At 34.2% G+C, this 144,179-nt stretch overlaps 1 pseudogene; it reads right to left on the bottom strand.

The window, feature by feature from the left end:
• Positions 1-29,337: 29,337 nt before the first annotated feature.
• On the bottom strand, positions 29,338-77,720 carry LOC149536353 (protein CTR9 homolog pseudogene; annotated as a pseudogene).
• Between the last annotated feature and the right edge of the window lie 66,459 nt (positions 77,721-144,179).

The following is a 144,179-nucleotide window of genomic DNA, read 5'->3' as shown; positions in this document are numbered from 1 at the left end:
AATTGAAATGGGTGCTCCAATATACCACTAGAACCAAAATGAGACAAATTTTCTATTTTTGAGATTAATTTTTGCACAAGTGATCATTGATTTGTGCTATAGGCCAATTTTTAAATTTTGGGGTGTTCTCAACAAAATGAGTGTTTTTCACCATTGATCATCAGAATTGGTTAAAAAACATATATAAAGGCTTGTAGAGGTGTGAATGTGAAGAAAACTAATTTTAAGAGGTTTTCTTTGTTTCTAAAGGTCTTATTCAACTAATTTTTCACTTTTACTTTGAGTTCACTTTGACATTAAAAATCAGTTGCTTTCATGATCAAATTTCTAAGATATTTGATGCACTTGAAAGCCAAAATCATGGGGATTTGATATGCAGTTGAAGAGAGAGGGTAGAAAGAGGTTTTTCCATCTTCTTGGGAAGGAATTCTAAGTGGACAGATGTTAGTTGTATAACAGATCTGAGAATTCACTTCTTGCTATATCATTCTTTCTTTCTTTCATGGTAAGGGTTGGAAATTTTGGAAAGTTTCTCTAGTATGAAGATAGTTAGTAGAACTGGCTCTAGAATGGATGAATTCTAAATGGAAGACCTACGATGTGCTAGTTCATGACCATGAAGATTTTTCTTTGGCTTTGATACCCCCTTCCCATCCCATCAGTTTCTCATTCCCGCAATTTTCTCTCTTGTATGACAGCATATGTTATTGTATAGTCTAGTTTATTAGGCTGTTTATGAGTCAATTTCATGAATTTTAATGTATTATTTCAAGGAAATCAATACAAGGAATAGAAAGTATTTAGTTTCAGTTTAAATCTTGTCTCCTTTCTCAATTGAGCTGTGATGTTTTATGGTCTTGGAACAAAGACCCTAGGTCATAGTTGCAATCCCTTAAGGTTGTATGTTGCTTCATTGTTGCTTGGAATTCAAGGAATTATGTAAATGCTTCAGAGATTCAATAGGATTGCAAGTTTTTTGAGGAGTATATTAGGTAAGAATGAGATTTAGATTGAACATTGATGTCTATTTACAAGGTGAATGGATAGATCATATATCTGAATATATGAATAAGTATCAGATATCCAAAATGCATGAGGGAGATTCATGAATTGCCAAATGGATTAGGCACTGATCAGCTATAGGATCATAGGTTTTTTGTCTATACTTGGTTTTCATCCATTGTCCCCACCCACATAAAATCAAATCAAAATTCAAATCATCTTTACATTTTATGTTGAAGAGCTATAATAGAATGCCCTCACTCAGCTTATGAATGTCATAGATTTGCATTTAGCTAATGTAGATCTATGTTATTACATGAGTTATTAGGAGATATAGGGGTTCTCATCTACTTTTTTTAGATTCAGGGATATGTTTTGCACTGGTACGATATCAATTGAATCTGAGGTCCACCCGCCTAGGTCTTACATAGCCTGAAGTAGAAGAAGGGTCAAGCCTTATAGTTGGCCCGGTGTCTAAAATGATGTGTTGAAAATGGGAGTTAGCTACCCCTAGATATGTCATCTTCTCATTGGGATAATTGAAAACCCCCCAACATATTCTACCGATCATTTGCCTTTTCTTCATCTGAATCTTAATTCTTTTCTACTATTTCTTGGAGGTAGAAGGAGAAGGTGGATCATCTTGCATAGGAGAAATGGAGACTTGTGGAATCTCACCATCTTCTAGTTGGTTAGACACAATGGGAGGCAATTTTTTTTCATCCTAGACTTGGGTAGCTCTAATATATTGGGACCCTTGTGGACTCTATTCCTGCTACTAGGGAGGCACCTATTTTATCTAAATCCTCTGAGGAGAGGTCCTCATTCTTTTGTTTTTTTTTGTTTCATTTCAAAAGGGTGATAATATCCAACCTAGAAATCAAGCCCCTACACTATTTTTGGCCTGATAGGAGATTGGGCCACAAAGGTAGGAATTGTGACTTTCTTTCCTCTACCTCTTTCTGGGTGAGCATGTGTGTGGCAGATCACTGTGTCAAGAATTGGATCAAGTGGAAAAGGTTTATTGATCCAATCCTTTGTCATTTTAATGACATGCTTCACTCGATGATTAATATCATTGACCTCCTCCCTTTCAACCTTAGCATTCATAATGGGTCTTTCACCAATTTTGTCTATGTTGAATAGGGGGTCCAATAACTCCTTCAAATCCCATTGCTTTATCTCCTTCGAGATGTTCAACTGGAGAGCCTTTTCTACTAGATATAAAGTCATCCTACAATAGTTCCTAATGCATACATCATAGTCATTTATGGCATTAATCTAGTGATCTTCAACAACATCCTCATGATGGAAGTCTCTTCCTACTAGACTCTCCACTTTCCCAACATTGTCAAAATATGGCCAAGAAGAGTTGTATTCTTCAAGAGAATAGTTCTCTCACTCCCACTCAAAGGATGGAATATCTTTCTTTTGCTTCACTTGATATAGTCCAATGACCAATGGCCATGCCCAGCAAGGTCTCTGTTGTCTCTTTATCTTCTAATAGGCCAACTCAATCTACCAAGAAATCTCCAATAGCACTAGTTTGTCACTTGGGTACCTCAGGAGCTTCTTAGGATTAATAGAGGTACTGGCTACCCACAGATATGTGAACATTTTGAACTGGATGAAGTAGGCTCCAAGAGCTATGATCTGTGCTTTGGCTTCATCGAATAACCTCTTCCCATAGTCCACCTCAATGAATTGAGTGATCACAAAAATAAATGCATCATTCATGATTCTATACTCTTTACTCTGCACTGAGAGTTTCTTCTTCACCAACTGAGAGTAGACTATGTATGGCCAGGCATTGGGATCTTGCATACTGCCTCTCCTATACAAATTGAGATAGTTTGTTGCCCTTTCTGCAAGTAGGTACACCATGTAAGAAGTCATGTAAAACTTGTTCTTGTCCTTCATCATCCTCAATTGCTCACATTAGTTCACACTTAGTATGGTGGCCTAGTCCAATGGTATCTTTGCCTGTCTAATGGTCTCAATAAAGTTGACCATAAAAGTTCTAAGGCGGCCCACTATAGGTAAGCCCATGGCTCTACTCAGGAGAATGATAGAGTACCCAATGTTTTCCTTCATGTATCACCGAGTCATATTGACTTTTCTTGTTATCCTTCCCCAAGGAGGCTTCTCAATAAGGTATGAAGACTATATTATGTCAATTGCCTCTTGTTAATGTTCCCTGTACCATCTCTTAGCTGCTTCATATTACAGTCTAATGAATTGGTCTACTCTAGGAAGATGAAAGATCTTCTCAATGTTGTTGAGTCACAGATCCAACACTTCTCTGGTGACACTTTTGACTACCCTTTCTTTAGGAACAAAGTGTTGTGATAGGGCCATGATAAGTTCTATTGATTGTACTAACATAGGATGTGACGCTACATTTACCAATCTGGAATGGATCAATGCAGACATTATGGCTAACCTCTATGTTCGCTTGTTGCAAATTCTCAAGAATTCTCCTAAGTTTGTGTGCCCCAAGTTGGTATTTCAAATTTCTATGTGGTCATCATGGAATCTCAACTTTGAAGGTACACCTTGGAACTTGAACACTACATGTTTGGGTGCCAACTTGAACACTTCAAATGTGGATGCCATTTGATTACCTACACATTGTGAGAAAAAAACGTTATTAGTCCAATGATAAAATGTAAAAACTATGAATTAAAATAAACATACAGGAAAAAAATGCCCCATTTGGGCATTTTATTTATTTTCATTTATTTTTTCATTTTATCTCTTTTTTATTTTATTTTTATTTTTTTATTTTTTTATTTTTTTATTATTATTTTTTTAATTTTAATTATTTTTTAAAAAATTATATATATTTTTATATTTTATATATTTTTTTAATTTTTAAAATTTTAATTCACCTAGGTCGCGCAGGCACAAGGGCACTGTAGAGGTGCATGGGTGGTTAGGGTTTTGGCATCATGCAGGCACACAAAGTGCCATGCATAGGCTTTGAATAGCATTGCGAGCACAACAACATTGCGAGCGTGGCGTACAAGCGGTGGCACAACATGGTTAAATAGCAACGTAGGTTGAACAAGCCCCGTAGGTTGGAGAAAGTGTAGCACGGATGGAACAAGCCCCATGAGTGCTGATGAGGATGGTGTCATGAGTGTAACAATGCTACGGGTGCGGCGGACAAGTGGCGGCATGGTGTTGCAAGTCGTGGTGGTGCCATCAACATGTGGCGGCACACATTGATGTCTTACTTCTTTCAACAACCCTTCAATTGCAAAATAAAAATATGAATGGATTGTGAAGCTTTTTGGGGGTTTTTATAACCACCCTGTGGTGAGTGAGGTGCATGGGGTGCCTCGATATGTACATCGATGTGTGATGCGCACTCCGCCCATGTGCATGCATGGGTGTGCGCATAAAATAATTTAAAACATATATATCTTTCTTTTCTTCTTCTTTTTGGATTTTTTTGTATTTTTCAAATTTTCTATTTTTTAGTGTTTTTTCAATATTTTCTAATAATTTTTTTTTTTGTGTTTTGTTTTTCAATTTTTGATGACTCTAATACTTTTAACTCTAACAATTTCTTTCAACTCTCAAACTATGAGTCTGAGAGTTAGAAAAAAAGTAGGGGGTCCCCATTCCAGTTGTGAACATGACAACAAATAGCCCTGAAAAAAGGAAGAAATGACCAAGGCATTTCTTCATCAACAAACATTCCTCCAATGTGTGTTAAACACCAACCAAACTTCAGGCACCTATATCATAAATATTTATAGTTTTATCAATACTATTTCTTTATGAATAGTATATGAATTATTATTATATGTTATTCCATAATTATAGGATTCTCTTTAGGAGGGTCATGACAAGTCTGCCCCTCTTGCTTGTCCTCGGGAAATAAACATTTTCATATTTGTTTCACCTTATATAATGAAATTGACTACTAGATCCTATTCAAATTTTTACTTGTAATATTACTTCATTTATTCTATAAAAGAGTCACATATGTAGTATGCATCTGAATGCAAAGTATACACATGAATGTATGAAGACACAAAGAAAAAATGAAGCATGCATGAAGTAGACACATGTAAACACAAAGCATACATGATGAAGATAGATGATGCATGAAGGCATGAAGTAGACACGATGTAAACAGATGAAGACACGGAGAAAACACGATGCAAACACATCTTGATTAGATCCTAAAATTAACAATGTGTAATGACTATACTTCTTCATTAGGCTTATGAACCCTGCAACCACAAAATAAGCATCAGTACATGCATATAAATATAAATAAATAAATATATATATATATATATATATATATATATATATATATATATATATATATATATATAAACTTCAAGAAATTTGAATAATAATAAGTTAATCCAAGCCAATTCCATACTAAGCCCAAGAGTAGACTTTGGCCCCTTGGCCCCGGTGGTAGGTGTTAGGCATCCACACAAGATGGTCTACTTAGTGGATTGCTTGTTTGGCTAGAAATGTCCTTGTAAAAAGGAGCCATTACTATCTTTCCCTTAACTAGCACTACAATAGGGTGTTTTCTCCTAATTGCAGACTCCATAGGAAAGTGGTAGGGTTCCCTTTTCTTATTTACATAATCCTTTGGAAGGAATCTTTCTCCCTTTCCTTATTATGATCATCATAAAATGGTAGATTTATGGTGTAGAGGGTGCATGAAACAAGCTCCAAGCGTATCCGACAAGTGCTCGAAATTACTCTGCCTCTTCCTCCACCAACTCCCTACCTTAGGATATCATAATGTGGATAAGAAGATGAGTATTAAAGTTAATTTACTTAGTTCATTTGAAAGATTTTTAATTATAGTACAAAACAACTTTCTCTCTCCTTGTTACAATCATCTTGATGGTAGAATGATGGTGCAGAGGGCGCATGAAACAAGCTCCAAGCGTATCTGACAAGTGCTCAAAATTACTCCACCTTTCCCTCCAGCAACTCTCTATCTAAGATTACGTAATTTGGACGAGAGATAGACTCTCTGTACTATAACTGAAATGTATTCTAATTACTATGTTTTCCTTAAATCAACACATTTATATTTCATTTTTTTTATTTTTCATATATATATTTTCAATTTTCATATATTCTAATTTCATTTCTTTGTAACTAGAATCATTGATTGATTATATTTAGGTCTCTTATTTACTTTGTCCTTTCTTATAGAAATGTATTTGTTTGATTTCATAGTAAAATGAGTGAAAATAATAAAAGATAATATACTTTCCTTCTAAAGCTTCAAGTATACGAAGTATCAACATCTTGTCTTCTCTATCTAAGGTTGTCTTTAATGGATTCTTAAACTTCCTCTGATTCTCAATCTCCCTCTTTTGCAATAAAATTCTCAGAGGAAAAGACTAAAGCACATATCTCATATAGAAATAACAATATTAACATTAATTAGAATGTTAGTAATTTAACGTATGCTTAATAGCATAAATGATAGTAACATAATTCTTTATCTTGTATTTTCAATAATTGAAATAAAATAACAAAATACTTAATTTGATACTTATAATAGTTCTCGCAACCATCAAATTATTCAATATCATTTATAATTCTATGTTACAATCTTTACATGGCCTTATAACCTTTATAATAACATCTCTTATAAATATAAAGTTATCAATAATATGAAAGAAAAATAACATAATAAAAAGTGAACTTTATTTAATAAAAGACATTAGCTTTAAAAATCACATACCTCACATCATGGGATCGCTATAATTTTGGGATTTAAAAGTTGGTCTTCATAATATATCCATATTTTTTTCTATTTGCCCTTTTTGATAACAATGTCATCTGCCATATAATTATATCTTTTCTTTCTATTTATTATTTGTTCTATTCATGATAGGGGTGGGTCCACCATTCAAACATATAGGTCTTTAAGTTTGATTTATTTGCTAACAATATATCCATTGTTAAATGCCCTCGATGGTTTCCCTTGCATAAGTCAACGGAGAGGAGTTTTCCATGTTGATGTCATACATATATTCTTCCTCTATGTTTGAAAGAAATCAACAATTGTATTTCTTCCTTTTCATCAAACACAAATGAATATTTTATTTGTCATTTAAATATTGCTATCTTTCTTCTCTTAAAATATTAGATGTTGGCTGTCATCAACTTCCTTGAAGTCTTCAATATTAATGATTCAACTCAACAATTTATAAAAATTACTATCGATATCTGATTGCAGATTAGATAGTGAATTAAGATTTTATATGGCCAAATGCTTATAAGCCACTAACAAGGGTATAGTTTAATGATTAATCTTTGTGCATACATAGACCGTGGGTTTGTCTTCTTGATGATATTATAAGCCTTGCAAATTTGCTAATTTTTGGGAAAATCTATTCAATATTTGGTATCTTCCCTCAATTCTAATTACAAGGTTTTACATAATGTTTGACCTGATATTTTATTACTAATAGTTTTTCATTTCTTTTCACAAGTCTCCTAATCGATGGTTTAGTTTATTTTTCTTATAAATATAATAATAGATGGGGCTTACTATCAACATGGTTTTAGCGAATTTGGTTTTTGTCAAAAGTAGTTGAGGAGATTTGGGTCTCCCAATTAGTTAGGTAAGCATTTTTTGTTTGCCTGGTAGGCACAGATGACAGTGTCAAACTTTTATCTTTTTTCATTGATTGCATATCATCTATGGTTTATTGTAATTATTCTTCAAAATTGTTGTATATCCTTTGCTTGAGAGCTTCTGATGGACCTGTCAAATTTTGCTATTCTAAATAAGCATATCTTTGAGACGTGCTACATCATCTCAAAATAAAAATTGTTCTCATTTTTCTGTACACCATGTACCATTGGTCTCTAATAGTACTTTGAAATAAATGTGTTTGTTTGGAGTATATCTCATTACAACGAGTGCATCTTGGAGATAGGCCTGTCCATCTTTGATTTGATGTATTTTTTGGCGAACAAAAAAAGGTGTTGGCATATTCTACTAATGACCATTGGTAAGGGAAATCAATAGAGAAGCTATTGTTTTACCTCTGCTATATCATTATGGCAACTTCATTAAAATGTCATTTCTCCACATCCAGAATGAATGTCATTTTGGGTATTAATATTATAATTTGATGTCACTCAAAATTTTTATTAATTAAATATGTCCTCTTCCTTCCATCCTCTCACTTGGAGATGAGGATAATTATTTGTATTTTGTTCCATATTCATAAGCGATGTAATTCCACTTTAATCTCATGCTTGTAATCAAATTGTTCTAGTTGTCTTGGTTGACTTACATGGACTTGTTCTTTATAGGAAGGTATGAACAGTCTGTCAATAGATGTTTTAATAGATAGGTGGGTTTGGTTCATACCAAGACCATGTGCCTTTATTTTCATGCAAATTGGATTTGGTAATATTGTTGACTGTAATGGGAAACTTATTTGATTAGTCTTCCTTGTTGATAAGATTCTAGAATGTGGCTTGATTCATCGATACTCAATTCCCATCAGTGATCTCCTTGGCTAATGGTAGTATTTAATGTCAATATTGTTTTAGAGATATGGCTTGAGGAATCCTCCTAGTTTGTAGTCATAGCATGTAGGATGGCAAGATCATTGCTCTGGTTGTTGCCTTAATCAACATTTCTATATGTTTGCTAGTAGCGCTTGATAAACAACTTTTTAACTCCTTGTAATCATTGATTCTCAAGCACCATAGTTTGCAACCATCTCCATGCTTGTATCATATTATGGAGATACTTATATTAGCCAAAAATTTGCCTTTTGTCAATCTTCTCACTTAATATGCTAAATCAAACTTCAATATGGATATAGCTATGAATCATAGCATAAGAGCTTTGCACTAGTAGTCTCAGTGTGCATCACATTTCTTGTTTTGGCCTTATCAGTGGGTCTACTGTGTCTTCAATATTTTTGCCTTTAGGGGTTGAGGTAATTGATTTCTTTCTCATCCATCTTCATTCATGTTATACCTAATATATCCATACATTTGTGTATACTGATCATTTCACCCATATATATTACTTATACTTCCATATATCTTGGTGTTCTTTTCATAAATGAGATGAATCACCATTTGTGTTCGCATCCTTGCACGATGATTTTGATGAGTATTGTTGGTAGAGTTATGATTTGCAGCTTATGACACAAGACAATTTTAATCCTCTCAAAGTGGTTGGCTTCAGTAAGGCTTGGTATCTCCTCAAGTTCTGGACACTCAATAATGTATAGCTCTGTAAGCTCTGTAAGATTTTTCAATTCTATAATACATTGTAATTTTTTGCACCTCTGCACTTTGAGATCTCTAAGTGCTACTAGCAGTGTCATTGTCTGCATATTGCAATATTCAACTGAGATCCTATACATGGACTTCAATCCAGAAAGAAGCAAATCAAACTGAAGCTCAGGGAAATCTTTTATATTCAGCTCTCCAAGTTCTATAAGACCAGATAATCCTACTACCTTTTTCAATTCTCTTTTCCATATTTGCAATTGCTAATTTATCTAGCTTGCTAAGATGTGCAACATCCAACTCATAGAGCTTAGGGCATGCACAGATATTCAATTCTACCATTTCTGTAATAGCAAATATTCCTGACAGGCTTTCCAGTTCTCCACAAGCATTCAACTCGAGATGCTTTAGAGTCATTGGCAAAGTTATGTTTCGTAGGTTCCCTATAAGAAATCTCTATCAAAAATGCTAGAATCTTCCTTCTATTTTTTAATTTTGTATAAGATAAATTTACGAGATAGTAGGAAAACCTACTCTGATACCATTTGTAATGACCCTTTTTGGGACATTAGGGTTTCTTACTGCAAATATGTTTCCTCTCGGGTCCTTCCATTTGTAATGACTTTTTATGATTCATTCATTTGTGACTTTTCTTTAATTTGTATCCCCTTTTTCCATATCTTTTCTCTAATTAATTTTCCAATGCATTGATATATTATATATATGAATATATACATAGAGTCGTGTCCTTTCAAATTAATATTAATTATATTAATAAGGTATTTTATTATTTTATTAATTATATATTATTTTTAATGATTATAAACTATATTATTATATTAACTGTATTATAAAAATTATGTAAAGACTATTACAATATTATGTAATCTTAGATATTATGATAAATTATAACTATATCATTTTTAAACATACCCTAAGATCATTATATTAAATAATGATATATTATTATACGTATTTAGATATATTCTATATATATCACATATATTTAATATTATTTATCTTATTTATTATAATTTAAATGTGATAATAATTAGATATATTATTGTCTTATTGATTTACATTGTAATTATAACGTTTTATTCTTTATATATATATATATTGATATTATTATTATGAATAATAATTTCATTATATTCATATAAATAATATAAATAATTAAGTAAAATAGATCATAAATATTTATAGTTTTATCAATACTATTTCTTTAGGAATAGTATATGAATTATTATTATATGTTATTCCATAATTATAGGATTCTCTTTAGGAGGGTCATGACAAGCAATGAGGCCATGTTAGGTACCCATGTACAAATGCAAAAGATGCAACATCTAAAAATGAGGAAAGAGAGAAAACTACATGGGAAAAACCCTCTCCAAAAAGAGGTAAGAACCTAGTCAAGAACTGAAAAAGCCTCCAACTAGGGGAATGTCCCCTAAAATAGGAACAAGGAGTGATCATGAAGAGCATCACTGAAGCATGAAGAAGCCACAAAATCTACCATCAAAAAGAAAATTGTTGATCTGAAGAACCTCCATGGAAGAAGAAGGCACAAACCGAGCATGTCTATATGGTAAATGATCCATCTCACCGAAATGCATAGCTAGCCAGCCACTATAATTGCCTTGCATAGGATCAACCACTGAATACATAGCTCACACTATCGAACCATCAAACCATGAATGCATTAGAACAACAACATAACCCCCCCTTAATGCAGATGGGGTGAGATGACAGGCAAATAAGAAGGTGGGCCAAAAATCTCCTACAGACGAGCTAAGAACGATGAGAGAGGGAAAGAGGTACAAAATGTTGGGTGATGCAATGCCCTCCCCTGCCCACAGGTGGTTAATTATGTGGTGTTCCATGTTCACTAACAGTCATGGCTATTGGTGCAATGGAAAATGGGCCTTACAAGTGGTATCAGAGCTATGGTTTTATTATTGTAACCCTAGATTGAATCCATGGGAATGCATGAGAGGATAAAATAAAGGGCAAGATATATGAATGATTTATTGCAGATCTGAGGCTTTCGGGTTTGCTGTTATGATGGGATGTTAAAAATTTGGGCATGTGAAATTGTTGGAGAAAAGAATTTTTTCTGATGTTTCATTTAAAATGAGGGTTTTGGGGGGTAGCTTGCAGAAATGACCTCCTGGGTAAAAACAGACCTCACCATTGGATCCGGGTCGACATTTTCATAAATTTGATATATAATATACCCTAGTTTGGCCATGTTAAGAGGAAATGAAAGAGTTTTTTGGTTTCAACCTGTGATGGCCGTCAAATTTAATCCCGTCGGAATTTTCGTCACTGAAAAAAATAAAAAATAAAAAATCGTACTGAAAATGGTAAAAAAACTGTCTTAGTAAAACGGCCATAACTTTATCTCAGAATATCAGATTTCAGACTTCTTATAGGCGTTGGAAAGCTAATTCAGAGCACTAAAAGATAGTGTAGGTTTGGTTCTATGATTTTGAAATTTTGTTAGGTTTTAAGAGCCCTAAAGTTAGATGTTATTTATTTTGAGCACGGATTAGGGCATAACTTGGGCATATGGAGTCGGATTTTGGACTTCAAGTAGTCAACAGAAAGCTCTTGGAGAGCTCTACACATTGGTTTAGATTTGGTGCAGGTTTGGCATGATTTATTTATTGATATATTGATCTAAATAGTTTATAGGTATATTTTGACTATGGTAACATTGTGAGTTTATGGCATTGGAGATTTAAGTTTTGATGTCATTGTATACTCAGTTCATATTTCTGATTGGTCTCATGATGATATGGTTATCAGTGTTTGGTTTGGATATGCATGATGACTTGTTGGATCTACAAGTTGTGTAGTGTTGTAAGCAGTCTATACTTACAGGTTGCATTTATAGCTTGGTTATGGGTTGTCTTTGCCCATTGATCTTTCATTATTGATGCATATTCAGATTGGTGGCTTGGATTTGGGTTGTCTATGCCCTAAGTCACATGATTTGCTAATTTTTATTTTTCATGTAGAAGGGATGAGATGTTGTTACCAGGTACAATCATGGTGGAGGATTGTGGTTGACTATGCTGGCAAGTTGGACATATTGAGAACCAGATGCTCAGTTCATGGATGTGATCATGGTGCCATGGATTTTGGCATGACATGATTGGATATACAAGTACATCCTTGATGTTCATTAGCTTGGATTTTCTGATTTAGTTATGGTGGTATATCTTCTTGGTTGAGGATCATGGTTATTTGGTTTTCTTTTGAGGAGCTCATGATGTGCACTTTGAGTTCTTTGATAGTTTGATGCCTTGGTTGATTCTCATGGTTAGAAGATGGTTTTTCATCATAATGTCATGGATAGCTTGGATACACGGTTTAGTGGGAGCTTGTGACAGTGATGGGGTGACAGTGCAGGATTAGTTCCTAGTTTGGTTTATATCTTCTTGGTTTGGAGAGGATGGATTTTATGATGCCATAGGTGACTTGGTACCACAGTTGAGTGGGAGTTGTTGGCATTGATATATTTATTGAGTGTTTGCAGATGTTGGAGGTTTGTCTTAGATCTTGTTGCTACAGAAGCATCTTTGACATTTGCATGGTGCACTTGTTATCTTCATGGTGTATGAAGATGGTTAGATCTTGAGGACTCATGGAGTTCTTGGTTATCTTCATAGTATGTGGAGATGGTTCTTCATGGTATGTGGAGATGGTTTTCTTCATGGTGTGTGGAGATGGTTGCATCTTGAGGACTCACAGGGTTCTTGGCAAAGGTGTGATTTATATTTTTATTTGGCATGTTATCCTTTGTATGAGGATGGTTTCATTATTATGTCATGGTATACTCTTGATTTGCATTTAGAGTTGTGATATGTTATGGTGTGTTCATGTGGAGCATGTTATCTCTTTAGTTGAGATGGTAAGATCATGTTGTCATGTTTATGTTCCTGAGGCCATGGTTGGAACTTTGACATTGATCTTGGTTTAGTTTCTTGGTATTGAGTACAGTGATCATAAGCTAGATACTTCATGATATTGCTATGTTGCATTTGGAGTTTGCATGGATTGATTGGTTACAGGTGCTCATGGATACTTAGAGACAGTGGTGGCGTTGATTTCTCTTGGATTAGAGAAGTATTTGTTGGGATGATTGATGGTTTCAGCAGGAAGTCCGAGGGGCAGTCACCTGATATGGACTTGAGAGGAGATTGTTCTTAGATGAGTCTTGGTTGGAGACTTGGGTATCTTGATGAGCATTCTCATTCCCCACTCTTGGTCTACTCGGCGGTTTGCTATTTGAGAGGTATAGCCCATTGTTTATCTCAGTTGTATTATATTTATGCTTGTCTTTCATGGATATGGATCTTGAGCTATGGTACATGAGTTAGTTCTGGAGGGTTCATTTGAGAGATGGTTAAGCATTGGTTATCTCCATGTGCATATGTTGTTATGCGGGTTGAGTTTGGGAGATGGTTTTATATTGGGCATATTCTTTGGTTTAGGAATGGGTTTATTGAGTTTGATCTTCTTGTGAGAGGCTTACATCCATAATTAGTTATATGGTATGGTTTGGGTGTTGTTGAGGCTTCTTGTTGGGGTTTTATGGAGGAGATCATACTTGCACAGTTTACATCTAGAGGTGTGTGTAGAAGGACATGATACAGGTTATGATTTGCATAGTTTCTCTGGCCTTGGTTATCTTCCTGGATGTTCAGTTTTACTTACATTAGATTTGATATTGGTTAGAGATTGTGATCACTGGTTTGTGCTCATGTATCTCATGTGAGAGATGACATGGTTATTCCTTTATCTCTTTCCTCTATTGGTTGTGGTGAACTTGGGAGAGCATTGGAGACTTGTTATGAGAGTTATTCTTGCAGGATATTGGATTATGTATTGTGGTTGTCCTTGATACTACATGGATTCACTTCTTTGAGATGTTATGAGTGGATTGGTTATAGATTTGACATTATCTTTTGTAGTGGGAGCTTCTTGGTATATATGTGGCAGGTATTGCTCTTGAGGCTTGTGATTGCAGGTTGCAAATTGGATATGTCGGTGATGAGATTCACTTGTTATACCTTTGAGGTATGGATAGTTGGATGGGTTTGGCACTTGCTGTGGGTGCTATTTCAGCTATGGATATTTTGACAACTACGGATACATATGATTACCTTTGGATCAGGTACCAGGATGGAGCACTTGGTGTATATTGATCCATGATGGTGGATGTGTTGGGAGGGATTGTTCCCTTGTTTATTTATGTGGCTACGGATTGACCCTATGCAATGTATACAACAAGTGGGAGATTGTTGAGATAATGGGTGTTGCACACATTGCATAATATTGTTATTTTATTATTTTTATTATGCAATGTTGTACCTAGATGTACATGCAACATGTAAAGATTCCCATGGAATATTCTTGATGAGTTGTATTGTAACATTGTGATAATATTTCCCTAGAGGTCATACCCCAGCTAAAACTGGCTCTGCTAAGGTGGAGGAGGAAATGGATACTGATGATTCTGACAAGGTTTCGAAGGAGGAGCTGGATGAGGAGAAACTAAGAAAAAGACGGAAGAGGGAGGGAGAGAGCATGGAGCGCTCCAGTAGTCAGGGAAAGGATTCTCTGCCCATTCCCCTCTCCCCTATACATCCTCAGCCTCCTTTGGAGGAAAATGACAACTCTGGACAGATTGAGGGGGAAGTGCAAGTTAATAACAGAAGGAAGGCTTGGAAGAACTTCAATGTGAGAACGGCCACTATGGGAATCTACAGAGAGGCGATGAACCCCCAAATCCTGGTGGACGACCTCGAGAAGCCTAGACTCAATGAGCTAATTGACCCGGCTATGGTGGCTATTTCTGATAATGCAAGAGAAACGGGCATGAATCTGTTGAAAAATGCCCGCAATAGCATGATCGACAACTTCAGATCAATTAAATGGCTTTTCCATGAGCTTGAGGATGTCAAAGATAGGGTTTCCCAAATGGAAAAAATCAAGAGCAAGACAGGTGCAGAAAGCCAAGCCGACTGGAACAGCTGGGAGACTCTGATGGAGAGGAGAGTAAAAAATATTGAGAACTACAATCACAACCTGGCAAGTCAAATGATCTCCCTCCTTGCTTCGATCAACGACAACATCCTCTCTCTCTTGGAAAATCTCAAAGACAGGAACCAGATGGAGGAAGATGATAAATAGAACAGAGACAAAGATAGGCTGGATGTGGATAAAGCCAAGGATAGCACTATGGAGCAGGATTTGACGAACGCCCAGGATCATAAGGCAGAAGAGCAACAAGAGTGCGCTGAAGCTGCCCAGACCATGCTCGAGATGGAGAAGTAGTCTGCTAGGTTGGGTCTCTGTCCTTTGGTTTTTGTTTCTCCTGGCTTTGGCTTTTTGTCTGGTCTCTATTTTTCTGGTTGGTTCTCTGGCCTTTTTAGTGGGCAGATGTTTCGGGCTGGGCCTTTGGGCTTATTTTCAGCCGTAAGGCTTATGTTTTGGCTGGGCATTTTTTCGCTTATTTTCAGCCTTTCTTGTTGTTAAACTTATGGGTTTCAGGACTCCTTAAAACCTGTTTACCTTATCAAAAACATTGTGATAATATTTCATGTAATTATTTAATATTGGGGAAAAGAATTAAATGCCCAATATTAAATGTGGGGTCAGTGGGTTAGGTAGCACATGGTTTTAGCACATGGTTTATGTAATACCACTTAGTGGTTTTGTGGGACTTGCTACTATATAAGCAGCCACAAGGGTAGTTGTTGGAGAGAGAGTGACAAGAAGAAGACAAAAGGCAAGAGTCGAGCGGGACAAGGCTTGACAGGTTAGCCAAGGGAGCATTTGTGAAGGTTGAAAGCATGGCATGGGATGTGTGGATTCATGCTTGTTCACATAGTTTTCTCAGTTGTGGCTATGGCCATGAAGGCTTCCATGGTTGTATGGCAATGGTATTTTTGGCTGAATAATACATGGTGATGGATGCTTTTGGAGGCTGGGTTTTTTCCCTCAATGAGGGTTTCCCAGGGTATATCTTGTGTCACAATTTTGTGGGTATGTTGTCTATTCTCTTGCATGTGGATTTTAATTTCGTGTTTATTTTAGATCTATTATGGGTTATGCTCATTTGCCGTTGCACCAATAGCCATGACTGTTAGTGAACATGGAACACCACATAATTAACCACCTGTGGGTAGGGGAGAGCGTTGCATCACCCAACAATCTCCCCCTCGACGCGCATACCAGGTGCTTATGCGGGTCGGGAAGGCACCGGAGAGATTTGAACCCATGATCAGGCCAAAACCAGGCTTTGATACCACTTGTAAGGAAACTTAGCAATAAAGAATATAACCATTTCCACATAACCCATAATAGATCTAAAATAAACACGGAATTAAAATCCACATGCAAGAGAATAGACAACATACCCACAAAATTGTGACACAAGATATACCCTGGGAAACCCTCATTGAGGGAAAAAACCCAGCCTCCAAAAGTATCCATCACCATGTATTATTCAGCAAAAAATACCATTGCCATACAACCATGGAAGCCTTCATGGCCATAGCCACAACTGAGAAAACTATGTGAACAAGCATGAATCCACACATCCCATGCCATGCTTTCAACCTTCACAAATGCTACCTTGGCTAACCTGTCAAGCCTTGTCCCGCTTGACTCTTGCCTTTTGTCTTCTTCTTGTCACTCTCTCTCCAACAACTACCCTTGTGGCTGCTTATATAGTAGCAAGTCCCACAAAACCACTAAGTGGTATTACATAAACCATGTGCTAAAACCATGTGCTACCTAACCCACTGACCCCACATTTAATATTGGGCATTTAATTCTTTTCCCCAATATTAAATAATTACATGAAATATTATCACAATGTTACAATACAACTCATCAAGAATATTCCATGGGAATCTTTACATGTTGTACGTACATCTAGGTACAATATTACATAATAAAAATACTAAAATAACAATATTATGCAATGTGTGCAACACCCATTATCTCAACACAAAACACCCATAAAGACATGATTAGACTGACTCTGCATGGGCTAATGTCATGGAAGGGACACTCACTTGACAAAGGAAAATGGAACAAACATGGAAACTACTATCCCCCATGGTGCTTTATGAAAATAGTGCAAGTACAACTATCTCAAAATAATGTTCATGACCCTCAGAATGCAAGAGTGGCACTTTATCTCAGTGCGATACATAAAAGTGCTTACAAATGATAGTTACAATGATCAAAAAAGGAAAAGAGCTGACACAAAAGATAGGATAGACTAAAACAAAATAAACCATGCCAGGAAAATGATCCTCAGGGCTAAAACACTCAAGATATCCACCATATAGAAAAAATGCAAAAAATATGATAGAAAGAGCATGGGCCAAAATCTAAGGAAAAAGACTACATTTCTGAAAAGGTGACAAAACCAGATTTCCAAAAATATAAAGTTTTCAAAATACTGACATGGGATACAAAATAAAAGCTTGCTAAAGTCAAAAATAGAACTTTAGAATTTGACTAAAAAATGAGTAATAAAAATGCATCAAAACTTAAAAATACCTACACCCATGTTTGTGTCTCGGAACTAGCTTTCTGGTGCTTCTTTTGAATTGGAAAAATACCTCTATATGCTCAAGTTATGGCCAAAAAATGAAGGTAGGTCAAAAAGGACCTTGGAGAGTGCAAGAGGAAGGTCTGATGATGTAGTACTGACATCATGCTAATGACAACATTTCACTATCCTAAATTTGACAACTAGTTAGTCATCGATGCATAAAAGAATACCATGTGGCAGCCACATGGCAGTGCCACATAGATGCCACGTGGCAGGTAGATGACATGGTAGGTGATGTGGCAGGGTCCACATGGCAAGGTGCCACATGGAACCCAGGCCACGTGTCACCCCCACAGCTAGTGCCTAGGCTGCAACATGTCAACTATACACATGGACGTGGTGGAGGAGCGGTGAGATCTGGCTGAGCAGAGCAGACAGACGACAAAGCTAGAGTAGTGAAGGTGGTGTCACTGCCTTTGAAGTTGATTACAAAGAGGGTGCTACCTACAAAGAGTAGAGGACGGGTAGTGGCTAGGCCATAGTGGCCCTAGGGTGGTGCTACAGGCTGCAACCACTATAGGCTATGCATAGGTGGCACGACGGTGGTCCTGTGGTGGTGCGCCCAAAAAGATTTTTTTAAAAAAAAATTTGCTCTGTTTGTCCATACAACTGCTTGTAGGGAGCCTTAAAAATTTTCTTGAATGCCCTGTAGCCAAAAAAGACAAATTTTATATGAATCCTAACTGAAAGGTGCTTTCTAGATATAATAGCAGTGTTTGTTTGGGCTAAAAGTGCTCTGAAAATTCACTGCTCTCCTGATTTGAAGAAAAAATGCACAAAAAATAGGGTTTATGACTTCAAATCACAGCTTCAAAAATTCTTCAACGAAGCAGTAGCAGGAAGGCTTTGATACCATGTTGGAGTTGATGAAATCCAACTCTAAAGATGCCCAAGATCACCTGCATGTGAAAACCTGTCAAAGAGAAGCCAAGGAGAGAAGGGTGTGGAGAAAAGGAAAAAACCTAAATAGAGATGAGAGAGAAGAAGATATTGCAACACAAGAAAATATGTATTTAGAATAGAATGTGATGTGAAAATACAAAGAGAGAGCCTGAATATAAAGAGCTTAAGGAATCTCCTAGAACAAGCTAGAAGATTCTAGGAGATAAGTGTGACAACTAAGCATACATCCACATGAGGTAGAAAGTCCTCGAACAAGGTGAGAGGATAAGTACGACTTAGGAGAGAACAAACTCCCGTATTGTCAACAACTTATAACAAACTCCTAGGCTACAACTAATAAATAAAATTCATTTACCTAAGTAAGCTTAAGTAAATAGAATAAATAATTAATTATTAATTATTTACTCTAACAACTACACTTAGACTCTATAGTTAGGACATCAGTGTCATTTCTTGGATTTGATCTCTTCTAAACACCCCTTGTGTTCCTCTTTTAAAACTTTTTGGAAACTCTCACACCAATCAATGATCTTAGCAACCCTTCGAGGAGACCCCTCTTGTTTGAACCAGTTGAAGTTTGAATCATCTCTTGTCATCTTTGACTTCAATTCAACACCTAAAACAATCAAATTTTTAAATTTGCAAAGTGTTGAGAAGTTGTCAGTCTAGTCTTCTAATTTCCAAACTAAAAAAACCCCTATTTCCACAAGGAATGTCGGTTGCTCGGTTGGTATAAGACACATAATCATCCAAATGTTTTGACAAAAAAATACCTCTTCCTAAAATTGGAACCAAAGAGTGGTTAGTAAAATCTTGAGAAAAAATCTCAAGTACACCTTACCCCCCAGGACTGACACAACTTTGAAAGGAAAACACACAACTAAAAGCAAACACACAACATGAAAGCAAACACACTTGCAAGCATGATAATCTAAGGTAAATGCATAAATAAAATCTAACTAATAATTTTTTGTTTTTTGTTTTTTGTCTTTTAGACTTCAAAATAATGCTTCAAAAACTACCCATTTACGGGCAAGAGAAGAAATTCCCCCTGTAAGGAACTGAGCCTAAAAGTGTTTTCTCTGAGAATTTTCATGATATGATAAGGGCCTATCCACAAGTGTTGAAACTTGGTATGGCTGCTTGGCTTTTCTTTTGCCTTGTCCTAGAGTAGAAAAAGGTCAGAATTCCTGAATGATTTGATTGTGGCTCTCTTGTCAAACCATCTTTTCACAATGGCCCGATGTTTAGCGATGTGCTTCATTGCAACTGTTCATTTTTCATTCATCTCTAAAAGATTCATCAATCTGATTTGTACTTTTTTAGCATCTTCAACATACCCACTCATGATCTTCAAAACCAAAATTCTGAGATTAAGTGGGAACACTAGCTCTTGTCCATAGAGAAGTAAATATGGAGAAGTCCCCAAAGCATTTTTTCCTCTCACTCGATCTATCCATAAAGCATATTTGAGCTATGTATGCCAATCCCTAGGGTTCTCCTTCAACAATCGCCTTATTACTATGATCAAGTTTTTGTTTGTAGATTTTGCTACCCTATTTCCTTGTGGGTAGTAATTTGAAGAGAACTTGATAATGAATTGATTTTCAAATGCACACTGGCTCAAAAATGTAGATGCAAAAGTAGACCTATTATCACACACTAGGGTGAATGGCATTTTGATTCTAGTAACAATGTTCTCATCCAAAAACTTTGTTACCATCTTAGTAGTGCAATTTTTGAATGTTTTTGCTTCTATCCATCATGTGCAATGATTCATAGCTATGATAATAAATGTATGTCAAGTTGATGATGGTGGGTTGACCAGACCAATGAAATGTAGCCCCCACTTTACGAAGGGGCATATCTCATACATAGGTTGTAAGGGCATTGTCGGATTCCTTTCTCTATTGGCACTAGTTTGACAGATATGGCAAGAGTGTACATGCTTGAAAGTATCTTTGAATATTGAGGGCCAAAAATAACCCAATATTAGAATCATGTGGGCCATTACTTCTGCCAAACCATGTCCTGTACCATACTTATCATGGAAGTGTTCCAAGACTTCCTTTTCTTCCTCACAACCTAAACACTTCAAATAAATCCCTTCATAGTTTTTCTTGTACAACTTTTTATCATGTAAAATGTTGGACTCACATTTCATTTTAAGTCTCCTATGTTGTGAACTATTCATCTACTTTGGGCATTTGTCTTTTAGGAGATAATAAAAAATGTCTTGATACCAAACATCTATTACCACTCCCTGATTAATGTCAACTTTCGATACCACCAACTTTTTCTGATCATCTTCATTTTTTTCATCATCAAAATCAAGTTCCTTTTTGTTTCCATCTTGGTTATTAGCTATCATCTTTGACAACCCTTGACCTCTGACTAATCTCATAGATTGAATTTCAAGATCAAATTCTTGAAGTATAGCCATCCACTTTTCTCTCTTTTCATCGAGTTCATTCTACATGAAGAATGTTTTTACTGTTGGATCAGGTACAATTGCATACACCTTACTTCTTATTATATAGTGACAAAACTTCTTTATTACCTTGATTAATGCAAAAGATTCTTTATCAAGGTTTGAGTAATTCAACTCTACATTTTTCAAAGGAAAATTCATTAAAATAATTGGTCTTTCATCTTCCTTTTCCCTTTTTTATGTCAGGATCCCTGCACATGTGTGTTCAAAAGCAAAGGAATAGATCTTAAAAGGTAACTCATAATTAGGACTCACTAGGACTAGGGCCGTATAAATGGCCACCTTGATATCTTCAAATGACTTCTTTATCTCTGGAACCCATTTCATCTTAGCCCCCTTTTTGAGTAAATCGTTAAGAGGATGAACTATCTCTACAAATCCACTTATGAATTTTTGCACAAAGTTTATCTTTTTGAAGAAAGACTTCAATTCCTTCTGATTGTGTGGAGGTGCTAATTTTAGAATAGATTCAACTCTATCTAGATCAATGGAGATTTTGGCTCTAGAAATAACATGACCCATGAGCTTCCCTTTAGTAATGCCAAATGAACATTTCTTGGGATTGAGAGATATGTTGTATTTATGACATCTATTGAATACCTGTCTCAGATCAACAATGTGGGTACTTTGATCTTTTGAAAAGATAGGCAAGTCATCCATGTAGATGACTATACATCTAATAATCAATCCTTTGATAGCTTCATCCATTTATTTTTGAAATGTAGCTCTCATGTTAATTAGTCCAAAAGACATTCTTCTATAGGCAAAAGTTCCCCACTTTGTTGTGAAAGCCATTTTTAATGTATCTTCTTCATCAACCATCACCTAATTATATGTAGAATATCCATCTAGGAAAGACACCATTTTTGAATTGTTTACAATTTTTAGAATCTCATCAAGTGAAGGTAGAGCATAATTGTCTTTTTTGGGATGCTAAATTCAAGTAAAGAAAGTCAACACAAAGACAAATCTCTCCAGTCCTCTTCTGCATAGGAACCAAATTTTCCACCCATGTGGAATGGCAAATAGGAAATATGATCTTAACATCTAGTAGCTTCTTTACTTCTTTCATGATCAGTGGTTCAATGATAGGATTTACCAGTCTTTGTCTTTGTCAGAATGGTTTGGCATCTAGTTTCAATGGGATGTCATGTGTGATAATCTTAGGATTGTAAGTCTTCAGTTCTTCATAGCTCCAAGAAATGACATCCTTATACTTGGTGAGTAATTTGAGGATGTCTTCCCTTTCTTGTGAGTTTCTCACGTTTCCTATCTATACCATTCTTGGTTCTTCATCAGTACCCAAATTGTATGAGTCACATTCTTCGATTCCCTTTTCTTGAGTTACCCTTCTATTGAGTGTTGATTCATCACGGTAAAAGATGTGTTCTAGTTCAACCATTCCTTTTAGAATAGTGTTGGTTTTTAAATTTATAATCCCATCCTCATCCTCAAGCTCATCATCTCTAGGTTTGTCATCTGGTGTATCATCAATTTCTTGTCCTTCAAAATGGTGAATGCACATGATAAAATCAAGTATATGTTGATGATCTTGAAAGACCTAAAAGTTTGTGATATTATCTAAAATGGATGGAACAACAACCAATTCTACTTAAAATATTTTTAGCTTGGTTCTTTCAACTGGATGTAAAGCACTTGCTGAAATGGTGAGAGCATCTACTACCATGTTCTTTCTTCTTGGAATGGGTTTGATGTTTAAAGCTTCAAAATCATCCAATATATCCCATACCCTTTTTCTGTAAGCCAGTAACCTTTTATCATTGCAAGATTATATGGATTTTATGTGTCATATAACCAATTGAGAATCCCCTTCAGTTATGAGAGTTGTGACTCATTTCTCCAGTGCAAAGAGAAGTCCTCAAATTAATGCCTTGTACTTTGCAACATTGTTAGTACATCTAAACTATAATCGATATGTGGCATAGAAAGACCTACCTTTTGGGTTGACTAATTTGATACCCACACTGGCTCCCATCTTGCACCTAGAACCATTGAAGAAAAGTGTCCAAATTGCATTTTCCTTGGGTTTTTTTAACTTTATGCTTATTTTTCCTTAACTTATCTTTCACTTGAGCATTGAATGACTATTTCTTAGGAACCTATTCTAACTTTCCTTGTGTAGGACTTGATGAGTCACCTTCATAATCTATAGATAAGTGTGTGTTTTTCTTGTTTTTCTTGAATTTCTCCTAACAATTCTTTGATTTCCTTAACTTTAGGTTCAAGATGAATGACTACTAATGTCCATCATTTACCTTTCACATATCATCTTCTCCTTTATACTTTAATCATCCCTAGAGGAGGAGAAGAAAAACCTTCCCCATATGATGAGGTATCGTTGTATGACACATTCAAATCTTCAATTTCTTCTTTGATCTTTTTAACAAGGTTGGATGAGTTCACTAAATTTTGGATTTCTATGAGTTCATCTATTGAGGTGTTTTTAGCCTTGCTTTCCATTATGTGTGTTAGTAACTTTTATACTACTTCTTGGCATAATGTACATTCAAATTCAAAGTGACTAACTTTGTGTAACTAACAAAATCTTGGAAGGAGGAGGATGATGGGATTAGCTCATCTCCTAAACATTGTGAATTAGTCACCATACTATCTATGAACTGTGTCACGATTTCACTTTTGGGTATTAGCACCTTAGGTTCTTCATTCTGATCTTGAGATGAATTGGTTGGAACCATATCCAATACCATCACTTTTTATGAACCCAAATCTAATTGTAAGAATGCTATCTCATTTAGAGCATTGTAATATGTAATCATCATTTTCAATTTGGGCTTAGCATCTATCATCCTTTGATTGTTCAATCCTTTCCATGGCAACCAAAATTGAGTGAAGTCTATAGAAAACCATCCTCTTAGACATTTCATCCATTCTCTACTCAAAAGTAACCCATATGTTTCTAGGATATCAACCACATGTATATCAATAACATCCTAAATCTGAGGGTCAACTATTAATTGTATCTGCACATCTTTCAACACACCGACGAATTTTACCTCTATTTTATCCAACTTAATCACAACTCGATTAGAGGGTTGAGGACTAAGTCCTAGCCTTTGAGCTATTGATAATGGCATTACATTACATGAAACTCCTAAATCAATGAGGGAATTGTGAAGATTCTTCCCATATATCCTAATGCTAAACAAAAATGGGGGTACCTCAACTTTGTCTTTAAACATAGTGGGCATCACTTTTGTAGCATTCACTTGTTGAGATACTGTCTTTTGAGGAACAATATTTGTATTGTGGGAAACCTTTGTATGATCCAATTTCTTCATAAGAGCTTCTTGTTGTTGTGGACAATACTGTAACATGTCAAACATAGACATATTGGCCTTAGTCCTTTTCAAATCCTCTATCGCATTGTAATTTTGAGTGGACCAAGTGGCATTCTTTAGTATTGTTGGTACATTCAATTGATTCTAATTCTATTGTCCTCCATACATTGGTCTTACTAGTGGCAAATTTTTACTTTCTCTTAAGATCAGGTGGAGTTGGTTGTAAAGCTGGAGGAATTCCATCTATTAAGGGATCCTTTCTATTTCTGAGATTGTATGTATTCTGATTATCATTACGAAAGGAAAACATCTCATCATGTTGAAGGTTTGGTTCTTGGCTAAATGGAAATGAGAATTCCTCACATGTTGGTTGTTCCACTTGTGTATTTTGTAAAGAATCATAGGATTCCAATAGCATAGTATTGAATTGTACAGGAGGAGGATTGTCATTTACCTATGAATTTTGATTCATCTCCAGATTGCCATTATAGTATGAACCATCATTGTTAAGCATATTTTGGCTATCATCATACTGATTGATATCAACATATTGAATGTTGTTGTTGTTGTTATCAGCAAGAATGGTTCCATTATTCGGACAAGTGTTTCACTATTGGTTTTTTCTCTGGAAGTCATTATTACAGTCAAAAGGATTCAAGTTGTTTCCTCTATTGTTGTTTCCTACATTGTTTTTGTTATTGTTTCCGTTGAAGTTCTTGTTGTAATTCTGACCAAAATTGTTGTTGTAGGGGCCAGTGTTGTTTCTTTGGAAGTTATTTTGTCCTTGTGACAATCTAAGACATATTAATTCATTGTTCATTTGTGGCATAGTCTTCTTCATTTGACCAACTTTTGAAATAAGGTTATTGTTTTTTTCCATGGGAACTATGGTCTTCTATTCAAAGAAAGATATTTTTGGATGCCCATACCTTGGATGTGTTATTGCTTTATTTTGTGGAGTGGGTACCTACTATAATGGAACTGGATTCATAGGTATGAACTGGCTAGGCATTATGGGTGCTCCCATGGGGTATGTTGGTATTGTAGTGACTGCTTGTGTTGAAAGCATCATTCCTCCTCCATAAGTATTGGCTTGCTTCATGAATGTGATCACTTCTATGTATACTTTATCCAATGTGTCGATATTTGCTCCAAGAAGTATTCTTAGAAAAATCACAGTAAGATGATCCATAACATTCAGATAAATCTGAATAGTGGCTTCAACCAGTATAGTGTATGGAATTTCCAACTAGCAGTAGGCCATATGAAAGTGATGCTTGAAATGTGAAACTGTCTCAGCTAGGTCCCTTTTGATTGATATGAATTGTTGATGTATCATAGTTGGGTTGATGAATGTTTTGAATTGTTCCAAGAACAATTTTTTGAATGTATCCTAATCTCCAATGCATCTAGGTGGTAAATTGACATACCAATTAAAGACAATTTCCCCCAAAGAGTAGGGGAATAAATAAAGAACCACATCCTAATTAGAAATTTACTTTTGATTGGAAATTTCCTTGAAAAATTTGACATGATCTTTGGCAGTTTGTGTTTCACCATAGATGAATTTGGGACAAAACTTCTTGGGATTCTTAGCGAGGTCATGGAGTGCACCCCTCAAGTTTATTGGTGAGTCTACAACATTTGCAAAAAACACCATTAGAGGTTTTGGAAGACCTAATGGTAGTTGTTGAGGAGTAGCTATTGGAATATGTAGTGGTCCACCAAGTGGTTGGAGTGGATGTGGAGTTGAAGAAGATTATGAAAGTTTGAATGGAAGTGGTTGAACTTAGGATGTTCCCTTGTCACTACGTGGTTTATGGAAGTGGGTAAGATCAAGAAACTTGTGTGCACTTGGCATAGATCTTAATGCTCACTAAAATGGGAATTTTGGATCAATATCCTCCATCTTGCATCAATTCCAGAAAAAGTGCACCTCTGTAGAAGTACACTTTCTCACCTCTCTAAATTTTGTGCACCACAGAGTTTTGCACATCTGTGAAGTTGCAAATCTATAGACCTACGTACCTAAAAATCTATGGACTTGTGTACCTATAGAGCTATGGACCTAAATTTATCAAAAAAATAGGAAATTTTGTAAACTTTTGTGAAGCGCAAATTATTGTAGAAGTGAAATTTTTTTGAAACTTTGACAAATTTTCTTCCTTTTTGAGAGTTTAAAGGGGGCCCTCCTTCTAGTGCCACTTCTATTGGGCGGTCATTATGCATGAGGTCAATAGTAGGAATCCATTGTGCAATTCCTCTCTTGAAAAGCTAATCTTTTTGGGATCAACTCCAAGGTTCAATATTTGTCTTGAGACATACCAAAATCAACTAAGTTGAAGATAAATGTGATTGTTCATGTGGAGGCCTTTGTTGGTTCTATTATGATCTCGAAATGAAGTAAATCTATTTGCTATCTCAAAATAATACACAAAAGAACAATACTTTTGGTTTTTTGGTTTTTCAATGAATGCAATTCTAATAGTGCAACTAAAATGAGTTCCTATTCTAACAAGAGGTTAGCAAATAAAATAACATGAAATTGAAATAACTTGAAATTGAAATCCTAAACATACATAAGCTACAAAAAATAGCACACTACGAGTTAAACTTTTTAAGAAATCTATAAGAAACCAATGAAAATAGGAGCAACACTTCCTAAAATCCACTGATGCAATCGTCAGTGAGAAACTTTTACAATCATATGATATTTCATTTTTCATCAAATCACAAGGCCACAAAAAGTGTGCTCATGTGAGAAAAAAAGCAATGCAGACACAATTCAGTGATCTCTTCTCAAGCTTGTTACATCAACAAAATTCAAAAAAAATTAGCAAACACTAGAACTAAAAGATCACACAACCAAAAAAAACACAATAAACCTTTGGCTCAATCACAATCTCATGAATAAAATTCACAAAACAATGACACATTTAAGAAAGAATCACTACACTCCAAATGCGAGTACCAAAAGAATAATTTTATTGCATAATAATGGTGGCCCCAATTACATATTACAATGGAGTATTTATAAGAAATCATCTCCTCAATTTGTGTTGAGAGTGAGAAATATCTTCATGCAATAAAATGTTTTTAATTTAATAAAACAAACTAATTACATACAAACTAACAATCTAACTAGAGCTAAGTAGGACTCCATCCATTTTACATTCATTAATTAGATGCATGAGACCTTTCACTAGTGCATTTCACCCTAAATCGTGACCAAAAATTGCGACCAAGTTTTTTAAATGGGTTGGTTGGTCGCGTTATAAAGCAAAATTTTGTTTTTTTTAATAACATGCCCGTGTTGGTCGCAATTGCAACAAATTAATTCTGTCAAAATTGCAACACACACGAAAGCATAAAACAAAAAAAAAGGGCAAAAATGTAATTCACATTTCATTTGGCGAAGCTGCGAGTCCGATCTCCATCAACATTAGCGCAAGGGAAGCTGTGAGTCCAATCTCCATCAACATTGGCACGAGGGAAGCAAAAAAGTGCGGTCACCATCAAAAAGGGCACAAGGGCACATCTACTAAAAATCATTGACGGGTGCATTTTGATTGTAGAACATTGTAATAAAACTTTGTTGCAACTTATTGCTATGATTGTAGACTTCCATTTCTGCTTTCTTGAATGTCATCACCCTTTTGTTTTAGCTCTTGTTCTTGCCACCTCCTTCATGCTCCGATCACATGGTATTTTAAAGTATTTTTTGGGGGTTTTTTTTTCAATTTTTATGATATGCAGTGTATCATCTCATTAGATTCTTCACTCATACTATGCAAATTTCCATGAACTACCTATTTGGATTATGTTCATGATCTCAACTATTAGGGGAAACTCTGCACACTTTTTCTTCTCTTGACTGTGTAGGGTTCTAGAATTTTGAATGCTTTTGATCTCCTTAGGGCTTGAAGAGCCTTATCTTTATCAGGTCTTCTTCCTTTGAAATGGATGTCATCTCAATTGCCACTGAGTTTCTTATCAAACACAATTGGCTACTTTGCATAATTCACACTAATAGAAACAGCAACACCAACTACTTGTTACTCTGCAAGGAAAAAGTGAGCATCTTCTGCACCCCTTTCACAACTTTCATGCAATCTTTTATGTCTATTACAAAGTGCACTCCACATTTAATGATTGATCTTGATAGAAGTCCTCTCCTTGGAAAATAGAAAGCTTTCTCATTCTTGAATAGGGCTTGACTACTATTCTATTTATCCCAGGAATGCCATGTAAAACTCTCTGCCATATACTGACATATTCAGGTTGTATTGTGTTTTTTAATGGACACTTTTAATGGATTTCTACCAAGCCACTACTTTAAGAATATGCTTTCTTTCATCAAGATTACTTTCTAGGACAGTTACTAAACTTTTTATGTCAAAACTTTAGTTAGAAATATGCTTTCTTGTTGAGCAACACAAAATCTGCCTTGTCTTCATAATTTTGTAAAGTTCTATGATGCTCATCTTGCAAAATCAACCTTGACATTTTTTAAAATTCATTGAAGCATAGTGCATATTCCTTGTTTCTTTTATCATATTTCATTATTCCACAAATTTTTTCTCATGATCAAATCATACAATTACATAGCCTAACAGTTCCTTAAATCAAATTAGCATACATATAGAAAAAATGCACAGAGACGGCAGGTTGTGAAAGCAATCATATAGGGCTACAACGTGGGTAGCCTATATTAATCCTTGAAACCTGCCATGTGTATGAGGGCTTGTCACTACTGACAGTTGGCTAAACACATGGAGCACATTCTTTAATTCAGACACTGCTTGATGAACCTCATTAGCAGTACGTTTTTTCTTTTGAAGTGTTGAAGTTGAAAATTTCTGCATGGAAACACCAACATCAAAGCGTAACATGTAATTTGAGGGTGCCAAATGTACTGCTCTTAATAATGTTCTTTTACAATCTTGCCACTATTCTACTTCATAATGTGATCGAGCTAAATATAATAAAATTTGGGTGTCAGTGCCAAAATAGAATTTCCTCAAACAATTTTGATACATTTTCACTGCAAGCCCAAACTATCCTTGTGCAAAGTAAACATGTGCTAGATTTAACCACACATCAGTCATCTGAACAAAGATGTTTCCTACTGCAGCTTCTTGAACCTGTGTGAAAATTTCCTTTGCAATATCAAAATGACCCCTTTCGGCTAGCACAATGCCTGCCCCATTTGCAGCATAGATATTTCTAGGTCTCTGAGCCAACACTTTGCAATACAGTTCCCTAGCCTTATCAAGATGTATTCCCTCCACATCTGGATCCTTCTTCTCATTACATGAAGCTGCAAAATAATTCTAGTTTCCAAGAGAAATGTCAGCATAAGCATCCTTACCATCTGATACATTTTGTACAGTTTTAATTGTTTCTTTTGCTTTAAGCCAGTCATCTGTTCTCAGTTCCAGGTTTCCAAGCATGGTAATCACATTTACTGAGGTTTTATCCACCTTAAGTTCCTCCCCAATCAATTCTAGGCTTAGTTGGATCTCATTTTGAGCCTGGGCCATGGCTGTAGGTCATAGATATGCATCCACATATTCAGGAAACTTGAACAATATTAGCCTGTACAAAAGATTTTCTTTTTCAGTGTCATGTAGCTATTCAAACAGCCTGGCAAGATTAAATAGTATGGTATATGAAATATTTTACATATTCAACAATGGATGATCTATATTCCAAGTGATCTTTTGTAGTCAAAATAGAAGTTTGAAAATTGTTGAAAATCTAGTATAAGTTTATGTTGAAAATGGTTCTAATCTTTTAAATTGAATTCACCAAATAAAGTTATTTGAGAAGATGTTTTGCAATCAATATAGAAGTTTGAAACATAGAAAATGTTATTTGTTTTTTATTTGTTTCACAGAAAGATTTTGAAGTCAACAAAGGGAAAATCAAGTGATGAAATTTTGTTCCTCTTATGTTCAATGATATAGTTCTATTATCTTTTGTTTTTTTATTTTTTTATTGAATATATATCTTAAAATTATTTTAAATAAATCTTAGGTTCAAATTTATTCAATATTTGATTTATTTTTCAAAAATAAGAAATTGTAACCCACTTGAAGATTTTTGTGACATATGACTTCTAAATGATCCATGAGAATTTAACTTATATCTTGAAAATATTCCAGATTGATTTGGTTTACATTATTACATATATACATATATGTTTCTAGAGATATTTAGTTTATTTAAATATGTTGTTGCTTCTGATCTATCTACTGTATAGGTAAAATACTAAAGGTTCACCACACAAAGAGTCTTTTCGATGAAATGATGTATTCACCAAATACGAAGTATTACCAATGTAGGATGGAATGAATTATTTATCATAGCATCCCCAAAATACCTCAATAGGAGACAAGAGGTAGTTGAATCATGAGCTTTCCATTGAGTTCGAAGATATTTTTAGAAAAAATATATGTATTTTTGGAGAATGGTTAACACTATAAAAGACAAGTTATCTAAATAGATTATTGAATTTTTTGTTAGAAAATATCAACTCGGATAAGATTATAAATCAAGGATAACAACATGATTTGGTATCCTATTTCCAAGATAAAATAGGCTACAAAGAAAGAAATGTGGTTCACTCATAATATTCTAAAATGCTAATTTGGGTATAAATTGTGTCTTGTTGTCTTTATGGGCTTCATTTGGCTGGTCATTAGCTGAAAAACTAGGAATATATAAAGATCAATTAAATAGGGATAATCATTTATAGTTTTTGTATGAACACTTTTAGACTATTTTAAATTAAATATATTGATTTTCCTTTGCATTGAGTTGCTATAATAATTTTGTTTGCTTCAAATCCATATAGTAGATTAAATAAAATGTCTCATTATTTCTATATTCACCACTACTTATAGGTGAAAAAAGAACATTCAAGCATTCAAGGGCTATTGTGATATTTTTTATGCAAGCTCACAATGTCCAATAGACTTTCAAACAACTAGAATGCTTCATCCCATGTATGAAAGTTTTCATTTATAAAATAGTTATTCTATGGTATATGAAATATTTTATATATTCAACAATGAACGATCTATCATTCTCTTGTAACATTTAGCAAATAGTTTGAATACTTGACTTTCTATAATATTTTGTTACTTGTATGCACATTTTTGGGGAGCCAAATGACAAAGATGAGCTTGAAATATTTGAATACGTTCCTTTTCATAAGAGTGATTATGAACATATGTCAAGATAGATTGAAATATACATATATATTTTTATTGCACACTTATGTAGTGCACACATTTAGATATGTGTAGTTACTTTTAAACATGTTAATCTAGTGCAACTTATAAAATGTCTAATATAAGTCTAGGTTGAAAAAGGTTATAATTTTTTAATGGAATTTGTCAAATAAAGTTATTTCAGCAGATGTTTTTTAGTCAACATAGAAGTTTGAAACATAGAAAATGTTAGTTATTATTTTATTTGCTTCATAGAAAGATCATGAAGTCAACAAAAGGAAAATTAGGTGATAAAATTTTGTTCCTGGGTAGGGCCACAATAATGGGTCCCACTTTCCATAATGAAGAAATCAGATGGAAAGTGGGGAAGCTAAATTTTAGGGGCTTCAAATGAAGCCAAATCTTTGAATGAAGGTCCCAAGGGGCTTCACTCGAAGCCTCCATGCCAATATTGGTGTGGGGGCTTTGAATGAATCTTAGGGCTTCATTCAAATCTGACATGCAGACCTCGTTCATACTCCTAATAACCGATCGAAAAAGCTTTTAAATCCAAAATTTTTTCTTTTTTGTCCCATGGTTTCATGTATGAGTTGGTGGACTAGGGCACTAAGAGGGAAGTCAGTAACATCATACCTTGCATCAGCATCTCCGTCTATGATGCAAGAGCACCTATTCATTGGATTTCTCATGGATAAATTCATATTTTAAATTATATTTAAATAGTATTTAAAAAGAAACTCAATTTAAATAGTGTTGTCACTTTATCCCACGGCAACTCAAGTGAAACACCTTTTTCTTCTAGTCGATGGAAGAATTCCATATCCTTTAAACACATAGGAAAAACTTCAAAATTTATACTGGGGCTTTTATTGATGAATTCAACCCAAACGCCATTTCCTAATGCCTCCATGAAAGTTTGTTGAGCCAACTCTAGTTCATCACGCTCAAAATGAAGAACCCCAATGTTGTTTAACAATTCAATGGTTACATCTTCTCTGCTCTTCTTCAGAAGAGACTTTTCTGTGTTAAGAGAATCTAAGGCTGCACTGGGGTCTGATGATATCAATAACTCACCCATCTTAATAAAGGAATGAGCATCACATGGATCTATGTGAGTTACCTTTCTTAGAATTTCCAGAGCCTTCTCTCACTGCCCTTGTTGAGCATATATATGGCCTACAGCTTTAAAGCTCTCACAGTTCTCAGGGTGAACCTCCAGAACCTTTTCAAAATTTGAGAGAGAACTCTTAAGATCTCCCAATTTCATTTAACTTGTCCCAACCCAAAGTATGGCAACACAAAATCCTGTGGCTTTTGGCTTTCCTTGATTGATGCCATGTAGTAGTGGTCAACAATTTCATAATCACCTTTGCTATGATAAGATCGTCCAAGATTATAATATGAATGAGATTTCATGAGAGGGTGGTCTATCAAAACAAGAGCTATCTCAGTCAACTGTTCATTTGGATCTCCACATTGCTAATCACTTGGATCAATGCTTTTCTCTTTCTTCACAAAATAGGTTTGGTCCCAGAGTTTAGCAAGTCAAGAAAGTGAACCATTTAGGTTAGTGTCTCCCCTCCCAAATGATTTCCTCAAAATCAATATAGATGGGTTTTTAAGGAGTAATCCACGTCCAACAGGAATGGGTGGTACTAGTAGTGAAATGTTAAGCCCTATTTAGTTTTTCTTTTCTACTTCCTTAAGTACTCATTCTAAAAATTAGATGGAAGCTTGGGCTATTCTCTATACTCTTGAGAAAGCCTGTGTATCGGTCTGGAAAATGATTTTTGCAAGATGGAATATGATTCTTGTCACCCTTCTGAATAGTGGAAATTTTCTAGATTGCTCTTGGAGGCTAGCCCTGGTGGCTATACTGATGTACAATTTAATATGTTTGAGAATGAATATGAACCTTTTTGTTAATATGATTCTATATGTTAAGTAGTTAGCTATAGATGCACCCTTATGTTTGATCTTTTTTCTTAAATCAATATAAAAAGGTGTGGCCCTCAAGCCACAATTTACGTGGAAATGAAAAAATGTAAAATAAACATAGATATGAGATAACAAAAAAATAAACAATGGAATAATAACAAAAGCAATAGCCATTACTAAAGTCTACCCTTCTCATACTTTGTCACTTGCATAAGCTCAAAATAAGAGATGCTATAAGCCCTAGAAAAGACATAGTTGTTGAACCTAGGAATTCTCATAAAACTTTTCAATGTGGAAATCATTTCTCATCATGCATCTGAAAAATAAGTCTCATCGTCGATTTTTCTTAAAATCATAGTCAATGAATTTAACACTATAAGAACAAACATGCCTACCAAATATGACACTTTGGGTTTCAATGTTGAAACTAAAAAGCATCAACCTACATTGGACAAAACAATTTAAACAAATTGAAATGGAATACCCAAATCGGGAATTGCTAAATGTCCTAATCAATCAATTTTTACACTCTGCAGTAACGATCTAGTATTTATACCAATTATGCTAATTTTTGTGGAATATGTATCATAAATATTGCCTCAAATCCTTAGCCTACCCTATGGGCCCAGAACCTATCCATTTTGCAAGTACTAACTAGAATTCAAAACCGATATCTTGATGTATTTGATAGATCATTGTCAATTGTCTGATTTCTCTTTATTATCATTTCTTGAAAGATTGATGGGTGGATGCTTAACCAATTGAGTCTTAACTATAAATATTTAAATGATTGGATGCTAGAATGGTTGATACTCGAATAGTTGATATTTTCCTGTATAAGTGACTGATTGTTTGCTTGTTGGTCTGATTGTTTGGTTATTTTGATATTTGATTCCCAATTGATGATAGGTGGACAATTGAATGGTTTACTTTGATGGATTCATGATTGATGATTTAACAAATGTTGATAGTGATGATTGAATGACTGCTAATTTGATATATTGGTGTGTAATGATTTCATAAATTGATTCTTGAATGGATTTCTAATTTTGTATCTAGTTGAATGAAATGGCATTTGATGGTGATTTTCTATTGATCTTCCCTTTATATTTTATTAATAAAAGAATTGCCACCCTTCAAAAGGAATTGAATCGCTACCCTTCATTGCTGCCTCATAGAATAATAATTTATTTCCAAGTGATTGTTTGCTTCCTTCATGTTCTCTTCTCATAGAATGGTCTCTCCTTTATATCTTAATCCTTCAATATTCATAACTCTTTATTGCATTCATTTTGATCATTCACTAAACTTAATTAAATTATAATTATATTACATGTTATTTTAATTTTTCATATTTTTACTTTTTATTTTTATTATTGAATGTCATGTCAAAAAGGGGAAATTATAGTGAGATGCATTACAATATAGAAAAATAACAAGAACATTATTGAAACAAACTGATACAACATTCAGATTATAAAATTAGACTGCTGCAACAACACAAATTAACCTAACAGAAAGCATAGAATACCATTCCCACAATGACCAAACATTTACCCACTAAACTACACCTCTTCTAAATAATGTAAGATGCTGATAACACGTTGATACTGCCATCACACATGTCAAATTAGACTGATACAAACTAACAACCACCCCAATCAATTGTAGCTAACATCTGGATGCACACTTATAATTGATGTCAATCAAAATAATGAAGGTCTGGAATAGGGCATAGTGGCTGCTGATACAGTAGGTACAAACTCGTAGAAAGCTCACCAAATTTGCCAAAGTCTACATAACTAAGACTTGGCATCAAAGGTTCTCCCTAGGCACCTCGAAACCACCAAATATTGGCCCCAAAATAGGAGCCCTTCATCTTCAAGCTCTCACATACTTGCTCCACTTGGTACAACACCCCATAAAGGTCATCTACTCACTTTCAACTTAGATAGCCTACAATATGGTCTTTGTATACAATTCATTTTTTGTCATTTCATTATATGGTTTGAACAAGTGTAGAAAAAAATTAGATTTTTATTATGAATTTTCTATTCACCAATCTATGTTAAACTAATTAGCAAGGTCACTTTCCTAATACTTTATGAACTAGATGCTATTCACAAGGTCAGTTTCCTAATACTCACTATAGTACTTGCTATTCAATTAAGATAGACACGGCTCATTAGTTTGATTTTATTCTCTTTGGATTTTGTTAAAGAAGACAGCTGAATGCTATATGATGAACTAAAAGTTCTATGGTGTCAACAGGCTTTTGCATCTCTTGAGCCAAATTACCAACCCTAGTGACATTTGTTGTTGTTCAAAAGCGGCACCATACTAGACTATTTGGAAACAACCATGCAGATAGGCATTCTATAGATAGACTTGGGAACATCTTGCCAAGTCTTCAATACATAATAAAGCAACTAAATTTCATAAATTGTTTTTTTGATAGTTGATTTGTTTAAATATTGCCCATCAAAAATTACTTAGTACATCTCATCTTTTTTTTGCATAGGAGCTTGCAGTTCTGAAGAATCTGATAGCGAAGAATTTGAAAAAGATATTGTAGCAAAGTTATATTTGGTGTTCTTTTTAAAGTGAAAATGTGATTGGAAATTTTTTATATTGTCATATTTCACTTGCAGAAAGGTCAAATTGTAAATAGAGGTGAAGTTGTATGGATTTAAGTTTCTTCTTCATTATTTATAATGCTCTCGATTCCTCCTTTGTAGTTATAAAAATACTTGTTTATTTTCACTTTTCCAAATACCCTTTACCAAGTTCTTCAAGATTCCAAAATATCTTGGGCTGACCCCACTCGAGCATGTCCTAACTCCTACTTGTTTCAAAGACCTAACTCCTTTTTATATGTGTCTTCCTCCTACTACTCCATCTGCAGGTTTCAAACAAATCATCCTTCTTCCACCAATGAGTCATTCCATTCAAGAAAGACCATGTCTGATGATATCAACGCACAAAAAAATAGGGAGAAAATTGCTAGACTGTGGTCTAACTTAAAAAGAAAAGGTGATGGAAAATGTTATTGTCCTTGCAAAATGTGTAAGGGCTTAAAGACTCGAAGATATCTAATCACAACAGTTGAGCAACATTGTAGGCAACATGGTCACATTGAAGGGGGAAATGAGTATCGCCCATTGGTATGTATTTTAATAGTTTATAAATTACATAAGACATGATTTGATGATGACATCATGGTCATGGTCAATAGTTTAAGAATAGTCAAATTCAAAAATAAGAAATGATAGTCCCTCCTCATACAATTAAATTTTAATAAGAATGTTGAGAAAACAATAAAAATGTTGCTCCGTGAACAAAGTTGTTGTCTTGCAGGACATGACAAGCAATAAGGGGTGTACGTATTAAAAAACATGACAATTACTATAGCAGGTCAGACAAACTCTTTGTGCATTCACAACATTCTTTCTAGATTTGTTCTTGAAACCCAAGGTGTTTTTTTCCCCCTATTTTTACTTCCTTTAATCTTTACATTATATTGAAAAGCCCCTTCTTGGAGATGAAACCAACATTCATAATGACAAGCTGGCTGTTGAAGACACTCTTAATGACTTGGTTTTGGATGGTGGTTTTGTGACACCAGAAAGCAACACATTCAGCCATGCTTTCAGGTGATATTTTTTTTTGCAATTTCCATGGCTACTTCATTTTGGATTAATCATAAATATCAAAAACATTATTCATATTGAACTATAATCTTTGATCCTTACAGAGATTATGAAAAGGAAAGAGAGAGGAAAAAAAGTGTTGAAGAGTTTTATAGAATTCAACACATTAACCAGACTTATGATTTCGTACATTTTATAACTTTCATAAAAATATTTTTTCTCAAATAGATGTTTTGAAAGATTAGAACTGTACACTCAATATTGGAAAAATATTTTGAGATCTCTTGTTTGTCATAAAAAAGAATGAAAAATTGGGTCTTCTTTACTAACTTATCCAATGCCTTAGGGCATTCAGTTAGAAACTTAAAAATTAGATTTTTAGAGACAACTCTTTAATTCAAATAGTAAAGCTTATATGATCAACATATAGAAAAGTATGAGATATTACAAGTTTGTCATCCTAAAATTTCTTATTACTCACTGCTAATATTTGGTAGCATCTTCTTATCTTCTTCATTTGTACAAATTGTTTCATTACACTCTATTTTATTATAAATGATTATCTATGCCAGGATGATTTGGGTTATAGAGTTTTTTAAAATGTGGTGTTTTTGGCAAGTTTGGCAAGATTTTTGTGTTGCATGTGTTTGGACAGCCCACAATTGTATCTTGTGATTTCAATTTCAGTTTGTATGTTCTGCAGAATGAGGATTGGTTATTTCAGAGCAACTATCCCAAGTCAGTAAATAGTATTCTTGGTGAGTTTTCTGTGCTCATCACTATGGGTGATGCACACAAGAGAATGCAATCTCTGGCAGTTAATCTGATCAATATTGCTAAGAAAAGTGCCAATTTTTTGGAAGATATTGAGTGGCATGCACTCTGTATCTTTGATCAATGGAACCATCAATAGGACATACTTTTCTCTAAGGAGGCTAAAAAGGTATGTTTTTCAGACTTCCAATTTGTGCTTTCCTTTAGAGGGGTCTTTTAGAGGATGAGTTACCAAAGAATACTCACCCCAGATCTTTTTGTTTCTATGGTAAGCAAGATCCTACTAGGTTTTCTAGCTTATCAATACTGGTATAAGCTTTCTCATGTCAATAATAGTTTATGCATATATTTTTTGTACTGTTGTTAGGCTAGAAGTAGTAATACTCTAATAAATTTATATTTTTACTATATTATAATCTTGTTCTCTACTACAATCGGTTATGGTAATTGCAAGGATGTCTGGAGAGGGAGAGGGAGAGGGAGTGTAGTAATGGTAGTTTTGAACTGTAGGTTTTTCTAACTGGTAAAATTACTTCCTCTCATTAAGTGCTTTGAATTGAACTACATTGTATTATGTATATTATTATTATTACATGGGGAATCCCTTTGAAAGCCCACGATGGCTGGTAAAGTCAAGGATTCTTGAAGGATAGCCTATACCAAAAGTTAAATTGTGCAACCATAATTTTAGTAAGAGATTTGTTCATTGAAATAGATGCAATGTCTTTGACCTAGTTCTCATATAGAAGGAGGAGGATTATAAAATAGATGCATCTTTAACTTAGTTCTCATGAAAGAGTTGGATTGTAACGTAAAGTGGTAGTAGAAAGTTTAAGCCTAATGTTCTAATAGGTGAACTCTATCGAAATCAAGAATATCATAACTTCTTATGCCATACAAGGAATAATATGCTCTTCACTATCTGCAGTATAGTATGACATGAACTAGCTCTCTTAGTCCTCTCGGAAAGCTCTGGTTAATCTCTAAAATAACCAATCAAAATGTTATTAAGCCATTTATTAAAACATTTATGTTCAAAATAGTTCTCTAAGATCTAATGTCTTTTAACATTAAAAAAATTGTTTTGAAAGTTGATCTCCTGTTTCTAGCAGGGTCGCCATGATCATTATCTGCCATGTCTCCTTTGTTTGTGAAACAATATTTTGAGAACCCAATCTCACTGCAGGTAATGGATGGATAAGTCTTTAAAAAATTAAATAGAATATTCAGCTTGTAATGATCACTGATAAAATAATTTCTATGAAATATATATAGAGAGAGAGAGAGACAAATTGAAGCACTGCATCTTATTTGGATATTCATTTTGTGGCTGGGAACGCTTGGCTGGGAAGGCTTGTGGAAAGAAAAATTTTCTGTTTGTTTTACATGAAACAAAGTGGGTTGTCTTAATTATCAATTATTTAGGGTAATAGGGTAAAATGTGCATCAAGTCTTGTCAAAGAGGCATCACCAGCATAAGATATTTTGGTGTGAAGATAAGGAGAAGTCAGCTATCTCCACATCACATAAAAGGATTATATTGAAATTTGTAATAGGCCACTACCAAAACAAACTCTGCACATCTTGGCAAGAGATTTCATGGAAATTTAGAAGTTTAGAATTGAAATTTGAAAACTAAATATTTTATGGAAGGATTCACATGACTAATAAGATGATAAAAAGAGAGCTTTTCTGGCAAGTTTATAGCTATACTAGAATTTCACATAATGGTTTATAACTACAATAGAGTCTTACATTTAATGTAGACTCATAGAGTAAATATTGTACAGTCTTGTAAAATGGAGACTGGCATTAAAATCATTCCAAGAAGAAAAGAATAGGGAGCTATAGAAGTACAGCTCTTGGGATTGACAATAACCTTCACAACAGTGCTATCAATAAAGAGCCAGGATAATCCAAGTTTATCATAGGAATCATTTGCAACATTTCAACTCTTAGAAACTACCGAAAATACATATAAGCAAAATGGATTGTTCACACAAAATGGTGGCATAAGATGTATGCTGAATTGTGTACTTGAAATAAAACTAATATTATGCTCAGATGTACACAATTTATTTTTATATAGTGGTCTATGAAAATAACACCTTCAAACCAATATTAGGGGTTTAATCAAAATAAAATTACAACTAGTCATTGATAGATGCCAGATAGATAGGAATCTATCAGAGGTATTTAATTTTGAAAAAGTAAAACTTACCTCATATTTGGTACTATGTAATAGGTTTTTTTGTAAAATGTGCACAGTTGATTCCATAAGCAAGTTTGCGCTTTCAACTATTTTAGAGTCTATGGATAACAATTTGTTGGTTTGAAATTGGCTTGACATATTTTACCTTTTATATATTGATTGAAGTGCAACTGCTCATCTGACCATGCTAAATAAAACATTAACATGGTCAGATGTGCATCGAAATGTGTTGCCATGTCTTATATCACAAGTTTAGACTCCAGAAAGGGGAGGTGACTTCTGCTAGTCAAAACAATCGAAGATATGCCTCAAGCTCTGTCATTCAAGACAGTTTGGAAAGATGAGATTGTTTGTAATTAGATCTTAAGAATAATGAAGCGTAGTCTTCAAAGAATGTGACTAAATATTTCATCAACTTCACCAGTGAATTCCATAAAAATGGAGTAGAAAAGAAGGCATAGGCTGCCACCGATATTGCCCATACTATTCCATCGTTGTAAAGAGGAAACACCATGAAAAGTAGTGCTCCAAACACTACAATCCAGATGATAATAACAGCCAAAATAGGAATATGGAATTTGTTCATCATGACAAGAAGAAGGGATAGAGAACCTAGTAAGTAAATTCCCCACCCTATTAATGGATAAATTGTTTTTGGAACAAGGACTAATGGAATCAAATAACTTGCAGCTATACAAAAATGAATTAGTTTCTTCAGTAACACTGAAAGTAGAGAGTAGCTCAGTACATATTTTAGGCAGCAGAGATTGCATGAAGAGAGTTGTGTCTTGAAGCTTTTCCCACTAAATAGTGCTATTATGGTTGTTACCAGGTAGAACACCAACTGTGCTACTGAATGGGTATCTCCTCATCACAACTGTCACATAAGGAAATTTTAGGGCAACATGATTTTGGATATTTTTTGATGATGTTTGTGATTGTGGTGTTTCTCAAATGTTGAGCATGGCTGAAGTTGTGCAATTTGCATTTCAGAGTATTGGTGTTGTTTATGGGGACATAGGAATGTCACCATTTTATGTGTATGCGAGTACTTTTCCTAATGGCATCAAACATCCTGATGACGTTCTTGGGGCTTTGTCTTTGATCATATATTCTCTCACTCTTTTTCCCCTCATCAAATATGTCTTCATTGTATTGTGGGCCAATGATAATGGAGATGGTAAGATTATAACAGCTCTAGTTTCACTTTGTTTTTAGGTCAAAGTTTGATCTTTTTTGTGTGAAAACATGTATTCTAAGTTTAAAGGGATGGTTTCTTTTGCAGGTGGAATGTTTGCTCTTTATTATTTGATTTTCCGCCATGAAAATGTTAGCATGATACCCAATCACCAGGAAGAAGACAGGAAACTCTTCTCATATACACTTGAAGTTGCAGGTAGACAGCCCAATAGAACCATTAGGATAAAGGAAGCTCTTGAACAAAGTAACTTTGCAAAGAGATGTTTATTAATACTAGCCCTTGTGGGGAGGTGTATGGTTATAGGAGATGGTGTCCTTATGTCATGTCCCCTTTTCAAATAATTTAAAAAAAAATAATCTTTGCTAAGGCAGACAAGCCCAAGAAAGTGAAGTTTCGGAAAAAGGGGGGTTAATCTTTGGAAACCGTTGGACTAATAAATGAAAATTATTATTAAAATATGTTTCATTAACCTCTCTTGGATGTGAGTTATGGTTATGCCCTCTTTTAAGGAGTTTGGAGGCATTTTGGGTGGATTCCAAAACTTGATTTTGCTGATTTCTTTGTTATTCTTCAGAGGCTGCCAAACCTGTGGAGAAGGAGACCCAAGAACGGGAGTTTACAGGTTTCCAGGGAGACCCAAGAATGGGAGTTTGTAGGTTTCTAGGAAGGCCAAGGATGGGATTTTGAAGCCATTCCATGTGCATGCTCATACAGAGTTTGCCTTTGTGGTGAACAGTGCAGATTTGTGGGTTTTTGGGTGTGTTTTTTGTATGAGTTTGGTGTTTTCAGTTGAGTATTTCATATTAGTTTGGGTTGCTGCTGTATTTCAGACTTTAAGGTGTTAAAATAGAGCTGAATATATGTATTGGGATGTGATTAAACTTTTGAGATATATTATTAGTGTTTTTGTGGTGTTTTCGAGCTTTTTTTGTGTTAATTTCGGGAGTTGGAGCCCGATGAGCATAGTTTTTGTCCTACATTTGAGAACTGTTGTGTAAAGGCTATACGGATCTGGAAATGTCATTTTTTAGGCTGTTATGCTGCTGAAATTTCTGTAAAAATTTCCACTTTCAGATTTATTAATAATAGGTGAAGCTGTGAAGCTTTTGGCACAATTTCTGGCATACCTGATTTGGGGTTTCTTGAGAAATTTGGTGGATCTTTGGGATATTAGTTGTTTGATTTTAAAGATCTGATTTGAGGCTTGAAATATCATGTAAAATCAGAAAATGGACATTTCAGTGGTATCAAAGCCATGATCTTGCCAGCCTGAGGGTTTGTAGAAGTTGCATGTCATTTTTGACAACTACCCAGATCTTGCATTTCAGTTTTTAGAACTACCCAAATCTTGCATGTCATAATTTATGGTTGCATGTTGCTTCTAATCAGCTGAATGTCAAAATTTATGGTTGCATGCTACTTCTAATCATTTGCATGTTAGTTCTTGGTGAATTTGGTGGTTGTAGAAGTTTGCATGTCAGTTTTGACAACTACCCAGATCTTGCATGTCAGTTTTGACAACTACCCAAATCTTGCATGTTAGTTTTGACAACTACCTAGATCTTGCATGTCATTTTTGACAACTACCTAGATCTTGCATGTCATAATTTGGTGGTTGCATGTTACTTCTAATCAGTTGCATGTCAAAATCTATGGTTGCATGCTACTTCTAATCATTGCATGTTAGTTCTTGGTGTTTGAAGAAGTTATATCCTATTGGGGTTACACTCTACTTTATCCAGAATGGACAGGTATAGTACAAAGTCTCAGAGGACACAATCTTGGACAATTGATATCCAGAGTCAAAACAGTAGAAAGGATGGTTATTTAGACATTCGAGATAAACTTATGAAAATAAGCCATGACATGTCTAAACAGTTGGTTGAGCACCACCGTATAATGAATGACATGTTGTCTGACCCAGCTAAGATGGATAAGTTGACTGGATTTCTATTTGGTAGATTTTCTCACAAGACAGATGACACAATTCCCAAGAACTTACATGAGGAGTTTGAGAAACTAGCTGATAGCCAGGTAGAGGTCTCAGATTCTACTTTGCCACAAGAGGTGGTGGGAAAGGATATTACACAGATTGATAGTAATGGTCAACTTGATACTCAAATTGAGACAATTGTTTATAGGTTGTCAAAGGGTGATGCCATAGGTATTCAGGATGGTATAGTTACAATAGGCAGTGACTAGAGTGTAGTGGGTTCAGATGATTATTATGAGGATGTTGTTGTGCAAGATGGTGAGATACTTGGTAGAGATGAGCAGACATTGAGCATTCATGACTTTGCTGAGAAAGAGTACCAGGCACAGTTAGATGCTTCATCACATTAGGCTGAGGTAGGTAGTACTTCACATGATTTATCCCGCCAGCTGAAGGTGAGTGAAGATAGTATTTGACTTCATTATCTCATCATGATAGCTATGTGGAGTTAGTTGGTATTGGTCATATTACTCAAGTGAGGATTTTGCTTGAGTTACCAGCTGATTCTAGTTTACAGATATGGACTCAAGATTGTTATATTGGCATTTGGGATTCAGTTGACAGGAGATCTTTAACACTTTTTGGTAGCAATGTTTCTTTGGGTGCTATCATGGATTTGATTAGTAGATTGCATAGTGTTGTCTTTTCTTGTGCTAGCAGCTTGTCCGATGTTGGTATTAGTTTTTATACACCGGTGTTGGGCTTTGTTCATATATCCAATCGACCATACTTGTTGGAATGTGCTGATGATCTTTCATATTTGGCAGTGTGTACAGATGAGTGCTAGGATCATATTGGCATTGATGACATCCAGGAGGATGCAGTGGGCAATTTTGAAGACTTAGTTTCTTTGGGTACAGAGGAGTTGGACAGCAGTACTACAGTTTTTGATACTCCGTATGTTGATATGAGCTTTAGAGTTGATTCACAGGACATGGATGGTAATACTCTAGAGACTAGTAACTTTGAGGATACTCCTTTAGACAATGCATCAGAGGAGGTTTGTAGGAGACAGTCAAGCTAGTGCCATCATGTGTCTAATCAATTGAGAGTTAGTGATCGAGACATTACTATCACTTGCCAACATTTTGATGCTACTCGTCAGTTGTTAGCAGATTATGGATGGGGTTCTCCTACTAGTGATGAGCAGGAAGGAAGTTATCTTTCCTTGATAGAGATCCACTCTTTATGGGAGGCTATTCAGATTTTAAGATAGAATTATATGCAGTTGGTAGCTGACAGAGATTATCTTATGGAGTGGGGTAGTACAGCATATGATGCATTGTTGGCTAAGGAAGATGAGGTGAGTGAGCTTACTGAGCAGCTTGAGGTGACTTCTAAGATTCTTGAGAGTACACAGTTGGCTTTCAAGGAGTCACAGTTTCATTTGGCTAAGGTGACCATGGAGTTAGAGCGACGACAGTCTTTATCTGATTCTATACAGTCACAAGCTATGGTGTTTGGTGATTCGAGGATGTCCATGGTTGAGATTGTCAGAGACAGTAGAGATGGGGATGCATCCATCCTTGATACTAACATTGGCATATCAGGTTCATTCCCACTAGAGTCGGGTTTAGTTGAGTTGGGTATTGTAGCAGATTGTTGTATGCCTGACAGGGTGGTGGCCTCTAGTATTGAAGGCATGGAGACTAGAGATGTATCAAAGATCATGTGTGATGTTGGTGAGTCGGCAGTTGGCATGGTTCCTGCTAGTAATACTACTCCCTTGGTGATATCTTCGGAGGTAGTAGTTAGTTACAACATGGTTAATGATCAATTGCAGTTAGTTTCATCTGGATTATAGTCTGAGCCACTGACTGAGATTGGTGCATTCTATCGGCATTACACTATGAGGTACACTCATCAATTTACCTTTGATGACCATGTTGATGAGATGATGATACAAAGATGTACTTTGGTTCCTAGTGCTTCTCATCAGTTATGGGATAGTTTGACACCTCAGGATGAGGGTTGTGATGGGCATGACATGGCGATAGGTTCTACAATTGACAGCTTGATAATACATGACTTACAGCAGGAGTTTCAGAGTGATGCTTCAACGGGTGTTGTTATTGATTCTACTCCTTTGGCTATGACATCTCCTAACTTAGCTGGTGATCAGTCATAGTGGGTTGTATCACTTGTTCATGGTGAGTTGTTGACTAAGGTTTGTTTTTTTTATCAACATTATATTGCAAGGTATGTACATCAGTTAGCATTTGATCCTTGTGTTGAGGAGTTGATGGCAGGAAAATTTGGTTTGGGTTCCAATTCTTGCTATTTATCTTGTGATGGCTTTTCACCATCAGGGGTGCATGGTAGTTATGGTTATGAGATAGTGGTCGGTGATCTATAGAGTTGTTTTGACTACAGGCATTGTATAGTGTGTGGATTCTCCATACTTGGTACAGTTTCATTCGGGAGCATTCACCATTGTTGCAAAGTTGGATTGTACATTCCGTATAGGCCAGTGGAATGCATTGATGGTATTTATTGTGTTGGTAGTCCACTTTACTTGGGTTTTGATGTTCTAAGAGTTTGTGTCTCATGGGTTTCTGACTGTGGAAGTTGTGATTTTGGAGTTTGGCGGAGCTATAATTGTCCGTTTGATTATGGATTCCCCTTGGTCATATTGCAGAGGATATTGCAGGAGCCCGTGTTAATTAGTAGTAGTATAGTTCATGACTACATTCGGGATCCAGGTGGATTGATTGGTTTATTGTTCAGCCATTGCTTGAGGACAAGAAATTTTTGGGAGGGGAGGACTTGTCATGTCCCTTTTTCAAATAATTAAAAAAATAATAATCTTTGCTAAGGCAGGCAGGCCCAAGAAAGTGAAGTTTCGAAAAAAGGGGGGTTAATCTTTGGAAACCGTTGGACTAATAAATGAAAATTATTATTAAAATATGTTTCATTAACCTCTCTTGGATGTGAGTTACGATTATGCCCTCTTTTAAGGGGTTTGGAGGCATTTTGGGTGGATTCCAGAACTTGATTTTGCTGATTTCTTTGTTATTCTTCAGAGGTTGCCAAACTTGTGGAGAAGGAGACCCAAGAACGAGAGTTTACAAGTTTCTAGGGAGACCCAAGAATGGGAGTTTGCAGGTTTCTAGGAAGGCTAAGGATGGGAGTTTGAAGCCATTCCATGTGCATGCTCATACAGAGTTTGCCTTTGTGGTGAACAATGCAGATTTGTGGGTTTTTTGGTGTGTTTTTTGTATGAGTTTGGTGTTTTCAGTTGAGTATTTCATATCAGTTTGGTTTGCTGCTGTATTTCAGACTTTAAGGTGTTAAAATAGAGCTGAATATATGTATTGGGATGTGATTAAACTTCTGAGATAGATTATTAGTGTTTTTGCGGTGTTTTCGGGCATTTTTTGTGTTAATTTCGGGAGCCCAATGAGCATAGTTTTTGTCCTACATTTGAGAACTTTTGTGTAAAGGCTATATGTATCTGGAAATTTCATTTTGTAGGCTGTTATGCTGCTGAAATTTCTGTAAAAATTTCCACTTTCAGATTTATTAATAATAGGTGAAGCTGTGAAGCTTTTGGCACAATTTCTGGCATACCCGATTTGGGGTTTCTTGAGAAATTTGGTGGATCTTTGGGATATTAGTTGTTTGAATTTAAAGATCTGATTTGAGGCTTGAAATATCATGTAAAATCAGAAAAGGGACATTTCACCTCACCCCTTGCATCTCTGGTACTTATTATTGTTTTTACAATATGTAATGCTTTTTGTTGTTATTTTTCAATATATTGTATGCTTTTTATATCAATGTTTCAATAATGTGATCTATTATCATATGTTAGAAATCAAATGATCTCAAAGTCTACTTAATTCACAATAAATCCCTTAGATTGTACAAAATTTGTTAACTTTTCCCTTTCATTTGTTCAAGTAGTTTCACTAATTGATATATTTTAGTTCTTTCAGCAATGGAGGGAATCAAAAGGGTGGACAAGTCACTCAACCAAGGTGAGTTTTCGGCATTTGCTCACATTATAATATTTGAGATGGGTAGGAAGAGTGGGTCATTTATTGAAATAGGAAGCACCCAACGTATAAATTTGGTGTATAAAAGTTAATTTTATATTGGTGCATCCTAGACATTAGACAAATTGGATAACAATTGCTCATACCTTCCAAAAGTATCCGAGTTTACACAAAAAACTAAAATAGAGTCCATTTCATTGGTCGAAGTTATTTGAAGAACAAAATTTTTGGGGTTGCAGGGGAGGAGGAAATGAAGCTAAAACACAATTCCTTAACAAAAGAAAACAAAATAGAGTACATTTCATTCGTAGAAGTGAGTTGAAAAACAAAATTTGGTGGGTTGCAGGGGAAGAGAAAAATGAAGCTAAAACACAATTCCTTAACAAAAGAAGATCAATGATATGAATTTGTGCGAGAGTATGAATGGAAAATCAAAAAATTGCTAACCCATTGATCTAATTAGGTGCTTTAAAGGTCACTGGTGCTCTTCAATATTTTCCACATTATGAACAACATTAGAGTTCAAGAAAAATGACTGATTCACCAAGCTTTGGAATGGCCAAATCAGACACTTCAATGCCTCAGCCTGAGCGAAGAAATAAATAAACTAGCTATGCTTAAGCTTTTACTATTTCAAACATAGATTACAATATAGACAATTAATGTTGTTCTTGTTGAGATTTTTCCTAACTATTTCAATAGTATTCTACACATGTTGCTATCTTTATTTCACAATATCTCATTCATCGCTTTTAGGGGTAGTTGATCTTATCTACATTTTATACTAATTCTTCCACGCCCTATGTAGATAGCATCTGGATTAATAGCAATTGTAAACCTGACCTCCACCACATGAAAATATGATGAATACACTTTTTTTTTATTAATCAAAATGAGTTTTTGATCGGGCGATGTTTGAATATAACAATTATTTGACTATCTTAGAAAATAAACTTGACCTTACTTTAGGTTCGATAGGTACATTGAGTTTAGAGGAATAATGCAGGGTGATTTGTATGTGTACAAAGATTAAAACATAGTCATTTAGAAGTTATCTTGGAGAATTACATATTGTTGTTCTAATAAAAGAATGATTACATAGAGGTGATGTTAGATAATTACTTTAGGTTGTTTCAACAATAGTTTCAATAGAGCCTCACAACTCTTTCAATTAGAGTAGGTGAGCAAGGAGTGCAAGATCAATGAAACATGGGCTATCTCTTTCCATTATCAACATCTATGGATCTATATGTAATTAGTGGGCATACAAGTTATATTGGAGAATTACTTAATCTTGTTCCAATAAAAAAGTGATTACATAGATAAGATGAGATAAGATAAGATAACTTTATTAATGTCAACAAAAGACCACTATAGGTCTCAACAATAGTTCACTATAACAATTTCAAAAGTTTGTACAATACATATTTTTCTAATATTAGATAATTACTTTAGGTTGTCTCAACAATAGTTCACTATAACTATCTTAAAGGTGTGTACAATACATATTTTTCTAATATTCAATACATTTTCTTCTAACAACTATTATCAATACACTCAATACACAAGCATAAAAGTCTTTACTTGCCTAGTACCAATAAGGCCTCACACAAGGAGTGCACGATTATTGAAACATGGACTAACCCCTTCCACTATCAACATCTATAGACCTATATGTAAATAGTGGGCTTAATCTTAAGGAACTCTATAGTTACACATGCTTTTATTGGAGTTGTATTCAAATTGGCGACCTCCCCCAAAAAAACCCAATACCTAATCTATCAACTTTTTGAATAATGTGTCCACTAAATGTACCATTTATTCTCATAACAGATGAATTTTTATGAATGACTACTAATAAAACATGCATCAATAAAATTCTCTCAAAAACTACTAGTTATATTCTGATATTAAGATTATAATTTATAAGCATTTTAACCTTTAATATTAAGTAGAATATTTCTATTTATTTCTAAATTCTAATATTATAATTTTAAGAAAGGTAACCTTTGTTGCTTAATACAGTTTACACTCAATCTAATGCTGAAGCAGCTGGTAAGTTTAATGCCAGGGAGTCTGCAATCATCTCAAATTTTTAGCGATTTAATGACATTCATGAATGGGTTAGTTGCATTTCCTCTCAACATCCCTAGTACAGATTATACAAAAGCTCTCAAGGTAATGTGCAAATGCTCTTTTTAGAGTGTTAAATGCATTAGGTCAAATCAATGTTTTTCAATTAGGAAGCTTGGTGTGGATTTAAATGCATTAAATTATCAATGTTTTTCAATTTTCAAGGTTAGTCAAGTGTTATAATGAATTTTCTTGTGAGATCTATTAGATTTCCACAATCCATGCTAATACTTTCAAATTTCTGGATTAGATTGTGATTAGAATGTTCTTGTTTCATGACAGTCAAGGTCCAGAATTCATGCTACTCTAAGAGTTATTATAAACCAAAGGAGAAACAGAAATGATGATGAGAGTGGAGATTTTCTAGATTCACCCATCAAAACTACAAATCTTTTGGATGAAGAGATATTGAATCTTATTATGGACCTTATCCTTGGTGGCTATGAAATGACATCTAACTTGATAGCATTAATTTTGAAGTTTCTAACTGAATACCCTAAGGTATTGGAGCAATATTAAAGAAAACATCAAGGGATAATATTTGAATTGTGGATATTTGTAAATTATGTTGGTTTTAGACAGTTATAGTTATAGTTATATATGCGCTCTTATGATGATGTGATTGGGACTATAAGTTTTTTTGTCACGTTTATCTATTTAAAAAATAGATGAAATTATTGGCTTTCATTCCTAATAAATAATTATTTCCTAATTTTATACTTCCCTGCAGGAACCAAAATTCAGATGCTATGCCAATTATTGCAAAGGCTTTGCTCTCATAGGAGCCTTCTAAACTCCACAAAATTTGAGTTGTAAAGCATAATTGCTCGGTGGAAACAGGATATCGTGCACATTTCTTCCTCCTTCCCATTGTTTTTCATAAAACAAATCATTTGACGAATGAAACAATGGTGTGGAGGTAGAAATGTGCATGATACCTTGACTCTCATGCATCAAGAAATTATGCTTTATAATCAAGTTTTGTGCAGTTTTGAACACTCCTATGAGAGCAAAGCTTTCAAAAAATAATGCGACAACGCATCTCAATTGCGACATATCTTGGTCTCAATTGTGACATATCTTTGTCTCAATTGTGACACCAAACTGGAAAATTTTATGTCACGAGTATGGTACCAGCGTAGATAACTAAGGGTTTGTGGTCAGAATTCAGATGCAAATTTGGGTAGGTTTACATCAAAATTGAGACGACTTGTGCTCGCAAATGAGAAAATAATAGTTCAGGTTGGCTAGAGAAATTGATGAAATTCATGTACGTAAGTCCACATTTATGAAGTCAAAATTGTGACTCACAATGAATGTGGTGGGAAGCCGACCAAATTTGTCCAACAACAACTTTAGTGGCTTTAGTGACCTACTCTTGTCGAAATTGAGACCTTTTCATGTTGCAATTTAGCCCTAAATTTACTAGTGTTTACATGTCAAAAATAGAGAAAATATCAGAGAGAAAGTAGGAGGAAGCCTTCAGTCAGAGTAGGATTGTCTGGAGCTGCCAAGAATAGAAGTTGGTCCTTTACTAGGCGTGTGTCAAACTATCATCAGAATGCATTTTTGTTGCATGGAAAGTGTTATTTTTGGAAAAAAAAGTTAAGTTTTAGTGCACCTCTAAATTGTGGAGTTGCAGACCTACAAACCTATGGAGCTATGAAGTTGTGAACCTCGACTAGGTCAAAATTTCAAAATTCTACTGAGTGTCAAAATTAAAATTCTGGCATCTAGGTTTTGTTTTTCTTCATCCCAAAGATATCTTTGGATGTTTTCTTTTGAATTTCTCTATCATCTTAGTTATCTTAGCTTCATCAGGAAGATCTAAAACCTCATATTTATCCTTGACCTTATGTCTATAGTTGTCCACCTCAATTCAAGTCTCCACAAAATCTCTGAGTTTTGTATCTAACTCTAATAGGGCTTCTTTTGTCATGGAGGCTTGTCGTATGTCCTCATCATCAACAACCTCCACAAAAATCTTCTTGAAATTCTCCACTTGTATCTCTACAAGTAAAAACTTTTCTCATTCCTCATCTTCAATAATACCCAAGCATGCATCGCTATAGTGTCTCTCTACTTCCAAATTCACTCTTGGGCTTGGTCCTTGAGCTGATGAATCTCCTCATGTAATTTCTTCATTACTTTATTGCTATCCACTATTTTCACTAACCAGTCATCAATCATGTCTAATTCTTCTCTAGTATATACATCAATCAAAACCTAATATCTTTGGCCATTTATGACTTGTAGAGTCTACAAATCCTTACTCCAGGCATGTACCTCATCCATGATACTGAAGTCTTGCTTCAAAATTTCTATGATCTTATTTATGTTCTTCTGCGTAGCATGCAGTAACTTCAAACTCCCTATGATGATGCTATCATGGTAACACCTTTCTCCTTAAAAAAAAATTTCCACTCTTGACAAGCCTTCAAAAATGGGTCAAGTTGTACACCTCCCCCTTTTCTAAGTATAGTGTTCAAAGTATGCTCAAGGTGTATAGAATCAAGAGGACCAATGACTTCGGCTAGATATCCTTTTAAGATCTCAACCTACCTTCAAAGTGCTTGGAGTTCAATCTCCTCTTATTCCATGTACTTGAGGACCTCTTTGACTCCCATAGTCATCATTTTTCAAGTTGAATCCCATGTAGGCCTTCCCAACATAACATCCTTTAATACATAATCTTTGAGACTAAGGCCTTCCATATCTATGCCTTCAAGAGGGAGATCCACTTGTGCAAATAAATCTTGGTTCCGTATGGTGGTGAAAAATTCCAAGGGTATTGTCTCATGTGATGGAGACTTAGGTTTTCTCAAGATCTCTAAAATATCACAAATGTCCTCTTCTAAAGCATGAAATTGAGGCTTAGTACTCCTCATTATCTTCTTTTGGATCCATCTAGGGATGCGTCCTGCTAAGGACCTAGCTCTTGATGATGAAGGAGTATGTTCTACAATCTTCTTCCCCTTATCACTCCTACTAGGAGTTATATCCTATTGGGAGGGCTCTTCTTCTATAGCCTCAGCCTCAGTAGACACTATAGCTTGAGCCTTAGTGTCTCAAGAAAGTGGTTTAGAATATTCCACTATTTGTCCCTCTAACACTTCACTAGTCACCATTTTTTCCAATCTTTCCTCTAATAATGACTCATTATGAACTTGTTCTTCCTCAAAATTTTGAGGTGGAGGAATCATAAAGCCTTATTCTACCATTGTAACTCAAGGTGGAGATGGAGGAGTAAGATTAGGACCCTATGTGTCTAGTGGCATTTTCATCTAGTCTTCTTGTTGAGGTTCACCTGTAGGGGTGTACCTGATCTTATCCCCAATCAATTTTGTACCTAGATGCATGAAATAAAAATCTAACATTGAGAAAACATCATTTCTCTCTTCACTCTACTCATCCATCCACCACTGTACTTCATCTTCTAAAAAAGAGAGCTCTAATGGTTATGCTTGAGTGGATGGTGGGGTACCCATGGCACTCTTTCTCCTTTGCAATTTTGTGGCTCTAGCTAGCCAAGTTCTTCCCTATAGGGGCACTTATTTCTCTTCCTCTTCTGATTCTTCTTCTTCCTCCTCTTTGTCACCTTCTAGAATTCTTTCAAGAATAGATGGATTAGGAACTAATCTTCTACTAATCCTTTACCTTTTCTTCATCCAAATCTTAATTCTTTTGTTCTATTTCTTGGAGGTAGAAGGAGAAGCTAGCTCATCTTGCATAGGAGGAATGGAGACTTGTGGAATCTCACCCTCTTCTAGTTGGCTAGACACAATGGGAGGCAACTATGATTCATCCTAGACTTAGGTAGCTCCAATAGCTTTGGACCCTTGTGGACTTTATTCCTGCTACTAGGGAGGTGCCTATTCTATCTGAATTCTCTGAGGAGAGGTCCTCTTTCTTTTTTTTATTTCCTTTCCTTTCAAGAGGGTGATAATATCCAACCGGGTTGTCAAGCTAGTACACTATTTTTCTCCTAATAGGAGACTGGGCCACAAAGGTAGGAATTGTGACTTTCTTTCCTCTACCTCTTTCTGGGCAAGCATGTGCATGGAAGATCACTGTGTTGGGAATTGGATCAAGTGGAAAAGGTTTCTCAATATAATCCTTCATCATTTTGATGACATGCCTCACTTGATGATTAATATCATCAGCCTCCTCCCTGTCATCCTCAACATTCATAATGGGTATTTCACCAATTTTGTCTACATTGAACAAGGGGTCAAGTAACTCCTTTGAATCCTATTGCTTTATCTCCTCTGGGATGTTCAACTGGAGAGCCTTTTCTGCCAGATAGAAAGTCATCCTACAATAGTCCCTAATGTAGACATCATAGTCATTTGTGGCATTCATCTAGTGATCTTCAAGAACATCCTCATGATGGAAGTCTCTTCCTACCAAACTCTACTTTCCCAACATTTTCAAAATATGGCTAGGAAGAGTTGTATTCTTCAAGAGGATAGTTCTTCCACTCCCATTTGAAGGATGGAATGTCTTGCTTCTACTTCACCTAATATGGTCTAGTGACCAATGGCCATGCCTAGCAAGGTATCTGTTGCCTCTTTATCTTCTCATAGGATGACTCAATCTGTGAAAAAATCTCCAATAGCACTAGTTTGTCACTTGGGTACCTTGAGAGCATCTTAGGATTGATAGAGGCACTAGCTACCCACAGATATATGAACATTTTGAACTGGATGAAGTAGGTTCCTAGAGCTATGATCTATGCTTTGGCTTCATTGGATAACCTATTCCTGTAGTCCCCCTCAATGAATCAAATGATTGCAAAAATGAATGGATCATTCACAATTCTATACTCTTTACTCTGCATTGAGAGTTTCTTCTTTACCAAGTAAGGATAGACTATGTATGGCCAAGCATTGGGATCTTGTATACTGCCTCTCCTGTACAAACCAGGATAGTTTTTTTCCCTTGCTACACATAGGTACACCATGTAAGAAGTCATGTAAAAATTCTTATTTTCCTTTACCATCCTTAGTTTCTCACACAAGTTCTCACTTAGTGTGGTGGCCCAGTCTAATGGTATATTTGCTTGTTTGATGGTCTCAATAAAGTTGATCATAAAAGTGTTGAGGTGGCCCACTATAGGTAAGCCCATGACTCTACTCAAGAGAATGATAGAGTATCCAACATCTTCCTTCATGTATCCCCAAGTCATATCCACTTTTTCCATTATCCTTTCCTAAGGAGGCTTGTCAATGAGGTATGAAGACTATATTATGTCAATTTCCTATTGTTGATGCTCCTTGTACCATCTCTCAGCTGCTTCATATGATAGTCTGATGAATTGGTCTACTCTAGGAAGATGAAAGACCTTCTCAATGTTGTCAGGTTGCAGATCCAACACCACTTCTCTGGTGATTCTTTTTACTACCCTTTCTTGAGGAACAAAGTGTTGTGATAGGGCCATAATTAGTTCCGCTAATTGTACTGACATAGGATGTGACACTACATTTTCCAATCTAGAATAGATGAATGCAGACATCATGACTAACCTCTCTTTTGGCTTGTTGCAAATTCTTAGGAATTCTCCTAAGTCTATGTGCCCCAAGTCGGTATCTCAAATTTCTATTTGGTCATCATGTAATCTCAACTTCGAAGGTACACCTTGGAACTTGAACACTACAGGTTTGGGTGCTACTTTGAATGTGGATGCCATTTGAGTACGTGCACATTGTGAGAAAAAAATGTTACTAGTCCAAGGATAAAATGTAAAAACTCTAAATTAAAATAAACATAAAGGAAAAAAATGCCCCATTTGGACATTTTCTTTATTTTCATTTTATCCCTTTTTTATTATTATTTTATTTTATTTTTAAAATTTTTTTAAAATTATATATATATATATTTTTTATTTTTTATTTTTTAAATTTATTATTTTTTTTTTTTAAATAAAGGCACCTAGGTCATGCGGGAACAAGGGCATCACAAAGGTGCATGGGTGGTTAGGGTTTGGGCCTCATGCGAGCGTATAAAATGTCGCGTGTGGGGGAGATCAGAGGTGGGCGCAAATATGGTTTTGCTGTGTGATGGCACAGAGTAGCGCTGCGAGTGGAATAGCACCATGAGCATGGGCTTTGAATGGTGCCACGAGCATAACAATGCCATAGGCACAGGGGACAAGCAATAGTGCGATGTGGGTTAAACAAAACCGTGGGCTAAACAAGCCCTCTAGGTTGGAGAAAGTTTGGCATGGCTAGAACAAGCCCCACATGCATGGGTGAGGATGATGCCATGAGCGCAACAATTCTGTAGGCACAACAGACAAGTAGCGGTGCAGTGTTGCAAGCCATGGTGGTGCCATCAGCATGCGGTGGCACACATAGATGTCTTACCTCTTTCAGTGACCCTTCAATTGCAAAATGAAAATATGAATGGATTGCAAAGATTTTTGGGGGTTTTAATAACAACCCCTACGGTGCGTGGGGTATGCGATGCACGCTCCATGCATGCACATGTGTGGACATAAAATAATTTAATTTTTTTTCTTTTTTTTGGATTTTTTTGTATTGTCTATTTTTTAGTGTTTTTGCAATATTTTCTAATAATATTTTTTTCTGTTTTGTTTTTCAATTTTTGACGACTCTAATACTTTTAATTCTAACAATTTCTTCTAACTCTTGAACTGTGAGTCTAGGAGTTAGAAAAAAAGTAGGGGGTCCCCATTCCTAGTGAGGAATGGGGCATGTGTTGTGAACACCACAATAGTGAACTACATTAAGTTTTGGTGTCTTGTTTTCTCTTATGTGTGATCTATTATTTTCTAATATTGGTTATATTTGCATGTAACTATTATCTTTGTCCAAGGTTAATACTAATAGTATCTAAAGAAATTGAGCAAGTTGACTTGTCTAAGAAACATGATGAACCTAAGAAACTAGAACAATCACCTGAGGAATTTGGACATGAATTTAGAGGTAGATGTTTTATATACAATGAATTTGGTCATATGAAGAGAGATTGCATAGGTAAGTGCTTTAAACCTATCACTAATTTCTATTGTTATCATTTTTGTTACTATGGTCATGAAGCAGTAGATTGTAAGAATCCTACATTTGATAGTAGCAATGGAAATAGTAGAATGTTTAGGAATACTAACCCTATAGGTAATGAAAGAGGGAGATCACAAAGAAGATCCAATGATGTTGGAAGACCTAATGGAGGAAGGAACCAAGTTGTATATTACAAATGCAACAACTTTGGACATATTGTAAGGAATTATAGAGCACCTGATAATCAAAATGGAACCAATTAGAGAAGGAATTCACCTATATGTCAGTTGTGCAGTAGCTTTGGACACACAAAAAGGTTTTGCAAAATGGATAGAAGAAATTTGAATATGAATCCTAATTATAGAAGAAAAAATAATTAAAATGAAAAAAGAAATGATAATGGCAGTGATAACAGTCAGAAGGAAGCATTTAACGAGAATGTTGATGAATTCAAGGAAGCATGTGTGAAAGCTAATAATCCAAAAAGTTCTTATATAGTTTTAGAAGAGTGGTATTTCAATGCACCTGATGGAAGATTAATATTAGTGGTTTTTTGTGGCTCATCCTATTTGAACTAGTAGAAGCATAGCATTAGTTGATTAGAACTGATGATAGAAAGAGAATGAGAAATTACAGAGTTAGCAAAAGGTAGAAGACATAGTGAGGAAGCTATAGTTAAGTGTGCAAGCTTTTTTGTGATCAAAATAAGTTGTATAGAAAAAATCAAGCTTATTGGTAATTATAAATAGTTTGTAAAGATAAATTAGATACTTAGCTAAATTAAAGTTAAATTTGAAATGATTTAAGGATTGCGAATAATGATTTCAGTATCATTTGTTGGTGTAAAGAGTTTGGAGCATTTGTGAGTGATTTGACAATGAATTTAGAGTGAATTGAAGCATTTGAAGTGCAAAGTTGAAGAATCCCTAATATATGATAATCAAGGTAGTTTATGAAGCTTTCAGTTGGAATTTTCAATATATTTAGTTAGCACAATGACAATTTAGTATATATGTGATCTCTATGAGAAGCCAAGGTATAAGTTTAAGAAACATCTATTTGTTTCTTTAATTGATGATCCTTTGGGAGCATTCTCATGAATCTTGTCTAATGTACTTCTTGTAGAAGATGTTAGAAAATATATTAACTATAATTTGAGAGTATTGGTGATGAAGATATTCATAAGGATTTATGTATTGTGTAATGGAAACATAACCTTGAAAATTGAGTACACATACTTGAATGAGTTGAATATGATCAGGTATATGTTTTATACAAATTTGATAATTATTTTGAGTAGAATACATGAAGAGATGTTTTAAGTAGGCTATATAGGTATATTTTGATTGACAATGAACTAATTCATGGGGTCACTAGACTAAGAATTGAAGGTTGTAATCTAGTAAATGACACAAATGTTAGGAAGATTTTTGAGATGAATCTAAAGACTAAATTTGATGGATGAACTATGAAGGTTAATCTAATTGAGGACACTAGAGTGTTGAGAGAGTTTATTGGGTATAAGCTCAATCATAGTTTAGGGGTAAATTATGTGCTAGCTGAATTTATACAGACAACATATGCGATGGTTGTTGAAAAGAGAAAAATAAACTTGTCTGAGATTGTCAGAGTGTAATTGTTGGACAACATTGAAAAATTGAAGAAATATAAGAATAAAATTTTTAGATTTGAGTATTTACTAACCTATTTTCTTTTCCAAGAAACCAAGAAATTTCCCAAAATGACAAGTTGGGATAGTAATGAGTGCACCATAAAAATGATCACTTAGTGTTATAGGGCCAGAATCGAAGATGTTAGAGATAGAGATATAGAAAAAATGATGAATAATTTTTAGTTGGAAATGAAAAAAAGACACAAAATCTCTCCTACTATGGTAGAAATAGATACAACCTATATGGAGGCAATGGAACCAAGAGTTAAATTTATAGAACCTGTGGGTTTTGAAATGGGTGAAGAACTCATTGAAGGTTATGAAAAGATAATATTGCAATTAGAAAGAGATATTGAATTCCCTAGATGGAGAATCTATGAAGAGAAGATTGGGGAAGTTTACTCTAAACTTTACAGTAAGGAGATAAATAAGAATGTTGAGAAAAGGATAGAATCCATTCTCAAGGAATCAGGTATGACAAGATAAGAATTTGATGAGATCAAGGGTATAGATTTGGAAATGAAGTCCAATGGACAAACATAGGTACTAGAAACTACTCCTATTGCCATATCAACACCTTCAAAGGGAATGACAGTAGGAAGATCTACTTCACAGATACCTACTACACCCTATGTAGAAGTTGTGCAAGTGCAACTAGTCAAGGAGAAAGTTGTGCAATAGAAGAAGAAACATGTTGAAAAAATGGTAGTTATAGCATCTATGTAGAGGAAATATGAAAGATTGTTGAAGGTAAAGAAAAAACCTACACTATCCCCTAGAAAGAGGACCAAGCAAACCACCAATGGTCTGGGAAAGAGAAGGGAAAAACTATAGATTAGTGAGTCTGATGAATCAGAGAAAGTCATGGAATAGGTAGTTGGTAAAGGAAGAACACCATCTAGTAAGAAAGCCTAGAAACCTAAGGTTGAAAATTTGAATATGTAGACTATTGAGAATGACAATTTTGTTTAGTTAAATAAGTATTACAATTTGTATAGAAATATGGATAGAAAGAAATTAGAAAATTCTATAGCAAGGAATATGATTTTAAGGAACAAAAGATTTAATAGTGTTCAGAATAAAATTCCTAAAGACTTGTATAATAGGTTACTTAATAGGAAAAGAAGAGTTGTAGAGGAAGATATGAAGTTAAAAACAAATATGATCAAGAAATTGTGTGATGTTAGCAATGATAAGGATACATAAAGTATTTTTAAAGGTATTGAGCCTTTGTTGAGGAATAAAATAAGAGCAAGTCTTCTTATGGGAGGTAACTATGAAGAAGTAAACATGGAAGTTGAGGGAGCCATAGTAAACTATATGAATTCTATGCCTAAAGCCACTAAGGAGAGTGTGCAATCAGAGACAACAAGTCATGTGTATGTTGAGGCTAATATTCCTACTGATGATGAACAATAGGTTGAGGAAACTCAAAACATTAACTCACCTCCACATATAGTTATTGGTATTGAATCCATGAAAGTGGAAAGTACTCATGTAATAGTAGATTATAAAGAAAATCCTTTTGCAAAATATGGGACCAACATTGTTGGAAATATTACTACATATTCTAGCTTTGATGAAGAGGATAATGAGGAAGAAGGAAAAAGGAAGACTGAAGAAGAAGAAAAGAAAAGAGAAGAAAAAGAAAATAAATAAAGAGGATTATAGATGAAAAGAGAGAAGATGAAGGAGAAAGTAAAGAAGAGGAAAGAAGAATAGAAGAAGAGAAGGAAAAAGAAAGAATGAAATAAGAAAAGAAGTAGAAGAAAAGTAATATACTACAAGTAGTTACACCTATTCTAGTAGCTACCCTAGCATCTATAGTGACTATAGTGTCAGTAGTATCAAATGATGAGGATGATCAAAAAGGCCTGATGACATCATTAAGCAAGTTACTAGAGAAGAACAATGTAAGGCCCCTTCCCCAATACCCTATTTTAAATCCTAATAACATAAATATGATTAGATATAGGAAGAGTCAAAATATGAAATGTCATGTTTTTTCCTCTTATGTATAGAATGTGAATTTTACACTGTAATCATACACCTTATGATAGAATGATGGTAAGTAGGTTCCAGGATTTGAGTATGCCATGACTAGAATTTCCCTTGCCAATATGAACCTAAGATTTGATTAGGATTGATATACATTTTAGTCTTAGCTTTGTTAAGTATTGTATTTAGAATTACATTAGGTTGATAAGCTAAGACCTATGGAATAAAGGCTCAAGATGTCATAACCTAGAAACTATGTTGATGGTTTCATGATATAGTATGGGCTATTAGGATAATTGAATTTTGGAAAGATAAATCAACATGCTCTCTTGTGAAAATTTCTAATAATCACAAATGAAAATTGTTATCAAAATTAGATAAGGGTCTACATGATAGAGCTCAATATGATGTAATGCAATAATCCAATTATTATGCATGTAGTATTAGATGGATATGTTGATATTCATAAGGACAAATTTTATGGCCCAATAAAATGTAATGGATTTATTATATGATAGATTTTGAAACTATAAGAAATGAATATGAAAATATCCTATTTACCTGACAAAATTGATACACCTTATAATGTACTATTTCATAATGATAACAGGATAGTATTAGCAATCAAACTATATTTAAGTGAATCAAAGGATATTAGTTGTGATGTTTACATTTTGACAATTTAGACCTAAAATATGTGTTCAGAACTAGTTTTCATGTTGAATCACTTAACAATATAGATTCAACATTTCATCATTATGATAGGAAATGAATTATGATGTGGTTCGGGATGTTAATTTATCATTTGATTAGATATTAATGTTGATATGCAGATTCTGATATTTTAATACTTTAAATGCTTTATATGAAAATGCATAGAAAATTAAAATTGATGATGATGTTAAGGTGAATTATGTAATTTGAAATTTTCATGCACTTATATACATGCATTTTATATGATTTTGTTTCAATGGGCTACTAATGTTTGAGTGAGTGTGCAGGCAATTGAACCATGGAATTATTTGGGGGAAAAAAGGTCCAAACTTTTATGAACATGGTTTAACCAAGACAAAACTTGGAATATTCAAAAGCCTTGTTGTGATGTATTTTATTTCATAAATGTAAGCTTGTTTTTGTGTGGTGAATTTTAATTCGTGAGTAAGTAGGGACATGTCATTATGATGTGTAATGTGTTTCAATGTGTCACTTGACACTTGTAGATGTTTATGTGTTGATGACATGTCACCTAGTGTTTTGGTCATGGTTATACTTAACCTTAAACTAATTACCCTTCATATGATTAAGAAAATGCACTTGGAGAAAGGATAGGATGGTTCAGATTCGAATTCAAACTTAAAAAGGATTTTAGAGGGTCAATAGGTGGTCCCAAAGTGCCAATTTTGTGAAAATAAGCTACCCATATGTTATCATAACATGTTAGGGGCCTAAATTTGACCATTTTATTGCTTAGCTAGCCTAGGGGACCCCTTAACCAATGCATTCTTCCACCAATTCGAAAATTGAGTTGTCCCATTAGTTCAACCCCATCTTTGCTCTTAGTCAAAAGTAGAGATAGTGGCTTGATTTTTTTTCCAAAAGGAGGTCATAGGAGAGTCTTCTTTTAGTGGTCTTGGACAAACTAGTGGAGTGTTCACCCACTCTCTAAGTTTAGAGACAATTAGGGTTGAAAGGAAGAAGGAATAAGGAGATGGGAGATCTGCAACTACTTTCATTCTTGCCTTTAGCTTGGACCAAGGTTGGTACCCATGCCATAACTCTCATTGCACTTGCTAAATGGTGTTGTTCTTGTTCATTGTGTAGCATACTTGTTCATATTGTGAATGGAAATTTGTAATGTATGTGGTGTTATATTTTTTATTATGTGTAAATGTTGTGATGAATTTCTCTTGGTTTTTTCTCTTGATTTTGTGTATGAAATGTTGTATGGGTGTGAAGGGTTCACTCACCCTTGGGAGGGAAGAGATTCCTAGGGTGAAGGGGTTAGTTGGGCTCAACATTGAAGTTGAGATATTTTCCTCTTGGAGACAGTTTTTTGTTCTTGGAGTATGGGCTCCATTGAAGCCATATATCTTGTTTGATAGCCTTGAAGAGGCATTTTTATTATGGAAGGTATAAGAGTATTGAGGTGATGAGGAGGATGTGTTTTGATAGCCTTGAAGAGGCAATGTGCAATTGCAAATGTATATGTGAATATGGATATGGCATTCTCCCCTTTGGAGAGCCTACCTTCACCCACTATTTTCATGATTCTAATAGTGAATCACTATGTTTAAACCTTGGAGGGATTGGCTATGTATCGTGACATTCTATTGTATGCAATGTTAGTTGTATGGGTGTAACCCATTTGAGTCGTGTTTCCCTACTCATTGGGTGGCTTCTTAGAAGCCTAGGATGGGAGGTGAACCTCATTGGTTCTTGTGTAAATATTTTTGCAGGTTTTGTGCTCATTGTATCCAAGGAAGAAGATGGTGTAGCCCCATGTATTGATGAAGCATGAAAGAGACCTTGCCTTTGGTATATTGCAATTGCAATGGAGACTCCCCCATGTTATTTGTATTGTTGTGAAACATGATTTCACATTAGCAATATAAGGTTGTGGAGATGTAAATTGTCTCATTGAAGAAAAGTGCATTCATATGTATTTACATGAAGAGAATAATTTCCTTGATGAAATGGTTTGAATATAAAAGAATATTTTTAAATTAGATTGTTCCTTATGCTTCATGTTCAGGCATAAGTAAATCATGCTAATTCTAAATCATGGAATAAGATAAGGAAAGTGTATTCAAATATGTTTGCACCTTAAAATTATTTTAAATAATGAATTTATTCTCAACAAGCCATTCATTTGATGTTATAATTGATCTTGTCCAAAGGAAAGATATAAATTTGATGTAGCGAGAAAAGTGTCTTGTATGAACTAAGTTTCAAGGTTTATATTTCTATTATTTATAGTGTTTTCAAGAGATTTATTGATCTAGACACATCCATTACAATGCTAATGGTAATACCAAACTAATTATTAACCAAGGTTCATGACATAAAGCAGTAAAGGGAAGTGGACCTAGTAGAAGTCATAACATCTAGGAAGAAAATATACCAACCAACAATTATGTACACGCATAAAATAACTCTCTAGAATTTGTATGGGAGAGGGAAATAATTCCCCTCCCAATTACAAACCAATATTATAATATAAAGAATATTCCTAGTATCTACAAAATTAGTGAACAATAAAGCTAAATAAATAAAAAATAACATTGTCACTTTTAAGTATGTGAGGCTATCTCATAATTGACTTTGACTAAGGCTAGAGGGGATAAGTCACATCAAGAAAGGATGTAAAGAATAGTCCATTATAATATTTTATCCTAGAGCCCAATGTTAGAACCTATCCTCACATAATCCCTAATCAACTTCCTAAACACATGAAAGAAACAAATAAGTTGGGTTACCCATTGCCATCAATCCTAGAAAGTGGTCATATTCTAAAATAAAATAAAAACAAATAAATATAGATATCATATACTCCTAGACCCCATTGCATTGTCCCATACTATTCCCTTCCAATAGTACCTTATGCACTTGGATCATGTGATATTTGTAAAACCAAGGCACAAGTGATGTCACATGTGGTAACATAGGAAAAGGTGCCAGGCAAAAAGTGTTTGTCCCCAACCACTCCCTCCAACAAGCACCTCTTAGTCTCATGTGCCAAGGGTCGTACAACTTGCCACCTAGCCTTGGGAAGGGAGCCATGGGTGCTTAAGAGTAGGGTGATGGTTAAAATGAAATTTAATTAAGGTATGAAGTTGGGTGTTGGGAAATGTGTGGGCTTAAGGAGGGTTAATAGTTAGGTTTAAATTTAAATTAGTTCAAAGGTAATGATTAGTAATGGAAAATATGGGTGTATATTAGAAATAGAATAATCTAGGATTAGTATTAGAAATGTTTAGTGTTATGAATTATTGTTTAGAAATAGCTAATGATAAATTGAGATTTAACTTAGTATGCAAATGATAGTAGAGGTTAAATTACTTAATAGGATATGTTATTTGGTTGCTAAAGGGTATAAGCTAGAAAAAAAAGAAAAGAATAAAGATAAGTTGTAGTAGATTAGAGAGTATATTAAATAGTAAGTAATTTTATAAAAATACATTAAAAATGAATAAATAAATCATTCCATTGTATCTATATCAATTATTAGTGAAAATTTAGTATAGACTAACTTAAAAGATTATGGGTAGTATTTTTTTTTTCATTGTGATATAAATGGGTGCCAAGGAAACTATTATAATTAGTGTCAAAAGTCCTATGTCAATAATATTCAAAGTAAATTTATAATATGTAGTAAGGTACTAAAATTTTATATAATAAATAATAAATACTAATGCTTATAGAGTTGTATATGTGAAAGGGGTTAACCTAGAATTATATTTATCTATTTGTCTATGCACCTTACTATTGGAATACAAATTGAGTTAGAAGCAACATGTTAGTTGTTATACACTTGATGAATCACTTAGTTCCTTGATACCACCCATAGGGTCTCAAACTGGATATGTTGTGATGTCCTATATGGATTTAGAAGCCATGACACATGCATCTCCCCTATCAATTTTTGACCTAAATTTTATTTAACTATTTAATCTTGTAAGTAGAACAACTAACAAGATGAAATTGTGAGTGAATCTTCTACTTAGGGTGTTTTGTAAAGATTGGTAATAGGCTATTAAATGAAATATCACACTTGACCTTGATAACCACTATTATGTTACCCTTCCAATCTAGTATAACATATAGAAATGTTATCCCTTCTAAAAAATCAAGTGGCATACATAACATCCTAAGGATTCTACAGTGCACTAGGGTAGAAATTACAAAGAAAAAAAAAGTAGGTGTACTTGAAAAAACCTAACTATTGTTATCCTTGTTAAGACATGCACATGTAAGTTTCTTAACATATCCTTTCAAAAAAAAATTGTAGTTGTGTTTTCCCCCAAAATTTTAGGCATGACAAGAAGTTTGTGAAGACTTTAGAGAGAACTTTGGTAGAAGTTCTAGAAAAAATGTAGAAGATAGTGAGAACCACAATTATAGAGCTTGATATTCAAAAGAAGGCAAAATAAATGATGAGATTTTTTGATGTAGAGTTCACCACTTTGTTTGATATTTCTTCAGTACAAGCTTAGAATAAGCATAATGCATCACTATTTGACATAGTATGCACAAATGTCATAAATAACTTACAAAATTTAAATGTTTTCATTAAAGAGCTAAGGAAGAGCATAGATGAAGGAAATAAATTATATGGACAATGTGCAATGTCATACAATCACCTATCATAATTTTACATCTCTAGATCAAAGGAAAATGAGTGAGCTTCAAACACTTACTATCAAATTACATCAACTAGGTGTGAGTATTGAAGACATTGAAGCAAAAATTGAGATAGTTCACAATGCTACTAGAGGTATTGAATCTAGAAAGGAGAAGGTAATAAAGAGATTCTTTATTCTTAGAGAATATTTATCTACTCAGGTTAGTATTTTGTAGAGGCAACTAGAGGAGTGTCTTGCAGCTAAGGCATCCTATGAAAAATTTGCCTATTCAAACTTGAGCACAGTTGAAATTGAATCATATGCATTATGTACACTTATCAATATATTAGATACAGTCAAAGAAAATTGGAGGAAGGATCTTGAAAACATAAGACTTGGTTTTGCAAATTGTATATTCAAAATTTCAAGTTGAATAGAGAATGGTAACATAATTTTTTTTTGTACATATTTCTTGGCCAAAGAAAGGGATCAAAATCCTATAGTAGTGGACTTCTTTACCCAAGATTGGACATCTCAAGTGGTTCTTACCCAACTCACTTGGACTCACTTAATTTATCAACCAGGGATGTAAAATTGAAATGTTGTTTGCAAAATATATGCTTCAAACTGAAATTAAGAACTACTCTAAGGAAATTAAAATGCTTAAGCTACAAGAAATTTAAGCTAAAGCCGAGAATCAAATCTATTTTAACAAAGCATGAAAATACAACTGAGAATTACTTCAATTGCCTATGCTATAGGAACAGTCCACTAATTCTGTTATTAGTGGCTATAGGAACAATAGAGTCTACCTTGGTTCTATTATCTAAATGTAAATCCTATGCTAACTAATTAGTTCACTTCTTATGTGGGCCCCCACATAGAAGTGAAGTAGAATAACTTAGAAATGAAAACTTAAAATGTTCATTTTATTCATAAGAATGATTAAACATACATAATGATGAACAAAAAGATTGTATTCAATACTCAGCAACTTCTTCTATTGAAAAATGACTAAAACTTAACACTCCTGGAACATAGACTTCTAGTTATTTAAAAACATGAACTAGGAAAAAAATTCCTAGATTTAAGATTCATCAACTACCAAAGAAAATGATGATATTGATTATTACAATAGGTGCATTAATTTTGGTGCCAAAAAGAATGATAATCTAGGAGCTCATGATCCCTGAATTTCCTCTGGTCAGGGCTAGTCTAATAATGTGAGTAACCGCTTTGATTCCTGCTTGGTTAAGTTGACCTCACTTTTATATCTGAAAAATATTAGCAATAACATACATCAAGACATATTAAAAACATGTTATCTAAAATAGTTTACTTTATGTCACATTGTTGTAGGAGAACTACCCAACCTAGCTAAGGAAGAAAAAGCATTATTCTCACTATTTTGTAATTAAATGACATATCTTTTAACACCATATTCATTTTGATCCTGAAAAGTAATTATGCACACATTTGTCTAAAATCATCATAAACATCATGTTCTTGAACATCAAAGTCTTTAGAAATTTTGTGAATTAAATTGAAAAATGCAATGACTAAATAGACTATATTTTGGTCACATCACATATTCTGACACCTTTGTCATTGATGTCATTTTGGGACTTAGCCAATTTTCCCAAATGTGTACTTTAATTCCAAAGGGGGAGATTGTTGGCAATATGGCTAGATAGATGAGGAAGTGTTGTCATTTATGGAAACATACATATTTTGGTATTTCATTGTAAAATTAGTGACATAAAATTGTCTAAGTATTGGACAATTTACAGTAGCACAAAGAGAGATCCAATAAGTATGGATGGTAGAGTTTGAGTTAGCTTATGAAAAATTAAGGATAGATATATGAAATTGTCATGATGATGTATGTTAGTTTTTAGATCTCTATAGATAGTACAATGATAATTACAAAGGAATTACCATTACAAGCAATTAACAAAACAAAACAAAGCATGACAATAAAACTGATCGTAGGGCTTAAAGAATTTTTTTGGAAACAAAATAATTACTTAGTGATGATGGGCCAACATCCTAGATGTTAACCCCAAGTCACTTTTATAGTTAGCCAAGAATGTAGAAGCTTTAAGGCTGACTGATCAAGAGTTTTGTTAATTTGCAAGGTATAAGTAAAGATCATATCTTGTGTAGCTAATGTGAAGTAAACAAGTGATGTGAACTATTGTCAAGGAAGTTTATATGATATGAAATATTTTTATGACATGATATCTAGTGTATGATCAGAGGATTCACAAACGATGGTAGTGAGACAATGTTGTATTTATATCTATACTTGTAAAGAAACTTATTTATATATTGTATGTTAGGGTAGTGGGCTCTTCTTGCATACATTGTAATTGTTCTACTAACTCCTCATAGGGTTTAAGAAACTCCTAACATGGTTAAGGATTTTAATAGGGCCTAGTCCTCTAAAAAGGACTCGAGACACTATATGCATTTGATAGACTCCTAATAGGGTCAATATTCCTAGCAAGATTCTTTTGTTTAGTGATCATCATGTGTGTATCATCCCCACTAGGGTTTTCCCTTGTCCAAGGTTTCCCTAGTTAAAAATAATGGTGTTATGACTTATGTATGTGTATGGTTTTATTTATTATACAACATTGTTTGTTTACATTCATATACAAGTTATAAAGTAATTAACAATATTAGTTGTCAGAAAAAGTTTGTAGAATACTGATTCACCCCTCGTCTCAGTATTATTTATTTCTAATAGTCCTTCCTATTTAACTCTTAATCTACAAGAACAAGTTGATTCATCATGTCTAGTTGGGTGCAAGTAAGCTTTTGCACATCAGATGACCTTTCTTCAAATCTAATAGCCATTTGTCTTTTGTCTTCCTCAGCTACAACTTTTTCTTCATCAAATTTCTTCTTTTTTTTGGTCACTTTAGAAAAAATTACTAAATAAATTTCATGTAGGATATTTTTCTTCTCAAGTAGATTTGTAATCATTGTATCACTCTCTTTTGAATCTCCAGTACCAAATAGTCCTTGAATATCAACTTCTTCATAATTCATTTCATTTAGTTGAATGGACATTTCCTTTCTCTTTCTAAGAGATTTTCTTAGTTCCTCTCTTGCTACTTCAAGTTGCTATAATATGAGCTGGATGTGAATTACTTGATTGTCAATAATCTTTCCCAATTTGCAAGCCTCCATTTCCAAGATCTGATCTGCCAAGTTGTCTTAATTTTTCAAGAGAACAAATTCTCTGATACCAATTGTTGGAAGCCTATTTGGAAATAAGATACCTAGAGGGGGTGGGGTGGCGTGGGGGGGTGAATCAAGCTTTGTACAAATTTTATCCCTTAAAACCTGTATTCACCACATTTTCCATCTCATATATTTTTTATGCATAACATAACTTGTAAAATCAAATGTTGTAAATGTAAATCTAACTATAAATCACATGCATGAAATCTAAAAACATAACACAAAGATTTGGTTACCTAGAAACCCTCCAAGGTGAAGGTAAAATTTGAGAGAAGATGACACCCACAAATCTTCACTATTGAAGTAATAAAGTTAACCTATTAATGTTACAAGTTTGATCACTTTTGATGATGTACCCTATGAGGGGTCTTCCCTATTAAAGGTTGTTAAGACTATTAGGTCTTACCTTGTGACATGATTTTACACTTACAATAAAGTAAGGTCTGAGTTAAGAGATTTATAAAATGTTTTTTAAAATGACTTTGTTAAGAGATTATCCTTGATTTGGTTATGCTTCAATACCCAATCCTTTGGTATGCACTTTTCTCCTGATTGTGGCTCTCCTCTCTTTAATTTTAATCTAATCTTCAATCTTTTATGTCTTTATTCTATCCTTCATTGGTTGATAAGGTCCTTATGTCGATTCTATAATAATAAAACTTTACGCTTTTTCCTTGTTCACAATGTTCACACTTTCACAATTTGATCTTCTCTAAAATTGGATAAATAAATTTCTCTCTCTTCTCCACACTTACTTGCACACTCTTACAAAAATAAGGTTTAGATATGCTCTTTTTTAAAAATTTCTTAAAGAGTTTTCTAGATGCTTCCCTTTTCACCTCATCATCTGATTGGTTTATTACTACTCATAGGGATTTGTGATCCACATCATAAACATGTAATAGCCTCTGTAACAACCTATACAAATATTAAATGTCATATCTATGTCAGCCTGGAACATTTGATGTCAAATTTTATATCATTTTTTATTTGAATGTCAATTTTGTGTTGCTTGACACTTACTATTTTTTATACTTAGCATTCATTGTTCTTTCTATTGAAGCTTGGTCTCAACTATACTTGGCACCTTCTATGTAACTTGGAATTAATAAGCTCCTTTTGTTCAACAATCACTAGGCTTAGCTTATACTAAAAATACTTGGTTACCAAAGACTTGGTCAAATCCTATAAAGCTTTAAACATATATGTTTATTTACAAGTCTTTCACATAAGTCGGGCTATATAGAGTAGCTCGATAACAATAATGATTGAAGAACTCTACCTTGTATATGTCCAAGTATTTGACACTAATAGACAATAAGATTTAGAGACCAAAAAAATTAAGATGTGTTTTGAGATCCAAGAAAAGTTCAAGTTCCTAGGTGAAGTTACAACTGGCATGCTCCAAAAAATTATTTACCTAGTGTTAGATACATTGAATTAGAAATTGTAATTGATAGTTTGGATGAAAGGAAATCATGTAAACCCTAATGAATGTGATTAAGTAGAAAATATATATCTATAAAAGGAATATTCATGAAGGTTAAAAGTGTTGGTCAATTTTTTGAACAAGTTGATAGCTAAAAAAAAGAATAAGGGCATACCAAGAAGATCTAAAGTCTAAAGAGAATTGTATTATAGGAAATAGTGTGAATGGTATAGGAGCACTGAGGCTAACTCCTATTACTAACTCTACACTTTTGGTTTTTGGATTGTATTGACCTTAGCCAAGTCAGTTGGCTATTTTGGACCTTAGAGGGTCATGTATGTTTACTTCTAGATGGATTTGACTAGGCTCAATCCATTCTAGTTGTTTTTGAGTTGTTTTTCTTACTTGTGTTTTGGGTGTTAGGAAGAAAAACTAGGGTTATGGATCTTATACCCTAGAAGCCTGAGAAATATGTGGTTTTGAGCCTATATTTTCCTCTATGATTTTTTAAAATCTTTTTTCATAGGTTAGAGGTCATACCTTGTCATTTGGTAGAAAGTTGGGAAAGATATTAATTGTGAAAAAGTTGACAAAGAATTCTAAATGGTAAAATCATGTAAATTGATGTTCTAAAGGATAAATCATGCCTAGACATCTTAAATGGATCATATTGGACCAATTTGGAAGTTTCCAAATGATGGGAGTCAAAGTTGCTTGACAACTTTTGATAAAAAGCTGCATAATGAAAGAAAGAGGTTGAGAGTTAAGATAACTATTTAAAACCTCTCAAGTGACTTATAAATTCATGAAGGAGACCCATTCCAAGGGTTAGAGTTTTTTTAAGAAGTGAACATGAAAAGTTAAAGACACAAATTTTTGCTTAGCTTGACATTTTTTCTTATTTTTGATTTCTTGAGTACTATGATGGATGGAAAAGATTCTATTCTTATTTGGCCCTTTTAGTTCATGTTCATACAACTCTTTTTTATTAAGAGTGCAAGTTGATAGGAAGTAGTTTGGTTGTAGTTAGAAAATCATTTGTAATTAGTCTATTTGATGTTGGTAGTTTTGTGTAAAATGACTCCTCCATGAATCCTCACTATGGAATCATCATGGATTTGAGAGGCATGGAAGTGGATTCTATGTAAAATATAAATAGAAAAGGAGAGGCCTGGAGAAACTGTTTAACTATTTTTCAAGTGATGTCCTAGTCAAGCTTTCATTGCATTGCTAGGTGATCACAATGCTAGAAAGTGGGATTTGATAGAAGGAGGGATGTGTAATTAATTCATGTGCCAAAGGAGAAGGTTACAAGATCAAAGATGTTATGTGTTTCATTATACCCTAGGGAGTGTTGATTGGGAATGCTTGAAACCCTTTGTTTTATTTATAAAAATAGAACAGAGGTGTGTGGATAGGTTGAGAACCTAAGACCCACAAAATATTGAAGCTTTCCCAAAAGAGTATTCATAGTGGAGGTTAATTTTCCTCCTTTTTAAGTAAATTTTGGAGCTGTAGCCCAAAAACTAACTTTGGAGGCCTAATTCTACTAGGTCTAATTAAGACAACTTTGACAAGTTTGATGGAATCGATAATAAGACCTATGGATTTTGAGTCCAAGAGACTTAGGGAAGTCTTAAGATCATTAAAATTTCATCCCTTACTCCATGTTGAATACAAAATGATGAAATTGATGTTATTGTGAGTTTGTAGGATAAGAGGAGATATCTCTAGGAAGAAAGCAAGTTGTGAAAATCTTGGCATAACTGGATAGGGAAGAGAAGAGGATAAAATAGAAATCTTCTTTGGGTAGTGTGAAAAGAGAGAACCATAATACACTAAGAGAAAATCATAGGTGAGCCCTTAGTGAAGAAAAGGACTTGTAACCAATCCAGCTTACATCAAATTGGTATCAGAGCCACCAAAGATTTGGGCCTACTAGCATGTCTTTGTATACTAAAGAGTCAGTAGGGTAAGTAGAAATGGTGACCAATGATTAACTTCCAAGGAGATGAAAGAGAAAAAGGAAATGAATGGGATTTTAGAGTAAGCATTAGAGGAGATAAAGACAAAATTGGAGGAATCCGTTGATGTAACCAAGAAGATAGACCAAGAAAAAGAAACTAGTAGTAAAGGTAAGGAAAAGGTTGATGAGGAAGACATCATACTTGAGCTAGATGATCCACTATCTAACGAGCCTTTCCTAAAAGCCATAAAGGATTGGGTGGAAAGGACCTAGAAGGAGTTCCTTTGATTAGTGGGAAGATGGATCCTGAACTTGTGATGAAACGGGTTGAAGGGATGGAAAACCACTTTGAGTGTGAGGGGGTCAATGAAGCCCAAAAGGTCAAGGTATCCAAATATAGACTAAAAGGATCAACATTAACCTAGTGAAATTATCTCCAAGAAGAGAGGGAGAATATGGCATAGAAACCATGTTTAAATTGGAAAGCCATGGTGACTAAGGTAAAGGAACAATACCTACCTGGAGACTATGAAATTCAAATACATAAGAAGAGGCAAAGCTTAAAGAAAAAAGATATGGATATAATAACATATATCGAGGAATTTTAGAAGTTATGTTTGAGATCATGAACTCAAGAAGAAGAACCTATTGAGGTACCTAGGTATCTGGGTAGGTTGAAGTGGAACATACAAGAAGGAATCAACTTATGGACACCTACAATAGTCCATAGATGTTTCCAATTGGCATTGAAAGTGGAAGAAAAGAAAAAGAAGAAGAATGACACCAACTTTAGAGGTATAGGTAGAGGTAGAGGTGGTAGGAATCAAAGAGGTTATGGTGGAAAAGGTTTAGACTCAAGAAACCAAGGGAAAAATAAGTGGACTGAACACCACAAAGGAAATTCCAATAGAGGAAGCTTCATTAGGGAAGAAACTTTAAAAATGGTGGTAGAGGAAGAAGCAACTATCAAGGTAGAGGATCCTACTTTACTACCATGAAGTGTTATAATTTCAATCATATGGGACACCCTACATATAGGTTCCTTGAGAAAGGCTCTACTTCTCAAGGAAGTGTAAAAAAGAGTCAACTATGTGCAAGAAGAATCTAGTAGCAATAATAAACTATCAAAAGTGCCCTTAGAATCAAAGGAAGGGGACAATATAATGATAAGAAGGACATTGATTAAATAATCTATCAAGGAAGAACCAAGCCAACAAAGATAATTATTTAGGGTGAAGTGCAAGATGATGGGAAAAATAGGTAAGGTTGTCATAGATTTAGGTTCCATAGATAACATTATGTTAGAGGAGGTAGCTAACAAACTAAACATGAAAGTAATTCCACATAGAAATCCCTACAAAGTTACATTGCTCAATAAAGGAAAATATGTTCTTGCAAGTGAAAAGGAATGGGTTTAATTCTCAATAGGAAGGTATAAGGATAAGTTGTTATGTGAAATTCTACTTATGGATGCATGCGACCTTCTACTAGGCAGGCCATGCAAAGTTGATAGGAAAGCAATGCACAATGGACCCAAAAATGCATATTCATTGAAGAAATATGGCATAATATTCGATATTTAATCCTTAATAGAAGAAGGAGAAGTGAAATCTCCAAGTCCTAATGTCCTCGTGGTGGGTGAAATGGATTTCTTGTAGACCTTGGAGGAAGGAGAAGGAGTAGGGTTGTCCCTAGTGTTGAATCCTAAACAAGAAGTTGTTGATAAGGCACGCAAAAAAACAAAGATACCTAAGGAAGTGCAAGAAATGCTTGAAGAATACAAGGATATTGTTAATGATGGAAAACCTACTATGCGACTTCCCAAGAGACTCATTAGCCCATAAAATTGACTTTATACCAAGATCCACCCTTCCTAACAAAGCTACCTATAAAATGACCCCTCAACAAAGTGAGGAAATTGGGAAGAAAATCCAAGACCTCTTAGACCAAGGCCTAATTAGGAAAAGTATAAGCCCTTGTGTCATGCCTACTATTCTAGCACCTAAAAAGGGGGGAAATTGGAGACTTTATACTAATTCAAGAGCCATAAATAGAATCACCATTAGGTATAGGTTCCCAATACCTAGGATTGAAGACCTAATGGGATGTTTAGGGGAAGCAAGGTACTCTACCAATATAAATCTAAAAAGGGAAGGGAATGAATGGAAAACAAACTTCAAGACAATAGAAGGTTTTTATGAATGGCTTGCAATGCCATTTGTCTTATGAAGTGCTCCATCTACTTTCATGAGGCTTATGAATTAGGTATTAAAAGACTATACTGGTAAGTTTTTTGTTGTCTATTTAGATCACATTTTGATTTTTAGTAAAACTAAGGAGGAGTACATCAAGCATTTAAAAATTGTTTTCAAGAAATTGCATGAAGAAAAGCTAATGATTAATTTGAAGCGTGACTTCATGAAGTGGGAGCTAGTGTACCTTGGGTTTGTTTTGTCTCAAGGGAACCTTAAGATGGATCAGTGTAAGGTAGATGCCATTCTAAACTAGCCTACTCCCAGAGTTTCAATAGAGGTGAGAAGTTTTCATGGTTTGGACCAATATTATATAGAATATTTGTCAAACATTTTAGTGCTATTTTTACTCCTATGTTAGATACTATCATAGGTGGATTGAAGGCAAAGTATTATTGGACTCCTCGAGAAAATGATGGGTTTGAGACACTCAAGAAGAGGAAAGAAACTCAACCTATTATTTTTCTACCTAGTTTTAATAAGCTCTTGATAGTGGAATTTGATGCTAGAAATGTGGCAATTGGGGCAGCCCTAAGCCAAGAAGGGAGGTTAGTAGCTTTTCATAGTGAGAAGCTAAATGATGCAAAGATGAAGTAATCTTCCTATGACCTAGAGTTGTATGCTCTAGTCCAAGATTTAAGGAAGTTGAGGCATTTCTTTCTTCCAAAGGAGTTTGTGGTATATTCTAATAATCAAACCCTTAGTTTCCTCAACTCCCAAGACAAACTTAGTAGAAAGCACATGAAATGGGTAGAATATCTACAAGCCTATAGTTTTAACATCAAGCACAAGAAAGGAGTACAAAATAAGGTAGCTAATTCCCTAGAAGGAGACTCCTAATAGTGCAAGAGGTTTAGTTACAAAGAATTGAGATTGATAGCTTCAAAGACCTATATGCTGATGATGAAGATTTTGTAGACATTTACAAGTTGTACAAGGAGTATAAGAACAATTTCTATGGTGAGTTTTCTAAATACACTTTGGAAAATGATGTTAAGGGTAGTCAAATATGTGTTCCTAGGGGATCAATGAGGTATAATTTCATTCAAAAAAAGAACAATTGGGCACTTAGTGGTCACTTTGGAGTTAATAAGACACAACAATTAGGTACTAGGTTATATTTTTGGATTAAAATGAATAGAGATGTTAGGTAGTATATTGAGTGTTGTGGGAGATTTTTGAAAACTTACAATTGGAATAATTCTTTTTTTTTTTCATTGATGTGAAATCTATTAATATGATATATTGCTACCTAATATAAATGTCATATCTATTTGATTGATGAAGAGGATTAGAGAACTTTCTCATAATAATAGCACTTGGAGAAAAGGTTGAGTTATGAAAAGGAAGTTACAATGGACATGTGATTAGATAGACTTTGGTAAAGAAAAGTGATGGTTTATGTCAAGAAATCTAAGCCAAGCCAAGGAGAAGTATAAAATATAATTAGTTCCAAGTAATCCTAGTGTCAACCAATCTATAGCTAGTGCTGAGAAAATCTAGTGTTGACCAAGCATTAGCATCAATTGAGCAAGATAGTTGATGTCAAGTCTGAAATATTTACAGTGATCGAGTATTTCAGTGATGACTGAGTACCAGAACTTAGAGATTGTCGAGTGATAGTATAAATGTGAATTCAAGGAAATTGTGAGATCAAGCTAAGTTAGCTGATTTCTTGGAGGATGTAAATCATGTTGAAGATACGATTGTTGATGAGTTGGATCATTAAATTCAAGGCAAGGATTAGGTAAATACCAAACCAATAAATTCTAGAGAAGTTTCTAGAAGAAGATTAAGAAGATGGATAAATACAATGAACTGAGTTGAACCTTATCATAAACCATCAGATCTATGGGGGATATAGAAAATGGTAATGCACAAATTGCCTATTTAAAGAGATACAAAGCTAACAATTGGTGCAGTGTGTGTGAGTGTTTATGTGTGAAGCTTGTATGTGAAGAGACACATACAAAGAAAGGTTGATCATAAATGCAAGAGTGTGAGTAATTGCAAAGTTGATAAAGAAAGATTACAAAGATAATGTTGATGTTGATAAGTGAATCTAAGCAAAAGGCTTAGGTTCTATTGAGAAGAGTGGACTAATTTTTTGAAGGGTCTCCAAGTAAATCAAGATCAGAAATGAAATTGAAGAACTTGTAAACTAGTGAGCACAAGGACTGAACAAAGATCTAAACCAGCAAAGTGAATTGTAATCATATAGATCAAAACCTACTATTTTCTTTCTAGTCATTGTAAATAGTTTTTATTAAAATCCTTTTAACAGAGGATGACCTAACAATCTTTTGAAGACTTAACATTATGTGTAAATCCTTTAACTAGGTGACATTCTAAATGGAATGATCAAAGTCCTCTTACAAGGTCACTCCTAATAGGGTGAATAAATCCTCTAACCAGGTCACATTTAATAGTGTATTTAGTAACCTTTAATAGGGTTGGCTCCTAACACAACACACTTTGAAAGAGTGAAAAAGAGTGACATGTTGCTTGTGGCTTTTCCCAATTTGGGGTTTTACGTAAATTCCTAGTGTCAAAGTTGTGATGAGTGATTTATGTGTGTTTACATTTGATAATGTTTTCATTATGCAATGCAAGTTATGTTTATCAAAATTTTACAATATAGACTGAGCAACACTGGGATAAGCTAAACAATGAAGTGTTTATTGTTTAAATGTTCAAGTGGTACATATTGGCCTTGAGTAACTGATTCACCCCCCAACCCCCCTCATCTTAGTTATTCTACACATTTATAACACCTTTTCATCATAAGGATCATAAAAAATACCACTTCCATATCTTTTCTATCTTTAATAACCCTTCCATCATTAGTTTCATCAACAACTAGCATCAACTCACTTTTTAAATTATCATCTATTTGTTCACTTTGTCCTTCCAACAGACAACTCTTCTCTTAATTGATAACCAAATTCTCTATTCCATCTTCACATACATTTGTATCCTCAATGGATGGCTTCTCCAAATCACCATTTTCCTTGTCCATATTTTCTTTCAATTCCTCTTTAGTCTCTTGAAAATTTCTACATTTAATTCAATTTCCCTCATTAGGAATCTTATTTTCTCTTTTATCTCTTGTTTCATTCTTGCTTCCTCTTCTATTTTATTTTTATTTTTTCCTTCATCTCTTTTATTTGCCTCTTCCTTATTATTTTTTTGTAAATCCCAATATTACACCCATGCATCTAATAATATCCTATTATCATGATATAAATCTCCTCTTGTGGCCATTTTCTCCTATCTAGTTTCTCTCCACTCAACCTAGTCTTTTGACCACTCTACAGGTCCTCTCCTCAACTTGTCCCAACCCACACAAAATTACATATAAAATTTTTCTAGATATTTTTATGAGATTTGATACCAAAAAGGATGTGCTAGTCAAGAGGCTTCAACAATGGGTTCTTACAAAATATTAAGGGACTTTTACCAACTTAATCATCTAGGACAAAATATAAAATGCAAAGATCCATTAATAACTTATACAAATGAAGAGATAAAGAAAGTTAATTTTATGAGAGATTATATTTACTAGTTAAACATTTTTTCCCATAGTTATAGCTCAAATGATAAGTTAAATAGAATCTATTACTTTTCTTCCAAAATTGCACACATAAAAATCAAGTTCTAAATAGTTTGAACTAAAATAACAATAACTTATTCACATGTGAATGAAATTTTATCAAACAAAAACCAAATTAAATATAATTCAAATATCTTTCCAAAAATATATTTTTTATGTATTTATCTATTCATATTATTTTTTACTAATAGAAACAACAATCAGGTTCCTAAAATATTACACATAAAACTTGAAAAAGAAAACCTCCTTTTATTTATATTTTCCTAAAAAGTTCTTCAACCATTCAAATATATAAATAAAGACCATTACATGATATTATAATATAGTTTCACTTCCTCTAATCTATTGAATACATCCTGTTGGTCTGATTTTTCAAACCTAAAATTCTTTAAAATCATGGTAAGAAATCATTTGAATTCTTAGGTTGCCCTAAGTCTTGCCCTATCTCATATGTTATCAGAGTCTGTTTATTTCTCTAGGTTGATCTCCTAAAAACACCCATGATTTTGTCCTAGGTTCGAAATTGATGGCATCCCTTTTGAATTTCTCAGAAGGAGTTGTAAGATGTTTTAAGTTGGTCCTTTACGTTCCTATGGTGTGAGGATTCACGTAACAACGGAATGCCTTTTGTTTTTGTTTTTTGTGGCCATGCTTTTTGATATAGCGAAGAGGCGTAAAGGATTATCGTGCCTGGAAAAGCTCTTGTTACGGGCTTACGAGTAAATACCCTGAGCAAAGGAGCAGGGAATCCTACAATGTGACCTACGCATGCACCTCAATGGGTAGCATAAAAGGCGTAAAGCATGATCTAAAGGGCACACGAGGGTATCACGGTGTTACGAGTAAAGGTTTTCCATAAGCACAGAAGCAAGGTTTCATGGTGTTTACGTGTCTACGATTCTTAGGTTTGCAGATAATCGTAAAGCTTTGTTCTTAGCGGTGAAGGAATCATGTAGGACCTGTTGAAGTGTCAGAAGGGCCCAGTTGCAGAAAATCAGATGGAGACACGACATTTATGTCAGATGGGCCCATCCCTCGTGGCATATGACTTAAGCCTTTGATATTACGCCCTTATGCTTGTAGGTTAAGCATATGAACGAAGAGCTTTTTTTTCTTTCCTCTGTGGTTACGGATCCAGTCTCAGCGTGTAAGTGTAAAAAGGCGAGAAGGAAAATTAGTAAAAGGGGTTTACGCTCATACAACAAAAGGAAGATGTAAGACCACAATAGCAGTTGAGAGGGCTCTTCGGTGATATGAATAAAGTTGAGTCGTAAGAGCGGGAGATAAATTTTGAAGCCTTACGCTGCTCCGAGAAATGAAGTAAGCGGAACAACGTAGAAGGAATTTCCAAGGTCTCCGCAGATACTTGCACGTAGGAGCGTAAAGGCAACTAGAACGACTTGAATGAGGGTTTTACACTCGCACGAGGAATATTAAATCGTAGAGGCGGAGATGCATAGTAATAGGGCTTGAGATCCTATGGGGTAAAAGGTTTTGTAAGAACGTAAAAGGGATTTGTAAAACATTGTAAGAGCATCATTACATTCCTACGACTAGGGCATTTTGAAGTTTTCTCTGAGTGAGCATAGAGATCCATCAAGAGCTTTTCCGGTATCACAAAGATTGAAGATGTAACTCAGTGTAAGAACAGAAGGTAGTCATATAAGAAAGAACTTTTGATGTATCATGACAAATAAGCAAAAAGGAAAAAACTACTGTAACCAAGCAAAGTAAGGTTTTGAAAAGTACAATCAGAATCAAATTTTGCGGCTGATATACCTTGATGATGACCTTGTGATCATAAGTTTTAAAGCTCATGCATGCTAAATTTATTAAAAAGGTTGGCAGATATATAATTAAAACATCAAGGATTTATCTGAATTACCGGCCTCAAGAAGCTTGTTCCTGTGTTGTTCTAAAGTTTTAAAAAATACAGAGCTCTGTGTATCCTGTGAAGTTGCAAAAGAATTCAAAGTAAAAAATGGCCAACCAAGAAGTTGAAGAAGTTCACGCAGAAGGATTTGAAGTCAAAGACGAGGGTGATGATGTGGTAGAAGTCACACCAGAAGGAAAAAGGAAGAAAACTACTGTTAAAACAAAAAAGAAGACAAGGATCAGAAAACTGAACAAGCATGCAGAAGACTGGTTAAAACTTCTTCCAGGGTCGTCAAATACAATTTCTGCAAATGATCATATATTCAGAGACCCTTATGCTTTTGTTCAAGATGCTGAATGCCCTAGAATTATCAGCTATGATCTTTTCATGTACTTTTATCAGAATAGAATAGAGAATGTGCCAGTATGTAACCCTTTGAATAGAAATATGGCAAAACTAATTTTTCTAGAAGTGTTCGTTGATGTTGACCTATTGAAGGCCCTAATAAAGTCATACAATCCAGTAACTAGGACTTTTCATAGGCATAATGGGAGTGTATTATGTACATTGGATAGAACTTCTTTTATTGAAGCTTTTGGATTGATGGGACAAATGGATGTACCTATTGACATAGCAGACTTACAAGAAAAGTTCACTAGGAATAAGACCTATTTTGTAAACAATGTCATGCTGCTGCACATTCCTTACAGAGTTAAGAAGGTAGGGTTAATTCCAAGAAAGGTGGGAGATTTTTTACCTCTGAGTAGGTTCAAGAATTATTTCAAAAACATAGTTTATGGGTTGTACAAAGTATTGGGAAGTGATGGCGTAGAGTATTGTGTATATGGTTCTCTTTTTCTAATGGCATGTGACATACAGGATCCTTTTCATCATAAGGAGTATGATTATGTTTCCTTTATCATTGACAGTATGCACATGTAGATCTGTGATGCTAAGAAAGGAGAACTGAAAGACTTCAAGTTCCACCATTACTCATTATTGATGCACCTTATCCTGTATAACAACATTGGGTACATTAGTGGAGACTTCACTGATCAAAATTCTAATGAATTTGGTGAGTTACCTGTGCAACTCTGGACTCGTATCTGGCACAAAGATTTCTTCTATTCAAATGCTCTAGTTTTTTTCAATTTGTTCAATTTTGTTATTATGAGGCAGCTAGATCATACTTTCTTTAGGGCACCCAATGTTTTGAAGACTCTTCTTAGGCCCCTTTTCTTTGATGAAAAAACAAAATTAGATCATAACTGGGGAACCATATTTTCATTTGAAGAATGTACTTTAATCAGAGTTTTTGCATGCCCACAACCTGCTCATCTATTGCCTAAATATCTACCCCCTAGATTAGCCATTATTGAATTCTTTTGGCAATTCTAGTTGATGAATAAAGAAATGATCCCTCCCTCGCTGCATAAGCCTACTTTTGTGTGTAGAACCTTTAAGGTAGGAGATTTTGAAATAGGCAAGAATGCTTTTGAGGAATTGAGTGACTATTTAGGTCAGTATAAATTTGCTGCTGGGCCCTATAGGGTATATGATCCTGATGGTTACATTGCAAATGAGGTTAAGACCATTAGGGGTTTTGTTCTACCTCCAAGTAAGCCTATCCCTGTAGAGACCTAATTGCCAACATAGTAGCAACAGGGGAGGCAGGTGAGTTACTAAGGAAATATGAAGAAATAAGGAAAGTAGAAAATGCTCTGAAGAGGACCAACCCTGATTTTAAGGGTTTTTATACAGAAATCCCATATCCTAATAATTTGAGGAAAATGATTGAAGATTTTGATCATATTATGTTACAAATGCCTCATGAGCCAGAGGGAGAAGAAGCTGTTGTAAATAGAGAATCCCCTCAACTAGATACACAATTAGAAATTGATTTGGAAGAAGAGCAGCCATCAACTTCAACCTGGATACCACAAGGAAATAAAAGACAAAAGACAATGCAAATCCCTGAAAAGGTGGTAAGAAGAGCTATACAGGTCATGTCTGGAAGTAGTGAGTATTTTGCTAATATTAGGCAAAATTATTTTCATCAAAGGGCTACTGAAGCAGGAAAAGCTTCTACTGACATGCAAATTACAGCATCAAGGTTGGATGATAGGCTCATTCAATCTAAGAAATTCATGGAAGATGATGATTTTATTAAATCATCAGAATTTAAAAGTTTTCTCTATAAAATCAAACAAAATGAACTCACATTGAGTCTCATGCCAGGAGAAGATCTAGAAAAAAATAAAGAGTTAGTTGAAAAACTATTGGCTTATGACCCTAAAAGTGAAACAATGACTGTCGCAGAAGCTAGGGAATTAGTACATAGGAGTGGTATGATTCTAATACCACATTGGGATATTGAGAAAGCTTTTGTGTTGGACCAAATGAGAAGAAAAGATAAGGCCATCAGTTATGAAGCCAGTAGTAGTGAAGGTTTTAAAAGAGGGCCAGGTTTTAATGTGGACACTAAAACCCTAGCAGTATGGAGCGTGGCCCCTAACACCAAGAAGCCTAAGATGATGGATATAGAAGAAACTGCTCAGGGCAATATGATTGTGTGGACATTGGAGAGCACTATTGGGAAGGAAATCTCTAGTTTGGTAAAACATTTTTCTCTAATGAACGAGGAAAAGGTTGATGAAATTGAGGATAAGTTAGCTACAATGTTTAATGAATGCCTTGATATCAGGAGAACATACGAAGAAGAGCTCAAAATGAGCATGTAGAGAAACAAAGAATAGAGGAGTTGGAGGAAAAAATTAAAATTTTGGAAACAGAAATAAAATCCCTCAAAGAACAACTCAAGATAGCAGTAGAGGCAGAGCATGCACCAAGACAAGAGGAAGAAAGAAGGCACAAAGTAGAAGCAGAGGCCCAAACAGAAGAAATGCTCATGGAAACAACAGTGTTAGTGCCTGTGATTAGTGTGGAAATAGAAATTTCCCAGGTTGACAATAATACCAAGAAAACTGTTTTGATGAATGTATTAAATCATAGAATCAGCATTCTGAAAAGAATATCTCAGGATACTTATAATACATTCGTTAGTCTACAATCTATGGAATAAGTATGCATGGGTGCTGTCGGGTGGCTTGAGCCTATTTTTCAACAATGGGGACCCTATATGCAATTTTTTGATAGGTTGATACCCTTGTTAGCCAAGAAGCCAGATCTCCCAGATAAAGTTATTACTGTGAAGGAAGGTATGGACAAAGTGAAAGAATTATTGCAAGTCTTTACAGGGAAGTTGGCAGTAATCCAAAGTAAATTAAAAATGCTAACAAATGGTTTCTATTCTTTGGTTCCTTCTGTTATCGATTCTAATGATAAGTTAAAAGATTTTGATGAGTGGTCTAATTCTTTTGATCACATTATAGACTTGCCACAAATGGTGTCCGTCCTCCAAGATGGTATTGATGGATGTATTTTCAATGAACTAATTGATACCCTTTTCAAAATTGAAACTAAAGTGAATAGGTTTATCATAGAAGGAAGGGTGATTACTGATGCCAGGTGGCAGAAAACAGTGGATGAATTAACAATAGTTAAAGAATGTGATTGGCCCACTAAAAGAGAAATATTTTTCTGGGAAGCAATCGCAGAAATCAAAGTGCTACCAACTGGGAGCAGTTAGAGAAAAGGACAAAATTGAAGATTTTATGCTCCAGTTGTCATTTGCCTTCCGTTTTATTTGTTTTGGTTTTGTTTGTTCGGCTCTCTTTTGAAAAGGGGTAATTTACCAAATTTTTGTAAAAGGACACATGTCACTCTCTTTAGCCCTAAGCTTGTTGCATCTCACACTATTTAAGTGAGATCCCAAGGCTAAAGAACGGTCTGAATTCTTTTTCTTCTAAGTATTGTGCTTAGTCTAGTTTTTGGTCCAAATTTTGAAGGCAAATTTGTAATGTGTTTCTCTGTCAAAATTTTCTGAAAATACATGAAGATAGAATGAACTGTGTTTATTTCTGAAGGCTATTCTAATTTTATTGTAAAAGATGTACCATTTTCAAAGGAAATGAATACAAACTATGAACTGTCCCCATATCAGTTCTTTCTGAATTTTGTCTCCTACTCAATACTTAGCTACCTTGATGTTGTGTGAGTAAAAGCCTGTGCAATTGAATGCAATCTAGTTAGGTTGTATATCCATCTATCATTGTTGTTAATTCAATGGATTAAGTAAAAGCTTTGATGAATGTGATAAGATTCCTTAAGTATTGAAAAGGATTTTGAATGATAAATTCTGATAAGAATTGTTGATACAATTTGTTGTAAGGTAACAAATTAGATCTTATATTTTGCTATAGACTCTGAAACCCCAATGGATTAGGCACTGATCGAGTTATTTCAAGTAAAAGAGAAGTACCTTACAAATGGTTGTTCAAATACATCATCAAATCAAATTTTACTTTTATTTCCTGTAGATCTTCAAAGTTGGCCAGCACTTGTCTACATGAAATCTTTTTAGCTTCAGTTAGCCATTTTTGTTAAAAACGTCTGCAGATCTATAGAAGATTTCTTGGCCATATCTGTTTATGGGATGTGTTCTGGCAAGTTAGTAAGAATTATGTATATATTTGAGGATTTTTGAAATGAGAATCAGAATGAAACTAAGAATAATCCTCATACAGTAGTTTCATATTTGAACCATCCCTGGGTATACCCACCTTGGTTGTGCAGAGCCAAAAGAGTAGAAAACCATTTGCGATTTTGTTGAAGTTGGGTCTGAATACCTTACATATGCAATTATTGATAAGAATAGGCTAGTCTTTATATTGTGTATGTACTATCATTCTGGTATTAAGCTTTTTGTCGATTAGTAGTTTTAGTACCAATTAAAACACCAACAAAATGGCGACTCTGCTGGTGACTTGTCCGACACCTTTGTGAAAAGTACTGCAGTTTCTTCGGTCCTGATGTGTACATGTGTGTCAATGTGATCTATGTCTTGCCCATGGTTATAAGGGAATCTTTTTAGTGTCAAACCTTGAGAATTTAAAGAAGATAGAGCCCAAGTGCCATTGCTACACACTGACGTATCCAGCCTATCCAAGTGTCTTATCTAAACAAGCAAGAGTTGCAGTCTTATGACATCAGTGATTGGTCTGTCTGTGCCATATATTTTTGTTCCTACTTGTGTATTAGTTTCTTTTGATCAGCTAAAAGTCTTATTATATATTTTCCCAAAATAGGGTGGCGACTCAGTCAAGGTTTTGAAGCTAGTGCTTATTGTAACAAAAGGTAAACATGGCTGACAAGAGGAAAAATACAAGAGCTTACATGAGAGCCAATCCCAATGTATCAATGTATACTGATTTACCCCAAGGTGGTAGGAAGAACCAAAATAATAAAAAGACAGATCTAAATCCTACTTGGAAACCCAAAGGTAATGCATCCGTCAATTCTCGTTATCAACCAGTAATAGGAAGAGAGTCTTCTTTGCTTAGCTCTGAATCCGAAACTACAAGACTCTTAGGAGGCATTTTTAGTACCCCATTACCAGATGAGAGAGTTTTTCAAGACAAGGATGTATCTACTATGGGAATTGCTTCATTAAGACCAGATCCTGTAGCTAATGTAAATTATAGGCTAGGATTTAGGAGTTCATCTGATAATCCTTTTAATCCCAGAGCAGCCCCATATGTAGAACCAAACCTAATAGATCTAGATGACCCTGTTGATTCTGAGGCAACTTTTGCAGATCCTAAAGAAGTGCACTCTAAGATAGAATTTTTGAAGAAATGGATTGCTGAGGAAGAAGCTAAATGCATTCGTCTTAAAAAAGAGAAGGAGCAAGCCACCTTAGATGCCATAATAGAAAGAGATACTCTGCTAAGAAGGATGGCTGCTTTGAAAGAGCAAAATAAAAAATTAGAAGAGAATACCACAACTCTCCATAAGGATGTTTTTGGAGATATTGATAATCTGAGAGCTAAAGTGCAAGAATAGGAGAAACACCTAAATCGAAGGCAAGAACCAGTTATTGTTCAAGTTCAAGCCTATAAACCTGGTCAAATTGATCCTGTAGAGCCCACTGCAAAAGCTCCAGACAAAGGGAAAGGCAAGGCTATAGGAATCCAAATAAATGAGCCTTAAGCTATACCAAGCAAACCTATACAGCCCTCCATGTCGAAGTTAGATCTAGATCTTGAGAAGGCTCAAAAAGAGAGGGAAGCTCTTGCAAAAGAACTTGAGAAGGTTGAAAATGAAGCTCAAGCTGCAGAAACTAGAAGGAAAATCCAATTCATAAAGTCTAATTCTGCATTTGCTTCATGGCCCAATTTGGCTATCCCACCTGCAAATCCTGCACTAGTTAGTGCTCCCACAATTTCAACCCAGGGAATACCCCAATTTGCCCCTACCTCATCCCCAAATATTGGCACCCAAGTCCCATTTGTCCCACCACAACAGTCCCAAGCTGCTCCCCTGAGTCAAGCTAATATAGCTAGCACCTCAAATGTTCCTGGTTTCTAGAAGAAACCTATATACCTGGAAAAGTATAGATAGATATCATTTGTTGGTATTCCTGGTGCCCCCCATCCCATATCATTTGATTTAAGGGATAAAGTGGTTAAGTTTTCTAGAAACAATGTTTTTACTAGTGAAGAACATTTGAGGACTTTCATTGACATGTTGAATGATTATGAAGTTGAACATGAAGACATGGTAATGAAATTGTTTGTGCATTCATTAACAGAGGATGCAAGGGATTGGTTTAGGAGGTTTCCTGATGACAATATTACCTCATGGAGTGATATGGAAAAGTTGTTTAAAGAGCAGTATGGGGACAATACCAATGCGGGATTCATGTTGAATGAGTTCAACAATATCAAGAAGAATCCAAATGAGTCCACATTTGATTTCAATGTGAGATTCCAAAAGGGTATGTACAAACTTTTTCAATTCATGAGGTTAAATGAAGATGTCTGTCTTACAACCTACTTCAATTCTTTTGATAGCAAAATGGCTTATCAATTGAGGGATAAAGATCCTAAAACCTTGAGAGATGCCTATAGAGTTGCAGTAAATATAGAGAATAATAGAAAGGCATCTGGCAAACTAGGTAGGAGGGATGATCCTAAAATTTTTAATTCTAAGAACAATAATAAAAGGGAGGGTGACAGAACCCCTATAGGAAAAAAGCTCGAAGAACCTACTATAGGCTAGGTTTTAGAAATGCTCAAGAAGATGAATCCCACTAGTTTCGATAAGCCAAATGTTGCTGAAAGACCCCCGGTGAATAACAAAAACTTTAATAGATAGCCTAGGATGCAGAATTACCCTTATACCACTCAGTGGAAAGATGGTAAACCAGTTCCTAACCAGACCCAAAATGTGAAGGACAACAGTACTCCAGACCCCCTACAAAAGAAAATTTTAAATATGAATGATGATGTACCATGGTGCATTATATGCCAATCACCTCATTCTGTACCAAACATATGTAAGTAAATTGAGGAAGTGTTGATATCACCAAACGCATTAATTTCAACCAAGTAGATGACATTGTTTGGTTAGACAAAAACATGAGTCAAAAAATATTACAATTTTAGTAAAATAAATTATAGGATGACATCGAGTGAAAATGGGTTGAAACGTGATCAAACAGATGAGAGAAAATCAAGGAAATCCTAGTGAATATGATTAAGTAGAAAAATACATCTATATAAAGGATAAGAAAGAGTGGATATTTTGTTGATCATTGAATGAGAAAGTAAGAGTTATTGAGAAGAACATAGGCAAGGAAAATTCTAAAGGAAAGAGATGAGATAAAGTGTGTGTATTGATCAACCAAAAAAGAAGAGTCTTAAGGAGAAAAAATGAGTAGAAAAGAAATTTGAATAGGAAAAGGTAGTTTTTATTTTAAATAGATCATTTCACTATTACATTGTAACCATTATAGAAGAAAATATCTTAACCAAGTGGATTTAATAATCCTATTTGTAAATCCTTTATAAGGGGGAATTCTAATGAATGCACCAAGTCCTTTAATGAGGCCACTCATTGAAGAGAGATAGGTCTAGTTGAACTTTTGTGAAAATCACCTAATAGTTCACATCTAAAAAATGTGATTGTAACCTTTAATAGAGTAGGACCTTAATCATGTCCACTTTAAAAAAGTGAATTTATTTGTGGGTCATAATTTCCATAGTGGTTTTTACCCAAATTGGGGTTCCACATTAAAAATATGGTATCAATGTGTTTATGAATGTGTTGCCTATTATTTCCTATTTTCATATGAATAAAGTTGAAATTAGTGTGTTCGATTGAATTCTTAACCAAGTTAACTATTTAAAGGTTTTATAAGGTAAAAATTGATTAAGGGACCCGAGATAACTAATTCACCTCTTTCCACTTAGTTATCCAATGAACTGCCTAGAGAAAAACCAAGATTTTCCCCTTTTTTCTCCACACTAAACAATGAGACCAAATGAAAATGAAAGATAAGGATTATAACCATTCTACCATTGACATTTATCACATGTTCCATTCCATCCAAATCCATATAATATGTAGAAATAGAGAATTTGCACTAAAAACCATTATTTTATTATTCAAATCTTTACCCTAATATTTACAAAACATCATTCTACCTTCCCTCAACAATTAGAAGGCTATATATACCTTTTCCAATGGTTAAAATTTTCTTTCGAATTCAAATTATAATTGGGTTGGTAGTTTGAAAGTTTTTCTCAAAATTTGTCAATGTTGCTTTGTACAACATTGAAAATATTAACATCATTTACAACTTTTGAATCAATATTTATTCTAAAGACTTGATGGGGATATAAAATGATAGACAACATCCTGATACCAAGTCAAACTATGAAAAAAATCATATCATAACCTTTGACTAGGTTTGACCCAAGGTTTATACTTACATGTGGTGTCAAATGGTCTTAACATATGAGTTCTTACTATTAGTAACAATAGTCCACCAAGATAACTGAGAGAGAAAGGGGCTTTGAATTAGTTATCCAATGATTAAAACATTTATCAACTTTAAGAAATCTTATCCATTCAACCAAAGTAAACAATAGTCATAGCAAGATGCACATAGATAATTACACTAAATATGTTAACTAGGGAAAACCTTGATTAGAAGGAAAACCCCAATTGGAATGATGCCCACAAGATGATGTACTAATATAAATATTCCTTGTTAGAGGATGGACCCTATTAGGATTCTATTACAACATTAGTACATATGAGTTCCTATTAGGAGATTCCAACCCTGTTAGGAGTTATAGTACAATGTATGCAAGAAGAGCCCACTGCCCAAACATGCAATTTTAATTACAAGAAGAGCTCCCTACCCAAAAAATTAATTTAATATTAAGTTCCTCTTTCCTCTATTCTTTTAACCAATACAATCATTTTTAGACCTTGTGTACCAGGTCATGAACCTCAGATCCAAGTATCCAACTTCTAATCACTCAATAAAACCTTGACAATGAAGTTTCCTTCACTTCCGCTTTGCTTTGCTCAACTTTTCATTTTACTCTTTGTTATGTTTACAATCACTTCTCTTTGATACACATGATAAAGGAAAATTTGCTTCCTTTATGTCAAATCCATAAAACAATTCCCTGAGCCGGTTGTTAGACCTTCTCAATTAATTATTATAGGACTACATAAGGAACATGTTACACTTAGCGATAACATAAATCTTCCACCTTGCAACTTGAATAACTTTTTGTACATATGTTATTATGAAGAGATAACTTAGCTACATCATTACCAATATGTCTTCTTTACATCTGTCACTTCAACTTCTTAGAATAACAAATCTGCTAAGAGATATAACAAATTTACTAGGACATGCCTCTGTAAACTCTATCTCAAAATAGTTATCACCAAAACATGCATAACTTCTTCCAGACTTAATATCTTATTCTTTTGAGGTTAGCTACATATACTAGACATTTAGTAGTATCTCCCTTTAACCTTGCTAATGAATGCATATCAACTTGATCTTTTTAGTGTACTTCTATCAGATACCATAGAAAGCTGCTATGTTGACATCAATGAAAAACATAGTCATGAATGTAACATATCATCATGATCCAATCATGTTTTCACAATATCCCCATAGGAATATCATCAACATTCATGCTTCCAAAAATCTCCCCCTTTGGCATTGATGGCAACATAGATGAAAAACATCTAGTTCCAAGAATACCAACAAAAGATTATTGACCTTTCTTTTCATGTCCTCTTCACCAATCATTCTCCCATGCTAAAATTCTCCCTTCAATGTTCTAAATTTTTTTTTCCATGCATATTGGTTTTCACACTAATTTTCATGCTAAATTTCTCCCCCATTGACATCAATGTCAAAGGTTTCAACAACCAACACTCTCTGCAACAACTGTCTCTGATTAGCTTAAGTGTTAAAAGACACTATTCAAAAACAACATCTAACAAGATTTCTAGATAAATCTATCCATCATAGATAATCCCCTATATAGGAAGCATCAACATTCAATCCAAACAAAAATAGTGCCCTATTACACTAGACTGATGCACTTGTTGCATCATCTTTTCTAATTTAGGAAGGGGCATAACCCTTAGCATACTTTGCAAATACTCAAAAGTCTCTTTGGGAAGAGGCTTAGTGAAGATATCTACAATCTGCTCTTTAGTGCTCACATACTCCAATCTAATTTCTTTTTCTACAACTTTTTCTCTCAACATGTGATACTTGATAGAAATGTGCTTGGTAGTAGAATGCAACACTAGATTCTTAGACATATTTACTATGCTTGTGTTGTCACAATGTATGAGAACAGGTTCATTGAATTCTATCCTTATATCCTTTAGTATCTACTTCATCCAAGCAACTTGATTATAATTGTTTGCTACTGCAACATATTCTACTTCCACTATACTTTGTGAGGTATAATCCTACTTTCTTAGCAAAGAAACCAATCTTCCTCTAAGAAAGAAGGCTCTACCACTGGTACTCTTTCTATCATCTATGCTTCCTTCCCAATTAGCATTAGTATAAGCACATAAAGTAAAATCATTAGATCTTTCATACCACAACCCAAACTCAGATGTTCCTTTTAGGTATCTAAATATCATTTTGACTACTACATAATGTTATTCTCAAGGACTAGCTTGAAATCTTGCAACAATTCCAACTACATTTGCTATATTTGACCTTGCATGAGTTAGATATTGCAATCCTCTGGTCATAGATCTATACTTCTTCTATTCAATAGTAGGTGTCTCATCCTTTAGAGATAACTTGTTTCTAGTTACCATAGGTGTTCCAATAGGTTTACACGTTTCCAAACCAAACCTTTTTAGTAAGACTTTCAAATATTTAGTTTGAGAAATAAAGATTCCTTCTTTATCCTACACAATTCGTAATCCTAGAAAATATTTCATCTCTCCTATCATGCTCATTTCAAATTCCTTCTTCATTTTTTTTGCAAACTTATCACTTTCATTATCATTTCCTCCAAATATGATATCATCAAAAAAATAACCAAAATCATCAATAAATCATCAATTTCTTTACAATAGAGATTACTATCTACCATGACTTTTCGATATCTAATATTTTTCAAATGCTTGTCCAACCTTACATACTAGGTTTTAGGTGCTTGCTTCAAGCCATACAATGATTTCTTCAGTTTGTATACTATGTCCTTGTCATCTATCAAAGGACAACCTTCAAGTTTTTCTATGTACACCTCTTCTTCAAGTTTTTCTATGCTTTGAATTTGTTATATGGTGCATATGCTAAAAATAACCTTACTACTTCTATTCTTACCATAGGAGCATAGATCTCATCATAGTCTATTCCTTCCTATTGTGAGCAACCTTTACATATCAATCTTGCTTTGTTCCTTACAACTTTACCTTTCTCATTCATCTTGTTTCTAACTAGTCAAATTCTTGTCTACTAGTCTTGGAACCAATTCCCGTGTCTCATTCTTTACTATCTAATCCAATTCCTCTTTCATAGCTTGTTTCTAGTAGTCATATTTACATGCTTCATCTACATACATAGGTTCAACTTCAGATTTAAAACATAATTCTTCATTGATTTTGCTTCTTGTCATCACACCTTTATCTTTGCTTCCAATGATCTTCTTGGGTGGATGATTCTTTTTCATATTTTTACCCAAAGTACAAGTTTCTATCTTGACTCTTAACTTTGCTAGAGGTTCTAAGCTTTATTTCTACCTTGGCTCTCCTTTATTCTGTAAATCATTGTTAGTCTCAAATAATACTTCAGCATTCTATCTATCAATTTCATAATTATACTTTTCTTTATCATCATCAATAATAGTTACCAAAGCTACCTCTACTTTCTTTTCCTTAACCAATTCGGGTTCATTATCACAATCATTCAAGAATCTTTCCATACTTGCTTTAATTTTTTCATCTTCATTAGAAATTTGAATCTTTCTATTTTTCCTTACTCTCTTAGGGCATGTAGATGAAAAATGACCAAATTCTTTACATGTCTAACAAATAAAAATTTTCATACCTTCTAGCTCTCTTTTCATAAGTAGATCAATATATTCCTTTATCATTATGTATTCTTTGGATATGTATCTATCTTTTCTTGTTCTTTTATTTTCTTGTATGCAATAGAAGGATTCTATATCTAAAAACTCAATGATATTCTCTTTACACAAATCTAATAACTCACCAAGAATTTCCATCATCGAGGTGTCAAAATTTCCTCTATCAGATGTAGGACTATCTTTCTTGAACATGTTCACCATGGATCTCCCAAAGTTTTTAAACATTCTCTTCAAGGACCTGATGCTTTGATACCAATCGTTAGAAATAATAGTCCACCAAGATAACTGAGAGGGGGGGAGGGGCGTGAATCAATTATCCAATTATCAAAACATTTATCAACTTTAAACAATCTTATCCATTCAACCAAATTAAACAACAACCATAACAAGATGTGCATAGACAATTACACTAGATATGTTAACTAGATAAACCCTTGATTAGAGGCAAAACCCTAGTGGGAATGATGCCCAAAAGATGATGTATTAATATAAATATTCCTTGTTAGAGGATGGCCTCTGTTAGGAAATTCCAAGCCTATTAGGAGTTGTAGTATAATGTATGCAAGAAGAGCTCATTTCCCAAACAAGTAATTTATTGTTAAGTTCCTCTTTACTCTATTCTATCAACCAAACCAATCACTCTCAGACCTTGTAGACTAGGTCACAAACCCTGGATCCAATTATCCAACTTTAGATTACTCAATAAAACATCGGCACTAAAGTTTCCTTCACTTCTAATCTACTCTGCTCAACTTCACATTCTGCTCTTTGTGCTACTTATAATCACTTCTCTTTGATACGCATGATAAAGGAAAATGTCCTTCCTTTATATTGAATCCATAAAATAATTCCATGAGTCAACTATTAAACCTTATCAATTAATTATTATAGGACTACATTAGGAACACACTACACTTAGCAATAACATAAATCTTTTGCCTCACAACTTGAATAAATTTTTGTACACATGTCATTATGATGAGAAAAATTAGCTATTTGGTTAGCAACATGTCTTCTTTACATCTGTAACTTTGGCTTCTCAGAATAAAAACTCTGCTCAAGGATATAACAAGTTTACCAAAACATGCCTCTATAAACTCTATCTCAAAACAATGATCACCAGAACTTGCATAACTTCTTCCAGACATAATATCTTATTCTTTTAAGGTTAGCTATGTATACCAAACACTTAGTAGTATCTCCCTTTAACCTTGCTACTAAATGTATGCCACGATCTATCTGTACCAAATTGATCTTTCCACTATGCTTCTATCAGACACCACAAAAAATTGCTATGTTGACATCAATGATAAACAAAATCATCAATGTAACATATCATCATGATAATGATCTAATAATGTTTCCACAATACTCCCCCATAGTAATATCATCAAAATTCATGCTTCCAACACTTACATGGATCTATTAATCCTTATTGAAACTTGAATCATTTTAGCCTATAGACTATACCATCTAGGAGGAGTGCCCCTACACTAGTTTAGAAGCTAGGATTAAGAAGGTACACTATAATGAGTATAAGTGATGATAATTTAATTAGTTAGAAGTAACAAAGGCTTATAAGTGAACTAGATAGGTTTATAGGTAATAAGAAAGATCTCATTACTACACGAGGAAACTTATTAGAAGAACTTAGTCTTATCAAAATATTAGAAGTGAATAGGAAGAATGGATTTATTGGAACAAAGGCTGAATATTCATTTTGGTACAAAGGGAAAGAGGATTATCAAAATGAAGAAATTAAATGTTAATAGGTAAAAAAGAAGGCTTATCAGAGATACTAAATTTTTTATTGAAAAATGGAATACAAGAAGTGAAGATGCAATGCATGATCAAAACTCTTGAATTTTTATTGGAAATAGTGAAGTGTATTAGATATTTGGAAGATAAAAGTTTGATTCAAGTAAAGAGGTGATAGTACATAGATCAAGGTAATATGTTTAACAATGGGTTTCTAATGTAGGACCATCCTTGGGTTGTTGGAAATCTTGCATCTCCCAAAAATATATTTGTTGTTTTCTTTTTATAGTTATTTGTTTCACAATTTATTAGAAAACCATTTTTTTCTAGATTGTGCAGGCTTAGCTTAATAATAAGGACATATCATTATCATTATCATTAACCTAAGTGCACATAATCCTATGTGACAATTGACATAAGTTATGCATTATCTACTTGGGTATTGATTTCCTATGTCATTCTTCATGTGATACTTGGTCTTAAATTTGGCATGGTTCTATATTTAAGAGTTATCTTATGTGCTCTTTGATCTAGATATTTATTTAACATGTTGATCTATACTTAAGGTTACATAATTTTATCTCTTTTTTATGTATTTGGTCATTAGTTCATCGAGGGTCAATCTTATAATGTAATACATGTTTCCTATTATTGGAGATTTTGTACTCAAGACAACCTAAGTGTCTTGATGGCTACATATGTAATGTCCTAGTGTCTTGGTAGGTATCATTAAAGTAATATCTTTTAAGGGTTACTTAGAGGAAGGTTAGATAGAAAAATTTAGTCTATAATCTAGAAATTACATTTGTTGTAGCCAAGAAGGCCTTACAACCTAGCATATAGTATATTTTATCATGTGTGTTGCCTTAAAAATTGGTAGAATGTTTGTTGAACATTTGATTGAATTGAATATCAATTGATAATAAAGTGTTTGTTGCAATTATACCTTTGTACTTCTATTGTGTTGCATTTTTTAAGGGCTTGGTTATCTCCTTTGGGGAAACATTTTGCTTGTACTACATTAGAATGGTATCAGATTTTCTTTATGGTCTAGTTATTAGAGAAAGAGGTTGATCTTGTTGGTGATTGGTCAGAGAATGGTTGAATCTAATACTTTCTTATCTAATCTTGGTTGAGCTTGGAGATTTTATGAAGACTTGAAATCCTTGATTATGAGGTGGCATATTAAAGTTTTGGCACATAATTATAGAGGACTTGTTCAAGTTTTGTTGGGAATCCTATTACACGCTTGTTGATCCTTCTTGGTGTATAGATTACCAAATTTTGAGGCAATAGAAGCTTCTTGTAAGTTAATATGCCACCTAGAAGAATGAATCATAGGAGGTTGGAGAATATTTTTGAATAATTCTAGACTAAGATTATGAATGAGATCATAAATGTCTTGAATGGCTTAAGAAAAAACCCTAAAACTAAAGAAGAATATGTTGAAGCTACCAAAGATCTTGAAGTTCCTAAAATAGAGATCCTTCTAGAAGAACAAAGATTGTTAAAAGCTATGGAATAAGTTGGTAAGATTCATAAAATAATAGTTTCAAATTCTTTTATTTCTTTAGATCCTAAGGAATTTATAGATTGGATTAGTGAATTCAAGAATTATTTTGAGCCTAGAAACATTCTAGATCTACAAAGAGTTAGACTAGCATAAACTAAGTTGATAGTGTTGGAAATATAAGAGGAGTAACTTAGAGGGAAGGGGTTAATTAGCTACCACTAAAAATATTCCAAATCCCTTAGATGTCAATACAAACTTCCTTTATCTTAGTTAGAACTATATATTGACTTTAACTTGGTTAACAAAGCAATCTAATATATTAATGTGTATTCTTTAGTAACTTAGTTGTAGAAAGATTAATGTTACCTATTTTTGCCTCCTACCAAAAATTTGAATTCAAATACTTAAACCAACCCAACGGTCTCTTCCCATATTTTATATTATTTTAATGCTCGGGAAATACCAAAAAATAAAATGATTAGACTTTCTATTTTCCCACAACTTTCCACATCATCAGATCTTTGGTGATCTATGGTGGGCACTTTCCCCATTTTCAAAACAAACAACCGTTAAACATTATAGGGAAGCCCCTTCACGATGCATGGTAGGTGGGTCTATCTTCTTTTGTGGGCCATAGAGGGGAGAGATCTTAGTCCAATTGGCATTTTGGTTGGCACTCACTTTCCTGCATTATGTGTTTTGTTAGACTTCCTAACAATGTGGGCTTCATTAGTGTCAAAAGGAAGATTTCAAGATTAATATCGAGGAGATAGTACTAGCTTAAGTGTTCAAGCCTTCAAGAGGCTCATCCTTCAAGTACTTGGTGACTCTAAGCTTCAAATAAATCTAGTTCCAAACCAAAGTTGCAGTAATTCATGCCCAAAGCTGAAACAAGGGCATCTTCTAGAGGTAAATTTCAGTACCAAGAGCTTTCATTTTGAAATCCTAGAAGAAGAAAAACTAGAGTATCTTTATCACCAGTTAGGAATGCAATAGTAATAAATACACCTACAAGATCCATCTCTACTCCTCCTATTGTTAGGTCTTAGCCTAGATTACCATCAGCACATATCAATAGATCACTTGTCTATATGGCATAGCCTAGAGCTCATGCTTTTGCCACCTTTAATGGTGGAAGTCCTCTTCTATTGGTCCAAAGACATGACATACCAATAGCTGCACTCAAAAGTATACCAGAGTTTACAGGTGACACTTCTATCTCTCCCTCAGAATAGATTCAAGAAGTTGCAAATATCTATAATATCCATGGTATTACAGAGGATGATGCTTTAGTTAGGCTTCTAGCCTTGTCCTTGAAAGGAAAAGCATTACAATGGTATAGAGGTTTGGCTCATGGTTCTATAATAGATTGGGATGGGTTAGGAGTAGGACTGTGCAAACACTTTGAGGACAAAAGTGACCATTTGTCACTTTTAGAATAGTTGACTTCTATAAAAAGAGACCCCCATGAATGTATGACTAATTTCAACCATAGATTTCAAAAGACATGGGATAGAATACCTACTTCAGTAAAACCTACCCCTGGTAATGCCTTCTTGCATTACCTTAGACCTTTTAATTGTGACATGGCTACTGCAATCCAAACTATGGGAGGAGATACCTTGCCTAATGCTTATGACGTAGCAATAAAGTTAGAAAACATCCTAATACAAGGAGGTAAGCTAGCTCCAAGGCCTCCTATGCCTTTCTTCCTTGATGTTCCAAATCACCAACCAACAATGGCTCCTCTTCCCATAACTTCCACATCACAATCCCTTACTCTAGTCCCTCAAGCTTCCACATCTTCAAATGGAATGGATGAAATCAAGGAGATGATGCAATCTATGATGTTGAACATAGATAAAAGATTGTAGGGCCAAGAGAAGAAGCTGGAGGATAGCTTCTCTGTGATACAAAAAGTGAGCAACAAGGTGGTGACTTTAGAGAGGCAGAAAGCTCAAGGTAGTAAGTCTCATCAATTATGACATCAAACTTTGAACAGTGGTAGGAACCAAATCATAATTATGGGAACAATTCTTTTGATCAGAATAGGCAAAATAGCCATGCTTCAACCTCAAATGTAAACCAAAGCAGGGTCATAGTTCCTCAAAATAACATCGCCCAAGATCAGGATTTTTGTCCCTCCTATAACTACTCCTATGCCCGTTGCATGTGTTAGAAGGCTGAATCTTATTTGGCTTTGACCATCCAAGAGCCTATAGTATAACAATCATATAAGGAGGACCAATTTAAAGATGCCTCATATATGCAAGGACAAGGTGATTGCTCCTTTATGAATCATCAGGTAATGTAAACTAGGATTCCATTGCTCACAACACTAGGAGTAAGAGGAGAGCTATTGAAGATGCTAACCCTCCTCCTCCTAATCATGCCTCAACTTCAAATGCAATACCTCATGAGCAAGCAGTAAATGATCAATCAAATACCCTTCAGCAGTGAAGGAAAAATAATTTTAGAAAGGATGTAAGTGATCCTCAGGTTGTTCCATCTCAACCTCCTACAAATGTAGCTCCCAAGGCTTATACGAAGGTACCTTTTATGCCATTCAATGTGGTAGAACAAATGAAGAAGAAAAATGTGAATATTTCCATGTGGGATGCTATTGCTACTATACCCATGCAAAAGAGGTTGTTCCAGCAAGAATTGGAAAGTATTGAACCAAAGGATCAACCACCCAGCATGGAAAGTGCCACAAGCCCAGTACAACCATCAAGGGAGGAAGAAACAAGTAAAAAGGTTAGACCTCCTCCATTTTATGTTTCTCTAATTATAGGGGATAAACTAGTCCACAATTGCATGATTGATTCAGAGGCTAGTAGTTCAATGATGCCTAGGTGTATTGCTAATGGCTTAGAAATGAAATATGATCCCATCGTTAAGGATGTATTACAGTTGGAGGGTAGTATTTTCAAGACAATAGGAATCCTTAGGAATGTGAAAATGGCCCTACATGCATGCCTTGGTTGTATTGTAACTCAAGATATATTCGTTGCTAAAGTCAAGCCACATTTTGCCATCTATTTGTCAAGAGACTTCACTACCCAAATAGGTGGTTACATATCTTCTAATTGGTCATATATGTCTTTTAGAACAAGATATTGGGCCAAAGCTTCAATCAAAGCAGAGCCTCTAGCCCTCCATCATACTGAATCCTACCCCCCAATCTCATCAACATAAATTGCACTATCCTAGAAATGGATGAGAATGACATAATGAGTGAGCCTACTACTTCCCTATTAGAGATACCTAATTTTCTCTTAGATGAATGGGATAATGCATATCAATTGGATCCTATGTCAGAAACCCTTGAGACAAGTCTTAGTACATATTGTATATTAGAGAAGGATACTCTAGTTCCCAATTTTTTGGAGACTAAAGAAGATGTGAGTGGGATATGGAGCATGTACTTTGATGGATCAAGGAATAAGAATGGGTCAGGGGCTGGTTTGATGTTTATTTCTTCGACACAAGTGAGGTACTACTTCTCCTTTAGGCTCCAGTTTAGTTGTACTAGCAATGTGGCTGAGTATGAATCCTTGATTCAGGGCCTCCTACTCGCTCAAAAAAGAGGAATTCAAGCTTTAAGTGTATATGGAGATAGTGAGTCGGTGGTTAATCAAGTGAGAAATTAGAACATCACCAAGAATGGTTTGCTCAAGTCTTATAAACATAGGGTATGGGATCTGATTGAGGGTTTCAATGCATTTAATATTCAAAGCATCCCTAGAAAAGAAAATAGATATGTTGATAGACTTGTAGCAATAGGTGCATCTCATGATGTGCTAGGGAATCTTGAGGAGAAGAGGAAGCAAAAAATCAAAATGTTAGTAAGGCCTACCATCCTTGACAACAACATCCATTGGCAAGTGTTTGAATGTGATGAACAAATTGTAAGCTTCTTGCAGAATGAAGTAGAATTTTTAGATAGAAACCAGTCGAGATTGTAGGATCAGTATGGTGATCAAATCATTAATCTTAGTTCCAGTAAATTTCCTAAGGGTCTCATTACCTTAGAGAGTGTGTTTAATCCTAAGGACTAGGCAAGAGACAGAGTCATGAACCTAGCTACTGATGAAGATGATCACACCCCAGTCATGGTTGCTGATGGAAAACCCTTAACCATGGGGAAGGTATGTTCTGAGATTTAGCAAGAAAGTTTTATTCATCTATGTCAAGAATTTAATACTAACAGAGCAACAAGAGAGCAACTAGATGAGAAAGTTGCTATGATACTAACAGAGCAACAAGAGACAAGAAATGATGACCCAAAGAATTGGATGGATGATATGAAGAATTTCTTATTAGGCAATGGATACCATTAAGGGTTAGATAAAACTAAAAGGGGACAGTATAGATTACAGTCAATTCCTTATGTTATAGTTGATGGTATCCTTTTCAGGAAAGATTTTAATGGAGTCGTATTAAGATGCATCGATATAGACCAAGCTAAAAGAATGATCAAAGAGCTTCATGATGGTCCTAATGGTGGTTACTTCTCAGCAAGGAAAACTGTAATGAAGGTCATGAGGGCTAGTTACTACTGGCCATCCCTATTCCATGATTGTCATAGGTATGTGAGGAAATGTGAAAAATGTGCCTTCTTGTCTGGTAAGAAAAAACTTGCAGCTCTTCCTCTTCATCCCATTCAGGTGGACCAGCCTTTTTCTCAATGGGGATTGGATTTCATAGGCCCTATAAGGTTCATTTGTTGAGTTCCTTGATAGAATTGTGACCAAGTTTGGTGCACCTTCAACCATTATTTCAGATAATGCAAAATCTTTTGTAGGAGCTTAGATGTGCATGGGCAGTTGACCATAACATCTACTTGAGCACATCCTCAAACTACTATCTTTAGGGTAATGGTTTGGCTGAGTCATCTAACAAAAACTTGGTTGGGATTATGAAAAGAAATATAGAGGATAACCAGAGGTGTTGGCATTAGAATTTGAGGACTACTCTATGGGCTGATAGAATAACACCTAAGAGGTCAATAGAAAATTCACCATTTATTTTGGTATATGGCAGAGAAGCAAGGCTTTCAATTTCATTAAAATTCCCATCCCTAGAACTAGCTCATCAGTTGGAGCTAATTGAAGATGATGTCATGACAGTGAGAATGGCAGAGCTAATGGAGCTGGAAGAGAAAAGAAGTCAGGCCATGCAGACCCTAGAAACACATCAGCAGCAGGTAAAAAGGAGCTTTGACAAGAATGCTAGGGTCAGAACCTTCAAAGAGGGTGATTAGGTTTTGAAATGGGATGTAGATAGGGCAAAACTAGGGAGACACTCAAAATTTGATGCACTATGGAGTGGTCCCTATCTGATTGTCAGTTGCAAGCAAGCCAATGTTTTTCAATTAAGCAGGCCCAATGGTGAAGTTTTTCCTATCCCAATCAATGGGATCTCTCTCAAACCATGTTTCTGACAAGGTTTGAGGTTTCTTGTACAAAGGTAGCTTAGTTTTCTTTCTGTTGGTTTCCTACTTTCCAAGAAGTCCACAAGCACAAGTCTCTCCCTATGAGATAACTGGCTTTTTTTTGAAGTTTTGAAGGTTGCAAAAGGTTTTTTTTTTCTTCTTTGGTTCCAACTACAGAGTTGTAGAGGGCAAGTTTTTCAAGGTTTTTTTCTCACAAAGGTAGGGTTAGGGTTTCACCATGCACTAATCCATAGTTTTTATGACTCTATAGCCCAATGGATGCATAAGGCCACTGGTCATATGCATAGCTAGCTTGCATCCCCTCTGAGTCACCAAAAATGTTACCTATTTTTGCCTCCTACCAAAAATTTGAATTCAAATACTTGAACCCACCCAACGGTCTCTTCCCATCTGTTATATTATTTAATGCTTAGGAAATATTAAAAAAAAAATGATTAGACTTTCTATTTTCTCACAACTTTCAGCACCGTCAAGTCTTTGGTGATCTATGGTGGGTGCTTTCCTGCATTTTCAAAACAAATGATCATTAAACATTGTGGGGAAGCCCCTTCGCGACACATGGTAAGTGGGTCCATCTTCTTTTGTGGGCTACAGAGGGGAGAGGTCTCAGTCCAGTTGGCTTTTTGGTTGGTGCCCACTTTCTCGCATTTTGTGTTTTGTCAGACTTCCTAACAATGTAGGCAAGTGTTAGATCACCACGTGTCCCCGCAGGCCCAAAGGAATAAAGGCTACATTGACATCACATGTTCTTAGTTGTACCTTCCACCGTCAGATCTCCCAAGATCAATGGCTAGTGCATACTAGCAATAAGAATTTGCATGAGTTTTAAGGAATGCAGGCATGTGCCTCATTGCCATGTGTCCTTGTGGGGTCAGGTCTATTCCTTACACTGCAATTGGATGCGAAGGTGGTGCTAGGTCATGCTGAGTCAAATGCTAACTATTCATGGACCCAAAAGTATTAAGGGTAGGCATAGTATAAGGAAGGATCTTTCGTGATCGTTGATCTTACAGAGATCAATGATTGGCACTTTCCTGCATTATGAAGATATGAGGAAATTAAACATTGCGAGGAAGCACCTGAAGGACACATGTCCCAATGGGCCCAGCTAAGGCATTAACAGTTAGAGGCTGGCAATTGGGAGACTGCCATGGTCAGGGTTCTGAGGAGGTGGTGTAGTTAGTTATAAAGATGTGGTCAAACTCGGGAAGACCTTGCAAGGTGGCAAAAAAATAAAAGGCTATTGGCCCACATGGCTCATCCTAGTGGCAGAGTTCAGTTGACTGGCTGACTTTGTTGATTCATGAGCTAGAAATGAAAGAGATCAAGCTTTCTTGCATGATTTGATCCTTGTGATCAATGCCAAATGCTCTCAAATGAATGTTGAACTCAAGAAATGAAGGAGAACACTCCACCACCCTAGTTTATCCATCTACTTGGTCAAGATGATTTAGTGGCACTATTTCTTGTCTTCTCGAGGTTTTGCTTCGACAAAATATCATATTTCATTATACCTAGGTCTGCATCAAGGTTGGATTTTCCCTAGATCTACATGATTATTCTCTATAAGACTTAATGGTAGTGGTTGTGGAGTAACTTTAGTTAGAAAATATCTTAGTTGTGCCTAAGCTATAAAGGAATTTTTTGTAAATTTTGTGGGGTTGACTTTTCTCTAACTTCTCTGATATTGCTCTGCAATTTCATATGTAAATTCCCTTTGCCTCTAAACTGTATGACATTCTATCTTATCTCCTTCAATCATTGATGTAAAGTGCAAGAACTATTTTCCTCCCATTGGTGTATTGGAGAGATCTCCAATCTTGCATGACTGTATCTCTTTTGTCCTATGAACGGTATATAAGTGATTTATTTCTTTCCTTGTGTCATTCGTTAGGGTTTTCTAATCTTTATGTGATTGTTAGATTAGAGCAAGTCTGGATGTGTATATCTCTTGGTGTCATGATGGTTCAATAGTGCATGTATGGGTAGAGATTGGTTTGAACACTCTATTTTGGTGCATCACCCCCTTAGGTTAGAGTAGGTAGATTTACTTTTCATGCATTCCTGTCCCTTTTCCTCTCCAAGAGTAGTTAGGTTCACCCTGATAGTAAAGGAAGCCAGCCTTCTTCGAAGACTCAACCTCATAGTTCAAGTCCCACAACTTGGAGGTTGTTTCCATGTTGCACAAGGTTGTCCTTAGGTAAAAACTTTGGACAAGGGTGAAAACCTTTGTGACAACAATAAAGTAGTAAGAAAATAAAATGAACACATGAGACACCAAGATTTAACATGGAAACCCAATTTGGGAAAACCACCAATGCAATAAGTTACAACTATTCTCTCTTCTGAAGTGAGTCCTGTTAGGAGATAACCCTGTTAAAGGTTGCAAAACATATTGTTAGGTGTGACCCTATTAAAGGATTTAAATCACCCTATTAGGAGTGCTCTTGTTAGAGGTCTTAAGAAAATTAAATCTAGAAATCCCACATGGTTAGAGGATTTATAGAATTATTGTTAAGTCAACTCTTTTAAGACAATTCTTCACTACTATGATTTTTAGAAAGTAACAATGATTGACTTGATTTATGAAGCAACTAAATTACAGATTCAAATCATTGTGCTAGCTTATCGTATATATCCTCCCTAATCAGGATATTCTTTGCAGCTCCTTGCACACTCTTCTCTTAAATAGATATCCTTCTCTTTTTTCATCTAATCTTCTTCACCACTTTCTCATATTTTAATCCACAACTTGACCATATATGAAACCCAATGTCAAGTCAACTTGAATACCCTTTCAAAAAAACAAATAACATCCACTAAGCTGGCTTTCATAAACCAACAAATGAATAAAACTAATTTGTTGAAGGTCAACTAAAACAAGGTCACTTTATTACCACTAAGTTCCTTGGTAACTGATCAGACTCGATTTACACTAAACTCCTTTGGTAACCAACGTGACTTAGTTTACACAGGAATCACTAAACTTCTCTTCTTCTGAACTTTTTTCTCATCATATAGTGGAGTCTTTTGAACTCATTTCCAAGTAGAATTTCTCAGTTAGAGTATAACATTTGTGTAACATTAATGACAATATACAATTTAATAACTATTATCAACAATCTCCCTCTTTGACATTGATGGCAACATAACATGTCATTAAGAAAAGAAAATTAGAGCAATCAAATAATTTATAATATTCTATAATATCCTTAGTTTGATTCTAATTCTCTATCCATCCATGAGAACTCCCTCTGAGATTCTCTCTCTTCCATCTTATCTTTAGACTCCACCATATCAATTTCTCCCTCTTGCATATTATTGCCTCTAATTCTTCTATGATTACATCAATCTTTCTTAATGAATAAATCACATGATTCTCTCCCTCTTTGATGTCAAATGCCAAAGAATTGACATAGTGATTTTTCAATGTACCTAATGTATTGATTCAAATGCAATGAGCTCTAACTTCTTTGCATCAACTTGGTAGATCTTTAGCATAGTTTGGTTGATGCATAACTAATCTGTACTCTAGTGAGCATCACATATGAGAATGAACCTTAGCTTTCCTCTTAGATATAAAAATTCATCCTTAGGTAATGGTTTGGTAAATATGCCAACAACTTTCTCCTTTGTGTTAACAAATTCCAATCTAATCTCTTTATCTTGAAATAGTTCTCTCAGAATATTATACTTGATTGTAATGTGCTTTTTCTTGTGTGCATCACTAGGTTTTTAGATAAATTGGTTGTACTTGTGTTATCACAATAGATAACTACTACATCCTTGATTTCTTCCTTCATTCCTGATAATAGTTACTTGAACCATATTATGTTGGAGCAATTAATAACTCTAGCAACATATTATGCCTCTTCTCTAGACTAAGAGATGAAATTATTATTCTTGCTTCTCTAAGATACTAACCTCTTTCCAAGAAATAATCCTCCTCCACTAATTCTCTTAATGTCATTAATGCTTCTAGCCCAATCAACATCAATAAATAATTTTAACTCAAAGTTCTCTCCTTTCTTGTACCATAGACCATAGTCTTGTGATCCTTTTAGATATCTCATAATTGTTTTAATTGCCATCATATTATTTTGTCTAGGATTTGTAGAGAATCTTGGAACTATACCAATTGTTAATGCAATATAAGGTCTTGTATAAAAAACATATTAAAGTTTCCCAATCATAGATCTATAGGTAGTCTAATTTACCTCTTTTGAATCATCATTCTTGGATAACTTATGTCTAGTACACATAGGTGTTGTAACTGGTTTGGAATCTTCCATTCCAAAGGTCTATAATATCTCCTTGACATATTTTGACTAAGTAATGTAAATATCATTCTTCATTAGATGAACTTGTAAACCAACAAAGAATTTTATTTCTACAAATATTGACATTTCAAAATCTTTCCTGATTACTTAATAGAATGACTTACATAAGTCATCATGACCTATCAATAGGATATCATCCACAAATATTTCTACTAAAAAAATCTTGTTCTCTGGTCCCTCTTTAATGTACAGACTATTTTTATTATTGGTTCTTTGAAAATAAATCTTTACTAGATATCCATGAAGTATCTCATACCATGCTCTAGGAGATTGCTTCAGACCGTATAAAGCTTTGTGTAACTTATAGACAATGTCTCTTTTGTTTGGAACAATGAAACCTTTAGGCTGATCAATGTACAATTATTCTTCTATAATTCCATTCAAGGAAGATGATTTTACATCCATTTGATATGATTTGAATCCTTATGTTGTAGTGTTTTGACACCTTCAATTCTAGCAACAAGAGCAAATGTTTCTTCATAGTCTATGCCTTCTTCTAGAGAGTATCCTTTACACACTAGCCTTGCCTTATTCCTTTATAATTTTCCATTTTCATTCAATTTTTTTTTTCAATACCAACTTTGTACCAATACATTTTTATCCTTGGGTCTAGTAACAAGAGTCCAAAGATTGATCCCTTGGAATTTCTCAATCTCTCTATTCATTGCCTCTATCCAACTTTCATTTTTCAATGCATCATTAATAGTTATAGTTTCAAATTTAGTAAGAAAACATATACCTTTTAGTTTGTCCTTGTCATTGTGCCTCTTGTCTAATTTCCAATTTTCTGCTTAGGTCATTGATTCCTTCTGACATATCTAGCAAGTACATGTATCTTACTTTTAGATTTTGGACTGGATTCACTTGGTTCACCATGATCAAAGGTTCTATGAATTTCCAAATTCTGCTCTATTTTTGTTTTCTGAGACTTGGTTCCCACAAACTACAACATAGGTTCCTTTGTGTGAGACTCAATTCAAACTATCTCCAACTCGAGTTGTAATGGCTACAACTTAGTTGACATTGGATGCAACTCAATTGACACACTAGACTTGGGTGACTCAGGTGGGGTAATCTATTGAATGTTGGGTAAAGTATCAAGTTCAAAGAAAATAAAGTTTATGTAATCCTCATGTTCTTTGCTATTTTTTTCTTCATTCTCTTTTGGAAACTCATCAATTTTTACATGTGCACTTTTTATAACCTTGTGAGTAGAAAGGTTCAAACATTTATATGATTTTCGCTTATTGGAGTATCCTAGGTAAATGCCTTCATCACTTTTCACATCAAACTTTCCATTCCTTGACTCTTTTAGGATATAAAATTTTCTTCCAAATACTTTAAAATAATAGACATTGGGTTTATAGCCATACCATAATTCATAAGGTGTTTTTTGTATACCTTTCTTTAGTTGAACTCTATTCGAGGTATGAATTGTTGTATTGATTGCTTCCTTTCAATATTTGGTTGTAACATTTTTCTCTATCATTAGTGTTCTTTCACAATCCAAGATGGATCTATTTCTTCTTTTTTCTATATCATTTTGCTAAGGTGTTTTAGGTGTAGATACCTATCTTTTGATTCCTCTTTTATTGCAGAACTCATTAAATTCATTAGAGATGAATTCTCCTCCTTTGTGTGATCTTAATAATTTTAACTTCTTACCTATTTCTTTCTCAACTCTAGCCAGATACCACTTGAATTTTTGAAAAGCTTCAAATTTATCCTTCAAGTACATTATTTTCATCACCCAAGAATAATCATCAATGAAAAAAATGAAGAGTTTGTCTCTAGTGTAGCTCTCTGTACCTATTGGTCAACAAAAATCTATATGAACTAGTTCATTCTTCTTGGCACATGTAGAGGAAAGTTGCATATGACATAAAAGGATGTGTCATGTAAACTTTGATAATCTAGTTACTATAAGAAAGAACATAAGAGTAAGAGGTATTCCAAACCTGAAGAAATCTGAAATCACAATATGTAAACAATGTCAGATTGGAAAGATGGGTAAAACTAGCTTCAAAAATAAAAATTTCAGTGCTAAAGAAGTTAGCTTGCATAAACCAAGAAATGGATAAAACTAATCTGTTGAAGGTTGACTCAAACTGGGTCACTAGTTACCATTGAGTTCCTTTGTAACTAACCTGACTTAGTTTACACTAAACTCCTTTGGTAACAAACCTAACTCAGTTTACATAGGAATCTATAAAATTCTCTTCTTTTGAACTTATGCTCAGCATATACTTGGGTCTTCTAAAAACTTGGTTCCAATTGGAAATGCTTGGTTAGAGTATAACATTTGTGTAACATCAATGATAATATACAATTGAATAGTTGCTATCAAAAAAGGGTCATGATGCCTTTTTTGGATACATAAGAGGAGTAACTAAGAAGGGAGGGGTGAATCATTTACCACTAAAACAATTCCAAATCCCTTATATGTCAATACAAACTTCTTTCAAACTCACAACTCGGTTAGAACTAGATATTCACTATAACTTAGTTAACAAAGAAACCTAATATATTAATGTGTATTAACATTTAGTAACTTAGTTATAGAAAGATAAAGTAGTAAGAAAATAACATGAACACATGAGACACCAAAATTTAACATGGAAGCCCAATTTGTGAAAACCACCAATGCAACTCATTATAACTTTTCACTCTTTTGAAGTGATCCCTATTAGGAGCCAACCCAGTTAAAGGTTAAAAAACATGCCATTAGGTGTGACCCTCATAGAGGTCTTAAGACACTTCAATCTAGAAATGTCACTTGGTTACATGATTTACAAAATGACTACTAAGTCAACTCTATTAGGAAATTTCTTCAAAGCTACAATTGTTAGAGAGTAACAATGATTTACCTAATTTATGAAGCAAATGGATTTCAAATTTAGATCACTATTCCAGCTTATCCTTTGGATCCTCTTGATCAGAAAATTCTTTGTAGCTTCTTGGATAATTTTCTTTAATCAACTATCCTTCTCTATTCACATTTATCTTCTTCAACTCATGTTCTCATTATTCAATCCACATATTGACCTTTCATATATATGAAATCCAAAGTCAAGTTGGCTTGAATACCCTTTCAAAAAAACAAATATCATCCATTCAGTTGGCTTGCATAAACCAACAAATGGATAAAATTAATTTGCTAAAGGTCGGTTAAAATTGGGTCACTTAGTCACCACTAAGTTCCTTTGTAATCAACTTGACTTGGTTTACATTGATTTCCTTTGGTAACCAACATGACTCAATTTACACAAGAATTCTTGAACTTCTCTTCTTCTAAACTTTTTCTTAGCGAATAATGGAGTCTTCTAAGCTTAGTTCCAATTGGCAGTGCTTGGTTAGAGTAAAACATTTTTGTAACATCAATGACAATATACAATTGAATAAATTTTATCAACAATCTCCCACTTTGGTATTGATGGCAACACAATATTTTATTAAGAAAAGAAAACTTAGAGAAATCAAATGATTTATAGGATTTTATAATATCCTTATCTTTATTCTAATTCTCTATCCATCCATGAGAACTACCTTTGAGATTCTCCCTTTTCCATCTCATCTTTAGACTCCATCAGATCAAGTTCTCCCTCTTGTAGATTACTGCATTTGATTATTATTATATCAATCTCTCTTAATGAATATCTGACATGATTCTCTCCCTCTTTGACACCAAACACCAAAGACTTGACATAGTGATTTTACAATTTACCTAATGTACTAATTCATATGCAATGAGATCAGACTTCTTTACATCAACTAGATAGATATTCAATGTAGTTTGGTTGATGCATCACTAATATGTACTCCAGTGAGCATCATATAGGGGAATAACCCCTAGCTTTCCTCTTAGATAAAAAAAGGTATCCTTAGGTAATGATTTGGTAAATATTTCAGCAACCAAATCCTTTGTGTTAACATATTCCAATATAAGCTCTTTATCTTGAACCAATTCTCTAAGAAAATGATAATTGATTGCAATGTATTTTATCTTGTTGTGCATCACTAGATTTTTAGATATATTGATTGAACTTGTGTTATCACAATACATAGCCACTAGATCCTTTATTTCTCCCTTCATTCTGATAATAGTTACTTAAACCACATTATGTTGGAACAATTAACTATTGTAGAAACATATTCTACCTCTTCTATAGACTAAGAAATGCAATTCTTCTTTTTACTTGTCCAAGATAGTGACCTCTTTCCAATAAATATGCTCATCCACTAGTTCTCTTCCTATCATCAATTCTTCCAACCCAATCAACATTAGTAAAGGATTTCAACTGGAATTTTCCTCCTTTCTTGTACCATAGACCATAGTCTTGTGTTCCTTTTAGATATCTCATAATTATTTTGATTGTAATCATGTGATTGTCTCTAAGACCTGTAGAGAATCTTGCAACTATACTAACTGCTAATACAAAATTAGGTCTTGTATGAACAACATACTAAAGTTTCCCAATCATATATCTATAGGTAATATGATTTAGCTCTTTTCAATATCCCCTTGACATATTTTGACTAATTAATGTAAATTTCATCCTTCATTTGATGAACTTTTAAACAAACAAATAATTTTATTTCTCCAAACATTGACATTTCAAACTCTTTCCTCATTTCTTTAGAGAATGACTAGCATAAGTCATCATGGCCTCTAAATAGGATATCATACACAAATATTTCTAATAGAAAAACCTTGTTTTGTGGTCCCTCTTTGATATAAAAACTTATGCTATCATTGGTTCTTTGAAAACCAATCTTTACTAGATATTCATGAAGTCTCTCATACCATGTTCTAGGAGCTTGCTTCAGACCATATAAAGTTTATTTTAACTTACAGACCATGCCTCTTTTATTTGGATCAATGAAACCTTCATGATAATCAATGTGAACTTCTTCTTCTAGAATTATGTTCAGGTAAGATGATTTTACATCCATTTGATACACTTTCAATCCTTTAAATTCAATATATACAATTTTTGTTCTGACTCCTTCAAGTCTAGAAATAGGAGCATATATTTCTCCATAGTCTATGCCTTCTTCTTGAGTGTATCCTTTGTTCACTAGCCTTGCCTTATTCCTTACCACTTCACCATTGCCATTCAATTTGTTTCTGAATTTCCACTTTGTACCAATTACATTTTTATCCTTGGGTCTAGGAACAAGAGTCCAAGCATTGTTCCTTTTAATTTTCTTAGTCTCTTCATTCATTATCTTTGTCCAAATTTCATTTTTAAAAACATCATTAATATTTCTAGGCTTAAATTTAGTAAGAAAACATGTACCTTTTAGTTTGTTCCTTGTCATTGTGCCTCATGTTTGATCTCCAATTATTTTCTCAAGTCCATAATTCCTTTTGGCATATCTAGCATGTAGAGGTATCTTACTTTTAGATTATGTATGTGATTCACTTGGTTCACCATGCTCAAAGGTTCAATGAATTTCCAAGTTTTGTTCTATTTATTCTAAGACTTAGTTCCCATAGACTGTGACTCAAGTTCCTCTAGCTGAGACTCGATTCAAACTCACTCCAAATTAGGTTGCACTAATTGTAACTTGGTTGACACTAGATGCAACTCGGTTGACACTCCAAACTTGGGTGACTCGGGTGGGGTAATCTATTGAATGTTGGGTAATGTATCAAGTTTAAAGTAGAAAAAAAATTTGTACTCCTCAAGTCCTTTGCTTATTTTTTCTTCATTCTTTTCTACAAACTCATCAATTCTTACATTTGCACTTTTTATAACCTTGTGAGTAGAAATATTCAAACAGTTATATATTTTTCTCTTGTTGCAGTATCCTAGGAAAATATCTTCATCACTTTTTACATCAAACTTTCCTTTCCTTGACTCTATAGGATATAACATTATTTTCTTCCAAATACTTTGAAATAACAAACATTAGTTTTATAGGCATACCACAATTCATAAGATGTTTGATTTGTACTTTTCTTTAGTTGAACCTAGTTCAAGGTATGAACTGTTGAGCTGATTCCTTCCTTCTAGTATTTGGTTGCAACATTGTTTCTCTATTGTCAATGTTATTACGCAATCCATGCTAGATCTATTTATTCTTTCTTCTATTCCATTTTGATTAGTTTTTCTAGGTGTAGATACCTATCTTTTGATTACTCTTTCATTGCAGAACTCATTGAATTCATTAGACATGAATTCTCCTCCTCTGTTTGATCTTAAAAAATTTAGCTTGTTACCTATTTCTTTCTCAACTCTAGCTAGATACCACTTGAACTTTTGAAAATCTTTAGATTTATCTTTCAAGTACATTACTATCATAATCCTAGAATAATCATCAACAAAAAAATGAAGAATTTTTCTCTAGTGTAGTTCTATGTACCTATTGGTCCACATAGATCTGTATGAACTAGTTCTAGGACTTCTTTAGTATTGAAATTCTTACTTTTGAAGCTACTTTTACCCATCTTTCTAATCTAACATTGTTTGTGTATGGTCATTTTAGGCTCTTCATTTGGAATACATCATACTCATATGTTCTTGCTTATAGTAACTAGATTATCAAGGTTTACATGACATGTCCTTTTATGCCATAACCAACTTTCCTTTATATATGCCAAGAATCATGAACTATCAGAGAGATCAAGATAGAATAGATTACCTTTCTTTGATTACTAGTTCCAACTAGGTTTCCTTTACCATGCAGAAGCCTAGCCTTCCCATTGATGAATTCTACCTTGAATCCAAATTGTCTAGTTGTGCCACACTTAGACGATTGCATATTAGTCCTTCAACCCAATAGGCATTATCACATTTGATTCCATCAACCAATGAAATGTAGCAATTTCCCTTCACATAACATGGCTCATTGTTTCCAAATTTAACACTTCCACCATCATAGTGCTCCAAGTGTTCAAATTTAGTTTTATCACTAGTCATGTGATGGAAATAGCATTATCTATTATCCATGTGTTATTCTTGCTAACATGAGAAAAAAGTGTCATCTTATCATTATCCTCATCATCCTTATTATCTTTAATAGAAATATATACCATTTCATCTTCATTATCACTATTAGAGTCTTTAGCAATAAAAAAGATTTATTACCTTTGTCTTTGTTGTCTTTGTAGCTTTTAAAATATTTCTTGCCTTTGAAGTTGTTGGATTTTATGTCATCTTTACTATCCTTGTTTGGACACCTTGTAGCAATGTGAGTAACTTCTTCACAATGAAAACAAATCAACATAATTTTTCCTATATATTTACCTTTCCTTTTGGTAACCTTCTTGCCAGTAGGGCTTCAATGGCTTCAAGATCATCATTAGATTATTCTTCTTCTTCTTCATTGTCAGACTATTTTCCTTTTGAGCTTCTTCCCTTTCTACTAGGAATTAGTTTTCCTTTGAATGTTGATTCTATGTTGTGAGATCCAAGAAGATATTTATCAAAGTTCTCCAAGTCAAAAGTTGTTAACCTTCCCACTAGTGCATCCAAAGTTATATCACTTTTTGTATCACATCTCATCTCTTGAATAGATGAAACTCTAATTACATAAATTAGAAGAATAGTTCTTAATACCTTGTTGACTATTGTTGCATCTTTAATTTTTCCTTGTAAGGCTCTGATTATACTCTCACTTTCTTTGATTCTCTCATTGAAGTTTACAATTTTTTCATGTTCTCTCATCTTCATCTGATCAAATTGACCTCTTAGACTTCTTTCCTTGGCTCTCCTCACATTTTAATCTCCTCCATAGATATTTTTCAACTTGTTCCACATTTCATGAGCAATAGGAAAATTTTTAACTTCATCAAATTTGGCATAATTAAGAGTAGAATTAATGTTAATCATCATTGTGTTGTGATTATTTTATCTAGCATCTGATCCATAGTCAAAGGATCAAGAGGTGACACATAATGGTTCTCTTGGAAATTTAGGTATGTGTCTCCAGTGGTTCCCAAATGTAGTCTCATGAGTTCCTATATTCTTTGACGTTATCTTTGTTCAACTTGGAAACCTCTCTTCTATAAGCCATCTTGATCTTTAGCCTAGGTCTTTGAAATATTGTCTACAAGCACCAACAGCTCTTATAGTAATTGTTGGAAATATAAGAGGATTAACTAAAGGGGAGGGTCAATTAGTTACTACTAAAAAAATTCCAAATCCCTTACATGTCAATACAAACTTCTTTTGAACTCGTAGCTTGGTTAGAACTAGATATTCAATGTAACATGGTTAACAAAGCAATCTAATATATTAATGTATAGTAACCATTAGCAACTTAGTTGTAGAAATATAAAGAAGTAAGAAAATAACATGAACACATGAGACACCAAGATTTAAAGTGGAAACCCAATTTGGGAAAACCACCAATGCAACTAGTTACAACTTTTAACTCTTCTGAAGTGAGCTTTGTTAGGAGCCAACTCTATTAAAGGTTACAAAAAAATTGTTAGGTATGACCCTATTAAAGGATTTAAATCACCCTATTAGGAGTGGCCTTGTTAGAGGTCTTAAGACACTTCAATCTAGAAATGCACCTGGTTAGAGGATTTATAAAATGACTATTAAATCAACTCTGTTAGGAGATTTCTTCACTGCTACAATTGTTATAGAGTAACAATAATTGACCTAATTTATGAAGCAACTAGATTGTAGATTTAGATCACTATTCTGGCTTATCCTTTAGATCCTCCTTCATTAGAATATTCTTTGTAGCTCCTTTGATACTATGCTCTTAAGCATATATCCTTCTCTATTCGCATCCTATATTATTCACCTCTTATTCTAATTATTCAATCCACACCTTAACCTTTCATATATATGAAATCTAAAGTCAAGTAGGCTTGAGTACCCTTTCAAAGAAACAAATAACATCCAATTAGTCAGTTCTCATAAACCAAGAAATGGATAAAACTAGACTATTGAAGGTTGGCTAAAACAAGGTCACTTAGTTACCACTGTGTTCCTTGGTAACCAACCTAACTTGGTTTACACTAAACTTGTTTAGTTACCAACTTGACTTGGTTTACACAAGAATTCTTGAACTTCTCTTCTTCTAAACTTTTTTCTCAATGAATATTGGAGTGTTCTGAGCTTAGATCAAATTAGAAGTTTTCGGTTAGAGTATAAAATTTGTGTAACATCAATGAAAATATACAATTGAATAATTGTTGTCAACAAATTTATGGTGGAAGGAATTGAAAAAAGATAGAGAAGACAATGATGAACCTAAGATTAGCAGATGGAAACTCATGGTTTCTAGATTGAAGGCTAAATTCATTCCTAAGGACTATGGAATTGAATTGTTTAAGAAATAGAAGAACTTGGAGAAGAAAGATAGTCTATGAAATCTTATACTAAAGAAATTTACAAGATACAAATCATATTAGGACATTGCAAACCTTCTAAGGAAAATTTTACAAGGTATGTTAATGGTTTGGAATGTTATGTTTGGGATGAATTGAGTATGTTGAGACTTAGTTTAGTTAAAGATTCTTATCAATATGCATTGAAAGCTAAAGAAAATTTAGGAATAAAACAAGGTAATAAAGCTACAAAATTTGATAAAGGGAATCAACTTGTTTCTAAAAAGAAGTTTATTTTTAGAGGTACTTTCTTTAAATCTAGTAGGATGGACACCAAGACTTTAAATGTCCTAATGTGAAAGTTAACAAATAAAACTTAGTAGCATGGGAAGAATCGAAAGTTGAATCTTTTTATATTGATTTGGATTCACTAGAAGTTGGAGAATCTCTTTCAATCAAGGAAATTATTTTTTCTAAGCATGATGTTGAACTAGTGTAAATAAGTAACTTATTCTATACTATTTGTAAATCTAGAGGTAAATATTGTGAATTTATTATGGATGGAGGAAGTACAAATAATCTTGTTTCTAAAGAGATGGTTAGGAAACTTAGTTTGCAAAGATTGAACCATCCTACTTCTTATGGTATCAGTTGGTTTCAAGATACAGGTTAGAGAACAATGTCTAGATAATTTTGGTATTGGACCTTTTAACAATGAAGTCTTATGTGATATAGTAGACATGAGTGCTTGTCATGATTTACTTAGAAGACCTTGAAAATTTGATAGAGGAGGTGCATGTGATTGCTAAAATAATATTGTTATAGTTGAAAAAGATAGAAAAAGATTTATTTTGATTCCTTTAAAAGATGAAGAAGTTATCAAGACAAAGAACTTGAATATTTTTAGGACTTTTAGTTTGAAGACAAGAGAACCTATGGTTGAGATTCCTACTATTGAAAGAAAGTTATATGGTCTTTTGATTAATAAAATAGGTAAAAGAAATAAATTTCTTAATCAGATGAAGGCATGTAGTAGGTATGATTCCTTTGATCCTAGTAGTTATAGTAGAAGATTTGAGATTTCTAGTGATACAATTAGTTGCAGTAGCAATTTTGGATGGACTTCTGTCTTGATTGATGAAAAGGATTTTTGGATTAAGAGTGAGCAAGGGATTTTTTTGGTGTAAATAGGTATTTACTATTTACACTTTACTTAAGTTTACTTAGGTTAGTGCATTATTTTATTATTTATTTTCATGAGACACTTAGGAGTTTGCACACCTTTTTGAGTTGTCATGTAGACAACCCAAAATTAAGCAACTCTAATTATGCACATGGTTTCTACAACATAGGAGTTTGCATCATTCACTGAGTTTTCATGTAGATAACACAGTTATTCACACTCCTAATTTAGCACATGTTGTCTACAACACTAATTTGTGTGTCACACCATTGTAGACTTATCCTCTCATCATCGCACTTACTTCCGTGCTTAATGGAGGATAACCCATATTTGGTGGACATGTGCCTAGTTGTATGGCTTATCATGATGCTAATTCTTAGGCATTCTAGATGCATCTTAGAGGCCTTTATATTCAGGCACTCCTAGTGTACTTGTACATTGTATTGAATACTATACAATTATTCTGATCATACTCTAGTCTAATTTATGCTTGTGTTTTGAGTTCCTTGTTCTTGGCTGAATTTTTCCCTAAGGTAGATTCTTACATGGTGTTAGTACCTGATGTGGTCACAAATTTAAACTTTCAAGTTCAGAGTTTTTGAACCACTTCAAACTGAAGTTCAAAGTTGTTCAAAGCAGTTCGATAGTTCAAATGGGTTCAAAAATGCAAATTGGTTAATTTAGAATGGTCAAGAATCTATGTTCAACTTAGTACTCAGATCCAATCACTGCTTATAATTCAATTTTAGTTAGCATAACAGTTTCAGAGAATGCAGAAGTGTAGATAAAGATGAAGATCTATTTCGATGGGTTCAATCACAAAACTTCAAAAGCATAGAACCTATCATTTTTTATATCAGTCTACATAAGAAGTTTTTAAAACTCAAAATCCATTTTAGTGGCTTGGTAATCTTAGTATTTCGATGATTTAGTGGTCTCCAAATGCAATGTTCAACCTTATTCAATATTTTATTGATTTCTTCAATCATGATGGAAGATCCTTTCGAGGAAAAGCATAGAATTATAATGGATTATGGGAATTGGAAATTGAGAAACCAAAGTATTTAGAAGGCCAAACCAATCTCAAGTGACATACAATGAGCTTACATTAGAATTCATCCATCTTAAAGTGGAACAAACATATACAAGTAGAAGAAATCCTGGATTCTCTGATGGCAGAAAAAAAAGTCATATTTCAAGGGTCATATCTCATAATTCAACCATTGGATTGAGCTCAATTTTGGATATGTGTTTGCAATCCTAGTTTTCTAACTTCTGACTAGAGTGATTTCCAAAATGTGTCCAAAATCATGAGATAAACATCACTGTTTGTACATCTATCAGCACAACAATAACAATTACAGAATGCAAACAATCAAATTGGGTCTTGATGCAGGGGGAATAACACCCAACTCCACTATTGGATCTTTGTGAAATTGAGATATGTCAAAATAATCCTAGTTTTTGAACTTCTCACTAAAGCAATCGTCAAAATGTTTTTGGTTTCATGAGATACACGTGTTTTTCTACACCTCTATCGGATCAGCACTCTGTCACCAACAAATGCCACCTATCAGCATGCATGTATTATAGGGGTCCCTAAGTGATGAATGTTTGATGGAATGCAAGTTGAAAAATTTGAAGCATTGTTGATATACTTGATCAAAGGCAGGGACTAACTTTGATAGCACAGTGTGGATAATACATGGTATTCATGAAACTCAGGGAAGATATCATTGGAAGTATATGATAAGAACATTATATGATACTAGAATAATGTTTCAAAAGTTCCAAAAATTATGGTAAATGGAAGTCTATGTCCTGGTGGATTAAATAGAAGCATGTGAAGAAAGATATATCCCATGTATTTCCCAAATTCAGAATGATGAGTCATCACTCATTTTAAACCTTGACATGTCATTTGTGTAAAGAAACATTTACACATCTTTTAAATGGCAAATGAATCTAAAATTACTCATGACTTTGAAATTTATGGAGTATTATAAACCCAATATGAAAGATGAAGAGTTTGGGGGTCTCTTGGATTCTACTAAAACATCATGCGGCATTGAAAAGGAAATGCCAAGAATCAGTTATTCAAAACTGTTGGGAAATTGAAAGGCAAAGGAAGGCTTATTTATTACTAGATTAGCAAGGGGTTCCATTGTTCCTTCTTTCAGACTATAGATTGTGTGCTGCAAAAGGGGGAAGATTCTGCAAGTTATTCCATTTACTTGAGAGGCTGTGAGAAGCAGAGCATGGGTTGTTTCTCTTTTCTAGAACCGTGTGTCTGAGTTAGAGATAGGATTTTGATGGTTGATGCAATATTGTGAAAGAAGTTTCTGTCTTTCTTAAAAATAGTGATTTGGTTGTAATGTGTAAAAGGGTCTTTGTAGTCTTTTACATTCAGAGAAGGGAGATTGGAGGTAATTATATCAGAATTGTGATTATGGTGTACTTTCCTTCCACTGATCATGATCTTGGCATCATTTTTAGTTTTCTCTGAAATATGTGCTAATGTCACTATTTTCTTGTTGTACCATCTTTTCAAAACATCTTTTAAAGCTCTAAATTTTCAATCCTCTCAAGAGGATGGAGGATATATTTTCATTTACAGTATGTAATGCAGTGTACAACAAATTAACTTTGTGTAATCTACTATATTTTGTTTCCTTTCTTTTTAATTATTAAGTCTACATGTCTGCTTTGTATTTACGGGTAGATGCTTGATATCCTTTCGTGCTTTTTGGTTAAAAGCATCCACATTTGATTCATTGAATATCTTATATGGGGAGTTGTACTCGATAAAAATTTAGAGGAAGGTTATCAATCCCATGATAACCTATCCAACTGTTGGTGATAGTTTGTACTTTCACTTGGGCATTTAGGGTCAGATTTGCATGCATTTCTTCAAAGGAAAATCTGTTCACTAACATATTTTTGGTGACTATACTGGGGAAAATAAATGAAGATAATTTCCTAACATTTGTTTCCTCAATTTTATGGTTATCTCTACATGCAAGGGATTGGAAACTCTACATTATAGACTCGTTGAATCTTTGATTTTGGAGTTTCAGCCTGTATTATGGCAGTAGTTGCAATCCAACCATGGGGGGCTCAAATTAGACCATTTGCCTTGGCTCAGTATTCAACCTTACCAAAAAGGTCATGGGAATACCTTCCCAAGTTTCATGGAGACAGAACACAAGATCCAACTAATCACATCAAAGTGGTTACTGTTGCATGCGGGATTCTTGGTGTGTAGGAAGAAGATGTGTTTGTTAGGTTATTTGTTCAAAGCCTCATAGGAAAAGCTATGGAATGGTTTCAGCATTTGCAAGGTGGATGTATTACAACTTGGGATGATCTTGAGGAAATATTCCTTGAGAGATTTCAGCCCACAATCAATTCCCATCAATTATTGGTAAACCTTTTTCAAATTTAGATGAAAGAAGATGAATATGTAAGGGAGTTCATTGATAGATTTAATCAGACTATTGGTAAAATTCCTCTAGCCAACCAACCAAATGAGAGCAATTAGGTATGCTTCTTTATTGCTGCTATGGATGTTGAAGTCAAGTTTTGGTTACAATGCCTTGGAATGCAAAATTTAGTAAATGTGCAAAAAGAAGCAATCAGGTTATATGATGCCTTAATTCTTAGTGGTATGAAATCTATAAAGACTCTCCTAATGAAAGAGTACCTTTGTGGACAGAAACAATACATTGATGAAGAAGCTACAAAAAATAAGTTTTAGAAGAAGCCAAATACTCCCAAGGTTGCTCATTTTCAAAATTTGACAGTTTTTAATGATGGAGACTTTAAAGAACCCTTGTTGGCTGAAGATGGTGCTTTAAAGATGTCAGGATTCTACTGTGCGCATATTGAAAATAATGAGAAGGAGCAAAGCAATACTAAAGAGCTCCTAAATTTAGGTAACAAGGTTTTACTACATTCTTTCTTCAGCCCAGTAGCTAGATCTCTCAAATCCACAGGTACAGAATGTTATCTAGTTTCAAATGGTCCAGATGATAAAGATTTTCAGAATGGTATTCAAAAGTTTAGTCTCATTGAAAGAATGAGTATTGATGATTCTTTGCATTCTAAAAATTGTAATCAACTAATTAAAGAATCTATCATTTGTGATAGTGAAGCAATATCATATTCTCCACCTAGATATTGTGCTGATAATAAGATGACATATGCTGATGATAACGATTTGTCTAACTCTAAAGATTTGTTATACAATGTGAATGTTGAGATGGAATGGAAACATAACCATGCCTATGTAGTACCATAGCAACAAGAAAGATTAGTTATCAAAAAAGACAACCTTGCTGTAAAAAATTCAAATTGTGGTAATGAGGTTGAGCAAATGGGATGCTTGGTGTGCATAAATGAAGAAGTAGATGGGATGCTTGGTGTGCACAGCAATGATGCTTTACTTCCACCAAGTGAAGCAAGTATTCCTAAAAAGGAAGATTTTATGTTTAATGAAACATTTTACTCTACTAGAACATGTCATAATATTAGGGGTTATGTAGAAAATCATGATCAACTTTTTGAGAAAGTTCCTATTTGTGTAAAAATTGCTAATGATGTGTTACTAGAAGTTGAATCTTTTGTTTTTAATGAGAAGGTTGAAAGTGATATGTTCGATTGTGAGAATGGTGGTTGGCCCATTGAAGAACCACATCTTGACCACCAGTAAACATTTTATGGTGTCTGTAGTCACTGCCACCCTGCCCTCCATGTGGTAGAAAAGTGAAGGCCCCATGACACATTCACCATATGTGTCCTCCACGTGGACCTTTCCCCTCTACAACTATGCCAGTTGTTAGCTTGGACCCTGAAATAGCCACTTTATCCTTCCACCCCATGCTAGTGAAGCCACAAGGTAGCCTAGAAAAATCCTACCATGTGGACACTATAGCGAGGGTACTACTACATAGTTAGTAAGCTAACTCACCAAGACACGTCACTTGCCAGTAAACACATCACATTAGCAAGCTAACACTAGCATCCATATCATTGACAATGGAGCAGACCAATCAGCAGGCCATACACACATGGCACATACATGTCATTCTTTTTTGTAGAATTTACATAAAAGGACATATAGTGTCATACGATTGATGTCAGCAACCATACGAGTGAAATCATTGCCACATTAGTAGAGGCCAGCCATTTTCACTGACATCAACAAATTACAAGCCTAAATTTAACAGTCATCTAATCTTCATTCCAGGGTAATTTTGAACTACTACAATAGCCATTTGACCATCAAATTTAACATAGCATTTTCCTCTACAGACCCCTCTTTAGATGCAATTTTTATTTGGTAGCCCAACTTCAAACGGCCATGACTCGATCATTTGGACTTCAAATCAGGAGATTTTTTTTTTTTTTTGGGTAAAATTTCCTAAATGCTTTAGTGGTGCAACTATTTTCTAGTTTTGGTGCATGGATTGGTCATAACAAGCATTTTTTGGCAATTGTACCTATCTAATCCTATGTTTTGCAACTCCAAACATGTCATATAGGCTCATCTAGACTCCTTTTTAGGTATGGAAGTGTATATTTTTCATAAAGTTTTCAAATCTATAGTCAGATTGTAGTCTTGTGTGGACAAAAATACCACTTTTAGAGATAGGTCTTATTTTGCATTGTATTGCTTCACAATTGTTGTAATTTTTAGCTACATTGTAAAAGTCCAGATTTGTACTCTATATAGAGGTTGTAATCAGTAAACTTAGAAAGCCCACCTTTTCCATTTTGACTAGTGGCCCATTCTAAATGCACTATATATAAAGTGCCAAAATCATTCATTTGGGGGGGAGGGGAATTTTTGATTGACTAAAAAGGGGTGGTGTGTACTATGTACTATGTCTCCTTGATCTTGTGTTCTTGCATTATGGGTTCTTTTTCAAAGTTAACTCCACATAATTATGCTACTTGGAAAGAAAACATTAAAGAGCCATTGGTAGAAAAAGGTTTATTGTGTTATGTCACTGGTGTAGCAAAGAAACCTTTTGTTGATGTCGATGAAGCTCAAAAAGAAGACTGGGAATCCAAGCAAGAGATGGCCTTAGGAACCTTGTTGAAAAATATCTCTGATCCTATCAAATTTCACATTAGGAAGCTTACAGATCCAATAGAGGTTTGGGCTAAACTTGAAGCTTTGTATGGGATAATAGATGAAGACATGGCTTACACCATGGAGGATAAACTTCTCAAGTTGGATCCTAGAAAATTCGACACCATCAAGGACTATCTTACCCAAGTAGAAATGTATAGGGCATAGCTTAAGGATTGTGGTGAACCATCAAGGATGGAAAGATGATAAAACACATCATGACTCATCTTCCACCTAAATATGCTCCTTTTGTCTCTAGATTTAATACACACAAATTAACAATGGGTAATGCCTATGTTAGGCCTTCATTCAAGAAATTCTCAAAAATATTGATCTTAGAACATGACAATCTAGTGGGTATGGGAATTCTCAAATCTTCTAAAACCAAAGCCTTGGTAGCAAATGCAAGTAATTCAAGTGGTAAAAACTCCAAAAAAAGCCATAAGCAGTGGAAGGCTAAGCCACAAGATGACACACAAAACTCCTCCTCAAAACAAAAATCTTCCTCAAATCAATCTTCTTCCACTCAACATTTTTCTTCGCAACAAGGAAAATCTTCTTCCAAAAATAATCGAAAGGGGAACAATTCCAACAAAAAGGAGAAGAAAACGTGTTCCTATTGTAAAAGGAATGGTCATGATGAGCATGAGTGCAAGGATAAATAGATTGATGAATTGGTCAACATAATGAGGAAACACAAAATTGATGTACCAAATGCATATAAGGATAGGGGATCTTCATCCACTTCAAAGGGTGAGGGACAAGCTTTAGTTGCAAGTACAAATAATGTTGAGGAATGGGTTCTTGATTCAGGAGAAACACATCATATGGGTGCTTCAAGGGAGAAATTTTCCTCTTTAAAACCATCAAATGTACCTTACATCTATGTGGGCAATGATACTCAAGTGGAAGTAGAAGGGAAAGGCAATGTTGAGTTGGAAAATGGTGTCTTCAAGGATGTTCTACATGTTCCTAACCTTAGCACCAACCTTCTCTCCATCTATCAAATAACTCACTATGGGTGTGACAACAAAATAGAGTTTCTCCCTGACATAGTAGAGGTGAAAAATCTCAAAGACGATTCATTGGTGGTAGTTGGAAAGGAAAATCATGAGACTAGACTTTATTCTTTCTCACATTTTGTGCCCAAGTCTACTTCTCTTGCCTTGTTGACTCATTCAAACATACAAAGTAAACTATGTCATGAGAGATTTGGACACCTTAATTATCACTACCTTCAACAACTCAGTAGCAAGGAAATGGTCATTGGTCTACCTCAAGTCAAATATTTAGAGGTTGTATGTCCAAGTTGTGAAGCAGTCAAGCATCTTGAAGAGAAATATGACAAGGGGAAGTCTTGGAAGGCAACTTCTATTCTAGAATTGGTTCATAGTGATGTAGCTGGCCCATTTCTAGTACCATCCTTTAGTAAGGCCCACTATGTTCTCACATTTATTGATGACTTTTCAAGGTACACTTTGGTCTTTTTCCTAGCTCATAAGAGTGAAGTATTTGATAACTTTATCACCTTCAAAGCTCAAGTTGAGAAAAAATTAGGGAAAGCCATCAAGATCCTAAGAACAAATAATGGCAAAGAATATGTCAACTCTAGCCTTATAGAATTTTACACACATGAGGGTATAAATCTTCAACATTCAGTTGCACACATGCCACAACAAAATGGTGTAGCTAAAAGAAAGAACATAACCCTTAAGGAAATTATCACTGGTATGCTTCAAAACAAGTCTCTAGATCAAGTGTTTTGGGCTGAAGCCATGTGTTGTGCCAACTACATCCAAAATAGAAGTCCACATAAGGTCTTAGATGGTATAACACCTTTTGAGGCATGGTGTGGCAGAAAACCAAGTGTTAAGAACTTCAAAGTTTTTGGTTGTCCAGCATGGGAAAGGATACCTCCACAAAAGTGAAAGGCATTAGAACCAAAAAGAAAACCATGCATATTTGTTGGATATCCTGACCATCTCAAGGCATACAAACTAATGGATCCAGAGATGCATGAAATCTTTTATGAGAGGAGTGTTCAATTTGAAGAGACATGTCCAAGTTTGGCTTCTTCAACTCCTCCTTCTTCCTCCTTCGTGGATAATGATCATAGTGCTGACAGTGACTTGGAAGATGAGATTCCTCCAACTTTGACTCACAAGATACCAACTTTGCAAGGTCAACAAACTATTTAGAAAATTCCTACATCTTCTTCCACTAAACCTCATTGGACACAACAAACTCTTGATGTAGTAGGTTCATTGGTGGGAAATCCTTTAGACACTTAGAGGACTAGGTCACAACACAAGTCATTTCCACATGCATATATAGCCATTGCTTTAGATCCACAATCATTTAAGGAAGCATCAGGGATTCTAGAATGGGATAGGGCTATGGATGAAGAATATAATTCATTGATGAAAAATAACACATGGGACTTAGTTCCCCTTCCTAAAGGAGGAAAAGTAGTTCGATGTAAATGGATCTATCAAACCAAATTTGCAGCAGACGGAAGTGTGGATAAACATAAGGCTAGATGAGTAGCCAAAGGTTTCTCACAAGTTCTAGGTATTGACTATACAAAGAATTTTTTAGCGGTTGCCAAGATGAACTCTATTCGCCTGACACTAGAAAATGTTATAGCTCAAGGTTGGGTTATACACCAGATGGATGTTAAGAGCACTTTTTTGAATGGTGATCTTCATGAGGAAATTTATATGGAGCAGCCACAAGGGTTTGTATAGGATTCTACTATGGCTTGTAGATTGAAGAAGTTTATTTATGGTCTTAAGTAGGCTCCTCGGGCTTGGTATGCCAAAATGGATTCCTTCCTCCTCTCAGCAAGTTTCACTAGATGTCACTCTAGTTCAAATATTTATATTCTTCAAAAAGATGACTCACACTTGATCCTAGTGCTTTATGTCAATGACTTGATCATTACAAGGAGCACTTCATCCATCATAGCCAGTGTCAAGACCTCTCTATAGGATAGATTTTCCATGATAGACTTGGGTTTGCTACATTACTACCTTGGCATTGAGATCACATAGTCTTTAGCAGGGATATCACTTTCACAACCCAAGTATGCTCTTGACTTGCTTTCTTGGTTTCACATGAGTGACTGCAAGCCTACTCCTACTCCATTCCCATGAGGTGTCAAGCTAGAGGCTAAGTGTACCACTCCACTTGTTGATGCTATATTATATAGATAGTTAGTTGGGAGCCTTATCTACTTGACACATACATGCCTTGATATTGCTTTTGTAGTTGGTATGGTTTCATGCTTTATGCAAGAACCTCATAAGCTTCATTAGAAGGCTGCCAAATGAATTTTTCACTACATCAAGGGTACATATACACATGGGATACATTATGTAGTAGGTATAGGACTTTAGTTGGTTGGATACATAGACTTAGACTATGTAGGAGACTCAAATTCTCGCTAGTCTACTTCAAGGTACATATTTCACCTTGGTTCAGGCCCTATTTGGTGGCAAAATAAGAAGCAAAATAATGTTTGTCTTTCTTCCATAGAGGTTGAGTATCAAGGAGCTATGAATGCAGCTACAGAGGCTCTTTGGTTACAACACATTCTAGAGGAGTTTGAATTTGATCTACCTAAGCCTACAATTATTCATTGTGACAACTAGAGTGCCATTGAGATCTCTAAACATCTAGTTTAGCATTAGTGGACTAAGTACATTGAAGTTCATTTGCACTATATAAGAGAGCTAATACATGAGAAGATCATTTTACTATAGTACTATCCTACAATAGAGTAGGTCACTGATATCTTCACCAAACCCTTCACTGAGGTCAAGTATACTCATTTGCAAGATCTCTTGGGGGTGCGAGATGTTGCAGAAAGGGAAGTCCCTTGACTTCTCTCTTCTTCTTCTAGGAGGGGTTTTTTCCTCTTCTAAGGTCTTCTTCTCTCTCCCATCTTCTTTATTGTACTCATATCTCTTTTTGGAGGAGGATTTTTCCCTCTTTCTCCGCTTTATGAGAGATTGTATTGCATCATTGTATGTAGAGCTTTTGTACATGGGTACCTGACATGGCCTCATAGCCGAGACCCATCTTGCATTTGTAAGCTTAAGTGCATTACCCTAAGTTGCACTTAAGGGGGGGGTGTTGGTGTAAATAGGTATTTACTATTTACGCTTTACTTAAGTTTACTCAGGTTAGTGCATTATTTTATTATTTTATTATTTATTTTGATGAGGCACTTAGGAGTTTGCACAACTTTTTTAATTGTCATGTAGATGACACAGAAATACACAACTCTAATTATGCACATGGTGTTTACAACATAGGATTTTGCATCATTCACTAAGTTTTCATGTAGACAACATAGTTATTCACACTCCTAATTTATCACATGTTGTCTACAACACTGATTTGTGTGTCACACCATTGTAGACTTATCCTCTCATCATCGCATTTACTTTTGTGCTTAATGGAGGATAACCCATATCTGGTGGACATGTGCCTAGTTGTATGACTTATCATGATGTTGATTCTTAGGCATTCTAGATGCCTCTTAGAGGCCTTTATATTCAAACACTCCTAGTGTACTTGTACATTGTATTGAATACTATACAATTATTCTGATCATACTCTGGGATAATTTGTGCTTGTGTTTTGAGTTCCTTGGTCTTGGGTGAATTCTGCCCTAAGGAAAATTATTATAGATTTACGTTCATAATTCTTTCATATGTTCATAAGTCTTTATGGAACATCTTTTAGTTACCTTGGGTATCTGATGCAAGAGCATCATTGGGCTATTGGAAATCTTGCATCACAGAAAAATATATTTGTTACTTTATGTTTTATAGTTATCTATCTAACAATTTTTATTGGAAACCTCTTGTTTGTTATTCCAAATTATGTGGCTTGGGTTCATACTGGGGACATATCATGGATCAGTACCCTAATTAAACATAATATTATGTGACAACTATCAGAAGTTATGCTTTATCTTCTCATGTTTTAATTTCATATGTTTGTCTTAATGCAATACCTAGTGTTTAATTTGTTGTGGTTCTAATTTAAGAGTTACCTTATGTTCTCTTGGATTTAGATATTTGGTTAATGTTTGGAGCTATAATTGAGGCCACATAATTTTAACTCATTTTTTATGTATTTGGTAATTAATTCATTGAGGTCCATTCCTATAACATAATACATGTTTCCTACTATTGGAGATTGTGAACTCAAATTGACCTCTATATCATGATGGCTATATATTTAATGTCATAGATTCTTGGTAGGTATCAAGTAGGTGTCATTCAAGTATCTTTGAAGGAGTATTTAGAGGAAGTTTGGATAAAAAAATTTGGTCTATAATCTGGAAGGTGTGTTGGTTGTAACTAGGGTGGCCTTACAACCTGGCATGTTGTATTTTTTATCATGTGAATTGTCTTGTGAATCAATGGAATGTATGGTGAAAATTTTATGTAATTAAAGATATATTGATAATAAATTATTTCTTTCAATTATATATTGTGTACTTTTTTGTGTTATATTTTTTCAGGATGTAATCATCTACTTTAGGGATACACCTACCTTGTATTGCATAAATTAATGAAGAAGTTTCTGCAAGGTCAAAAAAAATTGTGGAAAATATAAAACATGAGACCAAATGAATGATCAAATAGGTTAATATTAGTCTAGAACATTGATTCTAGGGTTAGGTTTTGTGATTGAATATTTTTTTGCTTAAGGAGGGCATAAAGAAGAAGTTTGTTATTGTGATAGAGTGAAAAAAATAGCATGGTAAAGCTGTGAAGAAGAATTAAGGAAAGAAGAAGTTACAATCACAAAGGAAGATATAGGATTAGAAAAAAAGGATCAATAATTTTATGTTGATGTATCGAGGAACTTTATTAGATTAGGATGAACTTTATTGGATTAGAAGGAACTATAGATCACTTGTTAAGTTTTTACTCTCTAACAATTGTGATAGTAAAATCACTTAGGTGGCCCTAACAGGTCTTTTGTAAAATCCTCTAACCAGGTGGAATTCTCAAAAGAATGTTTGAAATCCTCCAAAAATGTTACTCCTAACAAGGTACAAAACTTTAATACTTCCCTAGGGAAATACATTAACCAAGTGGTATGTGATAGTGCTTTTGTAACCCTTAATCAAACAGGCTCTTAAAAGGACATATTCTTGAAGAGTAAAAATATTTGAGGGCATTATTCTCACACCATATTTTTGACCCTAATATAGTTTCCATGAGATAAATTTGGCATTAATATTGTTTGGATGTTATTCCTTTTATTACATGTTATTTGATGGTTTAATTTACCAATAATGGTATTATAGGTTTAAAATGTTAATCATTGAAACTATTTTAATAAGTTTAATTAGGCCTGTAAGTTAATTTGGGTTCACTGCAACATTTTGATTCAAATTATGACGGTAGTTTGTGAGGGCAATGTAAGTTTTAATGATTTTCATGTCTTTTTTTTGTAATTTTCCCTGGCGTCATCACAATACCAATGTTGGTGTCATAATTGTGACACCCGTGTGAGTATCATAAAAAAAACATGACATAAATCATTCCCCATTTTTTTTAATTGTGTAGATCTGTGCATGAAAGAGTGTGGAGGGCTTTGAACAAGGGCAGAGAGATTTAAAAATTGCTGTTCCCTAGTGATCTTTGCATTTCATTGACATGCCCTTTCTGTGCAATTTTGTTGTTGTGCCCTTGTGATCTCTGCATTTCAGTGTCATACCTTTGTTTTAGTGTCTTTCTTGTTTGTAGCCTATACCTTGTCCATTTTTTATTTTAGAGATACTTGATACTCTTATTGTTATTTGTACCTTGAGATGACCTGAGGGTCAGATGTTATACTTTGATTCATTACATAGATGCTTTACTACTATTTAGTTTATCACATTTGCATGTTGATGCTATTTTGAGATGATAGTAGATCTATGATGATATCTAGTTATGTAGTTTATTCGACATATTTGTTGATTACGTTATAAGATGAATTTTATGACATGGTTATTTACTTCATTCTTGTATCTTTACACTTTTTGTGAATGTGAGTGATGTAAATGGATTAAATAGGTATTTTAACACATGTTGCTTTGGCTATGATATTATATGCAATTGCACTTGATTGTGTATTTAAGTGTGCAAGAATTATATCCCTAGCAGTGGCACATGGAGTTAGTGATTTAATTGTTCATATTTTACCAATGTCATCCCTATATGGTTGACATATCCTTATTTTAATTGTTTTAATTAAAACTTTTTGGTGATTAGTAAATCTGAACTCATCTGCATTTTATGATTAGACCAGTGAGCATGTCTGTACATTTAGAAGTTTGCATTCTCACAAAAGTGTGAAAAGTGTTTCTGTGATTTTGGATTTTCGAACTTTAAATCTTTTTAGATTTAATGTCTAGCAGCTTCTCCTTAGGCAAATTTCTATTATGGAGAATAACATATTTTTGTTTGGGTCAATTCAGAGTCTAGCTAGTCTAGCTGGCTAATTTCCTTAATCGATTATTCACTTGAAAAGTGAATAAGTGTTGAAAAAGTGAATTGATTATTAACTTCTCTCTTTTTGAAATCAAAAATTGGAGAGCTTTTTGAGAATCTTCTTTTGAAGGATTCGAATCATGTTCATTCTAGGAGCTGTGAGCGTGGGTTTTTCGTAACATCAATCTCGTTGGATCTGACTCAGGAAGTTTATGATTTTCTTTCACTTTCAATAGATTTGATGGGTTATTTCTTTTATTGTGTGGGTTTTAGTTTCTTCCCCTTTTGCTGTCAAGTAGGGCCTTCCCAATTTATTGTTTTTACTCCATTTCAGCTTCTATTTCTTGTAGCAGTATGTTAGGAGGTTGAGAACTAGTGTTCCCCTCCATTTCTATTTGATGGTTCTACCCAGTTGGTCAAGTATAAACATTTTCCCTATTTTTGGGATGAGGGTTTGGGGTTTTGAGCTATTATGCTGGCCATTTTTGCATACAATGTCCAATTTCATATATTTTTAGATTTTTGGAGTTTTTGTGCCCAAATCCCAAATGAGTTTTAATTTTGGAATTTTTCCAAAATTTGGGATTTTTACCTCATTTTGTGTGCCACCCTATTTTGTCAAGTTTTCTTCGCATGAGTTGGGTCATGGACCTGGAGTATCTATTTGGATATCAGTCAAATCTTTATTGCAATTTATGTTGCATTGGAATGTGTGTTGTGTCCATCCTCTTGATTCTATTTTTTGATTGAGTGACTTTTTGCTTTGTGTTCTCATCCAGTCGTTGTGCTATGATCTTCGTGATGGTGGTGCACCATACACAAGTATGTGCATGTACATTTTTCAAGTGACTTGTGAGTTTTGATCTTCTATGGTACTTCCAAAAGTTATCATCATTAGGGTCAGGTTGGGAATTCACATGCCTATGGGCACTCATCATTGGATGAGCATGGGTAGGATAGGGTAGCATATGGAGGGGGCTCCTATCTCCATAGCCTAGTGTCTATTTCTTGAGGGTTGGCATGCAAAAGCTTTGTAAACAAGTGATAACTAAACTTAAACTTTGAGTGGTAATAAAACATAAGGATAATAAAAAATGATTTGAGATGTGCTCCTTCCATTGGGATAGTACTATCTTGGGCTTTTCAATGCCAAGAAACTCTCCATGATGTCAACCCCTACTTAGTAGCCCATTGAGATGTTTGACTAGGACTTGTAGTTTATGCATTGTCTATGTCTTGGATTCAATCATCACACTGCTTGGTGTGTGTGTTAGCCATGGATGTTATTTTGCATGTTTTTGTGGTTGGATCATTATCTCCATTAGCATGGTAGGTGTGGACCTATAGGTGCCACATGGTTAGGAGGTGTAGCTACTTCACCACTGCTAGGGTCTAGCGTACATAGACAGTCTATTGTTCTAGCACAACCATGGATGGATGTTTCATTTGGTACTTTAGTTTTTGGAGTATGATTTCTAGTGACTTATGCTTTCATTGGGATGTTTTTATATCATGTTTTGATGATGTTAGTTACTGACGCATTTCCTTATTATGATGATTAGCATGTGATAGGTGATGCTATTTACTTGTAGGATTATCTTATGCTTTGTTGCTAGCGTGTTAGATTTCCTTATGCTTATGTTGTAGCATGTTTAGTAGTGATGTCCCTATTATGATAGTAATGATGATCTGGTTGGTGGCTTGGGATGTTAGGCATAGGGCATGGCTAGGGTCCACGATTGTCTTATGAAGCTATTGATAGTTGGGAGGAACTGCGTACTTGATTGTTTTGTTCATTGCAATGTTAATTGTGTTATTTCAATGTTGCTTTCAGTTCGCTACAATTTTTTCTTCCACACTTCTACTTTTAACTACTTTTTAGATGGTTAGTTGTTGTTCTTTCCATTTTTCAGATTTGGTCGAGTATTCTTGCCTCAAAATGTGGTTCAAGTACTACCTAGTGTGGACGTTTTATACTTTGTTTTACCTTCTTCTTTATTTTTTTAGTGTTTCTTGTTTTACCTAGGAGACCATGTGTCAGCATGGTGCAATACAATTAAGTATCGCATGCCCATTAGGATTCTGTCATGCAATACTAGAAAGTATTGCACCCCTTAAGAAAGAATATCATGCGATACTAGAAAGTATCGCACCCGCTTTTAAGAACTGTCGCATGATACCCTTAAAGTATCACACACCCTTGTGAGTTGTATCACCTCATCCCTGAAAATGTCACTTTCCTTCTTTAGAAGTATCGCCCAATGTTGATTTAAAGTATTGCTTGGATTCTTGCAAAAACCTGTGCAGGTGGGCTGCGAGCACTTTTTGGTAAGACCCAAACTTTTTGAGAAGTGTTTCAAGTACCCTCTTTGGTGTTATTCAACCCTATGGTGTCACATTTTGGATTTGGATTGTTTCTATTCAAATCTAGTTTTGTGTATTTCCGTTTTTAGTCCTTTGGGGTTTAAAATATATCGTTTAAGTATAAGTTGGCATATATTTATAAGGAATTAAATAGTATATTTATATAAGTTGGTGTATATTTATAAGGAATTAAAGTATAAGGAATTAAATATACGCCAACTTATACTTAAGATATATTTTAATATATGTGACGATTCATTTGAGATAGGTTACAGACCTCTATGAGCTAAGATAAGGACTCTAGGAAATTTTAGGGCTTCATAAATTTAAACTTAGCCAATTTTCAAGAGTCAACATTTTCTTTTTAGCTTGGTTGATCTCTTATGTTTTCACTTGTTCAATTAAAAAATTATCTTGCTTGTATTTTATCCTTGTTTCCAAGGATCTCCAGGCGGGGCATTACATTTTCTCTATGATTTTATTGTCATGCCCTTGCTCTATGGTTTTGTTGATGTGTCATTCCCTTGTGATCTTTGTGCCCTTTCTCTGTGCTTTTATTTTCATGTTGTGCCCTTGTGATCTTTGTGCACTTTCTCTATAATTTTCTTCAAGAGCTATGTAAATGTTCTTTTCATTTCCTTCTAAAAATGTATCTCTTTATATTTCCTTCTAAACATGTATATCTTAGAGATTATTTTTAAGGTTCTTATTATATCTTAGCACAATAGAAAAAAATTTCTAGCAACATACATATTCTAGGATCCAAATAATAAAATAGTAAAACTCACTCAACCCATGTTAAGTGACTTACCTCAAGATCTTACACAAAAATAATGTAAACTAGGAAAAATGGGTAGAATTCGCAAGAAATTTTAGAAAAAAAAAAATATCATAGTAGATTTTTTTAGAAAGAAACTAGGCATAATCTAGTTAAATGGGTCTAGTTGCTGATTAGTTGGGTTGATTACAAATTCCTATTGAACTATCATCAGATTAGGTACAATAAAATGAATAATCAACTATTCCCAGCTAGTAGGATTAACTACAGTTTTCCAAGGTGATAAAATTGCATATGTAGATGCATCATTTGCATTCCAAGCATGAGTGCATTCCCTAATTAATAATGAATGCTTGGATATAAATGCTCCATGCATTGGCCCAAAAATGGAAGCCAAGGATGTAACCATGCATGTATTGGCACAATCTCCCTAAAAAAATCCCAAGTATCTACTATTGTTGTTAATTTGGGAATCACTATATGATCCACAATGTTATGAAGTACTAAAGCCGATAGTAACTTATCCCATGTCTCTATAAAATGTAGCATAGGTTCAGGGTCCCTTAGCTCCTAGAAATTTGTGGCAACTATTCTCACTACTATAAGAATAACTTCAATGAAGAGTTGAGTGTAAGGAGTTGAAGAAGCAAGTTTTTCTTTTGTGTAAATGCCATAATCATGAATCTCATTCCCTTTCAAAACCCTCTACCACAATGACATTACGTCTAAACCATGCAAAGGATGTTGAAGCAATTCCCAACCTTTAAACACTCTTATAAGAAGATGTAGATAAAATACATGACAAATTGTACAACTTGCAATCCTCTTGACATTTGGACTATAAACTATCAAATAAACTTGCAAGTGATTCCAATTTCATAGTACCTACCACAACACTTCCCTAGATTCTATCCAATGGCTCCCATAATATCCTCTATGTTGTCTAGCTATTGTCCCCATCGTGTAGTCTCTTTCTAAAATTGCTCCTTCTCCTTCTCTTTCTAAAGCCATTGCTTCTCCTTCTCTCTCATGCCTTAAATTTTGATTATCAAAAGTCCAAATATATGCTTCTACCATATCTAAAATCAACTTCACATTGTGTTGTAAATTTGACATAGGTGTTTGATCATTGATAGATTTCATTTCAACATTCAAGTTTTCAAGATTGGTCAACACCCTCACTTACAAACCTCTCATGTCAAGCATTTTCTATATTGTTTTAACACCATGTTCTTGCTTATGAGATAATAGTTCTTCAAGTGCATTTTGCTGTAAAACATTAATTTTTTTGAACAATTGTAAACTCTTAGAAAGTGCATTATTGTTTTCATATATGTCTATATATATGTATGTATGTATATATGTAAGTGTAAATGTATGTATGTATGTATATATGTATGTATAAATGTATATACATATATACACATGTGTATGTGTATATATTTGTATATATATGTACATACATATCTATGTGTCTATGTATATATGTATACAAAGAGATCTTGTGATTGTAGATTATGGATTATAAACAATCAAACAAAAAACACAATATTAATAATTCTCCATTTTTGTTTATCAATTGTGAAGTGTTGTGTATGAAAGAAGTTAGAGAGATCCAAAAAAGGGTGTAGATCAATGGAGATCTAGGGTTTTTTTGTTGTTTCCTTGTGATCATTGCATTTAATTTGTGTGCCATACCCTTGTGATCTCTATTCCCTTATTTATTTTTTCCTTCTAAACATGTATCTCTTGTTGATATGTGATAGCTTTGGCCAAATTCAAGGATAATTGATTATGATAATTGTATTCATATGTGCATCTATGTATGTATATTAGTTCACTATGTAAATTGCTTTACATGCATAGATATACACTTGCTTAGTACTTGTGCTAAATTAAATTAATCATTCATGTCTTTGATTCACACAAGTAATTATTCTTGCATTCAATTGAAAATATGTATGTAGAAATCTATACCTACAAATTATATTATCTCTTGGTGATTGCAAGATCTCTGACAAAATATCATCTAGGTGATGATCAGATGCATTCACATTAAATCATAATAGGATCGAGCAGATGATCCATTTATGTTTATATAGATCAATGACATAATACAAATCATTTGTGGTTAAGAATTAACTAAACTAATTAGTATAAAGTTAATAATTTTTTATATCAATAGTCATGTCATGAATGGTGGTGTAGAGCACCAAGGCATTATTGTGGATTTTGGAATAATGTTTTGGTTCCTCACCTAATCAGGCTAGGATAAATAAGTCTTGGATGAAAAATCCATGCTTGTAATGAAAAGACACCTTCATGTATGCCTACGCCACTTTGGGCAAGTTATGAGCTAAAGTTGGTAGTTGGGAAAAATTGGGTCTTTTTGAGTTTTTGGTTAAGATAGCCTAGGATTAGGTTTTTTTAGTTATTTTTGAATAAGTTGGAACCTTTTCCCAAGTCTTAGAATTTAAAAATTGTGAAAATTAAAAAAGTAATTTTTTTGTGTAAAATTGCTATTTTTAAATTTTTCTAAAAAATTTAGCTTGGTTGAAAAGGATTTGTAACTATTCAAACAATAGTGGATTTTGGAGAAGTTGCAATAAGAGATTTTTCAATTTTGAAGCAATTTTACTAGTTTCTTGTACCTTTTTCATAATGTATGGATTGGTAGGCATGATCAAATAATTGTTTGAAGAAGATTTTTGTCTTAACTTTCCATTGCTTTTGGTTTTATCATTTTATGTGGATTTTTGTTCAACTTATTACATTTTTTATACAAGAGGGTTTGTAGGAAAGCAATTTTGTGCAAGATTCAAATATGGGCCCATAGTTGTGTCTCCCATGGTTGGTTTTTAATGGCCTATTGGGGAATAATAGTTATATGGGTCCTCTTGATGATTCCAAGGTTTCAAGATTGGGCAATGTGTTTTTATATTTTTCCTAACCAACCCTAGGTCAAGTGCCTATGAGGATTTGACCATGTGTGTGTGTTGTTTGGATTATAGCAGGAGAATGAGACTTGTTGGAGAGATGAGTTTTTGGAAGGAATTTGGAGGGAGGTGAATAGACATTCTTGAGTATTGTGTGTGTTTCTATGACCCCACTTTACCATATTTGCTCTGTAAACCAATCCTAATTAGGCGAACCAGGACTGTATTGCTTAGTGAAAAAAAGGGACTACTATAGTAGAACTAAGTCCTAGTTCTTTAGCATTGGATATAACTCTAAAAAGGGTATCTAGAACCCTAATTTTTTTAAAGGTTTATATAGGGCTTTTGGAAGTCAGACACAAAAAATCCCTTAAGGAGGCCTAATAGGGCTACTAGGTGAATTTCAGTTTGATACATTGTGGAAGTGTAGGGATCAAACTAATGATATATTTTGTGTTATTTGGATGCCCTAAGTCCATTTCATGCCTTGGAACCATTGGAGAAAACCATTTTTATGTTTTCATCATATTGACCTAGTTGTGGGGATTAGGTCCTAAAGCCATAATTTGGATGAATTTGATCCCTAGACCATGGGTGCTTGAAGAAGTTGGTAGTATTTTTTTCTTAAGCATTTGGAGGATTTGAGCTGGTTATGACCTTGTGATAAGTTTGGGGATTTGGTAACTTGTTGATTTGGTGTTAGAGTCGCAAAACCCATTTACACAGTTCTAGTTGTGCACTCTTCATCAAGTGTACATGAGACATGTCCTCTTGTGACATGCTTTTTGGATTTGTGTCTTTTGAAATAATACTTACACCCAACTAAAAAACCAAGAGAAGTATCAAAATCAATAAATGCATTTCCCTTTGGTGTTCAATAACTTTAAATATAAAGAGCAGTGATTACTAATAATTTTTTTTTGAAAATAGAAAAGACATTCATAGTCAAATCTATAAGAAATATAATCACCTTCAACATCTCTTTATATTTCCCTCAATAAGTTAATAGAAAAGCTTCTCTTTATGTATATGTATTTGCATATATGCATACATACACACACATATAAAACAATCTTAACCAAATCATAATATAATAAAACTCACTCAACCCATGCTAAGTGACTTATCTCAAAATCTTGCACACAAATAATGCAGACTAGGAAAATGGGCAGAGTTTGCAAGAAATTTCACAAAAACATATCATAGCAAATATTTTTAGAAAGAAACAAGCCCTAACCTAGTTAAATGGTTCTAATTATTGATTAGCTTAGTTGATTACCAATTCCTATAGAACTATCATCAAATTAGGTAAAATAAAATGAACAATTAGTTGTTCCCAGCTAGCAGGATCAAATATGGTTTTCCAAAGTGATAAAATTTCATATGCCAATATATTTGTGTGTGTGTGTGTGTGTGTGTGTGTGTGTGTGTGTGTGTGTGCGCGTGTGTGTCTCTATGTATGTATGTATGTATGTATGTGTTGGGAAGAATAGTTCACCAAGATAATTGAGAGGGGGGAGGGCTGAATTAGTTATCCAACAATTAAAACATTTTATCTTTCTTAAATAAACCATTCAACCAAAGTAAAAAAAAAAAACATACAAAGATGTACATAGGCAATTACACTAGATTTATTGACTGGGGAAACCCTTGATCAAAGGGAAAACCCCGATGGGAATGATGCCCACAAGATGATGTACTAATATAAATATTCTTTGTTATAGGATGGACCCTATTAGGAGTCTATTACAATATTTAGTACATATGAGTCCGTGTTAGGAGAATTGGAATCCATGTTAGGAGATTCTAACCATGTTAGGAGTTGTGCCAACCCTGTTAGGAGTTGTAGTACAATGTATGCAAGATGAGCCCACTACCCAAACATGCAATTTCAACTACAAGAAGAGCTCACTACTCAAACAAGTAATTTATTGTTATGTTCTTCTTTCTTTTTTTCTATCAAGTGAACCAATCACTTTTAGACATTTAGACCAAGTCACAAACCTTGGGTCCAAATATCAAAACTTGGATCACTCAGTAAAACCTCAGCAATGAATTTTCCTTCACTTTCGCATTGCTCTGCTTAACCTCACATTCCTCTCTTACTATTTCTTATCATTAATCATAAAACCATGCCATGATAAAGGAAAATTTTATTCCTTTATATGAAGTCCATAAAAAAATTCCCTGAGTTAGCTATTAGACCTTCTCAATTAATTATTATAGGACCACATTAGGAACTCGTTACACTTAGCGATAACATTAATCCACTACCTTGCAACTTATATAACTTTTTGTATAGGAAATATTATGTCAAGAAATCTTAGCCACATCATCACCAGTGTGTCTTATTTATGTCCTCAACCTCAATTCTCAAAATAACAATTCTACTAAGAGATATAACAAGTTTACCATAACATGCCTCTATAAAATCTATCTTAGAATAGACATCACCAAAACTTACATAACTTCTTGCAAACTTATCATTTCTTCTTCCAACATTAACTACATATACCAGATACATATAGAAGTATCTCCCATAAGCTTAGATAGTTAGAATACACAACTAGCTATTCGTATCAACTTTATCTTTCTTCTATTCTTCTGTCAGATACCATAGAAAAATTCTACGTTGACATCAATGACAAACTCAGTCATGAATGTAACATATAATCATAGTAACTTAACTACAATACTCCCCCATAGGAATATCATTAGCATTCATGCTTTCAACAATATCACTACAATATTTCCCTTTAGCATTGATGGCAACATAGATGAAAAATATCTAGTTCCAAGAATACCAACAAAAGATTGTTCAACTTTCTTTTCAAATCCTCTTCATCAATCATTCTCCCCCAGTGGTATACTTTAATGTGCTTTCTGTCAAACTGTCATGCTATACATGCTATTTTTCCAAGTTTTTCTTCATGCCAAACATCTCCCCCATTGACATCAATGTCAAAGGTTTCATCAACCAATTCTAGTGCATCAAACTCTACAACAACTGATTCTTGCTTAGCTCAAGTGTCAAAAGACACTGTTCAAAACAATCATCAAACAAGTGTCCTAGATGACTCTGCCCATCATAGATACTCCCCAATACAAAAAGCATCAAAATTTAGTCTAGACAATAATGGTGCTCTGTTACACTATACTAATGCACTTTTACATCTTCTACTCTCATGTAGGAAGGGGCATAACCCCAAGCATACCTTGCAAATACTCAAAAGCCTCTTTGGGAAGAGGCTTAGTGAATATATCTACAATTTGCTCTTTAGTGGTCACATACTCCAATCTTATTTCTTTTTCTACAACTTTTTCTCTCAACATATGATACTTAATAGAAATGTGCTTTGTCTTCAAATGCAACACTATATTTTTAGACATATTTACTGTGCTTGTGTTGTCACAATGTATAACAACAAGTTCATTGATTTCTATCATTATATCCTTCAACATCTGCTTCCTCCAAATAACTAAATTGTAATTTTTTGTTGTTGCAATATATTTTTCTTCTACTATACTTTGTGATGTATAATCATACTTCTTGCTTAGCCAAGAAACCAATCTTCCTCCAAGAAAGAAGGTTCCACCACTAGAGCTTTTCCTATCATCCATACTACCTACACAATCTGCATTAGTATAAGCACTTAGAGTAAAATCAATAGATCTATCATACCACAGTCTAAACTTAGATTTTCCCTTTAGATATCTAAATATCCTTTTAACTACTACGTAATGTACTTCTCTAGGATTAGCTTGGAATCTTGCAACAATTCCAACTATATTTGATATATCTAGCCTTGTGTAAGTCAGGTATTGCAATCCTCCAATTATAGATCTATACTTCTTCTACTCAATAGTAGATGTCTCATCCTTTGTATATAACTTATGTCCAGTTACCATAGGTGTTCCAATGAATTTGCATGTTTCCAAACCAAACCTTTTTAGTAAATCCTTCAAGTACTTAGTTTGAGAAATAAAAATTTCTTCTTTATTCTATACAATCTGCTATCTTAGAAAGTATTTCATTTCTCCTATCATACTCATCTCAAATTCTTCTTCATCTCTTCAAAAAATTTCTTACTTTCCTTATCATTTCCTCCAAATATGATATCATCAACAAATATTACCAAAATCATCAAACCATCATTAATTTCTTTCCAATATAGATTACTATCTACCATACCTTTGCTATATTCAAGCTTTGTCAAATGCTTTTCTAACCTTGAATATCAGGTTTTGTGTGCTTACTTCAAGCCATACAATGCTTTCTTTAGTTTTCATAATATGTCCTTATCATCTGTAAAAGGACATCCTTCAAGCTCCTCAATATACACTTCTTCTTCAAGTTCTCCATTCAAAAATGCCAATTTGACATCCATCTGATACACTTTGAATTTTTTATGTGCTGCATAGGCTAAGAATAATCTTACTACTTCTATTCTAGCCACTAGAGCATAAGTCTCATTATAATCTATTCCTTCTTTCTGTGAGTAACATTTACATACCAATCTTTTTTTTTTTTCTAACAACTTCACCTTGCTCATTCATCTTGTTTTTTAATACCCATTTAGTTCCTATCACATTCTTTTCTACTAGTCTAGGGACCAATTCCCATGTCTCATTCTTTACTATTTAATCCAATTCCTATTTCATAGCTTGTTTCCAATAATCATCTTTACAAGCTTCATCTGCATTCTTAGGTTCAACTTGAGATATCAAGCATAGTTCTTCATTGATTCTACTTCTTTTTGTCATGCCTTTTTCTTTTCTTCCAATGATTAACTCAGATGGGTGATTCTTTATCATGTTCATTCCTGAAGTAGGAGTTGCTATCTCATCTTTTGTCTCTATTGAAGGTTCTGAGCTTTGTTTCTATCTTATCTCCCCTTCATTCTACAAATAATTGTTAGTCTCAAGAAATATTTCATCATTCCTTGGCTTGGTAACAACATCATCATTTGAATTGTAATCAACTATTCTCTCTTGTATCCTGAATTTCTCATCAATTCTTACATTTGCACTTTCCATAATAGTCTTAGTTCTCAAATTATAACATTTATAAGCCTTTCTTTTCAATGAATAACCAAGAAACATACCTTCATCACTTCTAGCATCAAACTTACCAATATCATCATCTCTTTTGATATAACATTTACTCCCAAAAATTCTAAAATATTTAACTATAGGTGAGTGACCAAACCACAATTCATAAGGGGTCTTGTTTGTGTCTTTCCTGACTTGTACTCTATTCATAGTGTAGACCATTTTATTCATAGGTTCTCTCCAAATCATCTTGGATACATCATTCTTAGCTAACATAGCTCTTTCTACTTCTATAACTAATCTATTCCTTCTCTCTACAAATCCATTTTGTTCAAGGGTTCTCTGAGCTGATGACTGTCTTTTGATTCCATTTTCTTCACAAAACATGTTAAAATCATTTGAATTAAATTCTCCTCCTCTATTTGATCTTAAACATTTAACCTTTATACCAGATTCATTCTCAACTCTATTCTTGAATATCTTAACCTTATCAAATACCTCAAATTTCTCTTTAAGAAATGCAACCCACATCATTCTAGAAAAGTCATCAACTAGAATCATAAAATTCCTTTCACCATAGAATCCTTTAGTCTTTGTAGAACCATTGAGATCTTTGTGTACAATCTCCAACTTTGCTATAATGGTAAACTTCTTGCAAGGAAAAGAAGTTATGTTATGCTTTGCCAACACAAGTTCCTTGAAAATTGTGTTAGTAGGCATTACAATCTTTGGAAAATCTCTTACTACAAACATACTACTAGTTTTTACAATATTTTCAAAGTTTATATGACAAAATCTCTTATGCCATAACCAAATATCATTTACCTTTGGAACTAAACATGTAATTTTAGTAGGATTCAACTGAACTAAATTACGTCTAGTTTAGGTTCCTATTCCAATTACCTTTCCATTTTTGTATCTGATCATGCATGTCATCTTTGTGAACTCTAACTGATAACCTTTGTCCACTAGTTGTCCAACACTCAAAAGATTGTGCTTCAAACCATCAACAAAATATACATCTTCAATGTTAGTTTTACCATCAAGAGTTCCAACTCTAACAATGCCTCCATCCTAACTTTTGAAGTTTACAAACTTTTTCATATCACCAGTCATATGATGTGAACAACCACTATCAATTATCTAATAAAATTAATTTTCAACCTATGACACCAAAGCTACTTTCTCTGGACTTTCTTCTTTAATTGCCACAAATCCTATTTCATCATCACTAGCACTTATTGCTTGATCATCAAAATCATTTTCTTCATTTTCATACAAACACTCTCTATCTTTTCTAGGTTTTTAATTTCCTTTATACTTTTTCTCTCTTTTAGGACAGTTAGATGCATAATGACCATATTCATCACAAGTCCAACACTTAAATATTTTCTAACTTCCTTTTTCTCTTCTTACCAGAAGGGCTACTCCTTCTTCAATCTTTCTATGTTCCTCATATCTACTACTGCTAGTAAAATCTCCTCTAGCACTTTTTTTTATCAATAAACTAGGTCAAATATTTGAGGCACTAAAAGTTGTCTCTATTCTAGTCAATTCTCTAAACTTTCTAAGCTCATTCTCAAATGCTTCAAGTCTTCCAAGCAATGTCTCCTTTGTGAAATATTTGGTACAAGATATCAACAACTGTATCATTTGAACTACTGGCTTAAATGGTGGTGTTAAGATCTTCAATATCTTCCATATAACCTCATTATCTTCTTTGGTTCCTCCTTGAGATCTAATACCTTTAGTAATTTTTGATATTCTACCTACATATGTTCTTACAGATTCATCTTCCATCATCTTAGCATCTTGAAATGCACAAATCCAACTTTGTAGCCTACAATTTCTTAGAATGTTCATCACCTTCAAAACTATTTTCCAAAGCTTTCCAAATCAAATGTGAAGTAGCATGTGATTTTACCTAATTTTAATCAATTTCAAGAAGCACAATCAATAGAGCTTCTCTAGCTCTCATGTCACACATAAAAGGATCTCTTTCTTCTTCGATGCAAGTTTCCAAATCATTTTCAGCAATGATCATTTTTGTTGTTTTTGTCAAGATTTAATATCCCAAACCTATACATCATAGATGTCTCTTTATTTTTTCTTTCCAACTATCATAATTTTTTCCATCAAACTTCTTTCCTAAACATGCTCGCCATGGATCTCCCAAATTTGTTAAACTTTATCTTTAAGGACCTGATGCTCCAATACCAATTGTTAGAAACAATAGTCTGCCAAGATAACTAAGAGGGGGGGTGAATCAATTATACAAAAATTAAACATTTATCTTCCTTAAATAAACTTAACCATTCAACCAAAGTAAAAAAACAACCATACAAAGATGCACATAGACAATTACACCAGATTTGTTGACTAGGGAAACCATTGATCAAATGGAAAACCTCAGTGGGAATGATGCCCACAAGATGATGTACTAATATAAATATTCCTTGTTAGAGGATGGACCCTATTAGTAGTCTATTACAACATTTAGTACATATGAGTCCCTATTAGAAGACTTTAAATCCCTGTTAGGAGTTGTAGTACAATGTATGCAAGATGAGCCCACTATGCAAACATGCAATTTCAACTACATGAAGAGCTCACTACGCAAAAAAGTAATTTACTATTATGTTCTTCTTTCCTTTGTTTTTCAACCTAAATGAATCACTATCAAACTTTATATACTAGGTCACAAACCTAAAATCCAAATATCAGAACTCAAATCACTTAGCAAAACCTTGACAATGAAGTTTCCTTTACTTTTGCACTGCTCTTCTTAACTTCACATTCTACTCTTACTACATCTTATCATTAATCATAAAACCATGCCATGATAAAGGAAAATGTCCTTCATTTATACCAAGTCCATAAAACAATTCCCTGAGTTAGTTGTTAGACCTTCTCAATTAATTATTAGAGGACCAGATTAGGAACATGTTACACTTAGCGATAACATTAATCTTCTACCTTGCAACTTGAATAACTTTCCTTATAATAAATATTATGTCGAGATATCTTAGCCACATCATCACCAATGTTTCTTCTTCATGTCCTCAACCTTGATTCTTAGAATAACAATTTTGCTAAGAGATATAACAA

Source organism: Cupressus sempervirens, chromosome 10 (genome assembly GCF_028749045.1).
Source record: "Cupressus sempervirens isolate cs-2001-9-10 chromosome 10, ASM2874904v1, whole genome shotgun sequence".
Classification (NCBI taxonomy): Eukaryota; Viridiplantae; Streptophyta; class Pinopsida; order Cupressales; family Cupressaceae; genus Cupressus; species Cupressus sempervirens.
Note: the sequence above shows the minus strand (reverse complement) of the source record. Positions and strands in the feature narration are given on the sequence as shown.